Source organism: Apteryx mantelli, chromosome Z (genome assembly GCF_036417845.1).
Source record: "Apteryx mantelli isolate bAptMan1 chromosome Z, bAptMan1.hap1, whole genome shotgun sequence".
NCBI lineage: Eukaryota > Metazoa > Chordata > Aves > Apterygiformes > Apterygidae > Apteryx > Apteryx mantelli.
This window is the reverse complement of record NC_090020.1, coordinates 50759580-50903758: the sequence shown is the minus strand read 5'-3', so window position 1 is coordinate 50903758 and position 144179 is coordinate 50759580. Positions and strand designations below refer to the sequence as shown.

The 144179-nt window shown below is 39.0% G+C and overlaps 3 protein-coding genes across 11 annotated transcripts; 2 read left to right on the top strand and 1 right to left on the bottom strand.

The window, feature by feature from the left end:
- The first annotated feature begins 30606 nt into the window (after positions 1-30606).
- CAST (calpastatin) lies at positions 30607-96404 on the top strand. Of its 5 annotated transcripts, none has more exons than XM_067316651.1 (30): positions 30607-30681; positions 36124-36189; positions 46109-46180; positions 63881-63940; positions 69290-69340; positions 70657-70713; positions 70842-70958; positions 72658-72765; positions 73355-73456; positions 74244-74324; positions 74420-74473; positions 75076-75171; positions 75333-75428; positions 76139-76237; positions 77427-77510; positions 78488-78535; positions 80918-81022; positions 81364-81465; positions 82673-82774; positions 83811-83894; positions 84668-84715; positions 84899-84994; positions 85573-85671; positions 86954-87055; positions 88955-89047; positions 89906-89959; positions 90382-90471; positions 92850-92924; positions 94228-94294; positions 95134-96404. In XM_067316651.1, the coding sequence occupies exons 1-29, from the start codon at positions 30628-30630 to the stop codon at positions 94276-94278; spliced, it is 2346 nt and encodes a 781-aa protein (XP_067172752.1). In that variant the 5' UTR covers positions 30607-30627; the 3' UTR covers positions 94279-94294; positions 95134-96404. The 5 variants fall into 5 exon arrangements, with proteins under 5 accessions (XP_067172752.1, XP_067172751.1, XP_067172754.1 ...); XM_067316650.1 differs by having other exon boundaries at positions 92845-92924; XM_067316653.1 differs by lacking the exon at positions 70657-70713 and having other exon boundaries at positions 92845-92924.
- A 1410-nt stretch (positions 96405-97814) lies between these two features.
- On the bottom strand, positions 97815-114471 carry LOC106499357 (endoplasmic reticulum aminopeptidase 1-like). Of its 5 annotated transcripts, XM_067316645.1 has the most exons (19): positions 114437-114471; positions 113685-114217; positions 112984-113122; positions 111674-111808; positions 110970-111090; positions 110454-110608; positions 109768-109881; positions 109038-109169; positions 108349-108480; positions 108114-108197; positions 107546-107703; positions 106961-107040; positions 106495-106678; positions 104005-104161; positions 103729-103913; positions 102821-102982; positions 101744-101884; positions 101554-101635; positions 97815-99574 (listed from the first exon to the last, which is right to left on the bottom strand). In XM_067316645.1, exons 2-19 carry the CDS (start codon positions 114188-114190, stop codon positions 99428-99430), a joined length of 2814 nt encoding a protein of 937 aa, XP_067172746.1. In that variant the 5' UTR covers positions 114191-114217; positions 114437-114471; the 3' UTR covers positions 97815-99427. The 5 variants fall into 5 exon arrangements, with proteins under 5 accessions (XP_067172746.1, XP_067172749.1, XP_067172750.1 ...); XM_067316648.1 differs by lacking the exon at positions 114437-114471 and having other exon boundaries at positions 112984-113492; positions 113685-113717; XM_067316649.1 differs by lacking the exons at positions 113685-114217; positions 114437-114471 and adding an exon at positions 113399-113677.
- A 42-nt stretch (positions 114472-114513) lies between these two features.
- On the top strand, positions 114514-141888 carry LOC136995451 (endoplasmic reticulum aminopeptidase 2-like). The gene is given in 24 exon segments (XM_067316656.1): positions 114514-114598; positions 115296-115376; positions 119653-120289; positions 121997-122139; positions 122955-123089; positions 124389-124509; positions 125404-125558; positions 126885-126948; positions 126951-126997; positions 127092-127223; positions 128408-128539; positions 130554-130622; positions 132363-132541; positions 132638-132668; positions 132671-132719; positions 134206-134389; positions 134828-134984; positions 135267-135368; positions 135370-135452; positions 136974-137138; positions 137595-137735; positions 138789-138870; positions 139858-139930; positions 139933-141888. Coding segments are annotated over 22 exon segments (2799 nt in total). The 5' UTR covers positions 114514-114598; positions 115296-115376; positions 119653-119805; the 3' UTR covers positions 140004-141888.
- Positions 141889-144179: the final 2291 nt, after the last annotated feature.

Sequence of the window (144179 nt, the reverse complement as noted above, 5' to 3'; positions counted from 1 at the left end):
AAACTTCTGCAGAAAGACAGAATATGCCACAAAAGAGTAAGCAAAGTCGAGAAAATCTACATATGCAGAAAAAATAAGCATCATTCAATGAGGACAAGTCAATGAGACTGACAAAATGATAATTAGACACTTTTCAGCTAACCTTTGCATCATCATTTTTTCAGTAAAATCTTCTATTCTGTTACACAGTGGAAATTTTTATAAACTATGAAAATAAAGCTAAAACCAGCTTAAAGGTATCTTAAGCAAAGATTCACAAGACTTATTGAACCTATTCATGATTTACAATTTATTGGAAGATTATACCTTGGTTTTGGAATAAATGTAAGCTGTAGCTTTTCAAGAAATTTGAAATATGTCTCTCTATGGGAGAAGCGATTCTCCACTGAAGCAGTCAGATTTAGATTAACACAAGAAATGTCGCTGAATTCTGTTTTGAGAGAGGAACTCTTGAGCCTCCTGAAGACTTTGCAGCCTTTGAGTAGGACATAACTGGTCTGTTTTGTTGGCAGCTTACAAATGCCCTGGCATCTTCCCAGAGCATGGCCCATGACCCAATTGCTCCAGACAGCAGCAGGCGATCATCTAGGGACGGCTCTGTGCCACCGCAGCGTGGGCTGATCTTCCAGAGCGGTTCCTCAACAGCTACCATTTGCAGCCCAGTATTTTAAGACTAAACAAAACAGGTTCTTCCTAATCTAAAATGGCTATTAAGTGCAGCGTTTCCCTAACTGTTTCAAGGACAACATGGTCGTCTCTGTAGCGGGCCCAGGTGAACAGCTGTGGGCAACGAGCTTGTCACCCATCCCCATACAGGTCATTCCCACCGGTGCCTGGGAGCCCTCGTGCACACCTCGCAGTCGGAGCATAGCAACACAGTCCAGAGGGACAGGAAGCTCTGTGTCCTGAGGAAATGCTGGCTGATACAGAAACTCTGCAGCCATCCAGGCTACTGTGAACACATCAGGCATGCTCACTTCTTGGGGGACTGTGTGTGAAATGAAGTTACTTTAGCCTGTGCTCATGGGGGAGTTGATGCATCATCACTGCAGATTAGTGCCAGCTGTAGCTAAGCTGGCTCCTTTTCCCCTCTAGGACATGCACATGAATTTGTGCACATGAATTACCAAAGAAAGAAAAGAGCAAAAACAGGCTACTTACATCCAGGTGCACAACCAGGTGAGCTGTTTTCCTCCAAACTGCGAAGGGGACTTTAAAGGCACTGTAGATGAAAAGCATCATTTCAGAAAAGTTGTCATTTCATTAGTTTTTCTTAAAGGACCTCTGCAGCTGTTAGCATATCTGCTTTCATTTAACCAGGCAAGACCAAGAGGTCAGCCTAATGCTTGTTATTATTTAAAACCTTTTTGCAGTTAACCACATATGCTAAATTAACTATAGGCCACCAAACCAATGAAAACAAATTCCAGAAAAACATTAGCATGAACAGAAGTCAATTAAATTATACCAGAGGAACACAGGAACTGCTGTACTGCACACTAAGTGTTTAATGAACAATCAATTATTTTAACGCATGATCACTTTTTATTTCTTATTTCCACCCATAATATCATGGTAAAAGCTTCTGAAAGTTGAAATAAATTACTCTTACTGTTTACTCCTACTAATTTTACCACTATTTTACTGCCACAGTGATTTCTACTTGTTTAGAATACACAATTTTCCTTCAAAGAAGTTGTGCTTGTTTGCTCACAGATACTCTAGCTGATGGTATAAGAAACAGTTTTCCTAGCCCCCCAGATTTTTTTAATTAAAAATATTTTTGTTTCCTGAGTTGACACAACCGCACTGGGTGTCCAGCCGGGATTAGGATCCCATTTTGAATCTGTGAATTGCACTTGGGGGACCAAACGCCTAGAAGTGAGGCATTGAAGTACTGGGGTATCTACCTCAACATGCTGGACAGGGTCATACCTCAACTGTTAAGCCATACTGAACTCATGGTGCCCTGATCCGTATGGATTTATCTAATAAAAAAGATATGCTAGCAAGAAGTCATCTGTCATCTCTCTTTTTTCTGACAGTGCTAAGGGGGTTGGTTGTTGTTGTGGAGAAAAAAAGCTTTATAAATGACAAAGCCATGCAGGCGAAGAACTAGACTATAATTTTGCAGTTCATGAAATTTCTCTGGCTCCAGAATGGTACCAGGGAGGTCCCAGCTCCTCAGCTAGTGCATGCTCCTTGGTGCGGCTAACCACCCGCTCACACCAGGATGCGGCCCGCAAGCCTACGTGGGACTCGTCTGCAGCTGATTGAGCTGCCTAGTCACTCATCTCTGATTAAGAAACAGTGACTCACTTTCTGTTCTGACTCTTCCCTGGTGCTGTTGTCTGCAGAATAATTTTAATTAAATATTTATGAAGAATTCTGCATAGTCACAAAGTTACTACAAATGACTGAGTAAACTGGAAAACGTATGCAACTTAGTAAAGACACCGTGGTGCTATAGTTATATAAAGTCATGTAGTGCTGCTGACAAAGGGTCATTCTTAAAGAATAAAGTGATTTAATTCAGTATATTCATGAGGATGGTCAGTAGGTCCCTTAGATGGTCATTGTATTCCCTGGCTATCCAGTAAGTTAGAGCTGCTCAAAATTCAAAGATCAAGACATGTCTTCTCCTGTGATGTGTGATGAAGAATCATTTTCTCCTGTAATCCAAAGTTATATTTGATTTGACTACTAAAAAAGCCCACCTGGGGATGTTACTTTTACAAAGGGAAGACTGATGAAGATTTCATGTCTGGGATGTACACATGCATAGTTTGGAGACAGATTGCCAAATGAGGCTATTGCTAACTAGTTGCAGACTTCAGAATTCAAGAATGGATTTTTGTTTTGTTCTCTTTTTATCCCCTCTCTACTTCTGGATTAAGACAGAAGCAGTTAAATTCTCATATGCTTTGTTTGCGAAGATATCTCAGAATACGATGATTTTTTTGCCCCTGTTAAAGACCATAGTCCTCTCTGCTGTTTTACTTCATTGCTAGGATTACAGATAATCTGTTATATCGAGGGTTTCTAGGGTCTTTGGAGAAATGGTTCATCTTTCTGATATGCAACATCAGCTCTCCCTGCTGCCAAGGCTACTGGATGTACTTCTTACTTTCCTTTTAGGACCGTTTGGGGGAATGGCTTTTCCATTCCCCCAATGGAAATGGACTATTGAGACTTGTATTTCATATGAGGCATAAGTGAGAGCATTCAAAACCTTCCCAAAGGACAATTAAGCTTTTTTCAACTATTTTGAAACAATTTAGAAAAAAAAGCAGAGGTCCTTCTATTTCTTATACTGCCCACCCCGGAGAAAAATGAGGCATGAATGGCATGTTATCATGTTATGCTTAAACAAGGAGAATTTTCATTATATGCACATTTTACATTGCTTCCATATTTTGAAGCAGTACAGCTGTGAGGAATGTGGATGTTCTTACAGTAAGGGAGCAAATCAGGAGCAAGTTTCAAACTACTAAGGTACTCATTTTTCTTTGTAAGTTAATTTCACTTTGATGCAAAATTTTATTAGAATAGATCTAAGTCTCTTCATTTTCGTGGTGGACACAAATTCAGTAACACACAATAAGCAAAAAGTTCCGTGACGAAGAGGAAACCAAATGAGAGAATTGGTCTCTTTATGTATATCCAATAGCTGATACAAAATCAGCTCTTCTCCCCTACTGATTTTCAACAAAGTATACAATACAGTCAGACATTTTCTGGAAACAGAATGTGATGAACCCACAATTACACATTTACACAGTTACACATTTACAAAATTTAGAAGGTGAATGTAGAGAACTAAAATTTCTTCAACTGTCCTCAGACTATGAGTCTGTATTTTCACAAATACACAAATTCAGTCATGACAGGACACAATCAACATGGGGATCTTTTTTGTTATCATGACTGTTCTTTGGGATGCAATTTGAATATTAAATAGAGTCAGTTGTATGTTGAGTTTCATTATCAGAGAGTCAGTAATTTGGGGGCATTTTCAGTTAGGCAAATGCAGAAATTATGGTCCCTTGTGATTATTTGCCTTCACAAGTGGCAAAAATTATCAGTGATGAGTTAAGTACAGTGTGATATAAGAGTTTTTAAGGAGTTTTTTCTATTCTATGAATTTTCTGATGTATGGCTGTGGCTCCTCTACAGCTGTTGAGTTTTGTTCCTGTTGATGGGTCTTAGATCTTGTGTTTTATAAATGACTCTGGGGTAAAAACTGCTTTGTAGTACACCGCCTTTATTAACCAGATTATTCATGGTAGTTTTATTTATGCTGAAGTGGAAGGAAGTTCAGCTGCAGAGGGTCAGCAGAAGAGCCTGCTGTCGCAAGTGGCCAGGAGCACCTACTTTATATGTGTGCAAAGTAAAGGTAGGGGTAGTGAAAGCCAAAAAGGTTGACTGTCAGTCCTAAGAAAAAGAGGCACCATGAAAAATCCTTCCATTGACATATGTGTTCACTTTCATTAATATTAATAGAAGGCAAGGGAGGTACATGATTACTTTCATTAATATTAATAGCAATGGAAGGTTAGGTAGGTATCTTAGCTCCCCTATGAATGCTACATAGAGCAGCTTTTTTAACTTCTCTGAAGATCCCATGTGAAATGCAGGCAGGAAGACACTGATACTGTTCTCAAACAAATGTAAAAGACAATAACATTTTAGCTTGCTAAGCATGTCTGTTTTTTCCCCAATATTACATCAATAAAATTCCCATTTGCCTGATGTAAAACATTCATTTCCTCGTGGGCTGTTGCCAGTTATGGGAAAGAAGTGATCAATAAAGTAAAATGATGGGATTCATGAATGTTAAAAAGTCATGCATAATTTATGGACTATGCTTAATTCCATCATGCTGGAAATGAGACTGCTATAAAACAGTATAACTTTCATGTACTGCAGATATCAGGAAAAACAAGTCAAATTACTACATTTAGTTAAGGTATAGAAAGTATTGTCCTGATATTTTTAAAGCAATCATGAGATACGGACATGGACAAAGATTTATGACTGTGATTATCTTTTTGCTTGCTGACGTAAATTAGCCTTCTGGGAAACCTAAGTTATTTCTCAATATGCTCTTAATGGTCTGAGTCAGAACTGCGGATGATCTCTCTCCTACAGAGGATTTATAGTAAAAACAAAGGTGAGAGCTTCCGTTGCAAAGGACAATAGAAGTGGGAACAGAAATATTCCATGAGAGAGAGCTCATCCTCCAGCGTCTCACAGGTGCTCCTGCTAAGCAAACATGACTCTAGCCGTGCAAGTGGAGCATTTACTTTTCCAGCTGGATCAGGCTGATGATTATTCCAATCATTGACATTATCTCTGCAAACAGGGAATTATGCCTCACACTGGCAACACAGGATTTTACCAAGGTAATGGACGTTTCTTTTGTCTGAGATCATCTATATGTTACTGGCCCTGTGTCAAGGGGATTGAAGGACTGATGTATTTCCACATCTCTTTTTTCTGATTAATACGCTTATCCTCCCAACTTTGCTTCTCGTATCAGCCCAGGGTCGCACTTTACACAAGCCAGCACTGCAGCAGATGCTAATTAGAACAAGGTCAGCAATTTCAGCAATCAGGACAGAGACAGGAAAAGAAGGGAGCCATAAGGCCTCAGCAGTTTTGCACTCTACAGAAATTATTTCTGCTATCCAGATGGTAGACCAAGAGATTTCCCCACTGTTTCTGTTTCTTTGTGCTGTAACTATTCTGTGTATAAGTATGGCAAGTACTGCTGCAGCTGTGCCTGCACAAATGGATTTATAAGGCCACCACTAAACGAACTGAATAAATAAAAAAGCCCTCAGAAAGCATTCAGATATTCTTATCTTTTTGCCATTAGACATCTGTTCTCATGATAAACTTCCTGGATGGTTTGCACAGTATATAGCCCTGGCACAAAAGGAATAGCAAAGATAATAAACAGATGCCAAAGCAGGATGACAAAACAGCACTGGCCAGCCCAGCAATTTGCAAAGACCATGTATGATTTATGACCTAGATGGTGCTGGTGTTTCCCTCCCAAGAGCAAACTTCTTCAGAAATGGTGCCAGGATACTTTCGCAAAGTGGTTCTGTTCCACTGAATTGTCACAGATGGACTAGAAAAGATGAATTGACTTCAGTTTTTCATGTTTTGGCTTAAAACAGACAAACTGAGAGCCTCCACTCTCACTCATTGCTGTAACAAGGCTGTCTTGGGCTTTGATGCAGGAGAGCCCTCAGGCCAGCAACTCCCAGCACTTGCTCTTTTCTTTATAGGTGGCTCCTCAAAGGCTGGCTGCACTGCCCGCACGCCAAGTAGCTTCCCTCCTACTGTGTACAAAGCTCTGATATTGAACAGACAGTAAGCATATCATGAATATTCACACCAGAGGAGGTGCTCCCAATGTTGGTTACTAGAGTTTAACAAATAATCACTTGTGTTTATGAACACTGGGTTCTCATTTACTGCCTTCAGATGTGCCCTTTGCCAGTCAGACCTCCCCACCAGGCACCTTGTGTTTGCTCCACACCTTGCAGAGACTTCCCTATGCTACAGCAAGAAAGCAGCTTGTGTTGCGAGTGAAAATCAAGCATGGAGCTTCTTACGTTGTTTACAGACACTGTAATGTGATGCCCAGGAGTAGTGCCATGTATGTCTTCAAATTGAATTAACTGTTCTGATTTATGCAATAACTTAATGAGGGCTGTTCTGTAGCGTACCATTTTATTGACTACTCTTGCAGTTATTTTTGTGTGAGAAAACTCTGCTTGGACAAGTAATACTTTTACTTGGGCTCTTGATACATTTTCATGCACTTAGGTAGCAAGTTTCCATCTAGGTCCCAGCAGAATGTACTGCATATCTCAAAAGCCATCCCTAAGGGGAACTGTGAAGAATTCCCCTCTCTATTTTTTCTTTTGCTGAATCATTTATCACCACCTATTTCTCAGAAAAAAAACACAGACATGCTCTCCCCACCACCTACAGACTCTTTCAAATTGAGCACCACATCTCTTGTTCTGCTGAAGTATGTTACTATAAAATAAAGATGTGATCCACACTCCTGTCAAATATTTCCTGACAGCATTCACCTGGCCTGCTAGAGGGTTATGTAGATAACACCTCTGCCACGTTGCCTGAGTCTTTGTACAATACACCCAGTGTTGCTTGTGTTAGAACTGGACTCTGCTACAGCACTGCATGGTGCCAGAAGAGAAAATGAGTCAAAAAATATATATTCTTACTGGCCATAGTAACTGTTACTCTTCTGCCACAATTTCTTCCTATTCCTGTCTTGTTTTCCCTCATCTTATATTAATTACGCCTCCTTCTACACCCCATAAAGCAAGTGACAATGCTTTCGCAGACTTCGATGAACTCAGAAATGGAGCAATTTTAAATAGAGAAGCATTAATTAACCCATTATTCAAATGAGCCAGGAATCCTGCCACAGCAGTCGGGAGCTGACTGACACTCCTAGGAGCAGCTGGGAGCTGGGTTTGCTGCCTCCCTTCCCCGAAGGCTCACACAGAAACTGCCCCGGCTGCAGCGAGCGGGCAGAGCTGGTGGGCTCCCAACCGGGACGTCCTGAGATGCTGCTGGGAGCGCGGCGCCCCAAGCCCTTTCATGGCCCCTGCTCTTTCCTTCCCAGAGAGAATCTGGAAGAAGAAAAAGGGCTCTGATCGTTTGTTTGCTACTGAGTCGCAAAATCAAAAAAATCAGTGATTGTAAAATGGTTCAGTCACTTCTGCCTTCCAAAATCTTCCAGTCATACCTTCACATACAGAGAGCAGAGAATATAAATCATCTTATGTAAAAGAAAAATGTTCTTCAACTCATTTTCTATAAGCATTTTTATAAGACAGTAAAAATTGTACCATGCCTCAAAGACAGGTAAAGAAAATATTACAGGAAAAGCAGCTCTCATTCCTGTTGGGATAGATAAAGCAAAAGTTAGGAAAAGAAATCGGGGAACTTCTCAAGACAATGGGATACATTTCATGGATTTGAGAGAGACAGCTTTACTTAAAGGTTTCTAATCCAGCATTAAACTAATCCAGCACATCCTTTTCATAGCATATGTGTAATTTTACTGAGGCTTGGTACTCTGTAAGATTGTGTAGCTCTGTCTGAACTGTACCTGGAAAAGGTAGAAAAGGACACAAGTATTTTAGATATTTACAACTTGACAGAACAGAGAATAGGGTTGCACTAGCAGGCAGACATCTGATTGCTGCTTTGCAGAAGACCCCGGGAGGTTCAAGATGATAAAAATTAAACAGGCATGGAAGAGATTATGAAATAGGATTACAAGGCAGAAACATTTTCTGCACAGAGAGAAACAAATATGAAATTAAACTGAGGTAAAAGACAATAACAGAAGAGCAGCAGAGACTTTTGGCAGTGCTGGGAGAAATATCTCAGTGGCCTGAAATACAATGTTAAAATCCTACCCCTGTGGAGCTCAGAAGCAAACCTTTCCTTGACGTCAGGGCTTCCTCTCAGATCCAGGTCTAGCTAGAAGCAAAGTTGGCTTGGTGTAAGTCATTCTCAAGGCAGAGAAACTGAATCACATCCTATTTTTATCAGGGCTGGATACAACCACAGCCAGTGAGACCGCACTGTGCTTATGCTCACACACACACAAAAGACGGCAGGATCCAAACCCATATAACTGTAGACCAGGCTTCTCTAACCCCCTCCACGGTGTAAGTGGCATCCATTGAAATTCAGTAGCACTGTGTCTCTAGAGTTTGATCGAGACTATGGCTATACTGGCATTATAAACACTCAGTGCTGGCTGGTGTAATTCTTTTATCTGTCTGATTTATTTTCAGACATTTGGCTGACAATATAATGGCAGGGAAGCAAATACAGTTGCCCTTTTTTTAACAGAAAAGCTGTTTGCTCATCATGCTGTCTGAATTGAAGGCTGTCACAATCATTATGAAACTTTTGTGTTCTTTGACTTGCATAAAACAGAGAATTTCATCACGTAACCTTCAGGACAGTTGGCCAATCTGATTAAAAATGCTCATACTCATATGGTGGCTTATGGGAGGGTTAGGAAAGAAACCACGGTGGCAGGTTGACAGCTTGCAGAGTGGCAGTAAGTGCTCTGCTAACAAGCCATGAATGCACCCACTGATTAAAAAAAGCAGTGAGTAGAACAGATTATTCTTGCTCCTACTTAACAAATTGATGATCTTTCCAAAGACATGAGAGCAGGGAGGTAGTAGCTTAAATCTTTCAAGATAGCATCTTCTATAAAAAACATTAATAGCTTCAGCTACATTTCCACCAGTGGTCTGGGGCATTTGAGGAGATCCAGGGCAAGTTTAAGAAATTTTTTTATAGTTTGGTATCAGCTCCTCAAAATAGCAGTGTCTAATGGGAGATTTTAAAAGTGGAGGAGAAGGTGTGAGGGAAATGTAGCACAGGATTGGCTGTGATAGTTCAATAAAATCTTTGGGGATGAAAGAGAGAAAGGTACCTTTAACAGTGGGGAGCCATGAGGGAAGAATTTCAGAATACAATTTATTCTGCACTACTGTCCCAATAATCGCAAAATGTAGATCACTTGCAGACGTAATGGTGAAATTCCAGCACCCTCCAGTTGTGTTGCGTCCACAAGATGCACTTCCCTTTATGAAATAGCAACCACAGCAATGAAACTTCACAATAAAACCTGCAATGGTTAATAATGCAAAGCTGTCACAGAATAAAGATGCAGCCAGGAAAGATACAGCTAATAAAGATACACTCAATGTAAATGGCATATTATGTAGGAAAGCCTCTGCTTCTCAGGGGAAGGCATGTTGAAAACTGATACCAAATTTCTCATCTTGATTCAAAAAAAATGTCTTAAAAAACAAGCTTGTACATGAGAAGGAGTTTCCACATAGTGATGTCCTTCTTCTATCATAAAGGCTTCTGTATTTCTGCAAATGGTAGAAATCAGGCAACATCATTCAGCTGTTGCTCCAGGACAAAGATCAAATTTGTGTTCCTCTGGTGCTAGGCAGTTGTGCTTCATTGTCAGGAAGCTGCTGCTTTAAGGCTTTTTTAAGCAAGGAAGCTTCTTATTTATTTGAAGTAGCATGGTCCCTTGCAGAATGACATACACCTTCTGTGCTCTGTTATGGGGATTGCTAAATTTCTGGATGCTACAGCAATGCCTTTCAGTCACAGAAGCCACCCTCTATAAGCAATTATTTTTAAAGATGCTCAGAGCTCATGCATGATGAAAATAACAGTTTAAACCTCAGCTTAAACTTACTCAGGACAAACAATACCCAAAGGAACCCTGGAAAGCAGCTGGATCTTGTCCAAGACATCATTTTTTGTGAAATGCATTTCTTTTCCTGGCCATTATTCTGTTTTAAGCAAGTTCTGGATAGTGTTTTTAGCCTGGTTTCCTGAAGAGTTAAGGCTTCAAATCTTTTGAAACTCTGTTTTGAGTTTTTCTTCTAAGTGTACAAAAAAGAGAACAGATCCAATAACAGAAAACCATATGGACTCTCCATATTAGGAATAACTGATAGTTATTAGTTGTTGTTATAACTGTCATTAGTTGAAAGGAAATTTTCTTTTGGAGTTTGTGCTTTGTTAGACACCAGAGAGGTCTCTGCTTAGTTTTTCTCCTAAGTGGATTTTTTGATGTCTAAAAAGGCATGAGTTCTGGCTGAAGCCTGCGCCAGTATCCTTAGTGTATAGGTTCTTTGGTACCTAACAAGGTGGGAGTTTCTGCCGTAGCCTTCTTACATACCAGTCAGTAAAAAGGAATGAACTAGAATGCACAAATTTGTAGAGGAGAAAGCATCTTTCATTCCCAGGATCATGGAGCAACTTGGTTTACTCTGTTTTACTCAGGAAGTGTTCCTGAAGTTTTAAGATTGCTTTTTGTCACATCTGTGTGAAAGGTTAGTGCTAACATGGGAAACGGACTTCTTGAGGAAAGAAACAATGTGTACAGCAATGTACCAAATGCACAAAGTAAACAAAATGACAGAAAGGCATTCCCCTACCTGTTGCTTTAAGTTATCAGCAATAATACCTATGATAAAACACATCCAACCAGCCTCTGGTCAGAGTGTACTTTTTAAGTCAGGCTGTGTTCCTTCGGGGCGTGTGTGGCCTCGTTACGGTGAGCAGAGCTCGTGCTTTGGCCAGCGCATTTCCGTCTTGCTTGCTGGCAGCACTTAAACAGCTTGTTCTGGCTGAAGTGCTGATGCCAGGTGCTCAGGCTGCGCTGCACAGTTTGACACAGAGCTGCTGAGCAGGTGTCACACGCGCCGTGTAGCAGGGCATGCACCTGGCCCTGGACTCCAAATCCACCTATTATGGATTTGTAATGATCCTGGCAAGCAAGGAGATAAAAACCAACCCCCTCCCCAAAAAAACTTGTACTCCTGCTGTATGTCACAAACTGTCATCCTTGTGTTAGTCTTTTGGATAGCATTTTTAAGGAGCTAGAGAAGTATATAAACCACTTTGATAGCAGCCAAGTGGTTTTCATTTTGGAATTTGAGCTTTCTTATCACCAGCTAGCTTTCTTTTGTTCATTTGTTCTCCTCTCCAGGAGGATGTGCAAACACTGGGAAAGAGCACTACAGTCCTTACATATGTATAACAACCCTTCCTTGTCCTCAAGGCATCTAAATAGTTGTAATAAAAGTCTGCAACATGTATTAAAGATTAGATACCATTAAAATCTGCGAGAAAAGTACATACGCTTAAAGTGTTGGCCTGAAGCCATGAAACAATACTGCTGCCACGCCTCCACTGGCTTCCAGATATCTCACTAGAAATGACATTTCTGCTTCCAGAGCAACTGTAAAATACTCAGAAGGAAAGAATCAGTTTCATCGTTACACACAAATACCATTTCAGTGCATTTACAAGTGCATTGAGGAGCATTGTGGTGATAGCCACAGTAACAGTCATCGTGAGGGACAATCTGTGTGACACAACCGCGTGTTACTCTTAGTGTTGATAGCCTACGTGGCTTTCCATCACTGCAGCTGCTCTCTTCTTCATTCACCAAGAAGACATGCTTGAAGAATGATCTAATTTAAATTATTTTGAGCTATTCGCAAAATAAATGTCTTGTTAGATTTTAGTTTAGGAGCTAATTCAATTTTTATATTAAGGACCAATGTTGATTACATAATGTCATTTCAAGAGACAGCATTCTGCAGAAGTCATAGTGTTTGTACCCATTGAGATCAAACTTCTTTGAGGGAAAATGCCAATTGTCATTTGATTTTTGAATGCTGGTCTTTGAAATTGGATCCCTACATTTGCACTGGATGAGTGGTTGTGATTTCCTTCCCTTTGCTATTGCATAACAGTGAGCAGACATCTATCTCTTTTAATGGTCACTTTAGAGAAGCAATGCCATAGAGAATCTAAGGGTATAAAGGAAATTACTGACAAAGTATGACAAGGGTGGAGCTTGCCGATGATTGTGAAAATCGAGTTATCATACACTAAGTAGAGGCTAGACTTATTTTCCTGGCACAGTCATATGATACAGTCACTAAATATTTTTACCTTGCCACGAGGCTCCAGTGACCACAACTACAGATATATTGTAGTTTGTTTGTTCGCCTTCACAAGATACAGAGTCATGGCAGGAGACACAAACCTCTTCTGCTATACTTGGCAACACTGCTGAGTATACACCGGCCCCCCCATGTCTCTCCTCAGAGTAATGTAGCATCATCCTATGGATCGCTATCTGTTTTACAAGAAAGCCAGTCCAGTCTCCCCTTCCCATCCCTACCATGATAAAGGACATGTGAATTTGGAGATTTGCCCTTTTTCAGGGATATTGTTGTATCAGAAGAAACAATGTTTGGTATGAAACCCAAGGGGGGTACTTAAGCACATGGAAATACCAGTATTGCAGATTAGGGGCAATGCAGATCTGGGGCTCTCCCGTAGGCTGTTTGTTGGCTTTTGCAAGCTGTTGCTCTATATGCACTGCGCTATCTGGCTGAGCAAAGCTGAAATGGCCACGAGGGCAGTGGCGGCGGCTCCTGCAAGAGAGACAGCTCGAGCGGCAGCTCCCAGTTACGGTGACTCTTCCACATCACAAGAGAGAAACTGGAAGAAAGTGCATGCGAGATCTGGAGAGAGCTGGGCCTCTTCACCGGGCTGCTCCTGAGCCCACTCAAATCAGCATGGTCCTGTGAATATGCTTTTCTCTTAATTGCAGGTGTCCTCGGGCCTTTAAAGGGTCTGTGTGATCTCAAGCAACAAAAGGAAGTGGTTTTGGCTGTCTATATTAATGAAAAGAAAAACCTATTGGAAATCTTAAGTAGTGCTTTATCATTAAGAAAGGCTATTCTGGGAATGAGAATATTAAAGGACAAGTAGACTAGTACAGCGTATAACAAACGATGGTAATAATAACAAACAACTGCAAAAAGCCCAGGAACGAAATCCCAGGTTCTTTGACTCCATCTCTGTAAGGCTTTTAAACTTTCTGCTGGGGCAGGATTAAATCTACTTTTCGCTTCAGACTATATACTTTAGTGGGAGATTTTCTGAGGCAGAACATGTACGGTGGTGAAAGGCTGCTGATGGCAGTGTTGAACCCCAGATGGTGATAACTGGCCTTTCGAGGAGAGCGGCCCCTTCCTGTGCTTGAGCGTGAGCGGGCGCCTCGCCTACCCTGCGGAGCCAGTCCGCGGCCCAGCTACAGCCGTCCCGCGGCCCAGCTACAGCCGTCCCGCGGCGCTCTGCGAGGTGGCGCCGCGGGGGAGAAGCAACTCCGGGGCCTGCCCGCTTCCAGCCCAGCGGCGCATTGCTGCAGCCACAAGGCCACTTGCTTATGACAAATGAAAAACTGAACCCTAACCGGGGCTGGCATTCGGCAGCCCGCTCCTCCTTCAGGGTTAAGCTCCGCAGGCACCTCCTGCAGGGCCGACAGGCAAAGGAGAAGCTGTAACTGCCGTCAAAGTCACAGCACATCCCAGGGCTCCCAGCTTTTGCCTATTGACTTTGGATTGCTGCACACAGATGAAGGAAAAATAATAATTCATACCAAAGGAGTTCATTTTCCTGTTCCTTCACATGAATTCCTTACTCTTGGAAACTCAGTTGAAAATAGAGAAAGAGTATGCTGGCAAAGAGAAAACACAGAGTTTTTCTCACAGCAAATACTACAGATTTGATACTACAAAGAGGGAAAAATAGCTCCTGTGTCTCTCCTAGAAAGGTACTGAAGAGACTGCTCCTTCCTGATAATTGGTTTCAGCGCCTTTTATGGTGCTAACTCTTCGGCAATGGACATGTTTGAAAATTTCATTTTTTATTTTTAATTTTTTTAATATTGTATTTCCAAATATTTTGAATGCCATGAAAACTGTCACCTGTAGATGAGACTCACATTGAGTCTTTTAGAACAGAACTAGCAAATTCTGTATCTATGCAACTGGGCCATCATGCATGTGCATGCATGTACAACACTGTCTGTGCAAATGAACAGCCGGTGGAAACCGCTAGATCCACCTTCCCCAAATCCCACTATTCCAATTCCAGATGAAAGGCAATAAAATCACTCTGGGTATCTGGTCTGGTAATCACATAATATTTTGCTGCTGGGCACTGTGGGCTACACTTCCTCTTACTGCTTCCGTCCTTGCCTTGGCACCCCACTCTCACACATCCAAGCTCTTTCCACCAGCGGGTTGAACCTGGAGAACCTCGTCCTCCCCTTGAAGCAGTGCCAACGAAGCCTGAGCTCCTGGCAGGGACTTAATGCCCACGGACAGAGTACAGAAATGGGAGCACACTGCCACTCTGCTACAGCCAAGGAACAGAAATCAGAGAAATATACAGATAACTAGATTACACATATTCTCCTGTCAGACTGTCAGATACAGCAGTGGGGATTCAAAAGTGTTTGAGGGAAAGATTTCAAAATGAACATCCATCAATTACCAATACCAAAGAGGCAAAATTTCAGGAAATGTTTTCTCTTGAAGAAAGAAAATGCAATCTGGGACCAGAGCCTTCCCATTTCGACCAGGTACCCTGGGCAAAATGCTTAGTAGTGGCTTTTAAATCCATTTTTCCTTTTCCTGACTTTTTCCCAACCAGGAGTTATGTGTGGTTCTACTAGAGCGTCCCTGTCTGTTCAATCTGCAAGCAAAGATCCCTACTATATGCATATCCATCCATTTTCTTGCCCCATTATTGGTTCTCCATGAGTGATAGAACCAATATGTCCTGGTCTTTCTAGCAGATATGCAGTCTTTAAATAGCCTCGTCTGTGAAAGTGGAGATTTCCCTCTGAAACCCTTTCTCAAAGGCTCTCTTCCATGGAGCCAGTGCTTCTCAGAATACTGCATAAGGACTGAGATGGATCACTTCACATCATCCAGGAATAAACCTCAGCTTTGTCACTGTCTTATTCATATTTGATAGCATGAATTGCTAGCAGGCTTCTATTTGCATATTAGATTAATTAGATGCTGTCTTCCTGGCATTGCTTGAAAAACTTTATGATGTGTCAAATTAAAATCTACACAGATTTCTTTCACACTCAAGATTTGTTGCAATGTATATTTAATTTTCATTTTACTGGAAATTAATTAACACTGAGTACAGAATGGGCAGGTGACAAATGAGTTACCACATTAGAAGGAAGGATGGCAAGCAATACAAAGCACACATTCCTAACTCAGGAATACCAATTCTTCAGGTTACAAGTTGCAAATGTTGTGGTTGGATGTCAATATATAAGTGAAACCCCACTGTTTAGGGCACATGAAGTGGCGGCACCAGCCCGGGTTAGCCTGCTGACCCCGAGCTGGCTTTGCTCATCAGTATTTTTTCCAGGTTTAGCTGTCGTTGACTGTGGCATCGCCATTAGAGAAAGCAGGATCCTCTCTGTCATCCCACTGACACTGTGCTGCTGTGCAAAGATGAATGAAGCCAGAGATAAATTGTGTGAGGGGGTTTTACGCCGTAGCAGATAAGATCGGTATTTACCATCTTTGGCAGGAGGGAGAAGCCTTGGATTGCAGCCCCAGTGCCAGAGACTGGTCCTGTACTGGGAGGTGTACCAACGCCAGACACTGCCCCGGGGTCAGTGACTGCCCTCCTCTTCGGGCAACCCCTCCATCACCGTGTTGTGCTCGCAGAAGTCGTGTGTGGTTTCTCTCTCCCTTTAACCCTATGGCTATAAAGTTTCTCCACCCCTCCTGCCACGGATAGTACATGGCCATGGCCCATGTAACCCGAGGCCGGGGGGGATGGGTTCCCAGCCGGAGGTGGGATCCAAAGGCTGCATCAAGCTGCTCTGAGGGGTGCTGGGCTCCCCCGGGGACTGTCCAGAGGCGCCGGCAGCCCTTACTCTGGCTCCTGGGCTCCCCTGTGGTGCCAGCACCTTTGTCTGCAGCAATCTCCATCTTTCCAAAAGCCAGAACAGCTTTCCAAGCCATCTGAGCTGTTATTGTGAAGGAAATATGTCTTTGTGGCACCAAAGGGTCCCTGGGGCCTGCCCAGAGGCTGCCAGAGCCCTGCCTGATCCCTGAAACGTTCAGCATCTCTCAGTCATGGATAAGTTCTTAGCTGTTTGCCCTGCCTCCAAAAAACAAAACAAAACAAAACAAAAAGCAAACAAAACCCATGAGCTCATCGGATGGCACACACTTCAGCATTTCAAGAGGAAATACAGAATGAACCTACATACTCTGCCAACATGACTTAATATCTCTCCTGCCAGTGCTGCTCCTGTTTATAATTTGTGCTAAATGCATTAAAAAAATAAAATGGGCTCTGCATTGCTGGAATTTCAGCTGTGTTTTCTGATGTCCTCTCATGTATACTGGGAGAACTGCCTCTCACTGTGTATCAAATTTTAATTGCAATCAGTACTGAAGTTAAAGCCCTGAGGATAAATATGCTGGCAAAAAGCATCCTCTCTATGGAATTTTCAGCCTTGAAAACTACTCTCCTGCTTTTGGTCAGAGTTTACTCAGTTTGTTTACCTTCAAGGCACCCTGCAAGTTTGATTGATTGATTTGGACAATTCCTTAAAAACTGAGGTACACAGTGCCCTATTTTGCTGTTGTAATGTTTTAATTCTCTAAGGCAGCACAAAATTACAGAAATGCACATATGAGACTTCAGTAAAAAGATTTATTTTTTTTTAAATACACACATGTTGAATCACAATACAGAGGCTTACACTTCAGTCTCAGCTCTGACCGCATCTCCGGCCTTTTCGTTCGTAATAGTGGACACCCCCCCCCCCCCCCCCCCCGCGCTATATTGCTATGCTTTATCTATCTAATACTGAATCGAAGACTGTGAAAAAATACGATGAATTTGATACAGTCAGCAGCACAATTTGTTACTTCTAGGCTATAAGGACTGCAGATCGGTAAGACAGGTAGTTTCCAAATGTACCTCTCCCCACACATCCTAAGATGAGCCTGAATACTGACTTTTCAGTCTGAGTTTAATTTCTGCAGCAATACTGTACTGTCAATACAATATTGTTATGTCATGGCTTAGGCCCAAACTGGCAGCAGCCACAATATCCATAAGCACATCTATTTGAATGTGTTAAGATCTAATAACTGTTCACAGAAACACAGAAACTCATTTGCACATCACCACTGGGCTTTGAAAATAGATGAAAAAAAACCACCCTCAAAATCCGCATTTTTCCTGACAGTGAGAAAAAGGCAAATCTCAGAGTTTAGTTATGCTAAATGAAATTGCAAAATTTTAAGATTCTTACCATTCAGGTTTCATTGCCTTTTGTCCTAAAATCGACAGAAATAATGAGATAAGAGATTTATCTGAGTGAGAGATGAAAAAGAATTTAAAAGGGGGAAAGGTAATTAAAACTTTCTTACTTTCAGTTTCAGAAAGGATTGGTTTCCTAGGCAAAGAAAGATTGACATATTTTATAGAATACTAAGACCCAGCTTCTGCGGTACTATACATATACCAAAAAAACAGTGTTACGCACATGGAATAGAAAACTGTGAACCCCAAATTACATTGCTAGCTTCCTCCTGAAACTATGCATGTCATCATAACGATCCCAGCAGGTGGCACTGCAACCTTGGGAAATTTTTTTTACTGTGGTTGGTAAGCTCCTCAATTAGATTTTAATTTATACTAAAATTATAAATGACTGAAATTTGAGACTATTTTATTTCTTGAGTTATTATCATTGCTGTCTTTCTGCATATTTGCACAGCAATAATATCCAATGGCATCATATGAAGATAATTGGATTTTTTCTTTATGTAGCACCCTTCTTGCAGAGCTTCACTGAAGTGTCTGAAAGCAAAGCTATCTGTGTGGAGAAAAAAGGCAAGATTTCAGGCAAAATCATAGCCTTATGGCTATGGGGGGCGGGGGGGAGAACAAACCGAAGCTGGCAGAGCAGAACACAGGATGAGGTAAGTTGTCAGAGGAAATGAGTCAGTGCCCGACAGGAGGAGAAGGGGTTCCTGAGAGATCAGACAGTAAAAATCAAATGCTGCCTTCTGCCTGGGGCATCCTAACAAGAAGGACATAACAGTTGAGGCTGAATATCATGGAATATTGAAAACCCAGTGTCAGCATGCAATTTTTGTATGGAGCCATTTAACGCAATAGAAAGAGCTGTGTAGGTCTTACAGCATAAATTCCTCAGAACCTGTCTCTTTGCTAAATCTTTGTGTACTTCTGAGGACAGAGGAATGCTATGTTATCACAATATCACATAAAAAATTGAATCGAATTAATCAAACTAACACATAAGGTCTAGCTGATCCTGTATTGATTTCCAGAGGTTTTCAGTCTGGAGTGGTTGAAACCAGGGTACCTCATGGACTACTTTTAAGGGATGTAAAGGACTAGGAAAAGCCAGTTTGTATAGACTAAATGGCAACCTAGTATATGCAATCCTAAAAGAACCCAAGCTGCTGGTAAAAATTTTGGAGCACCAATCCAAAAAAGAGTTGAAAAGCACTGCTGTGAGGTTTACCGGGCAATGTTTAGAAGGGTCATAACAGACAGCCACAACTGTGAAAGTAAAAGGAGATCAAATCTGGGCTGCCATGTGTCAGGTGAGGATAGCTTGGATGGGTAGAGCGTGCCCACACTGCATAGCATAGCACCTCTGATGTTTTCTCAGATGGTTTCCGACCTCGTGCGCAAGCATTATGGAGCCCTGGCGCATGTGCCCCAGGCTCCGAGGGGATGGGGGCCAGGGGCAGAGCAGCCTCGGCGGTCAGCGGCAGGTCACCGCCCCGCAGCACAAGCGCAGCGTGGCAGACCTCTCGCTGCCACACCGGCCCATCGCTGTCAGAAATCCAGCGCAAACACAATGGTGCTGGTGAACCTTCCCACACAAGATTGCTGGGAAGACAAGATAAAAAAAGGCTATATTTTAGCTTTAGAGACGGGTCCCCTCATGCCAACAGATCTACGCAGAGGGAGCCTCGTTATCTGCAAAGTCAGTATATGCAAAGGGAGGGTTGAGGCTTGACGTCTCAACACTGAATATTCTCCTCTGCGCAGTGTGTGAGTAATGTTTCATGCAGCTCTTAAAAATCTCTTAAAAATCTAGTCTGCGATACTGTGCTCTGTAAACAAGCCTGATCACTGCTGTTAAGGAGCAGAGGAGAATGTCAGGATTGTGGTCAGAGGGAAGAAATTTAACTGGCAACCGCACGCCAGCTCAATGCGCTCTTCCAGCAAACCCTGAAAACAGCACACAAACAGGCTTTTCCCCAGCTGTAAGTCAGCTTCCCGCTCTCCCTGAACCAGCGGGTCTGGGCAGAGCAATGGGGCGACCCTGTTCCACGTGTCAGACCCAAATGTTTGCCTGTGCCGCGCCAGCGGCAGCTGCCGTTGCAAATTCGCTGATCCCTGGCATGTTTTGGTAATCTCTTCCAGAGTGCCAGCTACACAGGCCAAATTTAGTCTTTTCCACTGGGAGCTCTGGTCCCCCAAGGAAAGTGGATTTTCTCTCTCTGAGATGTAAGGCAAGTTCAGCCCTTTGGCTTGGAGCCCAGGGCTTTGGCAGCAGCGGCAGAGAGGCGGAAGAAATGCTCTGGCACCATAAGCATAGACATGGGCGTGCTGACACTTAACTATTCGTTCACCACAAATATCGGCACACTAGCAGCCTGCCGATGGCATCGCTTTTTTAGGTTTTGGCTTAACTGGCATATTAAAAAGAATCCAGAATCTTCCCACGTCGGCATGTAATGCTGGCACAGTTTATTGGAGCTTGGTTAAAAGGCGAATGGACTGGGGTCTTGACTTAAGTTATTTCTTCTGATTTTTCCCCTACATGGGGGAGAAGGGACTTTTACATGCACAGCTATCTGCACAAGGCTCGTATTGTTGTTGCAGAAATAATTTTCTTCAGACTCAGTCTAAAATTCAGCAGGGCCAGTGGGAAGGCAGCGTTTGCAGCGCACGCTGAAGCAGGTCCCCGGCAAGCACGAGTAACCACACTTCCTCCGGCTGTGCCAGACTCCCAGCGTCGGCGGAGGAGCTTCGCTGCCCCAGAGCCTGGAGCAGCAGACGTGCACTTGTGCCAATATGATGTTTATATCTCTTTAAGTGCAAAGATCTTGTCTCGTTTCTTCAGGGTCCTGTGGCAGGGAGTGTCTCTCTTCTCACTCGAGGCCATTATTTTTGCCACATTTAAGGACTGCACATTTCTCCTTTAGATGATTACTCCACCCCCTGAGCGAGGCTGCAGTTGGCCCCGGCCCTCCAAGCGCAGATTTCCCAGCCTGTTTGGTGACGATGATTCAGAGCAGAGGTATGAGGTGACTAACAAACCTCCGGCCTTGTCATCCAATGGGCACCAGGGCGGGGGAGCGGTTTGCTTCCCAACGCGGGTCCCAGCCAGGCCCAGCACCAGGGCAGGGGAGCGGTTTGCTTCCTAACGCGAGTCCCAGCCAGGCCCAGCGCCTCTGCCAGGCCCAGTGCCTCCGCCAGGCAGTTTCTCTCCTGCTTGTTGACGTTCAGGTTTTGGGAAGCAGCACGTTACCCGGGCCCCACAGGTTTCGGCGGAGGCAGAGGCCGGCGCGGCCTCCTCAGCCTCTGCCACGGCCACACGCAGGCAGCCTGCGCCTCGCGTCCCGGAGGCTCGGCCCCGGCGCTGCCAGCAGAGCACCTCGGGCAGCACACGGCCCTCCAGGGCCCTGTCGTCTCCAGCAGCACCTCGGCGGCATGCTGAACAAATCCGTTTCTTCTAGAAGAGTCCTTCTGCTCAGGCTTTTCTGCCGTCCTACAGTTGCTGGAAATAACAGGAATTTTGCAACATTTGGGGCTGAGTCTCAGACATGCCAGTGCTGTGAACACCAAACGTGGGTGGCGGCACGCCTGCCGTCAGAGCGCCCGCGTGGATGCCGGGCTCTGCATCTGCCAGAGCTGCCACGCATTCGTGCGTGGAGCTCGCGTCGCCCCTGGGGACGTGGCTGGGATGTGCCATGCGTACGCAGCAAAGGGCACCTGGGTGGCTGCGTCCCGCTTTCAGGATGAGTGGTAAAGGCCCAGGGGGGAACGGCAGCGCGTCCAGCTGAAGCTGCGAGCCCATCACCAGGCTCAAAATGACTGTCGGGGCTGTCTGGCTTCGTGGGCCTGGCTCTGAGAGGTAGCACAAGCCATTCTGGGGAGAAATTATGTATTTGGGGGTTGGTGATACACTCAGAATTCAGTTACTTCTGTAAAATATAACGATTTGCTCATCAGCTGGAACTACACTGTGTCTGACTGCCAAGGGGTTTCACAGCAAAGCAAGACTTCTGTATGACGGTGCTGATGCCTTGTCCTCACCACGCGCGGGGACACCTCTCATTGCCACGCAGGGCTATGCTCTAACATATCTCCAGCCAGGCACTAATGCGGGGCTCCCTGTCCTCGAACAGAAAGCAGAAGTGCTCCCTGAGAGAGGGCTGCACGCTGCGAGGAAGTCACCCGCACTCCCAGCCCATCATGCTGCGTGTGTTCATGGCAGCAGCGCGGGGCAGAGCTGCGGGGCAGAGCCGTGGCCTGCCTGGGGCGCCCACACCCATGCCGCCGCACCGCCCCGGCCAAGCAGCCGCTCGTGCTATCGTGCACCTTGGCAGCTCCCGAATAGCAATGTGCAACCACATCCCGAGGTGGGAGTGACTCAGGTAGGGCACGCTGAAACGATCATTAGGGAGCCAGGGAGCCAGCGCAAAAGGTGAGGGTTTCTCCACCTTCTCTGAGCTATGTGTCAAGGAAACTTGTACTGAGTACTTTGGAGCTACTTTAAAGTGCTCACTTAAGTCTGCTTCTTAGAGGTAGTGTTTTGTGCTGTTTCCCTTTATTATATATATTCCTGTACAGTTGATTGCACTCACAAAACCAATGTGTTTTGTCTTTAAACTTGTTGGATACAAACTGTAATTTCAAATCCTCATTTACACCATTTTGTTTTATTGTTATGCACTAATACCTTATGATCTTTATAAATAAAAACTATTACTAATTTTAACAATAGAAGGACAACATTAGATAGGATTTTGTATCACATGAAAGAGACTAATTGTATTATTTAAAGATTAATGGTCACGGATTCTACATCTCTTTAAATATATCTCTCTTGAATGTTAGTTCAATTTGCTTTCATTTTTTAATTACTAAAAATATATGTTGCCTTCAAAATAGCATACAGCTGCAAAATATTTTTCACATTATCCATTTTTCCCTTCAGAACAATCTCAGTTTCTTTGTTTTCTCCATTTTGGAAAGAGAGAAAAGAAGTTCATGCAGAACAGTGTTACAATTTTCTATATAACATTTCTTTGCGAGTCTTCATTGACTCGCTATTCACTGTTTTGACTCTAAGTTGCACTTTTTAAAAGGCACTAAGCATGGTAATAAACTAAGAAGAGACCGGGACATGTGAGCTTCAATCCTATGCAGAGTAGACATTCTCCAGTGATGAAGAGTTTGAAGTGTGCAACTGGGCAAACATCAGAGCAGGGAAGTAATGGTAGAGGGGCAAATGGCTATAACAGATCTAGGAATATTACATTGTAAGCAGAATTAATATTTGGAGACATGGCTATTAATACAGCCTTTAACATGTTAGTTTAATTTCCAGATGCGGCACTGGTTAACCAAGTACACGAGATGAACCAGATAGCAACAAGACTGCTAGATGCATAGCAATATCCACTAATCACGATCAAACCAATTCTATATGGTTCAGCAACATGATACTTTCTGTAGGAGCAGCATTGTCTGCTTTATTCCCATCTCCAAGAGATGTTCCTGTGATCAGAAATGTATTTGACAAAGTCATTTTTCTAACTCTAGAATGCAGTTCATAAATTATTATTACTCTGCCTGTGTATGTGTGTGTGTGTATTTAAGATGTGCATATGTATGCATACGCGTGTGTGTGCATATAAGTGCATTTTGCACACATAATTATTTCATTACACATGAAAACTATGGTTAGACTTCCATGGTCTGCAGACCAGAGGGGGCAAGCTACATTCTTAGTATAACCATGTTTGTAAGCTTTATAATCAGAATAGAAATATGGTGTGATTGAAAGGGTTGCACATAAACAAAATTCAGGGTCAATTCCTTTCTCTGCTATAAGCATCCTGTAGGACCTAGGAAACATCATTTAGTCCTTCCATGCCTCAGTTTACCAGGCAGAAGCCTTTTCCTCCCCCCAGAAAAGTGCTGGTAAATTGAAAGCCTGAAGGACGCCGATTCTACCCTAGCAGGTGCTGTGTCGCTGTAGGAGAGGAAGGTGTTCAGCTCACAAGAGCTGCGGAAGTCCAGATAATTTCCTTTCTCTCATCAGGAATTTGTTTGCCAGAGGTTTTTTATATCCTGCCACAAGTGCTGAGTGAAATACTATGGAAATACTTTTGTAATTGCTGGCGTCTTATTTTATAGTCAGCTATTGAAAATATATTAGAAGAAGAACCATCAGAGCTCAGTGAAGAAGGCATCAGTGAAGATTTTTTAAAACAGTAACAGAAAGCAGAAAAAATACTAAGCAAGGCTGGCAAAAGAGCATTTTGTGTTTTCTAACCAGCGGTAGCACGCAGCACATACAGAGGTACCTTCCCAGCAGCAGGCTCCAGCAAGGCGCCATGGAGCAGGCACCAAAATGAGGGTCTTGTGGTCTCAAAAGAGTCGGGGCCACTTTGTGCCACTTGTGTCACTAGTCACTACAGCTAATGTCCAACTAAGGGTTCACACTGTGGCTACTCAGCAGCTAAGTGGGGGCAGGTGGAAGAGCTACTTTTCCCCCTTTTCTGATCACTGCCTAGTCCTAGAGATTTTCCGAAGTTTCTATCAAAATTCTATCTTAAGTTTAATGTTTTCTTGTGTAAAGTCAGTGTAAATTAATCATGCTTTTTAGTGCTGTTCTGCTTTAAATGATTATTCTTTAATCTTTAGCCATTAATCTTTTATTTTAGCTGGGAATCATGAGAATATTGATTAGTGATATAGTGCATTATACCATAGACTTGTACAAAATAGTTGGGAAACAGATATGCATACATGTGCATAAATAGAAATAGAAAGAGAAAGAGAAAATATTTCAGTGTTATTCTTATTTTTGCTTTTGGATTAGTCATAAACTATACTTTCATCTGTTTTGGGCTTCTTCAGCCCTAACTGCCTAGGTATCTGTGCCTGGCAAGAGGGTGAGAAAAAGAAAGCACAAAACAAAATAGATGACAGAAAAAGAGACAAAATGTATCATGATGTGGTGTCACATAAAACCCTGTATTCATTATCCCGGGATGATCCATCAGAAGTAACACTCACATAAATGAGTTACTGCATCTTTGCAAACCAATGCAAACATTTTTTTAGCTTGTTCTGTGGAACACATTTTAGCAAATTACAGCTATTTTTCCTGACCTTTCCCCTGCAAAGTCATTTAAAGTCTCTATTAATGCCAAGAAACCCCAGATTAATTCCATCTGAAGGTAACTACTGTTTATTATAGAGCTGGCAAAACTCTGGCCTAGTGGGACAAAATGTCAATCCATTCCCCCAAAAGCTAAAAGTACTGAACCCCAAATTTATGGAACATTGCCCACCGTGGTGATTAGAGATTAGTGCCATATGGCACTGAAAGAAATTCTACCTACTATCAAGGAAATCATTGTTTCTATGGCAAATGGAGATTAAGAGAGAAAATGACCAGGAAGTCCATGAAAGTTGCAATCTCTCACAAGGATTTTATGCTTTGCCTGATATAGCATTGACACATAAACGTATGTACTCTGCTAAATTCTGCATTTTGAAAATGTAAACTGTGCTTAAAAGGTATGTACTTAGAAGGTATGTATTAACGTGATTTTCTGTTAATTTTGAGACTTTCTAGTGTACGAAGACTTCAAAATTTGTTTCTAAACACATAGTATTTGTTCTGTCTCCCCACACACAGAGCTCCCAAGAGTTTTCTTTGTCTGAAGTTTCTAGCTATAAACTAATCTAAGCCTACACTTTGAGAATCTGAGGCAAATGCTAGAATCATTTTCATGAATATATCTTGCATTTAGCAGAGTTCCTCCAGGTCTATAAAGATTTGAAATTTCTAGTACATACATTTTGCTATAATTGCATAGTTCACTTCACACTCAAGAAAATATACTTCATCTGAAAAAAGTTTTTTTAAATAAAAACAGCAGACAAAAATGAGCTGCAGGTTAGCCACTCCTACGTAGTTTTAATGTTTGACATTCACTGGGGTAACGCCTAGCTTGTCATGCTGTACTTCCCTTTAGACTTCACTTTTGAGTCATAGCTTTGTACTATATGTATCTATACCCAATCTGTGGAAATCCCTGCAATTTGCTAAAAGCCATATTTATACTGAAACAAATAAATGTCATGAAGCATACTTTCTTAAACTGTTTCCAAATCAATGGCTAGAACTCTTTTGGGGTTACTGTGGTCTCATTCTAGTTGTCTGGAATCTTGGCTGACTCCCCAAACCGACAGCACAGGTTGGTTTCCCCAGGAGAAACAGTCCATAAAGAAAACAAAGGACCAAAGATGCAGGGGTGGAACAAAGACCTGTATGATGAAAGTTACAACATATAATTTTTTCATTGATGATCATATGACACATTCTGCTGAAGCTTTAGGATTTATGTGAAAATGCTCTATTTCAGTGTAATGTCCTTCAAAACTTTGGATAAATAAAAACTTTTGTATGCATCATCCGAATTCAACTCCATTAATGACAACATTTTAAAGTTAATTTTTTGAATTAACGCCCAGCTCAGGACTTACTGATTTACAAAAAACAAAAAACAACAAAAAAAAAACCCCAAAGACAATTGTGGAATCAACTGTAATTTCCTCTTGGTTAGTGTTAAAGATAGGGATGTCTGTCTGCAGAAAGGAAATTTCCATTCAGCAGCGGGATGGAGTCCGGTGTGGAATCTTCCAACCACGCTGATGAGGGCTAGATCAACGGAAAGGACATACAATTTACACAATAAAAGTGAACATGTTTATAACATGTACAAATGTATGTGTATAGACACATATGGAGAGAAACCATTCTTTTTCAATAATAAAGACTTGGAACATTGCTTAATGGTACAAGGATGTTATCAAACCATTTGCTTTATCAACAAATAGGATTTCTATAACTGAAAACACCACTTTGTATTTACCAAACACTGCGTGAACAGAAGCAGTAGAAGAATACATGAAATGTACTTGTCCACCTTAGTTACTGCTGGTGTGTTAAAACAGGGTGGGACCACATGCATCAAGTGAAAAAGTAAATCCTGTTTGGTAAAGAAAATAAGAGGTGAGACCAAAGAAAGTCTTCTGCATTCACTTACGAGTCAGACCCTTCAGAAGGATCGTTTCAGGGAACCTGTGCTCCCCAGGGACACATAGAGACAAAAGAGAAGTGTTTGCATGAATGTGACTCCAGCATGGGGCAATGCCAGTCTCTCAAATGTTGTGGCTCCTAAGCTGTGGCTTATGAGTACTCTACTTTCCCACTTTCTAAACACAGAAATATACATTTTGGAGCACTGCTAAGCAGATATTAGATCTTAGCTGTTCATAAGTCAGGTACTCAGGTTAACAAACAATATTCCTCACAGACTGTAAAATTTGATGGGCAAAACTACATGGCTGTTCACGGAGCCATTTTGCCAGTACTGACCAGAGTGCATGACCTGTAATCACCAAAGTGCAGGACCTACCATCCATAAGAAAGCGAGATTTTGTTTTAGTAGGAAGAGAACAGAAAGAAAAATCGTGACAAGTTTTTCTTGGTAAACCAAAAGAAGAGAGGTAAAGAGATTAAACAAAACTTGTTTCACTGATTCTTATACTCTTCTTCATATTTTTTAAAACTACCACAGGTAGAAATCTAATTATAGAAGAGATTTTGTATTCTATTTTGTAAATTTGGTGAGTACCTCATAAACTTGTGGTACTATTATATGAGTTATAGTAATAAAATATGTATACTTGGCAAAAATTTCTACTGACCCTGCCAGAATTTTGGGCATCTTTTTATTCAGAGATATTTGACATCAACTGGAGCTGTTCAGAGACTGAGTTTGGTAGGGAAAAGATAAGCCTGTGATTCTGAATACAAATTTTAGACTCCCAATACCTTGAATTAAATGCAAATGTACCCATGAAAAGTATCTCTAAATGTCTATCAAAAGCATCAAAATTACTTTGGAATGCTTATTTACATTACACATTATCACAATAAATAGCTCCTGACGTTGCCATCTGTCATTGCTCCAGCTGACACACACTGGACAAATTGTAGGTCTGGACTATCGATCGTCTCTTGCATCTGTCTGTGTTTCTGACCAGTTCGGTGCAGTACTCCACTCCATGAGGCAGGTAAAACCTCAGCGGGCTTGAGGGAGTTTGTTCACTTGTGTATGACAATTGCAGATGTTGTGAAGAAGCAAGCAGAAAATGCAGCAGAAAACCAGCGTGACTTTGAAATTACACACCTGTACACTACTGAAAGCTGTAGGAAAAGCATATATTTTCCCCAGATGAGCCAACTGGTGTTTAGCCCTGCAGTAGTTCAAGAGCTGACTCATGCACCAGTCAGCTGTGATCACTTCTGCTGGAGGAACAAGTACCTGATTTTAATCCCTTGGTAAATGTGTGGTGTCTACATCATCCACATATAAAATGAACATAAACTAGTTAAGTATAATTTTATGTGGAAATTGCCAATAAACAATGTTTTTTTAAAGCACTAGAGATCTAGAAGAGCCTTCTAATAGCAACAACTGTGCAAAACCCTTCACCCCAAAGCAAGAATTCCTTTTAAGACTGCAGCCCAGTGACTATCCAAAACCTTACATAGGCATGCAGCACTTGCAGGAACTGATTTATGTGACTGAGGGGTGCTCCTCCTTCCTACAGCTACTAAGTGCCTAACAGCATCCACAAAACAACACATTCCAGTGTAGGAGTGACATTTTAGGCATATAGTGTTGGAGGTAGATTGAGTCCTTTTGGAACAAGCGGTCTGTATTTAGATGACGAACTGCATGGCTGAATGGGATTTCTGAGAGCTGTTTCAAGCTGCATTTATATACCTAACTTGTTAATAGGAGAGCTTAAAGTTGATCATGTGCTTCTGGATCAGCCGAACCCTCAGGACTCTGCATAATACAGACCCAGATGACCAAGTATTTCATATACATTGAAATTACGGAGTTTCATATACATGTAACTCCATAATTTCAATTACTGACTGCTTCAGCTGCTGTCATCAGGCACATAGCAATAAAACCAGTGAAGTACTGTTAGTGCCTCCTGAAGCAGTGTGTCAGCAGGGAGGATCCTCTGCCTGCAGCCTAGGAATGCAGTCCTATCTGTTAGACCTGTCAGAGCGAACCCGGATAAAATAACATGCAAAGACTGGGGTAAAAGTCTTGTATTAAACATGTTCCTCAACTTTAATTCCCCTAGAGCATCTTGCCTACATGCACATCCTCACAGACCCGTCCTATGTAACTGTTTTACATATTCACGATCTGCAATGCAGAACTTAGTTAAAGGCTGTGTACTTAAAATTTTAGGCACTTGACCCTTAGAGTGGAATGCAAAATTCATAGATGTCATGGGCTTAATCCCTTCAAAGGCTAGCAAAATAAGTCTGCACAGAGCTATCCAAAAGGTATGTCAAGCAAGGCTTTAGGCAAATGATGTGTCCGAACCTTCCTTCCTCTCAGGAGGTTAAAGCCATCCCCAAGGCTTCTAGGGACTCACCTTGGCCCACTCAAGGTCTGTGTCTAATTCAGTTTATAGATAATTATTGCATTTTGAACCCCCTTATTACTGCATTTTGAACCCCCTTTCACTGAAGGTTCATTTCATATTATTAATTACATCATTCTTGCTACAATCTTTCACTGAGAAGGTCTTGGAGAAGGAAGGTCTTCACTGAAAAGTCTTAAATGGCAAATTTTCCATCTCAGCTACACATCCCTATGAACAAGACTTGGCCAAATCAAACCAAGTCTTTCAGGCTCAGGATTATACTGTTCGTATTCATGGAGAATTTTCCAGCATTTGATCTGGGCCATTTAGTCAGGCTTGATCTTCCAATAGCCTTGATTGACCATTAATTATTCCTGCTGTATTTGGAAGAACTGACCATACATCTTGGGCAGCTTATCTGTGTAAAGTGTCACACGGATTTGTAGATTTAGAACTTATTCTTAAAAAAAAAATCAGACATTGATGGCCTTTGGATTTAATAACCTGAGTTGCAGTAGATGCTAAATATATGAGTTTTAACACTACAGTTGGAACCACAGGATATGGGACAGACTTCAGAACTGAGACTGTTAACTTGGAGGGAAAGTCTCTTCTGCATTATATGCAATTTTAGGATCTTGGGACAGCAAGGGTTAAATGCCGAAGGAGCCTGAGTTACAGGAACAGGTAGGTGCCTGGACCTACTGCTGGCCTGCACTCAAAGAAGGCAGAAAGCTTTGGAGGAGCATCTGGAGAGGGATGTCCGGAGGCGAGCTGGGAACGGCTCCAAGCATCATTGCGGGATCAGATGTCAAAACCGAATGCCTTTTCAGAGGAACGGGGAAAGGCCGAGGGACTGACTTCCGTGAGAAAAGAAGTTTCCCTTCAGTACTTCCACTTGCAACTTAATCTAGGAAAGTGTCTATTTTCCCCCAAACCTGGGGGGGAGGGGAGGAGCCAAGCTCGTTTTGGACCAGATGTGCCGTTTTGAGAGGCATCTCGCTGCCTCCAAGTCACATCTACCAGGAGAAGAAGAGCCCGCAGAGGAGTGAGCGCCTGGCTGCTTCCTCGAGCGGCGCCGCAGCCACCCGAAGGGGGACGTGCTCGCGCGGGCCCCGGCCCCGGCCCGGACGAGCCCTGCGGCGCGGCGCGGGGGGGGAGCGCGCCGCCCGCCCGCGGCCCCCGCCGCCCGCAGGAAGGGGAGGGCCGGGCGGGGGCGGGCCGCGCCCCGCGCTGGCTCCGGGCGCAGCGGAAAAACCGCTTCACGGGGCAGCGCGGCGCCCCCGCTTCGGAGCGCGGAGCCGCAGGGAGGCAGCCGCGCCGCGCCGCGCCATGTCGCAGCCCGCCCGGGGGGCGCCGCCGCCGCCGCCCGCCGCCGCCCGGCCGGTAGGTTGGCGCCGGCCGGGCGACGCGACGCGACAGGAGGGGACGGGACGGGACGCGGGGGCTGCGGGGGCTGCGCGCCCAGGCCCGGCGGCGGCGGCGAGCCCGCTTCCGCGGCTGGGGCCGGGCGACGGCCTGGCCGCGGCGCGGGGGCCGCGCTGCGCCGCGCCTGAGGCCTGCGGGCCGGGGGGAGGGCGGCGGCCGCCCGCCGCGAGGCCCCTCCGCGGGCGCGGGCGAGGACGAGGGCGCGGCGCTGGGCGGGGCCGGGCGCGGGCCGCTCCCGCGGCGCCGCGGCGCCGCCCCCGGGCAGGGCAGGGCCGGGCCGGGCCGGGCAGGGCCAGGGCGGCCCGCGAGGACGAGGGAGCGAGCGGCGGCCATGGCGTTCGCGCGGTGGTGGTACGCGATGGTAAATACCGGGGGCTGCGGCGGGGGGGGGAGGCGGCTCCGCGCGAGCGCAGCGGTCCCGTCCGCGTTAAGCGCTGGCGAGGGGCGGGCGGCGGTGCCCGGGTGCGGCTCAGCCCGCTGCAGCTGCGGGGCGGGGGGTGTTGGGCGCCGCGTTGGCACTCGCGCTTAACGTGTTCCGCGTGTGCTCCCCTAAATTCTCCCTGAACTCCTGCTGAAGGTAGAGCAACATTGAAGACTGGGCTTTTCCGTGCTGCCGCCCGTTTTTCGTAATCTTCCAACTACTGCAAACTTTCTAACTGGCAGAACTTTATCATTTGGTCAAAACAAGGTGGTTTGCAACGTAAGGCATAATCTATATTTCTAGAAACAATCTATAGGATTGTTTCTGCTTTGGAGAAATTCCGTAGTGAGCCTTTTTTCCAAAACATATTGCTAACTGCAGGTAGTTGATGGAATTGCCAGGAATAGTTTTAGCTTGCTGGCTACTTCTGAAGTAAACCACTGCTCTTTGGCTCTTGGTGGTTCAGCTGACCTTACGTTGCTGCTCATTACTGTGACCAAACCTGCAATTGCTTAAAACATCTTCTTTCTACTTTAGTCATATGAGGAAGCAGTTTGTCTTTTTGTGGAATAGTGTAAAAAAAAAAAAGTTTGCATTCCATTAAAGTTTTAGAGAAAATGTACGTTATATAAGGTGATTTTCACAGAAAACATTATGTTAAGGTATTTGCTAAGTGTCTATACTCAGATGAATTTCTAATCATACTTTTAGATTGCTCTAAGTGGCCTTGATACGTGATTAGTAATGTGTTTCAGTGTCACTCACTGTGTTAAGTCAAATCAGTTATACAGTATGGTGAAGGTGGCACAAAGTCGCAAATAAAGTTTGGGAATTGCCGCATTAAATTGCGATGATAGGGATATTACCTTTGTAGTCCTGGGTCACTGAGTCTGAGGTGTGAAAAGATACTAAGACTTACTGTATGTTTTCAGGTTAGCAAACCATTCCTCCACGTGCTCTATTGGAAATCAGTCTTTATAATCATTTGCACCAGAATATCACTGGCTAACCTCCCCTAACCTCATGGAGGCTGGAGTCCCCTTTTGTCCAGTGCTGGACATGCATCACTCAGGGCAGTTTCTGACTGGGAGACATTACGGTCTCAAGAGGAATAAGCAAAGCATAAAATGGGGGGGGGGAAGGGGAGGAAGGGAACCATGCAAAAGAGATGAATTAGTTGTTCTACCAATGTTTTCCCTGGATGGTGTATTTAAAGCAGAATGTGACTGCTGTAAGAAGAATCTAGTTTTCACCTATACATTCCTTACACATCTTGACTGAAGTGCCTTGACACATCTCTCCATCTTGCTGTTCTCAGAAAAGGCTCGCAGATCTCATGGGTCTTTTTCCCCATTTCAGCTGAGAACAAGGGCCAGATTCCTGTCTAGCACAAAATGATATGCCTCCTTTAATATCTGTGGTGCCGTGTTATTTGACATTAGCTGAGAATCTGGCAAGTAAACTTCCCTTCTTACCCAGTTACTGAATATGTCATCACTGCAGTCCTTGAAGATGCAATGTGATGGCTCTGAACCAAAGGCCTGTTAATGCTGATGTGACTCTGAAGGCCTGGAAAGACTTTCAGTCTTGTCTTGAAGCAAGACCTTTAGCTGGGTCTGATTTTTGCAAGTGCAGACTGAAAATGTGGTTGTGAGTTCAATTATTAATATTTTGCTCTGTCCTTTTCACTTAGGTCATGGATTTTCTAATTTATGAATGCTCTTTATATCAGAAATTGCAAGGGTAGCTATAAAACAAGTGTCACACATTTTTGTACACTGTAGAAGATGATGAAGATCTTAAGATAAACTTTCTTGTTTATGATACTTCTTTTTCTTTGTTTATTTTGAGATAGATTTGTGAAGATATTATGATTCCAAATAAAGTTTTAGGTGGTTTAACTTACTGTGTTATTGGTTAATAAAGTGGGAAAATTTGGGGGGCAACTTAATTCTCCAGCGACCACAGGAAACAGTTGTTAATTAAAAATGTAATTCAAACTCTATGCTGAGTGGTTTTGTGACTGAGTTGGAGCCGCTCCTGTCTGTTGACCTGGTTATGGATGTGTTATTACTGTGTGAATACATTGATTTGGCTTTGTAATGAAAGATGAGCAGAAAAAAGAATGGCCAAAGAAAAAGGCACCTCTCCCAACCAGCTGGGGTTGTAAAGGAGCAAGATGTGCATCCTGGCCCAGAAAAGGTCAGCTTATTCTCTTGCTAAACAGATTGATTTTTGTTTGTTTGTTTTACTAGACGGTTCAAAGCTTGGAAATACAGAGCAGCAAAGAGCAGGCAAAGAGCATTTTAAACTCTTCTCTTACTTTAAACATGAGCTGCTCAGGGAACCGGTGTGGTCTACCCAGAAGGTGTACGAGGAAGTTGTACTTTTGTACGTTAGCTCTTCAGGACAGCAAACTTTTAAGTGAGATAATACATTCATAGATTGCTTTATTGTCTGAGGCCAGAAACTGCTGGTACATAATATTATATAGCTGCCTGACTCTAACTGGCTTGAGATTAAAAAAATACTTTGATCTGTACATATGTGCTTTGTTCCAACTGTTAAACAGTATTTGGATTTTAAGTCAAAGTCTCATTATTATAGATGCTGTTTGGCATAGGTTTCTGGAGCAGAGACTGCAGGCATTTAATTTCCAAATGTACATGCCTTGACACCGAAGAAGGGATGCTCTGAGCTCCATGCATCCTCTGGGACACAGCGTGTGCCTCACTTCAGTCCTGGAACAGGGCTCCTGTTCATGCTGCGGCTCCTCTCTGGCCTGTGTTTCCTCTGTATGGAAACTAGGCGATGGACTTAGGGAGGAAGGGTAACACTTGACTGTCCATGGTAAATATTTGGCATGCCCAGTGCGAACTAGGTAAGGCTCCTGCCTTCCACAGATGGAGCTGGAGAGACCAGGGAGGAACTGAGGTGTAAAACTCTTTAAACTATGACTTGATTAAAATAAGTAAATAAATAAAATAAAAATAAAAGGGGAGGGGAGAAAAAAGAAGAAGCACATTCATTTTGGACTTAAATTGGCGTTACTGCTTTTATAACTATGGCCAAACTGAAGAAACAAATAAAAGCAACAAAACACAGATTGTGTACAGAAAGGCAAGCTTGCGTCGTTAGCCAGCTTTCACGAAAATGAATATCCCATCAGGCAAGCCAGTGAAATCCTATCGTTACATGCAGTGTACTTTCACAGTTATACACAAACCGGATGCTATACACATGGATAACAATAAGACCTGCGTCACTGCAATCAGGGTAGCACTTGGCTTTTAGAGTGTTGTGATTCTGAGAATATCGATTTAGGACTAGAGCCTAGTCTACATTAGAGTTTTATTGGGTAGGAGCTCTACTTCCTGCAACTTACAGCTCTGCTCTAGTACTTATTGTTTTGTCACCAAAAGCACTTTTGCTAACATTGCTTTTACTGGTACGTGTGTGGTATGCTTTTATTATACCAGTAAAAAGCACAGGTAACTGGTTTAATTGTGTCTGTATTAAAAGTGCTTTTATGGGGCTGTGAATGAGTTCACCTGTTGCCTGAAAAAACAGCTTAAGTGGCTTGTTTTACCTCTAAAGAGGAAAAATTGGAATATGGGAATAGTATTTTTAAAATTAAAACCTATCAACTTAAGTATCCAGTTGATGCCCAAACTCATTTTAAAAACTTGAATTATTAGCATTTTGTTAAAAGGAATTTTTGAAACTTTTGTGCTGTACTGCCATTACTGAAACAAATTAGAGACAAGTAATGTTTTTCTTTTAGTTTTACGATGTGCATTCAGCTGTTCTGTTTTCCCTGGCTGTCTGATGTGCTTGAACACATTCCAGTTGAAGATAGTAATGATCCATATATCACTGCGCTTCCTCCTTATACCCATGTAAAAAAATGCTGTTGAAACCCATTGCTTTAGTGGGTTAGCTAACTTTATGCCCTGCTACTCAACCCACAAAGCAGTAGAGAAATAAATAGGTCCGAAATCATCTCCTCTCTTTACTTAACAAAACAGAACAGAGATGGATCCCCATTCTCATGTTTGGCTGGCTGTGGAAAGTTACAGTGTCAGAGATACTAGGTAATAGCTATATTATGTTGCCATTTATAGTCATTATAAAATCTATAGCCTCTTTCTTTGTTATAAAGACTAAACAACATGTTTTTGGAAAGATTTTTTGTAGGATCATATTCACCACTTTTTAGAAATCTATGGAGTAAAGCTTGCAAGATCTGAATGCCAGTGTGCATGCTGAATGGACTGTGTCTTTCTGTATGTTATAGCATGCTGGGGACAAATGGGATTCACTTCAGGTTAGGTGAAAGCAAGAAGTTTAATATCTTGAATGGAAGGAAAGATAGAGGAGGTTTGGGGGATCTAGTGGAACTGGATTCCCTAATGTGCATCTGTGCTGGAATTGTTACAGAGATTATGTTTTGCATATCGGCAATATAATTCTAGAAATCGTGGTAACAGCTGTCCTCCAGGTAAGGAGGGCTGGGCATAGTGTGCATTTGACTGGAATGTTTCCGAGGACAGTTCAGCTGCCGGCGTGGATGCTCATGGTTGCATGAGTCATGTTGGTCTCCCTGAGACCTGTTCGATTTCTACTGAAATCTGTGTCACTGACAGCGTTACTGACGCAGGTATCTGTTAGAGAGCACTGTGCTGATGAATAATGAGTGATAAGTGTAGGTATCTTTCAGAACTTTTCACACACACCCAACAATGTTAATTATATTGCCCTGAAAGACATTACTTTTCAAGCATGATTTCACTTCAAGTTATCCATCAGATCATCTGGAATTCTGTAATCGATTAGTGAGAAAGCTTATAATGTTCCATTCTCTCATATTACAGTAGGCGAAATGGATTGTACATGCACTAAGATATTTGGGAATCTCTCTCCATAGTAGGTGTAATTTATGATCTTAATAACTACACATTTATTTTCTATACTTACAGCGTGGTGAGAAGAAGACAAGTGGAGCTTCTTCTGAATCAGGAGAGAAAAAAGCAGAAGTGGCAGAGGTAAATTCAGGTGTTTCATCATGTTAAGAAAAGTTGGTAATGAATTCCCTCATATACAGATTTTTTTTCTTCTGATGACAAAGTGGTAGTTTTCAGATAATTGATTGGTGACTGTAGTCACATACAGTTCATTCCAGAAATGTGTAGTTCTTTCTTGTGCTGTTTAGCAGCTTAATGGAAACATTTCTTTTATCTGCTCCTTCTTTCACTAAATGTTTCCTATCAGTATCAGTGGAAATTCAGGATCTCAGTGGATGGGTCTATTCTGCAGTGCAAGTGCACTTTGTTATGTGTCTTATGGTACTGTTTTTTTGATTGTCCAGAAACAAGGATGAAGTGGAGTGTGCTGTGGCTCTTCCCACCTTGTCTGCATCCTGGCTTTTCTTTTCTCCCAAAGGGAAGATTCCTATGTGGATAGTGCACATCTGGGCCATCTCCTGACACACTTGCAAATGTGTGGTCAATGTTGTATTTTAGAAAAATACTTATCTATGAAGTATTCTTCTTCATCAGGAGTTGGTATTTATCGTTCCAGAGTCCTTGCTGGGCTATAACTTTGAGTTTACAACATGCAGTTTTGTAGCCTGGTTGTAATGGCTGTTGTTACCAATCAGAAGCTACAGGGATTGTGGACAGACAGTGTTAGGAACAGTACTCTGAAGGGTCACCCCTCTCCCAGCAGCCACGAGCCCTGGGAGGGGCTCCATTCGCTAGCCACCAGGCATGTCCTCGTGTGCTACTGGGAGTCAGGCTCGTGGTGCAAAGAGACGGTGCTGTCCAGGCCAGCAAGCAAGTACTGTGAGTGAGCACCAGTGCTGATCGTTCGCTCCCCAGCAGCCTCTGCAACTGCAAGTAAGAACAGTACTTCCCCATGGAAGGTAGCGAGCAGATTCAGAAATAGAATAATTCATAGACACGTCTATTACTAACTGTCTACTTGTTGGCTTTAAATGTCAATTATCGAGACATGGGAAACCAGAAGTAGGTACACCTGATACTTTGCTCATATCGCAAGCTATTATTTGGAAAATAACTTTGTCTAAGCTGTATATTTAACTCCAAAGCTATAGTATACTTAACTCCTGTGCAAATCAAGGCCAGTGAACGCTCATATTACAGTCCTCTGAGGTAGGTGATTAAAGCAATTACCTTTCTTTCCTGGCCCAGTATCAAGAAAGGCTTGTCTAGCCTGGAAATTTGGTCCTTCTTTCTTCTCTAGACAGTTTAGTTTTTTCTTAATGTTGTTCTTTATGCTAAATTCCTTGACTGCATGTTGTCATTCTTAATATAGAAGTGCTGATCTTTTTGTGGGAATGGTGGGAGTTGAAGCCTGCAGCTTGGCTTGTGGAGTTACTATTCGTGACAGAGATCTGTTACAGAGAAGATCTGTTTCTAGCTAGCAAGACTGTTACTAAGTTTGTTGTTCTGATGCTTATACTTTTTAATTTTTGAGCCCTGAAAATACTGTGTGTGTTTTCTCTTGAGAAGTTCTCCGTATATTTGACTTCTCAGTTTTTTATCTTGTAATTGGCTTGACAGTGTTTAAGAGCGAAAGTAGATCAAAATACTTTTTCTTAGGCTGGTGAAATGGCACCTGCTCTACCACTATTGACTACTACCTCCAGAACTCTCCAATTTCTTAAGAAATTGAAGTAGCAATTCAGGATCTTTGCACTGTTTTTCCAAGAGTCATCAATGTTGTCTTTTCGTTTACAAGTCTGAGATAATTTGTGTGTTATTCCTGTAGTCTCCCAATTTTTGAAGCAGAGATTTATAGTATATCTAGAGAGGACTGCAGACAACCATGCCCAGAGTATTTTGTTTGGGGCACACGTGTCACTACCAGAAAGAATTTGGTAATGATCAGGAATTTGAAGAGCTTATATTAATATTGAAGGGAAACTTTTAAAAGCCTGTTTGTTCATAGTTTAGCTAAAAAGAACTATAAGTGAGCCTGTCTTTCAGATCTTTAGGATGTATAAATCCTCAAGGAGTGAGAGAAAAGGAGTAAAACTTAGAAGGGTAAAGGTAGGAACTGATTAGGCTGACACAAATATGAGTAGGGGACAGTTATTAGCTACAACATCAAGGAGAGCTCAAAATGCATGCTATTGAGGTGTGAAATAGGCTTCTGAAGAAGCTTATGGAAGCCTTTCCTTCTTGGAGACTTAAAGCTAGACTGAGAAAAATCACATCAGATTTACTGTAAATAGAAATCGTACTTTGGTAAGACATTGTCTTGTACAGAGGTGCAGGGGGATTAAATGACTCAGTAATGCTTTTCTGTTTCTAGCATCAAAGTACAATAAAATCATGCATTAAAAGAGTTAGGAGTTATCAGTTTGAAGATAATCTTTTAATAACACTGTAGTTTTGGAATCATGTATAATCTTTGCAAGGTGCATGTGCACTTTATCTATGACTACATCCCTACAGACCTTTTATACAGGTTTGTAAGACCTTTTCTACAGGGAGTAATTTTACTTTTTAACTTTCCAGTGTTTTAGTGCTTCTCTCTCATGTTGTGCTCTTAAAACATTGTGTAAAGGAGATGTGTAAAGGAGATGAGCAACATTATTTGAATGACAGATAAAATTTGGGAGAGAGCAGGAGCTGAAACACACGGCTGGAATTGACTTACTTAAGGTCATCCAGCAGTTTAGTGGGAGAGATAAGAAACCAGGTTGCCAAGTACAGGATGGTGTAAACAGCAGTGTGATGTGTAGCTTCCTGAAAGCTTAGAGGAGAAATCCTGAACTCACTGAAGTTGGGGAGTGTTCCCACTTGAGTTGTGGAGAAGGCTTTCTTCCTGCACAGTATGTGTAGTTTAGCTGGCAGCTAGTGCCTACTCCTCACTTAAAAATGAACTTTTGAAATCCTTTACTACCTTTACTATTTTGAAATACTTTACTACATTGACGTGGCTGAAATTGCACAGCTAAATCGTACTGAGTGGCTGACTGGAAGAGACAGCAAGCAGGTGAGTTAAGCAGTAGTATCCAGTAACCTCTATTCTGCTTGATGGCTGTCCTGCCTGGGAAGCAGATACATACAGTCCTTCCTTTCTTCTTCTCTTCCTGAGGGCCTACACTTGCCTTTTTTACTCAGTAGCCAGAAGCATAAAAAAAAAAGTTTACCACAGTATTAAAGATTCTAGCTGAGCCCCCTCTTTCTTCTGAAATACTAAATTTAGTGTTTTAGTTTCCTAAAACAAAAACTAAGATGTAGCCCTAAGGCTACATTCCCATTTTACTGTTACTGCTCCTTTGTAGTAGCCAATGGCAGTTACTTGGGAGCACTTCAGTTAAACTGATATGCAGTACTGCTACGTCTAGCGCACTAGAGGGGGAATCGGAGCAATTTGCTCAGAACAAATACGACTGTATCCAGCTTTACAGGGTCATGCTTCCCTTGGAAAGGCTGATGCCCTCTGCTTGATTACTCTGTGCATGTTATCAAAGGAAAGAAACACCTTTGTACTTAAATCCAGTTTGCCTCATTCCAGCTATGCCACTTAAACTTCAAATGTAGACAGATTCAGAGATCTAGTTGCCGCAGGGACAGGTCAGCTTTAGGTTGAGAGAGACGTAATCTGTGAGTGTAATGAGGCGCAACTGAATGTATAGCTGTGTCTTGACATGTCATGGTGTCTTTTACAAATATGCAAAAGATTTGTTAAAGCGAATGACAGAGTATTACAACTTAAGCATGTTAGAACATGTAATTTTAAGGAAGATGTAGGCAGTTCTTTATTGGCCCAGTTCAAAAAGGAAGTGTGTGTGTTATGGGCATATCATGCACTGCCCAAGGACAAAGATTCAAGTCACAAGGGTGTATACCTTAACTCTTTGTGTCTTGTTTTTCAGAACTTTAAATCTGTTAAACTCATTTGGACACTTATTGAGAATCTAAATCTTCTTTAATTAAATGTTTTTATTGCTTGTGTGCATGTGGTAGATGTTAACAGAAAAGAGATGATTCTTGTTCAGACTGGTGGTTGCTTGTGCACTTGAAGCTGTTGCATGTGTTTACAGCTGGGGTGCACCTGGAACCCAGTATAAATGCATACTGTGCTGCAATTTTCCCATATCCATCCTTCTCTTTGCTTAGTGTGTTTTGACATTATGGTCCTGAGTCAACGTGTTTGCAGCGTGCCATCGCAAAGTGGGTGTGCATAAGAAATTGCAATTTCCTTTCCTTCCCTCCCAATATTCCAAGGTTTTGACAATTTTGCATGTGAAGTGTTAGCTCATGAGAGACCACTGGTGTTCTTTACCCCTCATCTCAACATCATCTTCAGCTTTCAGGTGCCTTTCTACCGCTTTTAGCTTACTCTAAGCTTCATTATTCCACCAAGGTACTAGCATTTTAGAAGCCTTTGGAAGCTAAAAGATCAAATTCAAGGGGATGTGGGACAAATTCACTGAAGAGAAGCTCAGGGCAGTTTATAAAATATCCTGAAGTTAAGAAGTCCTTGGGCCGCAAATTGTTTGAATCTGTGAGATTATTTGGGAGGTGTATCACCATATACCTATCTCATTTTTACATCTTCTTTTTTTTCTTTTATATCTGCTGTTGGCTACTGTTGAGACAGGGAAACAGGATAGGCAGACCTTTGGCCTGACCCAGTAGGCACTTCTTGTGTGATAATACAAGGTTGCACCTTGCTGTCTGTTACCCTTTGCCACTTGGCACCTATATAATCAGTGGGAGCTTCCTGAAGAGTCTCGCGTTTCGGTCACTAGTGGTGTGGCGAGCCAGGCACTCCCTCTGCCTTGCCCCATTAAATTCATCGGTCTGCTGGCATCTGCCAGGCCCCTTTGTGGTGCCCTTGCCCTTTTGAACTTGCCCTGGCTGTCGGCAGAGGGTGGCAGGGTATGGGGCTCCAGTGGCATCCAAGTGAGAGGAGACCAGACATGTCCCAAGTGAAAGCCTTCCACTTGTCTGTGGAAGCCGAGCAGTGTTTCAGGAGCGGAAGGTAACACGTGGTCCTGCTGTTCTGTTGTTGAATGCTGTGGTCACTATTGCCCCTTCAGAGGCCTGCTTTGGGGGGGGGGAAGGGGTGGCAAAAAAAGAGGAACTCTTTCTTATGGGAGTCTGGGCTCTACTGATTAAAGTACAAGTCCTAATCCTGCCCTAATCTTCCATGAAGCATACTAAAGTGCTAGGCGGTCGTGATTAACTTTGTGGATTTCAGAGTAAGGATATTTGGTTTTTAGATACAGTATTGAGCTTTCATTTTAATAATATTATGGAATAAGACACAATAACTTTGAAGTGTGTGCGTTGAACATAACACTTATAGAAGAAACAGAGGTGATAGGGTAGAATTCAGCTGGCTGTTATTCAGATTAGTTAATTATAGAAATACTAAGTTCCAGTGTACTTAAAAATACATAAATATGACATTGTCCACTGCAGGTTGAAGTGTACTTTAGTACACAATTACATGTATAAATCATAGTTTTGTTGCAAACCAAACACTCCTGTTGGGTGTAATTGTATGGTTAACATATGCATATAGAAAGCTCTGAGACACCCCTACTATGTTTTGAATTGATTCATATGATTGGATTTAATCCTGCTTGTATTATTAACTGCACATAATTTTGAAAGCACTATTTTCTTTTTATTATCATAGAGTGAAATGCCAAGTGGAGCTTTTGTATCAGTCTGAAAATCTAGTCTGTGCACCACCAGAATGTCTGAATGTAAAAACGCTGCACTGAAAGGAAAACAAGGTCGTATATCCTAGGAATTTGAAGCCCCAGCTTAGAATGGGACCAGATATGATATGAAACGAGACTATCCCTATCAAACCTTACCGTCTAGAGTCATGCTCTCAAGCAGTGAAACTGAAATATGTGCTGCTTGTTTAGCTTATTATTCTTTATACCAGGAAATACATTCTTTATTTTGGAAGGGTGATAGGGATAATTGGTGTCGAAATGTTACTGTCCTTTTAGAATTGTTTCTGTGCTCTAACACTTAACTTCTGGATTTCTGTGATGTTTTTTAATCCTGACAGTTGTAGTACAGGATTCCTTATCCTAAACAAGCATTAGATTTACTTGGAGTCCAGGAAAACAATGCTGCGTAAAGACAGCATGACTGGTAAAAATTTGTTAGGGTGCCAACTATTGGTTCCAGTTATGGAGATTCTTAAGTAACTGTTTGATTAGAGCATTTGTGAGGGTTTTTTTCTGTTTATTATTTGGTGACAAATTCTTTATTTTAAACTGCATTGCTTCTTTTTTGTTTTTTAGTTCTTCTACAACCCCCCAAAACCGGTGCTTTCCAGGTCTCAGAATGCAGCTTTGCTTTAGCAGTGTACTAATCTACTGAAAGTGATTTTGAGTTACGTAGTGGGAGAAACACTGACTGTTAATATGATGCTGCAATATTACGGGTATCATTCTAGAAGTTCAAATTTAATTCATCCCTCTTTTAAAAGAAATCAGTAAATGAAAAGATCAGTATGTCTGTAAAAATGTTCTATTTATGCACAATTACAGATGTATTCATATTTTTCATTTAATCAAAAAAGTCACACTGCAGATAAGATCTCTGTATTCCTTGAATAGTTAATGAGAGAAAAAGCCCTCTGTGCAGGGCGGTTTGGCTCATTGTGTGCACTGTAGAGGAAACCTAGATATTCATCTAGTTTGCTGAAATGAGGTGAGATGAATCCCTGCGTGTCTAACACAGGAGGGAAGTAGTGATCTGTCTGGTGCTGAAGCTCAGGGGACATCTAGTGGCCATAGGGAAATAAGGTATTGCAAGATACATCTGTAAATAGAAGAGTGAAATGTTTTTAATGATTAAAGTGCTTCTCTGTTTGTTTGTTTGTTTCCCTCTTCTGTTTTGATTTTTCTTTGGCCAAGGTGCAGTAAGTAGTTTAAAAATAACATTATTTTTGTTAATTTTTAGTATTTATTGTGAGTTGTTACAGTGTAAGACTCTTCATGACACAGGAAGAAATAGAGCCTGTTTGCTGCTGCTTTGTTGAATCAAAGATCAAAAGACTGAGACTGAAATACTTCTTAGGGTTGTTGCAAGCATTTGCAGAACAGAGCTGGGATGTTCTTTCCTCATGTGATTTGCTTTGTCTTAAGAGAAAGCAACTGAACTGTATTTGTTTTCATTGAAAAATCATTATGAACAATTAAATGATATAGTCCAATAATTATGAACATTTAATTGGTATTTCTGGCCACCACTCTGTATTGCATTTCTTCACTTGGAAAATCTAGCAAATTTATGAAAGGGATATATATTTTATGTCCACTTTTTTTAAACATGGGGGAATTAAAATTCTGTTACAAACAAAGTGTTTTACCTTTTTGTTTTAAGGGCACTGCTAATAATGAAGAGCAGACTCTGTAAGGGCATATACTCCACAGCTTTTATTCCTTCACACACAGTTCTGTTCAGACTGTTTCTTATAGTTTGCTTCGTAAGGAAGCTATGCTTTCATAATTCATTAGCTCTGTTATCAGGTTGAGGAACCTGATACAGCTGCAACATGATTCTTCCTTTAGCTGCTTGGGACTGAGACTGTCGTGAAAAAATTTCTTCCTTCCACTGCTGGGAAAGAGAGAAGATGGGGACAGCACTGACTGATTTGTTGAAGAAGAGTGTCAGAGCTAGTTTGCCTGGAGGGAGCGTTGTGGGGAGGATATTGGGAAGTATATAACATCGTTATTTTATCAAGTCTAAGAGAAGGATGAACCTAGTAGCATAATGTTGCCATTTTTTCTCCTTTTATAAATATATTAAGGGGTAAACACCAAAGAAGTTGCTTTCAAAAACTGATGCTGCAGACTAAAATACATAACTGTGTTTAGCCTATCATGTTTAATATCCAGTAAAGAATACTGATTTGGCAGTGTGGTCTAACTTTCCACATGATTTGCCTCCAGGTAGCCTTTCTCTACTCCAGAAAAGAATGATTTATTTTCTGCTGCTTTTTTTTTCTTCTCTCTGTCCCAGCTTTATCACTGTTTCACTTGCTGACGTTTCTGTGTTTCATGGTGTTAGTCATTTGTTTCCTCATATTGTTTAATTGATTTATATAATCAAGTTTATGCTCAGAACATGGTTTTATTTCACTCTAAATGTAGGTTGTTTACTGTTTCTAGTTTAGGCTGGAAAAAAAAGGCTTGTGCCTGAAATCTTGGCGTATGTTGGTTGGTGTCGTAAAAACTACTTCTGTAAGTTATGTTAAACATATTACATACCAAAAGTAAGTTTTGAACACCAGCTAAGTATTATTGACAACTCATGAACCGAAGGTTGTAATTTCAGCAGGCTGTGGGACAGGCATTGAGAACCATAATGGGAATATACTGAAGTCATACTCACAGTATTGGTTGTTCTTAAAATAGCTGTTCTTTTTGAGGATTTTTTCTTTTGAAAATAGAAAGGCTTATAAATAAACAACACTTAAATCTTGTGTTCTTTCAACAACTTAATAACTTATTTAAAAGTTGTGTGCGAGGGTTTGTGGGTAATACTCAGTAATGACTCTTTAATCCAATATATCAGAGATAAAATCCAAGATGTTCTGCATCTCAGTACTGTCTCTACAAAACTATAATACATTATGCTTCCTTTACCTGCCTTTAGGAACATTGTCACATAGAACTGGAAGACCACTGTTTTCTTAAAGGAACGGAAGAGGTGGATTATAATGGGGAAAAGGGAAAGCATCATTGCACTTAGGTTTTGCAGTATCATACAGTGTCTTATTTGGATGTCACTGTTCTCAGTGTGATCAATCTTAATTGTGAAATCTTTGAGGTAAATGTCCTACTTGATGCGTCAGAGTCTGTAATGTTGGGTCACACTTCTGTGATGTTAATCTTATGTACGTGGGAAGAGAATATGGTCCCCTGCACCAGGCTCTGACCAGAGTTTGACTCTGCAGAGGAGTTCTGCTTTAATCTTGAATGTGCAGCTCGCTTTATGTATGAGAGGTTCCCTCCTGTTTTTAAAGCTACATCAGAAGGAAAACACAAGGTGGCAATTACATTAATGAAAGACAGCCCTGAGACTACAGGTCTTCTGCAGTCTCTTTATGCTTGAAAATTGGTGCTTCTGAGTCTGAATACTAGTTTGCTTATTGGATCTCTGAATTATCATTCGGCAGACTTCCTTCCCTACTTGCAGAGAACCGTGAAAGTGTTCATTCGTAATCTTCCACTTACCAGAGAAAATGAATAGGTCTCATCCATCTGCTGCCTCCAAATATCTGATGCTTTTTGCTCTGTTTATTACTAATAGCTGATTTTTGTAGTTGTCTTTAGATCTGATTTCAACAGTCACTGAGTTGTTCCAGTGATACTTAGTGATACTTGCTAATAATGTAATTGCACTGGTACAGAACAGGAGGTTCAAAGGAAATGTGATGGTTTTGATTCAACTACAAGTGTATTTATTAAACCAGCAAAGCCATCGTTTTGCCCTGACTTTTTTATATTTACTTCCCTGCCTGATCTGTATTGTTACCTTCTGCCTTATCATTTAAATTATTTCTGTGCAGCAATAGTTTACCCATCGTATTTTCATTGATACTTTTTACTAAATTCTGACTCCTAAATTGTCACTACTTATATATGATTATTGTTGGTTTAACTGTTAATTAAAATGAGTCTGTCTGCTACAGGAAATAGTATAGATTTATATATACTCCTTAAAACAGTACAAAAGAATTCAGCACATTCTGGCTTTGGGAAGACTGTCTGAAATAAGTCTGTGTGAATTAAAGTTATATAGGAGAATTTATTTTTGGATGACTTGATCTTGCATAACATGTTCTAATGGACTCTTAAGAGAATTATTTTTTAATACAGAATTTTACTTGGCTTTTCTTCATCAAAATTTCTGACATTTGTTCTGTCATTTTTTTATTTTACAGAAGAAATCAGCAAGTGCTAGTGTCAGTCAGCCCTCCAAAACACAGACAAGTGGAGCACCTTCTACCATTAAGGTAATGCACAATTAAGAGAACAGTCTCTTTAAAAAAGTGAAGACCATATGATGTGACTTCAGCCCCTGCAATGGTATAGAAAGCAGCTGGTGTCTACCAGTGTTCAGCAGCACTAGGAGTGTTCTTCATGTCTTCCTAGAAACTGTAGTTAATTGAAATGAAAGAGGCATTCAGATAGGCAGTATTGCCTTTTTGGGGAAATAGGCTTTTGATAACACTTTTCCCTTTCTTGTGTTCTTTGGTAATCTCCTAATCGCTTAAAGAAAATTCCAGTCTCGTAAACAGCAGTGGCAAACTTAGTTTGACTTACAGGGCTATGGTTCTTTTTTCACCCTTGGGTATTGATATGTTTGGATCCTGTTTATTCAGCAGAACCTGATGAGATCAAAACAGCAATAACTTTCTTTGTCTGCTTACATAGCCCCTGGCTTAGTTCAGTCATTCAGGAAGTTAGTGTAAGAGACGTAAACAGGGCTCTCGTATTGTCATGCAGTTGATACTCCATGAAGAGAAGGAGGAATTATAGCTTTTAAGCAGGCTTAGATCTTGCAAGGCATTGAACTAAGGAGCTGAAAATACGTTTTCTTATGGTGGCTACACATAAACTGATGGCTGTAGTTGGTGATCACCGTTTTGTGTATTTTCTGTACTTGGAGGTATCCCAGCATTTGAAGCACTTAAACTGCTTCCCTGAAAAACTTTTGCACCTCATAGATCTTAACAGCTGGAAGTGTTTTTGCTTTTGAATGGCATTTTTCACTTTCTTAATCAATTCTTTTGTAAAATAATACTCTTAAAGACACTTTTATGTTACCTAGGTTATTATTTTCCTTTCTACTCAGTGAAAAAGGACCCAAAGATATTAACTCTGTTGTCCCTTTCTTTCAGTGTTTTTGTCCATCACTAAACACATCCAAAAGTTTTTGTTGCTTTTCTTTCTGTTCCCTTCGGTTTGTCAGTGCCTTTCTGATTTTAGTTAAGCTGGAAGCAGTAGTCCATGTGTAATTCCATGATAGCTATACAGAGAAGGACTCTCTCAAGTATGTTTCTGCATATTAGTCTCCTGCTGCATGATTCAGTGCAAGCTCACATGTAATTTGCTAACTAATATCTATGTCTTTAAGAGAATTAGTCTTTTTCCTATATGTTTTTTATTTCTATTATAAGCATATGTTTCACATTAAACGCCCAAGAAACATTTTTTAATGATGTTATTAAGGATAAGAATTGGAGGGCAGTATAATGGGAAAAAACATAAAGTAATGTAATTACCAGGAATTGCTTTATATGAGGTTATGAAAGCCTAGGCTATATATTTTCTCCAGTACTTGATGCTTCTCCAGTTTCTGTGACATTCCAAAATAATTAGCAGTGAAGATTATGTATTATAAATGTATTTACCTTATGCTGTCTAATATTGACTCTTAATCAATAGGTATTTTAAATTTAAACTTTTTACTTCCCACTTGGCCATGACTACGTTTCTTCAATTAGGCCGAACTTTCTTTTAATTATTTCTTTTAATTTGAACAGTCTCCTGTGATGCTATAGCATTATTTAAAATAGAATGAAATTCATAGATTTATTGCCCTGGTTTTGCAGTGTGTGTGTGTACACGTGTGTGTGTGTGTGTGTGTGTGTGTGTATATGAATGTGTGTGTCTCTCTCTCTCTCTCTTTCTGTATATATATACACCCTTTCAGTCACTCCTACTTTTCTTTAAGCCATTTGGCTAGCTGCGCTTTTTTCTGCTCTCTTTTTCTCCCTTTGATATTTCTGAAAGATATCTATTCAAAATAAAAATTTTACAGGGTTTTGAAAGGAAATATTTCTGTAAAAGGCAAGACAGCCTTTTCTCTTGTGTAGTAAAAATGAATCAAACGTTTCAATACAATCAAAAACATTCCAGCAGTTTTTAGATGGCATTGGGACTATTTCTTCATTTTTTCCCCACTATAACTTTCCTGTGTTCTGAGTGTGAAATCTCTTTGGACTTCTGACGTAGTTCGTTGGTCAGTAATACTTCCTATGAATGTACCTGATTCAAAATTCTAACTTCTTTGAAATCTGTGGATTTTGTTGCTGCTGTTGTTTTTTTAAGTTGCTTGGCCTAGTACTGTTCATTCTTTTAACCTACTTGTACTCTGTGGTGAAATTACTTACACTAAATTGAATAACCAGGGGTTTATTTGCCAACTTATGGTCTAACTCATCCTTCCTTCTGTTAGTACGTAATCATAAGTGATGATCTTTCTTCTGCTTGTGTTGTCTGTATTTCTGAGTTTAAAACCACAGAAACTTAGTGTGTGATGAATGCTTGTTATTGCTTAATGCCTGACTAATACCAGGTAGTTTAATTCTCCTGTGACTGTATGCTATAATGGAGAATACTCCTAAGAGCCAGCATTTATCCGCCTGGCTTCCTTTTTGTTTTACAGTGCATCCAAACTGCCATTCTTTGTGTCTTATGTTTCTCCCTGTTCTCTATTGTTCTACTCTTAAGTTCCTGGCATGGCAGCTGTTACTTGTGTGCTGCTTCTGCTCTGTTTCTTCTTGCGGGAATTTTATTTGGCTCTGTGTGTGTGTTAGAAAGAAGTGCTGCTTCTCTAGTCTGTTTTCTTTTACATCTGTACCACTTTTGTGTTCTTAATGTTAAGGGCATCTAGAGAGTTGAACAGGCAAACCTGAGGTACTCAGTTTCTGTAAAAAGGAAATCTAAATGAGTAATTTAAAGATATTTAATTGGAATAGATGTCCTGGCTTCTTTCTGATGCTCTTTGCTCTTTTTGTTTTAGAACAAACTATCGCAAGCCTTTCTTTTGTTTTTGATGTGAAGTTCTGGGGGACTATTATTTTGTATCAGGGTATCTTCAGGGGGCATCTGTCCTATACAGTAGCCAGTCAGATAAATGAAGTGAAAAATTAAGATTCAAGTAATGTTAGGGTCATTAGGAATATTTGCTGGTTTCTGATGAGCAGCCTTTGCCATGTCTTCATTAACTACCAAGGTGTGCAAAGGAGGAGGTCATTGCTACCCTTATTAAGAGGTAGCAATGAAGGGGGAAGACTGAACTAATCCCCCCCATGTTCAGAAGCACCTTACTAGTACCAGTGTATTTCTCTAACAATCTTCTAAATTGCTTTTGCCAGTTTAATAGCCAACAGAAACAAAAAAGCCAATTTCTAGGTCAGTGTTCAATCATAACTGTAAGTGGAAGGCACTAACATATGAGCACGGTTAGATCCAGCTATCTTTCATGGATCTTTGTGTTCTTCTATGGTAATTATATTGATATAGAATGAAGTTTTACTGCTTTTTATGTAACAGATTTTTGGCATTGCTCTTAATGAACAAAATTTCTTTTTGTTGCTGGCCACTATAGCTTAGTGAAGTGAGCATCTTTGTCCATAATATTTTCATGGATAAATTTATTGAAGGAGTACTGGGAGAATTCAACAAGAGTAGAAATTCTGTAGGAATTATTTTTATTTTAAGACTTCACTAGTCTTGAGTATTTTCTGAGGAAGATCCTTGATCTTAAATCTTCAAGAAGCTTAAGGCTACTTACTTCCAGATGTCATCCAAATTAACACTGTTTCTAAAGAGGGATTCAGCCTGCTCTCTTGCTATGCATTAGACAGTAAAACAAGAAAAAGGGGAAGAGTAATTACTAAATGTCTTTGAACAAAGTTACTAATATTTCCGCAACAGACTGCTAAGTCTGTCACAAGTTTAAATATCAAGATTGTTATTAAAAGTGGTTCCTACTGACAGTATAGTTGTTGGGATTTTTTCTTTGCTACATTCCTGTCGCGTGAAAGGGAGGGACGGAAGGCCCTTCCTTATCTTTATAATTTACGTTTGCCTGCCAGAGCCCCCCTGTTTGAGGACTTTCCCTGGGTCAGTTTCGCAAAGTAAAAAGAATCTTTGTAATTTACCTTTGCCTGCCAGAGCCCCCCCTGTTTGAGGACTTTCCCTGAGACAGTTTCGCAAAGTAAAAAAAAGAATAAGGTTTTATTAAAGCGACAGATACAACAGGTTCGGAATTGCCGTTGATAAATGCACTTGCTGCTACAAATTTTCTTTCTATGAGCTCAAACTAACAATTAAGCGCTTTCAATAATAATGTATTTTCCCGGGTAACGTCCAACGTTTGTCGGAGGCGCAAGTCTTACCAAAGAGGCGTCCCTGTTTGGGGGAGGGGAGAAGGAGGCTCACTCATCAGCAATCTCCGGTGAACAGGTCGGCGGTTCAGTTTTCTTCCCTTCCCAAAAACTTTAGTGAGCTATCCTCTGTTTTATAGTTGCTGAAGGTGGGATGTGGAAGCGCGGCAGACATACTTCATTGGCCAGATTGCCATTTGCGCGGTTGTTGGGGGTATGCCCCCCTTATGTACATATCGTTATGCAGCAAAGGGCGTGATTTTTAATATGGTAAGCAGGGATAATGAGGCTGGGGGTACTATAGGTCAACAGTTAGTCTGTGAGCAGCAATTATTTTTTTGGGATGCAACCCTTTGTGGTCAGGGGAGGACTGTGATACCTCCATATCGCTCCCTCCTCCGCCGTGCAGCTGGAACAAACTGTCTGGCCTTCACCAGCTAGTTCATTACTCATGTTGCAAAAGGGTGATGTGCTTTGGCTGCCACGTACTGTTTTTCCCGTGTGCCCCCTTATCTTTCTCCCTGAATTCTCTCTTGTTCCCACAATTCCCTACTTAACTGTCACAAAATTTTTATTTTTGTGATCTTTGTACAGACATATTATTGTGAAAGAAGGCATTTCGGAATAGAAAACATCTGCAGTCATGGAGTTGAATTGGAATGTCAGCAGAAATGCATAAATTTATTGCTATCTTTGATCAGTAAAATTGTTAACAAGGTTGGAATGGTTGTCTCTCAGTTTTGCAGTTATTCTGAAAAAGATTTTAGTGGGCCATCCCAGAACCTTCCTTTCAGGTACCCCGTAGACTGGGTCAACATCATGACACAAAGATTCTTAATGTATAGGTGCTTTGTGGCAAGACTGTGGCAAATCATGGGGCTGTTTCCTGTGAGTTGCCCTCCCAGCTGTTGCCAGCAGGTAACCTTGTACTTGGAAAAAACCTGGAATTGTGTCAGCTACATGGAGCCTCTGAGAGCTGTGGAGGTTCATGCTGGTTTTGTTGGGAGCTGAGGCGTGTGGACCAGACGCTGGAAGTTGGAAGCCGTAGGAATGCAGAAGCTTCCTTCTGCATGGGACAGCAGCCGTTGTGTAAAGCTACGGGATGTCGCTTCAGTCACCGGAGAGACAATCTGCACTTTTGAAAAGCAGGGCTGTAAAACAAGCCTCTGCTCAGGAGGCTGTTGGAAAAGCTGAAAATTGTAATGGTTTTAAATCAAAGTAGTATAGTCATTTAACAAAAAAACCTGTAATTTGCTAAGGAAGACAGGGTGTTTTCCTCATCAGTCTGTGTCATATCTTTGGGTGTTCTCCGTCCCTACTTCCTTTCTCTGATTGAGCTTTGTTTTCTTTCCCCTTGAGATAGAGGGGATAGAGACTGATATGAAAAAAAAAAAATTGAAGTGTTTACTAGGGGGTATTTTTTTCCTTAAAAAAAAATATAAAAAATATATTGTATAAAAAATAAAAGAGCGGGTCACTATTGGTATTTCAAGAAGCTTCCAATTGCACCTTTTAACTTCTAAGTTAATATAAAATATTTGGATTTGTTATGCTTAAAAATAGCGGTCCTAATCAGTCAAATTCCAGTAGCCTTAATGGGTCCAGCTATATCAATTCCTTTTGATTAATAACACTTGGTTGCTTTGGATGTTTGGACAATCAGTTAGAAGGTAGGGGGTTGTCCGTAAACTTCTAACAAAAATATTAATCTTGTTTACGGGAAACTAGCAGATTTCTTCCCTCAGTATCAGCACTGTTAACTCAAGAGGTGGAAAATGGATACTGCTCTTTGAAAGCTAAAAGTAGCTTTCTTGAGTTGTCCCATTGTGATAGGTGTTTTATCTGTGATTTTTTGCTATGTGCCTTCACGCTGTCAGCTTGGTAACAGCAGTGCTGAATGGGGGAATTTGAAGAAGCCACATTCAGAAGTTATATGAGAAGCTGAAGATGAGTTTTGTTCATTTGCACTTAAGGTAGCACGTGGAATACAAAGAAGCGTGCAGCGTAGAGGGCAGCGGGTCCCGCGCCCGCTTCTGAATCAGCGGTTTTAGCTGGGCCCTCCCGACCAGACCTGCTTGCTCGACCTGCCCTCCTGCAGAGGCAGAGAGCAGCGGGCCGTGGCGGAAGTGCAGTGGCTGTGACTCCCGCTGGAGCTGCGCGCTGCTGGGCACTGCTCTGTCATCACGCACGAAAGGGGTTGGCCAGCACGTCGTGCAAACCGAAACCGTAGGCTGTTCAGACACAAAAATGAAAAACAGCCTATCGTAACAGTCTTGCTGGAAGCCTAAAATTCAGCTGTACCGAGTAAGTTAGCTATTCTTCCTGTCTTTTCTTTCATATGGCCTCTGCTTTAGGCTAACTTATGTTCTTGTTTTAATTCACTCTCCTTTTTTTCCTCTCTCCTGGGAGTTCTGTGGGCTGAAATAACACTAGCTGCTGACTTCCGAGGCTTCTGATGTGATCCTTTTATCTGGAGACTTGAAGCACTCCAGCTAGCTGAGTGTAGTGAATTGCTTTTAAAATTATTTTAACATGTTGGGAGCAGTCTCTTCAGGTACTAACTGTGCAAGTATTTATCATGTCCGGTATGTATGCTTTTCCAAATATGTTTTGTAGGTTACACAACAAGTGGTTTATGAGACATAAGCAGAGTCTTGAAGGGGAGACAGGCAAGGGGGAAGAGCAGACTATTTAAGTAGTGTCCTAGTTGTTCTGGATTTACGTTCGGTTTTCTTTGTGCATTTCTAATAGCCTAAACTGTCTTCATCTCAAAAAGCCATATCATTTTTTGACATACAAATGCAGAGCTTGGTATGCCTGTGGCACACAGAATATTGCATAGTCAAGGTGTTTTTATCTGTAAGAACCAGCTTCTCAGTAGAAGCATGTTTAGGTACTGATACCCATTTTAACAAGAAGAGTTTGTTATATTTGATACCTAAAAGATGCAGAGGTATCAGATGCATGCAATCACATGGAACAAAATCATACATTTCATACATTCCATTAAAATGGCTATTATTTTTGTTTCTATAGTACTAGAAATTAGATAGCTAGGTAGTACTAGATATTAGATAGCTAGGTGTTGCTTAGGTTATGCCAGTATGTGATTATAGTTACTGTAAAATAAAACCACTGCTCCATAATCCCAGGTGTTTTCAATTTGGTCCAAAAACAAACTGAGAAGACAAGATTTGTTCCGTGTGAGATGTGACAGTATCAGTATCATCCCTGCTTCTCCTTTTTCCCTTTGGTGAAAGTGATAACTGTAGATTAAATAACAATAGTTCGTGAACTTCGCAGAGACCTCTACTGGGTTCGTGATTTGTGATCTTTTTTGGTCCCTAATTTTCCCACTGTTGTATTTGTTCAGTATCTTTTAACTGACATAAAACATATGGATAATTATTTCTTCTAGATAAGAGATTTCCTTTTCTAGACTGAAATATTTATTATTGTCAGCCCCTTGTGTAGAATGATGCTTTTTCCTTTTTTCTTACAGAAGCAATTGATTATGCAGGGTATGTAGAACTAGGAGAAAACTCCTGTCCTGACCTTAGAGTTTCAGTGCCTCGTCTTGCCTCTGAGTCTCCAGGCCTGTTTTTGTCACAGCGCTAGTTCTGTAACTGTGAACATTAAATGGACACTCCCAGTTTGAAATCTAGGTAAAGCTGTGTTGCATTAAAGGTAATGGCTCCGGGAGGACTGGGGTTGGGGTGGAGGAGAGACTGAGAAACAAACCTCTGTCCTCACAAGGTAAAGGAGCCACCTTTCTCTTTCAGTGAGGTAGTGCTCACTGTGGTGATCCTGATCATTCCTGCTCTTGCTGCTTTCCTGCGCTGGAGAAAAACGGACTCACAGAGGCCTGGGACTTCCTGCAGCCTTTCTACTGCAAAAGGCAAAAACAAGTATGAAGGCAGAGAGGTCCTTGGTCTTGTGAATTCCTCATGGTCTCTGTAAGGCTCGGAGACTTGACTGCTTCTGGAAGAAACAGTCTGCATGCCTGCCTGCCTTTGTGCCTTGCTTAGTAGAAGTACGCCTGAACTTAACTATAAACCTGCAATTTTTGGTCTTCAGGAAGAGACCCCTCTGAGGCCTGACAAGGCCTCGTGAAGATGGCGGTTTTATATGTTTGATTGAACGACAGTGTGCTTGTTCCTCCAGAGCATGCTGAGGGCTCTGCTGAAGCAAGTTTGAGAGGTCCGAGTTAAGAGCTGGTGCAGAAATATGAAATGCCTCAATCCAGCTGTTTTTAAGTGGCAGTAGTAAAACAATATATATATATTTTTTTTTCTCAAACAATTTGGGCATGTTTTAAAAAAAAAACTACATGAAGGTTATATAGGAGAGATGATATTTTAAAAACAAAGTTCTATTAAGATGACTTGATATGGGGATTATTGTTTGTCCTCCTATCTTATTTTCCACTCAACTGGTTAACAAATGCCATTGTGTGACAGTGGGTATATCAGTTCATACTGCTTTACTAATAATTTCCTTTTGCTTCTACACACTAAAAATCCAATCTCTGATTCAGAGTATCTTTCACTAGTTCTTGTGACCACTAGCTGGCCATTATGAATATTGCCTATTTAGATTATTGTAATAAAAAATAATCAAGCTCATTAACCTCAGAAATCTTTGGTTTATGATAAAGTTCTCTTTTACATGACACTTTTGTCTTTTTAAACTTCTCCTTCAAGAATGTTGGTTCCTTTTGTAATTTACCCTTTATATTGCAGCTCTCTTGGAGCAGAGCTTTTCATGCTCTTCCTCAGTAATACTCCAGAGCAAGTGACACAAATGCTACCTGAATTCAGCAGCTCTATGTGGCATGTGGCTGGCACCTAACAGCTTGTTTTCCTGGTGTTTCCTTATCGGCTTGCAGTTTGCTGCTGCAGATAGCTTTGGAACATTCTGGTGCTTAAAACAAAACAGAAACGAAAGCTGTTAACTGTAGTAGTTACAGCAGATATTAACTGTTTCTTCAGGACATTTCTGCACAGTAAAATGTAGAGGTGAGAAGAGCATTTTTGAGCTGCCTGTGGAAAGGAGCGCTCTGCTGCAGTGCCCAGTACGTACGTTACTGCAACGCTCCATTGTGCAGAGTGGAAACCTGAGAAGAGCAATGATAATATTGACATGCTGCTTCAAGTATTTGAATGTGACTGAATGGAAATAAAATTCCAGTATATGCCAACCTGTAGAAGTTCTAGCAATAAAACAGGATTTTTCCAAAAAGACATAAAACCAAAGAGCATATTTTAAGAAGAAATAAGAATGGGGAGTTTAAAACAAATTATTCATGTGAAAACTCTTTTCATGTCACTTCCGTATCCCCAGTGAGGCGTTTTACCTGATGCTCAAGAACTGTGGCTTATCCGAGTAATTCTTTATGCCTAGCCAAAGGGAACTTTGATGCAAGGTAGCCCATACTGCGATCAGATGGGCCTGCTGAGGTCACTGTTCATAAAATATACAAGGAAAAAGGACATTTCTGACAGTGGAAAATAAGTTTGAAAATAAAATGCTTTTACTTGACTGAAGCTATGAGTCTTAAAAACTTCCAGTGAAACAAAGTCTGAATTTGATGATGGAGAGGTACAGTCTGGATCCAAAAGTAGAGCTTTGTTTCAGTCTTTGCTTTTAACTACATGTAACGGAAACAGTGTATAGCCTACTAAAGATACTAAAGAGGTGGTCTGTTGGCATGCATAAGGAATGTGAAGGCAGCATGTGAACTCTAATATCCTTTCTGTGTTAGGAACATGCTGGCTTTCTTTCCAGATCACTTGTAATCACAAAACCACCTCAAATAGAAGTCATCCTTGTATAGGAAAGGTTATAGAGCAGAAGCCATGAAAAATACTTAAGTGTAAATAATTTCTTCTGCTCGCAGATCAAACTGAACCATCTATTTGTGTGCATGTTGAGGCTCTCTGTGCTTAGATAGCGTACATATTCTAGCAAACTCCATTCCTCTACTTCTCCCAAAACAAATGAACAACCAAACAAACAACAAAAAAAAAACCCTTTAGACACAGTAGGATATACTAACAAATGAGCAGACAGAATTTCTTCCCATCCTCTGTGGGATAGTTGTAAGTTTTTCTGCATATCAGTAATTTTCAGAATGTAAGTAATCATAAACTGAGGTATAGAAAGTTTAAGAAGAGAAGAGGCAAATGGTACAAAAATGAGTTAAATCAATTGTTGCTCACCCACCTTGGAGTGTTCTTTATTTAAGCATAAAGCTGTTTCAGAATCTCAACAGTGACTTTAAGATAAGAAAACCCTACTGGTTTTAAGCTTTAGACTTGACATAGGTTGCTGAAATACAGAGATTTTAAAACGGACATCTAACCTAAAGGTGTTTTGGTTGATATTAGCTTCTAGGTAGACAAAGCCTCTGTTACTCACTGTGGTAAGTTTGATCTTAATCACACTTGGTGCTTGATAACATGTCATACAGCATCAGCAAATTCAAATGCAAGTAGGTTATCTTAAAAAACACTGTTTAAATTGAACTGTTACTTTAAATTTGAACAGTATGGTGTATCAGCTTTAATTGATAGTACAGGATTTAGGGGTTAAGTATTGCCAAGCTTCTTTTGTCTGCTAAAACAGCATAAATTTTATTTTAGTAATCAAAACAGAAGAAAACAAGAGGTATGAACCCATGTTATGAAGCTTCTCTGTCTTGATGGGATCTTCAGTAAATTTAGAAACACTTAATACTGTAAAAAAAGTGCTTTATGAACAAATTGGCTCTTCCATTTCTTGGTTCAAGCCAGTCTCTTTAAAAATCTGTTAATATGCTTTTCTTTCATGAGGAAATGTATTTGTTCATTTCCTTCATGCTCTTTTAGCATTTCTAAATGATGGTTGATCTTACTGCTGTGTATAGATTAATATCTGTTGCAAATACTTATTCATGAGAAAAGTGCAGAAGAATGAAATTTCATGGTTAGTCTTTTTCACAAGAGTAACCTGGATCATCCTTTAAATTGAGGTTTGCAAAAAGGCTTGGTCTGATGTTACCAGTGCTGGTCTTTGTCTTTCTGATTTATTATGTTTGACTTTCAGGTTCAGAAAAAAGGCAACAACATAAACCTACCGTTTGTTTTTAATACTAGTGTCATTCAGGAGGACAGTTTCAATGGAGTTTGAAGGTGTCAGGCAGAGCATGTACTTCCAGAGCTCTCCAAAGAGCCCACTTAAGACTGGAATGTGCTGACGAGGCTTTCCTGATGTTCAGTTTCATGCAGGGGTCTCCACCCGCATTTTTGTTGCGTACCAGTCCATCCCTGGACAGCCAGTGCCTTTGTTCTCTCAACTTGTAAGAGTCTCCATGCACCCTCAGTTCGATACCTAGTGAAGTTACTTGTTGAGGTTTGTTTACTCCTCTGCAGAGCGTTATATATATGTTTTATATATATATAATGCTCTGCAGAATATTAATAATTAATGCATTCTAGTTGTACTTCAGTTTATTCTTCATATTTGCTCTGAACTGTGAACCTGCATTTCAAAAGAGCAAATGTATTTTTGACTTTATTAGTTTCTAAGGGGGACTCTTATTTCGGAAATTATTTTTCTTATCTTTGTCAAGCTGTGGAATGTTAAACTATCCGTGGATAAGAGTTTCTACAGATTTTTAAATTGTATACACATCCATGGAGTTTATGAATTTCAAAAGCACAGGAAGCATCTCTAGAGGGTTTTTTTTGTTTTTTTTTTAAGGTATGAATATTTAAAACTAAATGTGTATTGAAAAATTCAGCTGCAAACGCATGAATTCAACAAGCTGCCTATTTAAATAAATCTTAATTTTTGAATACTAAAATCTTGGAGGTTTTGTTGTTGGTAGTTTTAATGGCATTGGGCACAAAGTCAGGGGCTTTGCTGAGTCAGGGCTGGAATGAGCTTAGTGGTATCAAAGTAACAAAATTTAGTATAGGATTTTATACTGAATTAGCATTTAGCTACTGAAAAACTAACTGTCCATTAAGGTTTTTTCAGTGTGTGTTTTTTGGCTTTTACTTTTTTTTTTTTTTTTTAATTTATCCACTCAGCAATTGGCATGGGCAATAGGCTTTGTTTATAACATGCAATGTGTGTGAATTCAAACAACGATAATAGCCTTCAAAAATAAAATAGGCACACCCATAGTCACATGTGATAGTTAGACATTAGAACTTGTAACATAAATTGTTTAGAAAAGGAATCATGCTAATTATTTCTACACAGAAACTCCTCACAAAAAGACAGTATAGTGGTATATATTAAAAGAATGTTTTAGGTAAGCATACCAGTGACCGCAGGTACAAACTGGATTCTTATGTCCTGCTACTCCATATTTTAAGTTTTTAATATAAACCTCTGCAAAATTAGCTGACAGCCTGAGATCTCCAAAAGAAATATTGTTCTCTCAGTTGATCAATTTTTTTTCTCCTGTTAAAAGTCACTGTTTTTCCTCATGACCTAATAGCTGACCATTCATGTATAACAACAAGAGGTAGTTTCTGTGGTACTTTTTCCAGTTTTAAATCTCTGCATGCTTTAGTTTGCCACTGTGTGTATGTATGCACACGGACCCGTGTGCATGTGCACATGCTTGCTTGTGCAAATATGCGCATACATAGATTTTGGCTCAAATTGTGTTTTGCAACTCCACTTGCCATAATGGAAAATGGATGGAATTGTGTTTATGTGACTCATCATAATATTGATTTGGGGGGGGGGCATGAATTCATTTTGAAAATTGTATATTGCTTTGCTCACAATGTTATGAAATACATCAGTCCTCTGCTATTCTTGGCCCTCTTTCTGTTAAAAAGGCTTCTATAGGACTCATAGAGGTAAGAGTTGCATAGCTATTAAAATATACCATTAAAGCAACTGAAAGATTTAACCCATAACGGCTCTAAAGGTATTTCACTTAAGCAAATTAACCCATTATTTTTTCCCAACAGTACTCCCAAGAGCATTTGTTGCCCGCATCTAACAATCACTGTTAATCAAGGGTTAGTAACAGAACAATTAATGTTAAGAAGTAGCCATTTTTAGTCTCACATAGCAGTAAAGTAAATTTTGCCTTGAGGTACACAGCCATAATTGAAGTAACCAAAGTCAGCTGGATGTACACATGTAAATTGGAACAAAATTATGCTTTGGTGTTTTATTGTGGAAGGTGATTTTTTTTTTCTTCCTTCTGTCCGTCATATACTCAGTAAGTTAGTAATACTGAAATGATAAAATTGTCTTAACACTAAGCCTGAGAAGTAGTCGCAACTTGTGTATCAAAGGTGTGCAAGCCCAAAAGAGTAATCAAGTGGCCACTGAGCCTGCTGTCCCAGAGCGAGCATAGCTGGATCACTGAGTAAACGCTTGTCTAACCTGTTTCAAAAGCTTCCAGTGCTGTAAATGCTGCAGTTCCTCCAGGTAGCCACTTCCACAGAGAGACTAGTCTTGTAGGGAAATAAGTCTTTGTGATGTGGCTTCAAATATTCTTTGCTACAGAGTAAGCCAGTTTCCCTCGTTTTCCACTTTTCTTGGCTCCCTGACCAGAGAGGACAGGACATCAGGTGCCATCCTCCTTTTCCTGTAACTAGCCAATTCCAGTCTCTTACACCCGGCTTTTCTTCATAAATTGTCTTTTTCTAAACCTCTCTTCAGGTTTTTCTTTTCTCATCTTTGTCGAAGTGTGATGGCCAAAACTGGATACAGCTGTATGTAGCACTTGTCCTAGAGAGGATCAAACCAAAAAATGGAAAAATTTTCCTGTATTTTATGTTTATCACTCATGGTAACAAGTCTTATCTTGGGTACTGTTTGTTTGTTGGCAGTAGTATCTCACCTTGTGGCCTTGTAACCTTCAGTACTTTTCTTAGTATTGCTGCCAGCCTCGCTTCTCTATGTTTGTTTGGGGGGGCTTTTTGTTGTTGTGTTTGATCTCTTCAACCTTAGTAGTAGCACTTTGCTCCTCAGTTTATCGTTTTCAAGTTGGATCCTTTCGTGCCCTTTCTGGGGTGTTTCTGCGGGTCGCTTGCTGTCGGTATGTTCCCAGGTGTCGTGCAATGGAGTCTTCCTCCTCGCGCAGCCGCTTGCAGAGCAGCTCCCCAGCAGCTGCCTCTTCGCGCGGCCGGGAGCTCCTGGCTGACCCCCTCAGCTGCGTGGTGTCCGCCAGCATCAGCACCTCCATCTGGGCAGGACCCACGTAGGTGAGGGCATGGGAAGAACAAGCCTCAGTGCTAATGATGTTCGTTTTTCCATCCGTTGCAGGTTCTGCCCTCTGGGGTATCTGCAAAAGCACAAGAAAAACATGGCTTTTTCTGCTAGAGCACTTAGGTGATTTTCCTCTCTCTGTCCCACCACTTCAAGGGCAAATCGAACTCCCATCATTCCTGCTTTCTATTTGAAAATTTAACCTTTTTTGACAGGGCTTGTTTGGCCCAAGCAGTGGCAGGGGTTTACCATCCCTTCATAGGAACAGGGTGTGCCTCCCTATCTTAAAGTCTCCCTCCAACTTCCGGTGAGCCATGTGTCAGGCAGTAGTTATGCTAGTTACTAGGCAACACTGTAATATTTACCTCCAAGCCTGACATGCATTCATGTGTTGCATCGGGAGGCGAGGCTTCATCTATGCAGACTGTCGGACTGCAGCAAGTAGAGTACGCGGGGCTTTTTTTGGCAGCTGCATATTGCTGGCTAACTCTCACAACCCCCCGAGGATGAACACCAAAACAACCCACAGTAAAAGGAATTCGTCCAAAAGTGGCCTTACAAGAAAGTCGGATTGTTTTTATTGGCTGCGTGATAGTAACCAAACAAATATTTAGATGTCTGCAGCTTGTTGTGTTGCCACCCCGTGAGGTGGAGTGCGAAAGGACTGGGAGGGACAAGGACCCTCCTTCCTCCTTGTAGGGCTCTGTCATGGGGCGGTCTGGACAGCTAGAGACCCTGAATGTTGGGTAATTTGGGCAAAAATGCTCTGCAGTGAAACTAAGATGTACTCTGCCTCTGAGGGAGCCAGAAGATGAAGGTAGTGCTGTGCCACCTTCTCTATATATGAAGATCAGCTGCAGTAGGAAGTGCCCTGTGCCCTCCCAGTCTCTCCCTTCTGAGTCCCCAGCAAAAGATAAATTTTTTTTTTTTTTCCTCTCTGTCAGCCCTAAGTGTTTGCAGGGGAGGATGGCTTGACATTTCTTCATAGTAGTTGATCAGCAGCCATTTATTTGACTGTCACTATCCTCAAACTTTTCTTATTCCTCCATGAGCATTTAAACTTCTCATATGTCTCCTCATTACTACTAGCTTGTAAGTATTTCAGCTGGATAGCACAGAGAGAAGTAGAGGCTGTTTGTTTGTTTGTTTGTTGTTGTTGTTTTGGGGGGTTTTTTGAGAGAGAGATTTTAGCTAAGATACAGGGCTGTAAAGCTTCGCCTGAGACAGACCTCCTTAAACGAGATTGCCTTCTGCGAAGCAATGTTACAGCAACCATGATGGTAACACTGTCGCAGTCGGATAGTGCTGTGGGAGAGGATCTTCGGAGGTTGTCGCGGTGCGGTTGTAGTGAAACGTTGCAAAGAATTTTTCAGCAGTTTGTAAGAAAAAGGTTTGGTGGGAGGTTTTGAAGGGGAGGGAGGGAGAAGTGCTCAGATAAATTATAAATAATTCATGCTATGCAATATAGAGTGATATATCTTTATTAAATGAATAGTTATTAGGATGATTAATGTGAAGAGGTGTAGAACAGATACTTGTTAGTCATCTAGAAGGAATTCAGATTAATTTAATAGAAAATTAAGAAAAGGAAAGGAAAGTCTGTTACTATGCAGAATAGGAAAAATATGACCTTTTTGCCTACAGATTACCTGGTAGTGATGGTTGAAGTATATAAAAAGGTTGTTAAAAATATTTGTTCCTTGTCTTGATGTAGGAGGCTTTATACATTCTTATGTGATTTTCCTCTCCACCCCTCCAAAATTTGTCATCTATTATAATCAATCTGTATGTATACATGGAAGCAGAAATTATTTGCTTAAAATAGTATGGCAATTGTAGAGTATCTCCAGTATATGTTTAGTCGTTAAACCTCTTACAGAGATGTGCAAAATATCAGAAAAGGCTTTGTGTGCCACTCTTGCATGTGAAAATTAACCATTTAGCATAGTTCCTCTATTATTGTTAGTCATGTTAATGAAAGGACTGGTGTTGGCAGTTCGACTGGAAGTCCCCATAGCTATGTTCCACACACACCTCCAACACACATACCCACAAGTGACGTCTTAGCTTCCTTAGATTTGTACATAGCCAGTTGCACTGTGTGAGTTTTTCTCACAGCACAGAAGGTTGGGAAGTTGTGTAAGAGCATAGAAAAAATGTAACTGCAAAACCATGAAAAATTGGCAGAAGGACCTAAAGACAGATGTACTAACTAAAACTGCTGGTATTTCTGTCCTTGGGTTTTGGGATTTGCGCAGAATGAGAAGTTACCATCATCATAGTGTACCTTTTAAATTCTCTCTAAGTTTTGTCTTATTTTTGAGAAATGTTTGTACTATGAAAAGTTTTGACAGTGCTGGGTGGATCTATTTAAAAATGGCCAATTATCTTGAAAGTTTTATTTCATGTTTAAAAGGAGAAAATTTTCCTCATGGAAGTAAGAAGTCACCCCTGGTATGGAATAGTAATATTGCTTCTGAGTTCATTCAGACAATATGTATTTTAATAGAGCAAGTGGCTTGAGTAAAGATCTGAGGAAAAAATCTAGAAAGAATTTGTGGTATTCATTTGAATGTAAACTGTGAGCACGTTGCTGTGGTTGAGATGGCAAATACAGCTGTTGGGATGGCTAGGCAGACAAACATTAAGTGGGACTAAAGAGGTGGTATTGTATCTGTATAAAGTATTGAGACAATTAGAACGTTCATTTCTGGGATGAGAAAGATGCATTCAGAAACATCTGCTGTTCTCAGTGAAAGTAACATCACTGAAGCTAGGAAAAGAGACTGTAGTTTGCTGCTTCTGTGCAAGGGTTGCATGACACGCTGAAACGCTTTTTGACTTGTGTTACGTAGTGATTAAGTATTCCTTCTCATCTCAACATTTTTGATTCTGCTAATTTAGTATTCAATATTTTGTGTGACAAACTAGTAAATCCAAGAATCCAGTTTCTTTAAAAAGAAAGTTGAAATGTGCAAGAATCTTGCTCAGAAAGTATGGGTACTTCATAGAAGAGCAGGATTTATGATTGTTTCAATACTTGATATGAAATTTGCTTTCAGTTCATGTCAGAGAAGAGAATGCTGTAATGAGATATATAGGGATCATGCTGTAGAATACCTATGTAAATGTATTGTAGAAATACAGGCAAGGCAGAAGATCTAAAATGGTAACTCTTATTTTTCAGTAATAAATCATTCTTTATTTTTAGTTGGGTATCTAATGAATCCAGGTTGCTTATGCTTGTTTAATATAAATTACATGTAATAAAGGTGAAATTTAACTCGTCTTTTCCTTTTTATTCCTCAGAAACAGTCCCCCTCTGCTGATGCATCAAAACCACATATTATGGAGCCATCTGAAACAAAGGTATGATTTCCTAAGAAACTCATTTTTCAATTAAGCACAAACATGTAAAGCAAGGGAATTTCTTTTTTTTAATACTGACTCACTTTTACTTTGCATATTTCTTGTCTGCAGCTTAATTTCTCCTTTGAAAAATACCTGAAAAAAATGTTACCAAGAATACTTGGAGAATTTTATGAAAACAATCCTGACTGTATTTTAATTCAGTCACACTTTGTGACATGTATATAACCCTCCTCCCAGTGTAATTACAGGGTTATTTGCATATTGATAATTTCATATATTTGAAGAATTCAGGGCAAGTTTCAGCTTTTAGTATATGTACAACCTCATCTTCTTAGTCATACGTCTGTGTCTGCCTGTCAGCTTCCTTTCCCTTGTCCTTTACGCTTGTTTTGTCTTGTTTAATGGCTATAACTTCTTCAGTGTAGAAGCTGTATCATCAATGCCTGTACTTCGTGTTAGAAAAGATTCGTAAACCTCGCTTATGCCCCTGTTGCCTGACACTATTATCCAAAGTAATGAGCAATGATTCTGTCCCTCCCATATTCTTTCATTTTCCATAACCATAACAGTGAAACCAATAAAATTACTGAATATCAGACTAGATCAGCAAGGACTTGTGCAGTGGTAAAGCTTAGGACTTGTTTGCACTTTGTGTATATATGATTAAAAAGTACCTATATAATTGTAGAGCAGTGGGGTCAGAAGGGGCCTCTGGAGGTCACTTGGTTCAGCCCCCAGTCTGTGCAGGAACAGCTCCGAAGTTATACCAGCCAGCTCGGGGCCTTGTCAGGCAAGCTTGGAGTATCTGTAAGCGTGCAGGTTGCACGGCCTCTCTTGGGTAGCCAGCTCTGATGTTTGATCACCTCTGTTATGAAGAATTTTTTGTTTGTTGTTGTCTTGTGTGGGGGAGCTCAAAGCTGGACATAATACTCCAGGCGTGGTCTCAGGAGTGCTGAATAGAGGGAAATAGTCACTTCCCTCAGCAGTGCCTTGGACTGTGCTTTTAATAATGAAGCCCAACATGCAATTAGCCCTCCTCTCCGCAAGGGCATGCTACTGACTCGTGTTCCACCTACTGTCCACGAGGACCTCCAGGTCCTCTTCTGCAGGGCTGCTTTCTATCCCATTAGCTCGCAGCCTGTGGTGTTATGTGGGTTCTTCAATCCCAGATGCAGTTGCCTTTTCGTCTTTGTTGAACTTTCACGTGGTTTCTGACAGTCCGTCTTTCCAGCCTGTTGAGATCTTTCTGAACAGCAGCCCTACCCTCTGGTATATCAGCTGCTTCCCCTTAGCTTAGTATTATCCACAGACTTGATGAGGAAGTGCACTTTCAGCCAGGTCGTTAATTGAGATGATAAGCAGTATCAGGACCACTTACTGACCGATGGGCAATGCCACTTGTTTAAAAAAAAAAAAAAAAAAATTCTTGCTGAAACAGAGACTTTTTTTGTACAGATATACAGGTAAAGTTACTGCTTGCTTGTAGACTCTGAGCAAGCACTCACATGAATCTTTAGAACTTTTCTGAACAAAGAAGTCTTTATAAGACGTATCTGTTTCCTTTTTCAGCTCTCTCTCTTCTAAATACCACTATATTCTTGTTTGAGTATGTCTGCAAATTTTTTTTTTCAGAACTAATAGCTACAGAAGGCCAATGTATTTAATTTTTATAACCATTTTCCTCCACACACACGCATGCGCGCGCGCGCACACACACACACACACACACACACACAATATGTAAGACTTACACTGCTAGCAGTGAGCTGGACAACAAACCTTTTCCTTTTGTGTATGATGACTGTTACTCATAAGTGAAGGTATCTCTCAGTCTCCAGTTTCAGATTCCTTTTATGTTTGTGAGCAAACTCATTTGTATCATGTTCATTCCTGATTATTGAATCCAGCCAGCTATCTAAAAATAGATATTGTCTTTTTCTTAGTTGTGATTTGAAATAACCCTCAGAAGAATGTGGTAAATTTCTAATGAAATCATTAAAGCTGGTGTTTGCAAGATGAAACAGAGCTACAGCAGCAGAGGTGTAAACTTCAGTGCTGTAAGACTGGTAAACACCAACCCCTCTGAAACGCTGTCCTGCATTTGCAAGTGTATGACAAATTTTCTTTTAAAGGTGCTGTGTTATTAATGTCTTCCTTCTTCTTGGTTAAGCAGGTCTTCTGCATTTTGACAGTAGTCTTTGAAAAGAAATAAGGTTGCTGAGTGTTGGAGCTTTAATTTCTAATCCCAAATTTCTGGCAAGTGAACTACTAACTCCACAGCTTGCTGTGACCAAGTCTCATTTCTCTTTCTTAGAGTCTCTCTACTGTACCACTTTCCTTAAAGATCCTCTGGACCCCTTTTTAGCTCTCAGGTCTATACATAAATCCTTTGTCTCTCACGGTTTTATGCCACTGAAAAACCTGGGAGTTAGCGCAGCTGGGAGAGGAATGTGGAATTTATTGTTTTGTGGCAATGTCCAAAGGGTTAAGTGAGGTGGTCAGAGGTCTGGAGGCGAGGGCAGGAACCTGGTGGATTTTGCTGGAGGAATTGAGGGAGCAGGGTGCTAGTACTGCCATCGAGGAAAACATTTCCTATTGGGCTTTCTTCCTTTTGCTGGTGTAGATGTTTGTGCAACTGCACTGTTAACTGAATAAGAAAACTGATCTAGCTGAAAAAGATTTTTTTCTTTCCCAGGCTATTTGCCAGTTTCCTGGGTCAGTTTAACATGTGGCCTCACAGACAGTGGCACAGTGCAGGCGGGACCAGGTAGTAGAAGGGGACGTGGGACGTCTTATCTCTGTAGGAGCTCAGTGTACATTATAAACTGATGCTGTGTCTTCACACTATGACCGCTCACAATTGATTGTGTTTAAAGGATGACTAAATGTTGACTTTCAGTGCATAGCCTCATGCTGAAAATGTGAGAGCACTACTTTGATTTGTTCAGGAATAAATTTGTATTGTTAGATGTGAACATAATTATGTCTAGAAGTCTATCCAAGTAGAGGGGTGTGTGTGTGTGTGTGTGCATGCACAGGTGTGTATTCAGGGTCTTTTGCTTTAGTGTGGCCTTAACATCTTCAGGTGTGTTTAAATGTTTTGAATCAAAGTATTTTACATATGAGTCCATATATTCTGCAGCACTGTCAGAAATTTATAGTATGAGCAATTTGGTAGATTATTAAAAGCTACACAAGAATAACAAATAACACATAACCTACTCAATAAAATACACTAAGTAGTCAATAAAATAATACTTACAGTATATGAAAATAATGGCATGTAGTTGCTAATAAATGGTGTCTGATGCTGTAGGATGTTACACCATTAAAATGTTAACCACTTACCACTGGAGCCATTAGTCTTGAGCTAATAATCTTCCATTACAGTCTTTTGTCATGCTTCTTCATGTTGCCACCTTCTCTGTAAGCCCACCACAGTTTGGAAATAAATTATTGAAACCATATGTTTCTTGAGCCTCATTCTCTAACTTCTGTGGCATTTTTTGTGCCCTAGCTGCCAACTAAGGACATCTCATGTCTGATTGACTTTTTGCTTTACTTGGTATATAAATATATCCAACCTTTTCAAGCTAAAAACTGTGAAAATTTAGGATTATCTTTTTAGATATAGGATTAAGTAGTTTACAGGTACACATATAGATGTGTGTGTCTTTGAATTAACCATATAGTAAGCATATATGTGTGGGAGTCATACATAAAGTATGACTGAACCTGGGAAGTACTATGTTTTATTCAGGGTTCACATGAAGAGAAAATCCAAAGGGGGAATCTGGGAGGTTAAGCAATTTTCTTTTTTGTTATTATTATTATTTCTTTTTTTTTTTCAGTTTGCAGGCCAGGAAATTTTTGGCTTCCATCTCTAGTAATAGTTTGCTTTTTGTGATTTATGCTGTCCTGTGCTGAATGTCGTGTGGTGTTGTGTTCTTCGCTGTGGTCTGCAGCTTCAGGACCTATGCCCATCTTCTGCCTGGGTATCTACGCATAGGTGTTCAGGATTTCACAACCAAGTATTTGTGGTTCTGTGTTTGGATGTGAATACTTGCATAAAAAATGATAAACTGTTTAGCAAATTTTTGTGGGTAGTCAGCTAGCAAATATAAGCTGGATATATCTAAACAGTAATTAATGTTTGGCAGCAGAGATGAGAAAAACTTGCAAAAGTGTAATAAGAAATTTCATTTTTTAAATTACAGTCTAGTTGGATTTTTGTTGTTTCTTCACTGACTTTTACTTAATGATTGAAAAAAAATGTCTATTATTTGTCTCTCAACAACTTTAAATATGTTCAGTGTGTTGTACAGCCATGGAGGGTTTCTGTCTGTGGCCCCATATTTCCTAAGCAGAGTCTGAAAATCCTCTTGCTGCATGTGCACACCCTGCAATGAAATGTGGTGCTAGTGTCCATGGTGGGCACTAGAGGAAGCGTGGTGATGCCAGCCTCAAAGGAGGAAAGGTCCCAGGGTTGAGTAGCACTGCTACAACTTACACTGCTTTCCGTACCAAGCTGTTACACCCCTGGGGAGCTCTGCCCTGTGGCTGTTACCCGTCTCTGTGGGCGCTGGCTCAGGAACGTGTGCTCTGTTGCATGGCGTGTGTGTGGATATACATCTCCCTATATCTAACTTCAGAGTCTTTCCACCTAGTGCTGTTTCTAGCAGTAATAGATCAAATCACACTCTGAGTTCATGTTTTCCCCTGGTGATTCTGCAGCTAGAACTTGTGAGGCTCATGCATTAGTCAACAGCCATCTTTCAGAGTCCCCAGATGACTTTCCGGTAGCCACATTGGCTCTTCTAGTGTTAATCATAACACAGTTGAAATAGTAACAGCAAAAAATTAATAAGATATGGTGAAGAGTGTGCCATTTTCGTGTTTCTTTTTTCTTATCAAATATAACGATCCTTTTCTTTTCAGTCTTTGTTCTTACATGTTTCTGTTAGGATTAATTTATTGTTTACTGTACTTTGACTTGAGGTGAATCATAGGAATAGGTTTTTGTGGTGTGGCTGCAAAAATTTTTCAGGTGTTATTACATTTAAAATCTTCCTTCTCTCTCTTTTCACTCTTTAAGTTAAATATTTATATGAAGTATGTGTGTGTGTGCATGCACACATTTGACTACTCCTAGAACACCTGGATGGAGTTATGTGCCAGAGTCTTGTAAACTGCCAAAATCAAAGCATTAAATATTAGTTGTGTAATACATATGCTCACAGGTATGAATCTGTCTGATATAAAGATATTCCTCTTTTAATAAATTAACCCCTTAAAAATAACCAAGCATATTAATCTCTGTCTGTATGTACACTGCTTATATTTCAGCCCACACCAACAACCAAAACAGAACCTGGAAAAACTGCACAGTCAACCAAGGTGAGTACTTATCTTTCACCTTTGGTGAGTTGTTGCACTTTGGTCTTTGACTGACTTTGAAATGACAAGCTAAATCCTTTGCTACTACTGTGCCACATGAAACTGCTGCATGAGTAGAGAGAAACGTACCTGTTTGCAGAAGAGCTCAGGAGCTGGCGGGGTGGAGATGTGCTGTGGGAGAGCAGCCAGTGTGCGTCAGCACTTTGCAGCTGCTTCCGAAGCCTTCTGGTAACCAGTTCTAAATCCAGCTCGTGCTTAGTCAAGTTAAGTGCAGGTATGAAGAAGTGGAGAAAGCTGGTGCTTTTAATTTTTCTGGATAGTTGATCTGAGACATGATGTGGAATTTGCTCAGACATCAGTTGCAAGCTCTGGGCTTTTCCTCTGTCATTTGCTGTCATACTGGTTTTTCTTTAAATGAATAATCAGGAACCCAAATTGACTCATATGTTTTAGGGAGGATTGAAGTTCCTTCCCTTTTTACCACTCCCTTTCCTTACTTATCCCCAGCCCAAAGAGAACAGAAAAACTGGAGGCTTTTAAAGAAAAAATAAAGTATCCTAAGTATAAAAGCAAGCAACCTCCTTTCCCCAACAAACAAAAAACCTCTCCAAACTCAAAGCACAAAAGCAAAGTTATTTCAGTCTTAATTTGCAAAAGGGCAGGAGGAGGTAATTGAGTAGGGAGCCATAGTTTTGCAAGAGTATATCAGAAAAGTTGATTCCCATTTCGTTTTTGACTAGCTGAAAACATAATTTAAAATACAATTAAGGATAAGTGACTGGTAGGAGTACTGTAAGCATGTTTTTCCGCCTCATACAGTATCTAGCAGTGGCTGTACATATGCCAACTTCTCTAGCCAAATGTGAACTGTGCCTTCCCCTGTGAATATAGTTTAAAAGAGAAATTATTACTGCCTCCTCTAAAACTGCATGTGTGTCAGGGAGGGAGGGGTATACATAGCTGGCTAAAAATAAAGTAATATAAGAACTCCTTAAAAGACCCTCTCATTTTCAAAGTATGGCTGTAGTGGTACAGCCTTGGCTTTCACCTTTTCTATTAAAGAAAGCCCTATGTAGATAAATGTTTAAAGGATTGTCCACTTCAGAGTGTGTATTCTAGGCAGGAAGTGCACCTTCCTTTATGTAGCATGAGTTTACTGAATTTCCCTAGATGATAGGGAATATTATTTCCTATCTAATGACTTCCAGTCAGCCACTGTTTATTTGTAGATGTATTTATTGAACTAGTCTAGATCCCATTCCATTGCATTGAGTGGTGGTAAAGGGAAATGATCTCAAATTTTTATTTAATGACAGCCAACAGACTCTCAAACTAAACAGCCAACTGAAGGGAAGCAAAAGGAAACTGGTGATGTAAGTTATATATTTTTTTTTCTTTGGGTTTTCTTGTGGTATTTTTCTTCTTTTTCTCTTTTATTAAAACAAATGAATAAACAATAGGCCCAAAATTATCTAGTAGCAATATGTTTATCTCTATACAGGGAAAAAGCCAAATCGAACCTTCTGTGACAACAGCTTCTAAACCAAATAATACAGGAAAAGGAACTACAAGTCAAACTGATCAACCCTCACCACCAACTTCCATAGAAACAGCAAAGGTACAGTAAAAGTAGCAATCCATTTTTTCTTATTTATGTTATTACAGAGGATAGAAATCTAAATCAAGATTCTCTTATACTGAATTTTGTAAAACCGGACTGGGCCACAAAGATCACAATGTAGAAAAACTCTGAAACTCTGCTGTTTTTAAAGGTGTGTACGACAAACCTCCTCTGTGCTGCTCCAAAATTTGGGACTTCAGAAACTTCAGATTTTGCCTACTACTTAAATAACATACTGAATATACCAATTCCTGCTTACCCATGATAGCATTAATGGATAAGCATCAGCTGCAGGGCAGATACAGCTGCACAGCCAGCTGACGTTGGTAGTTTACACTAGTTGTTTGCTGATCCTGATGTGCATTCACCTTTTGTCTTCTTCGCACATCTATTTTTATTGACTTAACATGTTCTGGCTGTTAGCCAAATAAGTCACATTAAGATTCTTATTTCAGTTGTAGGCCTGCTTAAGTCTGTACCTATGTATTGCATGTTTGGGGCTCCTCTGTCATTCATGCAAGCTTTTTGTTTGGGGCTTCTCTGTCATTCTTGCAAGGTTTTTACAAGTTCCTTGGAAATACTTGGATATAGTTGATTCTTTGCAGTTTTTCCTCTGCCCTTTCACTACTGAAAGGTGAACAGATAGGACCTGCCAGTCAATCAAGTGAATGGTTTTTATATGAGCACTACCATACTCCTTTATCTATGGAGTGTTTTGGGCATGTTTTGTAGTAGCAATTTCTGCTCTAAATGTGGAAGGTCAGCAGGCCAGCAGTCTGCAGTGGGCAGCCCATCCTCCGTAACTGCAAGACTCTGAAGAAAACTGGAAAGAGATAGGTTAGGGAAAAGGGTGGGGAGGAGTCATTTCAGAGGGGTGAGTGAGGCAAAAAGCTGGAGGAAAAGTGTGTAGCAGAGTGAGAATCTGGACTTCTTGGACATCTGGTCTGCATGTGTCTGGGTAACAAGGCTGCAATGACATAGAGGACTTCTGCAGCTCTCCTACAACTCGGATCTTTTTGCAGTAAATGAGAATGTCAGTAATGTAGAAATCTGCTTCCTGTCTTGATGTTGCTCCTAGCAAGCACCTAATTCCCTGAAACAGTAAGTAGGCAGTTTTCAGTCTACCTGTTTGAGCTATATCAGTTGCTGATTTTAATGCTATATTGAGAACTACTAAGCTTCAAAGCGATTCAGGTGTAAATGAAAGCTTTCTAAAGAGTCTCGGAAAGGGCCTCATAATCCTTTTGCACTGCAGACTTCTTTTACTGGCAAAGTAAAAGAAAGAGGTAAAGTTGTTAAAATTGCACACTTTTTTTTCCACAGCAGAATCATGCTGGAAACAGTATATCTACATAGTATTGCACATAAATGGTGAGCTCACTCTGCCCAAGCTTCTGGAAGCTATACAGGTTTATTAGCCTATTGCTGAGTCCAAAATAAATATATGCAGCCTCTGAGTTAGACTTTTTAGCTTAGGCTTGGTATTATCAAGCAAACTGCAGCTACCCATCTTCCAGACCACTCAACCAGTAGGTAGAACTAGCCTTTATCTGCTTTTTGTGGAAGCGTAGATGAACAGGAACAACAGATGTACATACCTGAGTGGAACATCTCTGTTTTACTTAGTTGTCTCTGGAATTTTTAACATAAGGTCATGTAATAATGCTGTCTCATACCTTTTCTCTTATTTCTCCAGGCTAAGTCTGAAAACAAGTCTGTATCAGGTGGTGCAGCTGTTGCAGGTGCAGTTGGTGCTGGTGCTGTTGCAAGTATGGCTACTACAGCTGATGAGTCAAGCACTGAGGTAAGTAAATAAATGGTAAATACAGTCCCAGACAAATGCTTCCCTTGTAAAAATGTCTGTTTGTAACACTTCACTTTCAGCAATAGTTTCATCCATTTTGCAGCATAAAGAAACTAAACTGGCAATTGCTGAAGTATTCCTAAGTAGCAGTTAAGTATAGCGGTACTAGTTATGTATAGTGGTGAAGAACCACCTGAGAGACTGCCTAACAGAATGCTGGCATGCCATTTGTGTTTTATCTAAAAGGCCTTGCTTAGAGTCACTCTTTACTGCATCTAGTATTGCTGTCAACAAAAAGCTAATTAAATTTCATCTTCAGTTACATTTTTATAAGTGTGTGTGTGTATGTATATATATGTATGTATGTATAGATATATCAGCTGCTATATAAATAAAAATAATCTTGTTACTGATGTTGAGGAAGGAGTTTAAGAACAATTCTCACTGAAAACATTTAATGAATGTTAGACTTGCTCAGAACAAGCTTTCGGTTTTGTTTCCAGGAGTTCTCTACAAATTCTCTATGATTCAAATTTTGATTTTTCTTTACACAGAATAATAACTTCTATAACCCTCTGCTTATTTTTAGCCTCATATGGATGAGTCTGCACTGGATAGCCTACTAGATACTCTAGGTGGACCTGAAGAAGATGTGCCTACTAGTCCAGTTTACACTGGTCCGGAAATTACGGTATTTTATATGTGTATATATATATTTTTTCTTTTTAAGAAGATTCATCTCTAAAATATATGTATAGTTGGTCACTGTTACATTGATCTGGTGATTGTCACTTTGGTTTGCCAAGGAGTAAAACAGAGTTCACACAGTTGCAGTTTAGCATTGTTTTTAGTAATACAGACATGATGTAATTATGTATATATTGCAGTAGAAAACAGTGAAGTGTCAAGAAGGTTCACTGCTCTTTTACTGACTTCCAAGCATGGTCTCTAACAGATTTACAAAAGGCAATGATGGAGGCTTAAGAGAAACATAACCTAGGAGCTTTCATTTCTACTTGCAACACAGTAAAACATTGAGAATTTGGGGAAGAATGCATACTTTTCCAAGTTTGAATGTGAGAGTTACATAAGGAAGATTAAGATTACTGGCTCAATGCAGTAGTCACCCATGATAAAAACTTCAGAATTTATAAATATTTAAAATTCAATCTAGGTAGAGTAATATATTCCATGGCCTGAGACATTGAAATGACTTATATTACTGCAGAAGGATCCTGACTGTGGAGAAGCAGGGTTTTGCTGAATAGCATCTACTGTTGAAGCTAGTTGAGATGCATGTGCATGACACTAGGTTCTGAAAGACGCTCTCTGGTCAGGCTCCAAGACTGGCCTTCTGACCTAAACAGTCCTCGCGTTTTCTTTCCAGAAGTATCACTGTAGATAGCTCTACATTAGAAACAATAAGCTGTTCGATAAACAAAAGTACAAAAATGTTAATGTGTGCATTCTTTTCATAGGAAGATATTTCTTCAAGATACTTAGAAGAACTGGGTAAACGGGAGGGTAGTCTTCCTCCAGAGTATGTTAAATTGCTGAAGGTTAGTGAAGTGAACAAAATAATTCTTTGTGCATGTTTTCTTGTTTTTTGTATATTATTGTTTCCCATTCACCACAAAACTAATCCTTTTTTTAGAGCAAAAGGGATGGCAAAGATGGATTCCCACCAAAAACAGATGAACGATCTGAAGTAAGACTTTTTTTTATATTGCAAGGTGAAAATAAATCAATGTTATCATTGGATTCCTGGGAAAATTAAAAAGTCTTCTGCCATCAAAAGTTCCAGGAAGTGGGAGAGGGCCCTGGGGCTGCCAGATGACACGAATACTGATAAAAATAATAGGATTTAACACAGATTTTTTTTAAATAAAGAAATAGAAACTTTCAGGACACTGACTGAAGCTGAAACAATTAAATCAAATGCTTGTTGAAATTTTGGGCATAATAGTAGTAAGATAGGAAATAGTGGCTATGCATGCAGGAGTCTCTTGGTAATGTCTCTAGCAAGGTCTACCTGAATTTCTGTACTTAGCAAGATCATTCAGTAAGCCAGTTTTAATTTCACTGTTTGTAAGTTTAACATACAAAAATAAAAGCTTATCTAAAAAAATGCATCAACAAATGAGGGGGAATATGTTTATTTTTTTCTGTGACAACTCAAAATTGCAACAGCAACATGTGCTTATGAGTCATGTGAGTAAGCATGGAGCACACTCAGATTTTAAACTGAGTTTGCCTGTGTTGATACTTGAGTTCTAATAATTGTAACCTAGTTTGCAATTTCTTGCTCAGAAACCAATGACAGATGATGAGCTTGCAGATGCCCTATCATCTGATTTTACCTGTAGTACTGCTTCTACTGAAGAAAAGAAGACAACGATGACAGAGGTATTGATAATTTTTGCCATTGCATACCTTTATTGCTGTAAAATATTGCCATTACTATCTTAATATTTTACTTTAAAATTATCTTGACAATTTTCCTTTTTTCTTTTTTTTTTTGCAAACTTCCCTGTAATTACATCTCTCATTTTGCCTGTGTATAAAAGAAGCCAAATAAGGAAGGAGAAATCGTACAAGCAGAAGCAGCAAGTTCAGTCAAAAGCTCAGCTCCTCCTAAGGAGAAGAAAACAAAATCAAAAGAGGTATAGATAGTCTGTCTTTGACTAGTTAACTTCTAATTAAAATTTCACATGTTGTAAACATGTTTCATACTGTATGTGTGCCTGATCTTGTAAAGATGCTCATCCTCATTTTCAGTTGAAAATTCTGTTTATCACAGGCCGTATTGGAATAATAGGAATTGCGGTAGCTCAGACTCTAAGGAGGATGTTTTGCATCTTAAAAATGAGTCCTTAATGGGTCAGATAATTCTGCTTCAGGATTCCTCTTCAGGATAACTCTTGTTTTTCTTGTGACTGGATGCAACAGAGTTTTAAAATTAATGTGTTTTCTTAGCTATGTGAGGCTTTTTTTTAAATGTGGATATGATTTTGTTTTCTCATGTTTTGGAGATCTTTCCTTTTTCCTTTCTAGAGAGAGAATGTGAGCTTGTAATTTCTAGGTTTGCCAATTCAAAGAATATGGCAATTGTATTATGCAATACTGTTCTTTCTGATTTTTTGCTCTCCTTAAGAGGAGACTTACTTTGATGAGTCTGTGCTGGTTTTGTCACAGAATTTGCCATATGCTGCAATCTGATATTAAGAAAATCAGGTGAAGCCAAGCAGAAATGACCCATACGGTGGTGGTGGTTTCCGTGAGCATCATATACAGCATAAAAGATACATATAAGGTAAAGCCTGTGTCATTTTATGGAAATAACAAAATGATTTACATGTTTTCTTAAATACAGGAAATTACAGATGATGCAATGGAAGCTCTGCTTGATACTCTTGGTGAACCTGAACCTGAAACTAAAGAAGATCTTAGCACTGTTGTAGAGGTGTCAGAGGTATACATTTTATTTATTTGTTTTTAAAGCATTTTCAGAATCCCCCATGGATTTCTGGTTCCTTTCTGCTAGATACCATACAAATGTGTAAAATAATAATTTAAAAAAAAAAGTGACTTAGATATGAAAGTCCTAAAAAAAAAAGTCTCAGTCTAATGTGATTAAGAAAATCAAGAAATTAGCAATTCCCAAGGAGATACAGGTAGGATAGAAGATAGTCTGATGTTCTGTATAGTCATCTGTCCTTTTTAGGTTATACATGCACATGTATATACACCTTTCTTTGTGTTTGCTTTAGTTCCTCTGTTTTTCCCAAGCATTGGGTACAATTTGTAACAGGCTTTTCTTTTGTACATTTACTGTTTTGTTTTTTTAATAGCCTTTTTGTTTTCTGGTGGGAGTTCTCCTTTTCCTACCAAACCCAGTTATTTTTCTAATTTGGCTAACCCCGTTGTTTTTCTAGTTTGGCTCTGGTCTTTCCCTCTGTTTCCTCAGGCATCTTTCCAACAGGTTGAACAGCAGCTCTATCTTTGCATGTTAAACTTTGCCTTTTTAGTTTAGTTTTTTTTAACTCTGCTTTGCCTGACTAGTCTCAATTTTTCTTCCTGTCTTCACTTACAGCTCAGAGCAGGCAAATGACAGGGGGATAGCAGAAAATCAGTTGCTGCTGAAGGAAGATGTTGAAGCTCAATTTTGACAAAGAAGAGTATGTTGTAATGCAGATTCAGTCAATTTGGGCCTTCAGATAATTTAGTGGATGCATTGCTTCATGAGAGAGGTCCAGAGAATGAAAATCTGTCTGTCAGTAGCTCTGGTAGGCAAAAGATTCAGCATTACAGCTTATGTAGTCAAAGTCATGTTAGCCAAGGAAATCTGAGGACTTTGTATACCCCAAAAAGTCTAAAAGAGGCAGCCATGAAGTTACAGCTCCAAACAGTGCCTGCAGTGGTTTAGAATTTAAAATAATGTAGCCATATCTATGCATTGTGTTGATCCTTAAAGAAGGATTATTTTACCAGAGAAATTTGATATTAATAAATTGAGAAATTTGAGTATCTTTGATGTGTATAAATAACCTGATACTAGTACTTCTTCAAATGGTAGGCAGAATAATCTTTATAGTGAAGTTGAGTGTGTTTTAAATTTTCCTTTGAATTTCTCTGAGTATTTTTGTCCTTTCTTTTTTCAGGTAAAAGCTAAAGAGAAAAAAGAAAAAAAGGAAGGAGAACATGATGATACAATACCTCCAGAATACAGGTTAACACCAGAGTTGGTAAGTTTTTCATCTTTCCGTTGCCCTGTAAATAGGGGACTGTCTCCTTCACCCTTTCTGGTCATGGATAGGGGACATACATGGGGAAAATAAACAGTAGTAGTATTCAGTCTGCAGCTTTTCCCTTTTGGTGATTTCTGTATCTCTAGGTTCCTTCCCTTGCTTTGAGGGCATAACCTGATTTATCAGGTATCCTCAGCAAATACCAGATAGTCCCAGCTCCCACATTCCTTCAAGAATGGTGTGATTTATTTTTTATGTTAAACCTCAGCGTTGGAAAATATATCTGTTTTTAGAAATGCTGTTGGGTATCCTTTTGTGATGTAGCCTTGAAACACTATTGTAAAATGGGATGAAAATTACACTCATTTTCGCAAATTGTCACTTGGGATGATGGAGATTTGTTGTTCAGGGTTAACCAAAACAATAACAGAACTGAGATCTATTTTCCGTGCAGTTCTGTTTAGCTTGCAGAAGTGAAAACTTCTGCCATGATTATTAGCCTTATTGATGTTAACAAAGTTGCCATATAACTGGCCTTGCTGGAGCTGAATGTTAATTCAGCTTTGAGTGGAGCAGTTTTACCTCTCTTAGAGATTTCAAGACTGCCTGACTACTGACCTGGGATTTAACCCTGTTGTAGTTCATGTGCAAAAGTTTGTCTTCTGCACTCAAAGCCTGTTTTACTACTGGGTTAATTCCTGCTGTATATTGATACTGTGTTGTGCCAAAGGAGAAATACAGTAATGAGCAGTGTTTTCAGACTCTTGGCACATTTGTATCATTTTGGCATTACAGTTTTCTTACCCACTTACCAGGCCGTGTAAGAATTGCCTCTGCGTAGGGGAGCTTCTGTTACTGTGTCACTGACTCCATCTTGTGTGCCTCGCTTATATTCTTGTGCTGGGGACTGCTTAGTATAGCACTACTTATAACAATGGAAAGATATCAACAATATTTATATTTTTTACTTTTAGGATAAAGATGGAAAACCAATATTACCAAAACCTGAAGAAAAACCTAAGGTTAGAAAACTGACAATATTGTAGGAGTGTGAATAGATTCCCTGTTTACTCCCCCTCTGTCATCACTTCTCTCTGTACAATTATGTAAGTCTCTTAATCTTATGTGTTTACTTCTTTGCACAAAGCCCAATGCTCTCGAGTGCCAAATGGAAGCTTGTTTTACTGAAATTCACTGATGGTGATCAAAGAGCTCATAGTAGGAAAAAGAAATTACTCGGACATTACAGAGTTACAGGAAAGACTGTTAATGCAAAGAAAAACCGTAATGAGAAGTTAATGTAAGGTTCCCTATAGAAATCTGCTGGAACTGTCAAAGGACAGAGAGAAATGAGACAAGGAAGCCTTTAGTTTTCTTGGCCATTTCTTCTAGTTAGTCATCAGATGATAAGGAACACAATTGGAAAGGAGGAAAAAGCTGCTGTGGACATTTTCCTAATCACAGAGAACAACTTGGATTTTGCAAAAAGTATCTCCATCGTGGCCCAGAAAGTGCAAAATACATTGAAAGAGAGTTATAAAAGCTAATTGAAGATACACAGGAAGAAAGCAAAAATTAGGAAAAGGAACTGTATGCTGAAGAGATGAAGGCTTCACTTTGGGCTAGAACTGGAAAAGTACAAGTAACCTCTGTTCTTCTGAAACAAGCATGAAGGTCAGGCCAAATCTGAGCGAGAATGAGACTCTGCCTTTTTAACAAAAATATGAAGTCATCTGTATTATTCAAGTTTGAAATATGGAGAAATGCAGAGACAATGATGAAAAGACTTTAGGTCTTTCTAAATTGGTGTCTGTCAGATCTTAGACATTTAATCATCTGGATGGGTAATGTATGAGAGACTGCACAGAAGAACACCTGCCAAACATGTCATAAGGGGGGAAAAAAAGAGGGATCAGTTATGCTCTGAAGGAACCAGACACTAATGTTAAATGGTAAGCCCTCCAGTTTCACAGGGAGGCAGAGAGAGAAGACATATATATATAGAGAGAGAGAGAGAGAGAGAGAAAAAATATATATATATAAAATATTTTTTAAAAAAAGTCCTCCAGAAGAGGAACACAGCATGAGTTAAAGGGGGCTGGTTCCTAGTTTGTGTAATGTCAGATACAAAATCAAAACAGGAGATGAGCTCAGAATTGTGAGGTCTTGAACCAAAAGAATTAAGTGATTAGCGGGAGAATATTGCCATGCTCTTCTACCCAGTATCAATCTGAGACACAAGTGTAATTGATTATTTGTTCTATAAATGAATCACAGGGGTATCTTAAGAAATATATTGAAGGATTTTTCTCTGAACTAGTCCTCTATTTATAATTTGAGGAAGGCAGTTTTGAGCAAGACATGTTTGTCAGTAACTGAGAGCTGTGAAATCAAAAGCAGCAGAATAAAAAAGTTGTGTCACTAGTTGAAAAACCTTCAATCACTTGTCATTTCTTTCTCAATCCCTGGTGAATAAAAATACCTTCATCCTTATGATTTCAGCTAGAGCTTCTATTGATTTAGGCTTCCATTCTACATACTTTTAAGTACATGCAGTGGTATTACTTTTGTGAATAAAGCTGTTAGGCCAAAATGATTTTTTGGTTTAGTGGTTTAATGAGTAACTCAGTAGTCATGAAAAGTGGGGCTTCGTGTGAGACTTTTATAAATACTTAGGGGCATACTTGACAGATGATGGAGGAAAAGTGAGGGGGGAAGTGGTAAAAGAGGACTCTCCTTAAGAATGACATTTTACATATTATGAATTTAACCAAGTAGGCTGCACATAGCAAGCGAGTGGAGATCCCTGCTAGAAAAGACTTAAACATTTAGATGCAGACATTAGTTTAAAGGGTCACAGGACTGACACAGTAATAGGTGAAAGAATAGGGAAATACAACTGCATTTTATTCATAATTTCCTGAAACATTCACAGTAGAAACCATTGAGCGTCAGCAGTCACTGCACAAGCTAAAAGAACTTTCAGGTGACTTTGCCTCTGAGGGGAATTGTACTTTTGTTGAAAAAAGGAAAAAAAAAAAATAAAATGGGAGAACCAGAATCTGATGGTGCTGCTTTCCACTACCTGTGTGTACTTTATACTTGAAGTATTATAATTACATGATGCTGTTTATAGTAGATATTAGCCAGTAAATATTAGTATTTTTTTCTAATGAAAAAGTTGCATTTTCCTTTTCACTAGCCCTGTAAACAGTATGTTTTTTCTAACTTTATGCACTGTGAAATTCATTCTGTTTTGTTGTCTATAAATATGAAAGGTTATTTCTGTATAGGCTACAAAAGTTTGTCTGCCCTTCGAAAAGTTGAAGTATAATCCTTGGAAAAAAAATCAATTAAGAAAAACCCCAATAAGTCACCAGTGCTATGTATGTCCTTTTTTGCAGCCTTTGAGTGAATCTGATCTTGTTGACGAATTTTCAAAAGACTTTGCCCGCCCTGCACAGCCTGCAGTACAATCCAAACCATCAAAGCCCAGCAGTATGTCTGAAGTATGTCTTTCCTGTTCGGTAAAAATGCTGACGCTGATAATTTTGCTAAGACTGGATAATGCTACTGCTGTTTCAGGAAAAAATATTTTCTTTTCTTTCTTCTGTTTTTGTGTTTTAGTTTTGTTTTGTTTCTATTGCCTTCAGTGGAACATGCAATATTTCAATTATTGCTTGTGTTGAAAACTCTGGTTGGCATTTAATATGTAATTGAAGGGCTTCTACCTTTAAATTGAGGCCTTCTTTTTCTTGTTTGTGCTTTATTTTTAAATAAAGCCATTCAACAGGTACATTTGGGTTTATTAGCACAGTCAGTAAAATGCAGTGCATTTGTTCTCTTTCAGAAGCCTTCGGCTCCTGTGCCTGCAAAAACTACTAAGGATGAAGTGGTTCCTCGTGCCGCAGCTTGCACTGTGCAGTCTTCAGCTCCATCAGCTGTTTCTTCAGTGAGTAGTTAGCAGTCTCAGCTGGTGCTAAAGGAAAACTCAGTGCTGTATTTATGCAGTGATATAGCGTATTGTCAAGGGGCTTATTTCAGTAATGCATATTCTTCCTCTATAGAGCTAGCCATATGATAGATCTCTATAACAAACTGGCACTTCTTGCAGTGAGGTGATAAAGATTATAATGACTTGGTGCTCAACATTTTGAATATTTTCCATTTAGCTAAGGAGATAGACGTGTTTTTTGCTTTCCATTGCACGAACTACCTATTGAACCACACGTGAACTACATTTACTGTATGTCCCAAAAATTACTGAGAATCTGTTCCAGGGAGGTTTTTGAATGAAGCTAATGTGTCAAAGGGAACTTGGTACCTGTAGTCCTACCTTTCTTACTGTTTTCAGACATAACAAGGAAACATCTTGTTGCAGAACCTGATTGTTAAAGAATTAAGTGAAGTTAGCATAATTAAAGCCAATCTGCATCAGTCTGTGATTGTGAGGAGTAAATACAGATCATCAGAACACTGTTAAATTGCTTACTTGACAGAATGAGGGTAAGTCCACAATATGTTTTTTAGTCTAAGCAGGTGTCCTTCATTTAAGATATGGGCAACAGTTACAGGGTTGAAACTTGGGAGCCAGCTGACCAGACTGGGTCACCACTTGGGTGATCTCTTCAGATTCCTGTGGTGAATCCTTAAGCCTGGCAATTCCCAGCAAAGGCTGAGTGCTTTCCAAATAACATGGTACAAGTCAAATACGCACTGAACAGGGAAGGTCTATGCCCTTCTTAATAGAAGAAGTCAGGCTGACAGTTGGCATGGTCTCTTCTAGCCGTTAATCCTTTAAAAGAGATGCTGTTTGCAAACTTAATAAATACTGCAGTGTAAGACAAATTCTGCAGAAACCTGTAATGGCCCTACTTAACCCTGCAGAAAATTTTAGCTGTAAATGAGTCTTTGGGAAGAGACAGAGCATTTACACAGCAAATGTTTCTCCAAGTTCCCTTATACCTTGAACTGAGCAGATGCTGAGTATGTGAAGACAATTAGGGAGAGAGGCATTACAGTTTTTTACTTTACTTTTCAATGTTTACCTTACTTAATGTGTGGCTAAAGGTGACAGTATGTGTTTATGAGCGTGTTGCTTCAGCTGCAGCTGAATTCTGAACTAGGAGTTCTGTTTGACTATATCAATACTCTTACAGGTTGGTCACGAGGCAGATGAAGCATTGGAAGCCTTGTCTAGTAGTCTGGGAAAGAGGGAGCCTGACCCAGAAGAGAAGAAACCTGCTGTGGATAAAGTTAAGGTAGAAAAATAATCAGACCTCAAGCAAATACCTTGTCGATGTAGTTGTATTCAGTGTTGTATTTGCTCAGGCTAAAGAATTTAAAGATAGTTTTTTCATGATTTTAAAACAAAATTTACTTGTGAAACCAATTGTGTTCTGCTTAGAAAGTACTCATAGAATTTGCGCAGCGAGTGCATTTTCTTAATTGCTTTTCACGCTGTAATACATGATCTCCCTTCAGCCTCTGAAAATTGCATCTGCTTAGTGTCTTAGTGCTGAGGCAAAGCAGAACCAAAATGCACATTAGAAATAGCATACAGTTTAGCCCTTTTTCAAAAGGAACCAAATTTATGATGAGTTGCTTAAATTAGGACTAATATATGAAAGTATTTTTTTTTTTCAGTGACGGTGTAATTTTAACAGGGAGCCCTGTGTCTTGATATATCTTTATTCTGTCTTGTGGGATGCTGTTCATACTCATAGCCTGAATGCATCCTTTTGCAACCCCCAGGCCATGGGCCAGATGGTATCGAATGCAGTGAAAAATAGAGGACAGCTCTCCTGGTGTACTGACAATCTGTCAGCAGAAAGCATCCAAAGTTGGCTCTATTACCTTTTCTTAGTTGTCTTCTTCCAAGGTAGTTTGTGTGGGGTTAATGCTTTATGAATCTGGCTACCGGTTCCTCTGTTTAGCCTTTATTTGCATGTAGTCCAGATAGCTGTTGAGTGCATTTCAAGCAAAGTGAAGAATTAAGGCTCAGAGGTACAGCGCTATTTTGTTATTGGTCCGTGCTTGTCTATTTACTTAACTCTGTTGATCTTTATTGAGATAGCTAGAGCTACTCCTGATTTATGCAGGAAGAAACAGGCGGAGAAAAAACAGGTTGAAAAGTTGGCCCCTTCTCAAGAGGGCTCTTCTAATTTGCTTGAGATTTTTACTTGGCAGATAGACTGAATTAAAAAAAAATTATTAGAATCAGTAGACTGAAGACATTCAAAACTTGCTCATATCCATTCCTGTTGGGGTATGCTTAATTTTTTTTTTCCCTCTTAGGAGAAAACCAAACAGGAAGAACGCAAAAAACTGGGTGAAGATGAAGAAACAATTCCTCCAGAGTACAGATTAAAAGAAGCAAAAGTAATACATTTAATGTGCTGCGTTAGTCTAACTTTCCTTTCATTCTTCAGTATATATGGATGAAGCTGAAGTTCCATTTCATTACTGAATGTTGGTGTTTACTTCAGGCATTTTTATACCTTATAAAAATTGGTGTTCGTAGTTCCTGAATATCTGACATCTTTCATTAGATGCCTATAAGGGCACAGAAGTGGTTTAAATACAGGTATCTACCCAAAAATAATTTTGACTGAGATTAGTGTGCTGAGAGTCTTTCATTAGTTTTCTGTGCTTTAAAGAAACTTAATAAATTGTAATTGGTTAAACCTGTTTAAAAACACTTAAGGTTGGTATTTTTACAAGCATCACCACACGACTCCTTTGGCCTAAACAGGTTGCTGAGGTACAACCAAGACTTGCACAACAGCTGCCACAGCTGCCGGTGTGAGAAGATGCAGCCTTTCTGGACTCTGCATCTAGGGATATTGATACAAAGCTGGAAGTTGGGGATTTATATATAAATTGTGCCATTTCTGTGGAAATGGAAGCACTAAATAGGGGAGCTCAGAATCCCACATTTTGAATTGCTTTTCAGCACTCAGCTATATTTTTAAGTTACAGGACCTGTATTTGTGAATGATGTTTTGGATAACAGCAGTAGATGCTAGAGGTTACTGGTTAGATCATTTTTCTGTGTAGTAGTTACTTGTCATTCTGTGAATTCTCTCAGAATACTTGTGTTGCATGGTCATTTAAGGACTGCTTTTTAATGTAAGGGGCTTTGTCTTTTGTAGGATAAAGTCAGAAAAACACTCTTGCCAAAACCCGAAGAAAAACCTCAGGTAAATAAGTGGATATCCAGATAACTTTTATCCATTGATTACTTACTCAAACATTAGTAAGATTTCCCAGTTTCTATTTCTAGAATGGAGATAGACCATGGAGTTGTTATCTTGTGACTAAACTATACTTTTAATAGGTGAAAAGGCTTAAAAAATTCTTTTTTTTTTTCTATTCAATGATAGCCTATGAATGAAAATGATCTTTTAGAGGGTTTGACAGAAGGTTTTTCCTGTTCTCCAGCCCCTTCTGCACCATTACCTACACCAACTGTAATAAAGGTGAATATACTTGATTTTTGATATTCTATTTTATTTTCAAGTTGTTTCAGTAATCTTGATTTTTATATGTTTTCCTTAAATTTTGTGTAAATTTTCTTAAAATCTAATAAATAAAAAGCAAAAAAATAGTTTTCTTACAATAAATAAATAAAATGGAGACCAGGACTTTAATCATGAGGGGAAAAAAAGATAAATTAGTTGTCTTATCTTTTTACCATTTGCTTGCATTAGCGATGCTTAGTAGTCGAGGTTTTAAAAGTTTTATTTGGGTATATAGACAAGCTTGGTGAAGCCTTAGCTCCTCCTAAATCATGGTTTTTTTCCCTTTGACTTCAGCTAAGCCAGGGTTTGACCCATTGGCTGAGATGGAAGATTGAACATGAACAAACTGAGATACTAAATAATTGCACAGTGCTTCTCAGGAAGGGGTTTTATCTGAAATAGGCTGAGCTTCTAAGAAAAATAATATCCTAGAAAAAAACTGTATGGGCCTTACTTACATTTCATGTTCGTGGGATTTGGTAGGTATTTCTTCCCTTAGTGCTCTCTGCTACCAACAGTGCTGTGTCTTGTTTCAGAAAACCAAGAAGGGTAAAAAACCTGCAGATTCCACTGAAGTTGTCTCTGCTGCTACAGTTTCTTCGGTGCACTCGGCAGCTCCTCCAGCTTCTACCTCCGTGAGCAACACTTTCTTTTGATCCTTAGTTCCAACTCAGATCTGAGTGATGAAGGGAGACGGGAAGTATGATCAGACTGGTTTTACCAGTAGAGAATGTTGTAAATTTAAATCATTTATTGTTAATACAGGCTACTGGGCGGGGGGGGAAAGGCTTTCTCTGGAAAAAGAGTTTGAGAGTCTATGGACATTTCATCTTCATGTTTAGCTGAATATTAAGACTGCTTCATCTGTTTGTTTGAATTCCATTTGATGGTGTGTTTCAATCTGCTTTTGAAAGCCCATCACTTGGAAGAAGAAGTGCCCATCCCTATGTAGATTCCTCCAGAATTACAGAGGACATGAGAGGATTTGTGCATTTCATTTCTCTGGGTAGATGCAGATAGTATCTATCTGCAAATGATTTCATTTTTAGGCAGGTTGGCCTTTCATTGAACCACGTCATTCTTTTTGTGGTTAGCTAGTGACAACATTTCAAATAATGGTAGCATAGTCGTTGGCATAGTGGCAAAGTCATCTCTGAAGCCTGTAAAAAAATGAGTTCAAGGTTAATGGTGGGAAAGGCAGCTCTGTGACCTCCTTTTCAATACCAGGAGAGCTTTCCTTAATTGCATTGAACGATAATGTTGCAGGTCTCTTCCTTTTTCTTTCTTGATCTGTGCAGTGAGAGCTCCCTCTAGTGTTTCAGTCTAATTTGAGAAGTGAATATAAGAAACTCCTCCCACCTAGGTTTTATTCTGTTAAGGTCGTTTTTTTTTTTTCCTAAACATTGTTTGAATAAAGCTTGCATGAATAAGCAGAAGACCATACATATTAAAGATAAAATATTTTAATTCAGTTTTAAGTCAGTCAAATTTAACTTTAAAAAGTTTGAATTTAAAATTTTTAAATGTTTTTAAATTTAACTTAAAAGTTTGAATTCAGACTGACACTTCCTTAGCAGCTAATCTGCACTGATAACATCGTTTGCAAAATGAATGGCACCTATCAAATACAATCTTCTTGTAGAACTGTTTTCCTTAGATCAGTTGGGCTTACATGTAACAAAAGAAAGACATTAAAATCAGCTCTGTAACCCCTTCTTGAAATTATATGTTCTCTAGGTCTAAATAACCTGTAATTTTTTTCCAGCTATTATCAGCGCATTGCAATTACAAAGGCGGAGTTGATTGTTCATTGTTTGCTGAAGTTAACAGCTCATTAGTCAGTATTTATTTTAGCTTGATGAACTAAATTATTTTTACAGCTGATTTGCTTTTGCAAATACATTTATACTTTGCCAGGGAGAAAAAGAGATGGATGAAGCCTTAGATCTCCTGTCTGATTCCCTGGGACAAAGAGAACCTGACCCTGATGAGAACAAACCAGTTGTGGATAAAGTAAAGGTAATAAAAGACATTCTGAAATTTGCGCAGGCTGAGAGAACTGAGATAGTTACTTTATTTTATAGGGTTTTTTAAAAAAAGTAGTATACTACAGTATCTCTCGTAGAAATAAATGGCATGTGATTTTCAGATACAGGACTAAGATTACTAGAAAAAACATACTAATTATTGTACCTCATGTAGCCATATTAATTGGTTCTCTTCTGTGCTTTTTGCTTCTCAGCATACACTCTTGAATCAGCTGGATTCTTTGTGAGTTTTGTGGTAAATGTTGAATTAGTTAATATATCTTAGATATTTTGAGGTGATAGTGAAAATGTTAGGAGAAATTTGCAATAATTTCACTTCAGTGCCTTTTAATTATTGTTATTCTAATTATTTTTCAAGTTTCTTCCTTTGTTTCTAAAATGAAATTTATGGTCTTTTTGTCAAATTTAGCTGAATTTTATAACCTCACAAACATTAAGTTTATCAAAAGACATGTTAATTAATTCAGTTCTGTTCTTTCACTTGTTTATTCCTTTTTTTTTTCAATCTTTCTCCTTATAATTGTACAAAGGCTTTAATTTAAAGCATTCCATTAAGCATGAAGGTTGACTATAACAATGATGCGTGTTTAGCCAAAGAGGTGGAAAATTTCTGCTAATAAGAAAATCCTAGAGAAAATGCATCTCTGCATAGTAGTAGTACACTGTAAACCAGACTACTTAAGTTAAAGGACATTACTGGGGAAAAAAATGACCATGAGCTGCCCATAATTAAATTTAGGCTGGGAACTAAAAGGATTTTTTTCTAATCTCAGAACAGACTTCCAGTGCAGAGGTATTTTGCCTCATTGTGAGAAGTTTATGCAATGTGGTTCCAGTGTGGTTCCTTGCCACAGCAGCTCTTGATGTGGGAGATCTCAGCGACTTCTGTGCCTCAGTGGCAATGTAGCTATAGGAACCCAGCTTTATTTCGTGGTGTTGTTTTTAAAAGTCTGGAAAATGTTCATACTGGATTAAATATTTCAGCTTGCAAAAAGAAGAAGAGTTCCATAAAAGAGTTCCGTGTTTTTTTTACAAATACAAAAATATTCTTCAACAATATGCTTAAGAACCTACTTGTATCTAAACCAGGTGTTATATTTGGCATGTTCCTGGTATGCTTGTCTGAAATTAAAGCAGCATAGATAGAAAAATAAACCTAGTGTGATGAATGCTGCCCTCTTCGGGGTACACAGGAGCTTGTGGTGCGCTGTCCTCTAGCGGTGTTGTAGTTGAGACTGTCTCTGCCTGCTAAGTCTGGTAAGAAGTATAGGCCACCTTGCTCAGTTTGGGTGTTAGGCGGAGAAGGGCCGTCTGTTATGCCACAGATGCTCAGACAGATTCACGGCTAAGACATCGTAAGAACGTCCATTTTGTGTTTAAGCTGCTGCAGTCAGTGCGTGGATGAGCTTCAGTGTGGAAGTGTAGAATAAGGTTTTTTTAGTCATATTGTTGAAAAGCAGAACTGACAGTTGACATAACTGTTTTCTTTATGTAGTGCTGCTGCTGTGTATATATATTTTTAACTTATTAAATGTGTACATCCATTGACAGCTAGTAATTTAGAGTTTTATACATGTAATACACTGGAATGATTATGGAATATTAATTAATGTGGAATAAATATATGGTCACTTCCAATAATTCCGAACTTTAATTTCAAAAAAGGTTGCTGTCCTCAGGTATTCAAGCTTAATGAATACTCTAATGTATTATTTGCTAATGTTTCTAGCATTTCTACTAATCTGTCAAACTTTGATATCATACATAATAAGAGAAGAACAACCTGTAACTATTGCAGTTGCTTATTAGCATCTCAAAGTACCAACAAAAGAGATCAGTATTAAAGTTGTTAAAAATTAAATACTTTCAGGAAGAGGCTAAATCTGAACACAGAGACAAACTTGGAGAAAGAGATGATACTATCCCACCAGACTATCGGAAACTTCTGGAGTCGGGTGGACAGGTAAGCAGAAGCTCTATTAGTTTTTATTTAGCTATCTTATTGCAATACTAGAAGTTTGTACATATGAGCCAGTCTTGCCATCTCTGGAATTCAGGGGAGAACAGTGGAGCTGAGTAGATATTTATGTGTTAGGGTTGAGCATGCATACTTAGAATAGGTCTCCAGATCATTGTATACATTTGATTTGGCGGGGGGGGGGGGGGAAGGGGGAACAGTTTTAGGTTTGAGTTCTTTTTTTTTTTTTTTTTTTTCCCCCTGATTTGGGTAGTTTGAACAAGTAAATACTTTGAACCAACCAGTTGCAATCAACAGAAGCTGGAGATTCAGCAGTAGAGGTTCCAGTTACACAGGTACAATGTTGTAGGTGCTCAGGTAAACAAATAGACCCCATTAAAAAGTCTGGCATTATAGTCTCCTGTGAACAGGATGTATTTGCATGCCGTGGATAATGATGCTTATTCATGCAAAATAGTTTTACATTTGGGGCAGGGAGCATTATACAGATTATCTTTATGAAATACTTACAGCCCTGTGGAACTGTCATTCACTGTAATGAGTCACTGACAGTGATTTAATCTTGTCCACCAAGAGGGAGCTGCAAGAAACTCTTTTTCCCCTAGAAGAAGTATGATTGCAAGGAATGAAAGGTGAGATCACAGACAAGTAATCAAAAAAACAGATCATGAACATAGATTATGAAGTGGCTTTGAGATAGCCACATAGGATGAGAAATAAATTAGTTCAGAAGGTGTGATTTTTTTGGTAATCTGTAAATTCCCAATGTAATATGTAAGTACTTTTATCCTAAAACTAATCTAACCAGCTCAAAAGGAGGGTGAAATCTTTCTTTTTTTCAAGGATAAACTGGTAAAACCACCAGCAAAGGATGGTGTGAAACCCAAGGGAAAAAAGGTAAAACTTATTATGTTTTTGTGCTGTATTTGTTCCACCCTGTGTGCTCTGTGTTGTTTTTTTTTTTTCCCCCAAAGTGGTGTCACTGTAGACTCAAAGCATGATTTATTGCAAATTCTCACAAATATTATTGAATGCAGTGGGTAATTGTAGCAGTGTGGACAGTAAAATTTTTCTTAAGGGTAACTCTTCATAATATGTGTAAGTTTTGTGCGTAACACACTATGGATATTAAGATCCAGTATTCAATACTTCCATAGTTTAGGAACATCAAATAGACACTTCTGTTTTAGCATATGTGTGGAACCACGAGATGTTTTATTAAGAAAAGGGTGATTAAACCAGACTTAAATACCTGAAAAATTAATTGGCTGTCAGGAAGCAGTGCATATTATATGACTTCAGAATCATAATTATTGCAGAAGCCTACAGATGACTCTGCAGCTATCAGTGCTCTCTCAGGTGACTTTGATACATGTGCAAAGGCTCCTGCCACACCACAGCACTCAAAGGTAGGACATTTTCTGCCCTCTTGCAAAATAAACTTTTTTTTCGCTAATCCGTGCATGTTCTTTACTTTTCTTTGCAATTTATGTTTAAAGCTGGCCTCTTTGGAAGGTACGGTCAAGATGTAATGATTGTCTGACTTTAAGGAAAGTTTGAATTTCTTCTTATATACTAAATATTTGGGGAAAGGCAGGTTTGAGGTATTTAGGGTCTTTTAGAGAGGTAAGACAGGCTAGGAGATGTGAGTTGAGTAGGGAATTCTGATAACAGATTTTGTATGGATTACAGTTTCAAAAAAAAAAAGGGGGGGGAGGGGGGAAGGCAAAAGGCAGAATTTTTAATGACTGCATGCACTACCTAGGAACAGTTGTAGGCTGGAACAGAGAAGCAGTTCAAGAGGGGGTTTGCAGAGAGAAAGTGATAGAATTTGGAGAGAGTTTTCATTGCATGTTAGGGAGAATGAGAGAGTTCACAATAAAGATGACACAATGGACTGAAGAGTTTGTAGTGAGAAACAGAGCATTTATTTGTCCTGTCATCAACTTAAAAAGAGCTGACTGACTTCTGTCAGACTTCTTCCAGCAAAGTGATGACAGTGTGAGGCTGTATGAAATGAAGTAGCAGTGATAGCTGCAAAGATTTGGAAGCCATCAGCGTGAGGATGGTGTTATATGTGTGAGAAAGGATGATTGTGCTGGAAGATGATTTAAAACAGGAGACTGATGTTTGATCCGTGTTTGGGTAGAAGCATAGAAGCACTATGAGACTTGCTGCCTGCTTGCTCTCCCTCGGCCTTAGCCCAGCACTTGCTGCCCTGAGCCTGGCAAACTCCTTTGTTTTCTGCAAGTGCTCAAAGTGTAACTCCTTGTTAGGCGTTTGCTCCCTTGTCTTGTAAGTGACAAACTCCATCCTGCGCCCTGGGCCCTTATCTACGGGGAAAAGCAATGCTAAACTTTTTCTTTTGATGGTGAATACTTTTTTTACTCAGCTGGCTAAAGCAGCCGCAGTCGTCTCTACCCTGCTATGGACTCCTGCCAGTCAGTCCCTGCCTTATTCCTGCAATAGCCACCTGCTTGCTTCCAGCCCCTCTGCACCGGCATGTCCTGTGAGGAGAAGGAAGAAACAAATAAAGCTTGAATTTACCATATTTTTGAGCAATCCGCTATACTAGTAGTCAAAACTTAATTCCCTCTGCCTGACACAACCATGGGAGCATAACCGGTTCCCAAGTGAATTCTGAATTAGTTTCCTTAAGCTTATACCACAAAGCACCCAGTTACCAAAAGAGGATTACAAGTTTGTTCATACCTAAAATGTTGATTATGGTCCTATTCTGTGCTTTTCTGCTTATGTTTGTTGCTCCCCTCTACCACTAAGTTTATTAAAAAAAAAAAAAAAAAAGCCTTGAAACTAAAGCTCACATCAGATGCAATTCCCCTGGAGCAAATGTCTCCATTGCTAAATAGCTCTTCGGACCACTGCAGAGCAGTAGAAATCTGCATACTCACCCATAGGAAAATATGGATCTAATACCTTCTGACTGAGAGTGATTGAGGCCTTTTCTCGGTATGCCCGTTTATTAATAAATAATAGGCTTACTACAAATGTTGAATTGTTGCCATATAAAAATGTTTGGGAACTGTAAAAGCTCATTTTCTGGTTCACATTCACTCACACAGTGCAATCTGTTAATCTCCTCCAAATAGTTTCTTTCCCCTTTCCCGGAAGAATAGTTGCTTGATGTATATATTTTTTTGAATTTCTTCTGAGTCTCCTGGCAGTTGCTGGCATTATGGAGTATTTTTAATCAATACTTTCTCAGTACTATGCACCCTGATCCCTTTAGCCACACTCTTGCATGAAAGTTTTTTCAAACCCATCCTATTCTAGAAGGGAATTCTAGATCAGCACAGCTAGACTATTATACCTGAACAAAACTGTAATTCTGTGTCTTTCGGGTTGGGGGAGATACCCATGTGCTAACAGTCATGGCTTGCTTTGCCAGTGAATTCTGAGATGGCTCATTTTAAACATAGTCTTGATCTTTTAAATAGCATGTAAGGCTAGTTTATTTGGTTGTGAACTTTAGAGCAAAATCTTCTGGTGCAATATCACTGCTTTGTACCAAACACAAAATCTGCCCAAATATATCAGCTTTATTATTTTCATGTGCTTTCTGATATGCTGGTGTCCCCAGTCTTAAACAAGGCTCAAGATTCTAGCTTTCTTTGGATTAAGGAAGTAATTACATGTATGTGCAATTGAACTCTCCCTCCTTAAAATCCACATCTAAAATAATTTGTTACGGCAGGTGTCAAGAAGGAGTGACCACTGGTTCTCTGATCTGTTTGTAACTGTAATTATTTTGTTCTGTGGAGTGTAGGACAAAAGTGGAAAGAACACCACCACCACTAAACCAACCTCCAAGGAGGAAAGAAAACCCAAAGATCCTAAAAAGGTAGGTTCACTTTACCAGAGGGACAGTCAGGGTTACCATACAGTATAAATGTGAAGATGGGCAACTGGAATTTGGATTCATATTATCTGGGTACTAGTTTACGGAAACTTTTACAGTAATAAGCTCAATTTGATCCACTTATATAGGTATGTACGTGAGAGAAAAACACCCGTCTATTTCAAGGGCTGTTTGGATAAATGTGGGCTAAAAATCTTTCTTTCAAGAAAAACTAGCTGACATTCATGTGGCCTTCTGCACAGGGGCTCAGTGTATGTTCCACGCGACGCTCGGACTCCTCGCTGTTGTATTTGCTGATCTGAGACTGTCACACTTCACAGGCCTATGCTCGCCCCTGGAAGCCCATTGCTTTTCCCTTCCGTCTCTTTCTTCCGCAATGGTTTCTCAAATCTTTCCGTTTCTCTTACCTTGAAGAAACTGTTTTCTCTCCTGCAGCCACAGTGATGCTCCCTTTATGAATTGGGCATAAACGTAAAATGCTATTATTTTGTACAAAACTGGAGTATTTTGATGGTTTTTAATAATAACATTCTGAAATTAATTCCTTCAGCCACACTTATTTTTCTCAACTTTTTATCATAATTTAGTTTAAAAAATGAATAAAAACCTACATATATTCATAAATAAGTATGCAGAATGAATCTAGTAGAAAAGGGAGGATGGTAATTTCTTTAAAAGATGCATTAAAAAAAAATATGGCTTTTTTGTGATCCAGAAATACAGAAAATGGATTTTGGTAAAAGTGGGTTTAGGAAGAAACTTCTCCCATCAAGTTGTTCTCTCGCTATCCTATGAGATAGATGCAGATAGATGTCTGAATCAAATGATAACATACCTGCTCTAGAAATTTTGTGTTTGTTTTAAGTGATTACAGTGTAGGAGGATTTTTTTCACTATAAAACTGCTGCCCATTGCTTTTGTGTAACAACAGAACTGTTACACAGTTTTCAAGGTAAAATTGGGAGATCTTTAACTCTTATTCAGAAAGATGTGGGTCTTTTAGGTTCTGAGTTGTGATTGGATCACTAGCATAGGATAGATAATATCAAGAAATAGGGTACGAAGAGGTCAGCCACAAACTTTGAAATAAAACAAGCAATAGAGGAAAAATGAAGATAAATATGCACAAAAACTTACAAAAACTCTTGCTAAATTATCTGTATTTCCCGTGGACATCATATTTATGTTTGAGCTGTAACTTCATATGAGTATCTGTCATTATTTTATTTCAAATTTTAGTTAGAAACTATGAACTAAGCTATCTCATGCATCTTTTCCTCTTTAGGCAAGGGAACAGTCCTCCAGCAGCAAATCTGAGAAGCAGAAAACAAGCTAAACGTTAACATTATTGGGTGAGATTTCTTGTCTATTCTCTGAACTACTATAAAGACAGTTTACATAAGCATTATTAAAGATAAGTCTTGGTGACACTCCTAACTAAAACGAAGAGGTGGCCCACTGTTAGACAAAATACTTGGGATGATTTTGAACTTCATTGTAGAGAATCCTAAGCAGAAAGAGGCATGCTAATTTTCTCTCTTCCTGCCTCCACAGTTGGTAAAGAGTTACTTCCTTTAATTAAATCTCCTTAAGTTCATATAATTTTAAGTATTCCAAGGCTTGACACTCCTGTTGCTTCCCCAGTAAGACCTTTATACAGAGTAAGACCGAGCATATTTCAACTGATTATTTTTATCTGTGGGACAGTGAGCTTATCTCATTACTTCTCTACCAGGCTAATTTTGGAACAGTGTCTAGAACAGATATTAAAAAGAGGAAAAAAAAAAAAAGGGCACAGCTAAGCTGATAGGTATAGCAGGTTTCAGTGTTCTGTTCTGGCTTAAATACAGTGCTGTTCTATACATTTGTTCCACTATTACTGTATATTTCTTTATATTTAGCTTGATCACACCCTTAATACAAGTGTAGGTAATTATAGTCTCTCATACTCATCATTTAGTTCATGGAAGTAGTCATAGCAGACTGCTAACCCTGCTGTAGTATCACTTTCGAACAAGACCTAATGGCTTTTGATATTACTTCTTCCTGGATTTCTTTCTCTCCCTGGATGTCTATATCTCTGATAATTCTTCTCAGATCTATTTGATAATTTTTTTCCAAGCTAATGTGTTTTATGCTTATCTTCTTTCACTTGTTTTCTTTCCTGTTTTTTTTCTTTTTTTCTTTTCAGGATCTTGGCATATGATGTAAAAAGTCTTCTTTCTGCTGCTGGATAATTATTCCTGAAGAACAAAAGCTGATGCAAAAAGCATGTGGTTATTCTGGGTGGTTTTTGTACAGTGGTATTTGCTGGAGGTTTTTTGTATTTTCTTTTTTCCAGTAACGGATTAAGATTTTTTTTTTTTCTAGCCATTCATGTTATCGTACTGATACATTTTGAATTTTTGTAGTTTTACTCAGTTCTGAGAGGGAAAGAATGCTTTATATTTGTAAGAAATATATTTCATAAATTAATAGCAATGCCAAAAGAAAAAACTTAAAAACTTTTGCACATTATCTCCACATAGTGCCTGTAAATCTCAGAAAAGTTCATAAGTATGTGCTAGCATTTTTAACATGGCAGTGAATGCATTAAGAATTCTGGAATGTAATGAGCTTTAGTTATCCTCAGCCTGCCTGTACGAAGTATTTCCTTAAGGCAGTTCCTGGTAAGAAACCATAGATCAGCTGTGGATATCTAAAGAATGAGAAACTGGTGATTAACTGCTTCATCAAGAGCATCTAATTAAAAAGATAAATTTTGGATGATACCTTAACCGTAGTTAAAACAACAACCCAAAAAACACTAGAAAAGAAGGAATCTTTTTTACTTCCAGTTGCATCTGTGCTGTTATCTAATAATTTCAGGAGTCTCAGGACTGATCCAAATACAAATCACCATGTACCACAGACACCATTATTATCACAGAAGAGGGGGAAAAAAAGAAGGTACATGAGCCTTAATAGAGGTTAAAGAGAAACTCAGGTCAACAGGAGGATATTGTTGCACTATTTCTAGGCCTTGCCTCTGTTCCTCTGTCAGCGCTCCAGCTGGGTGCAGGAACAGAGCAGAAGTTCATGCTGCAGGAACAATGTGCTATTGGGCTGGTCCTCAAGGGAGCAGGCACCAAGAGCAGGCAGCCCCTAACAAGGTCTGCTGCGGGTTTACAGGCTTGTGGGACTGCGCTGTGCTGAGTTCCTCACTTTGTTTTCCTCTGTCTGAATTACTTGTAAAATACAGTTTTGCACATCCTTACACACATGTACTACTTCACCAGTAGTTTACAGAGGAAGGTAATGTTAGGGACAGTATCTGCAAGGATATCAAAATCTGACTCTAGTATATAGTTTTCCGGACAGAGACAGCCCAAAGATTTAAGATGGAGCATAATCAGAATTTTGACTGTACTTAACAGTCTGTATTGAGAACCTGTGTCACATTAATAAAGTTTTTAGAATGTATTATGTTTGTAATTTCTTTTATCTTCTTCAGCTATTATCTGAATAGCCATTTAAGGGCAGAAGAGGAACATCCACCTTAGAAATAATTAAAAAATAAACATTAGCATATTAAAAGTGAATAATGCTTTTCAAAAATTCAACAAAATGTGTCATCAAGGCTCCATGAAGCCCCTCATAATCTGGTTAAGATCTAGCTACAGCTCCTTTCCTTTCACTTTGCTTTTCAAGATTATACAACAGTTAATTAGGGCCAAATATAAATTGTTGAATCCCATTCTGTAGAGATAGGCTTAGCTTCAGACACAAAGCAGCTAAAAGACTAAGCCATAAGCACAAGAGTTTTCAGAAACAACATGAAGTTACTGCTTATTGTGCTGAAAAGTTCCAGCTAAAATTTGTTAAAACATAATGTATATAAATGATAATCATTCTTAAGAAACAGAAGAAACATTTTATTTTGATGGAGTTAATGAACCCTGCCCAGCATCCCAGTAACTGTTAGAATTCTCTGAGTAAACAAAAGGTTCAGTGTTACCTACTTCTGTTTTTCTTAAACAAGTTTTATTCATGGCATACAAAGTTCTTAAATGTTTATCAGTGTCAGCTCATGCAATTCAATCAGTGACCGTTACTGTGTTTAGGAGAAAGGTGACATATCTGTGATGTTTATTCTGGAGAGAGGGCTACAATGTATATATGCTGGGTAACTGATGCTTCTTCAATTAAAAAAAAAAAAAAACAATGAAAGGGGTTTGTGGTTTTGTGGGGGCAGGGGGCTGGGTTGGTGGGAGTGCTACTTAGCAATTTTCCCCAGAGTTCAGCTGCTGGAAAAATTGCAGCTGAAAATGAAGGACTTACTTACATGCATTGCTGTTTCCTACTATAACTGTTTACAATAGCAAGAGAAAATAATGGACAAATGGGAAAAGTGACACAGAACTGAAATATTGTATCTAGAACTGTGTAAACAAGTATTTTTTGCTAAATTGCTTTTTTCAGTTTGCTCTGAAAACATTTTAAAGAATGCAGCAGTCAACAATACCTGAAATACTGGGTTCTCAACTCTTCCTATTGGTTATCAATTAATTACTCTAAGACTAGATGGTCTCTTATTTAAATTTTTGTTCCCCCAAAAATTATTTTTTGGTTTAGCTGTGCATCTGCCTACTACTTCAGGCAACAGTCTTGTATTTTAATAGCTCAGTGAGTTTCCATTGGCATTACAATTCAAGAAGTGAACATCAGCTGTATTTGAAATCAGAAAATAAAACTTGTAAAACAATTTGAATTACCTACCTGAAAAGGTCATAAGTGATTGTACACTTGGTGCACAGTGTTCAGAATTCCTGTTCCCCCTTAATGAGTTTTGAGGTACAAGATTCCTTATATGAACAAAAAAGATACAGCAAGCAAGTTGAAATAGTATTTTCTACAATACTGTGACAAACTTTAGGCCTCCACTAGTAGAACTCAAAAGCCTTTCTGTGCTCTAACAAAAGAGGCGTCAATATCCTGGGCAGGTATTACGTCTAGCTGCAAGAAAAGTGAACAAGGTGCAGTCCAAATCTTATGGTTAGTTCCAGATCATACTTTTTTTTCCTAAGTGTTTTTGTTAACGTTTCTGGCCACTTTGAAATAGCAGTGAGGAAAGGGAGACAAACCGGAACAACAGAGAAAAGAAAAACCCTGGAACCATGTCGTTGTTGTAAGGGCAAATAAACAACAAGTGGATTTAGGCACACATGATAGTTACTTGGAATTTTCTTTAATGGTTATTATTGAAATTGTAGAGTTCCTGTAGGTAATCAGACAGAGAAGGTCACTCACAGCTTGTTTGGGGAAGAAGAAAAAAACAACAACAACAAAGAAAAAAAAAATCGCCACAACCCTCTAAGAGTACAACTCAGCTTTCTTAAGTATCTGTACCTTTTGGGGGCATAGCAGTCATCACTTCTCTGCTTACAGCAGTTATTTGCAGGCTAATGATCAGGACTGTAAGCTAATAAATACACTCTCATGACATTTAAAAGGACAGTCATTTGTATCTGACAGAGACTACACTTCACCTAGGTAAAAAAGGGATCATTAAAAGCAAAAATATAAAACCTAAATTCTAGCTAAAACTGATTGATAATAATCTAAAATGAGGGGGGTGTTCCCCCCCCCCCCCCCACAAATTGCATTCTGATTTCCTGAATGTTAGCGTAAAAATACAACAGGCTTTTTCCCTGTGTTAAGACTGCAGGCAAGGTATTTATATCCGCAGCAAAAGTAGCAGTGCAGACTTACTGGAACAGGGTGGGAATAAGGGGATGGAAATGTGCAGCATACACTCTGCATCACTTTGGCAGAGATGGAGCTGGTACCACTGCACAGCTTCCACACCGTTACAACTGCCTCCAGCCCTGAAACACTACAATAAAGCTTGCATAGACATAGTCCTTATCATATTTACTTTGAAGTATACAATGTTAATGATAGTTGATACTATTTTTTTAATCCTGTGATGCTTGAGCGGAGATAAATATTTATAAAAATTATTCTCCTGCAACACAGACCATGAGGATAAAGGCACATGCAAAGCAAAAATGTCTTTGCTCCATAACTTGAGTTCACTTCAGTATTAAATAAAGCTGCTAGTTGTACCTTTGTCGAAAAGATGATACAGGAAGGGTAGGCATTCACAGGTGGAAAGTTTCACTTTGTTATTTGTCTCCGAATACTTTCTGCTTTTTCAGAATAAATAAATAAATCTTAGACTTCCAGTAATCAGCCTCCCCTACCCCTTAGCTCATTGTACAATGAACAAGTTCCTTTTTTCCTAAAACTGCTACCTGGTGAAAAGATCCACAGTCTAGTTTTATTTCAGTGTTGTGGTTTGCTGGGAATATAAAAATATTGAGCATCAGGATTAGGCTGCCTTAGAGCCCCTTCTAAAGAAACAAATTTATAAAAATCAGCTTTCCCTCCACCCCTGAGTTTCAGTGCTTTTTCAGTTATTTTTGACAAACGTAAACAATGTTTTACAGTTTTTTGTTTTGCAGCCATTTTTTGACTTTCTCAAAATTTCTATCCATCCACTGTATGTTGTCTTCAATGGTTTCAATAGCTTGCTGGACACAACGAAGCTGTGAACTTTTTTCCTCCAGAGAATTGAAGAATTCTTTCACCTGTTGAATAAAAAGGTGAAAGAACAGTTGAAGAAAAGGCGATGTGTGTTAATTCGTGCACAGGAAGAGCAGCAAGAAATTTTTAATTTTGAACCCAATCTTCACTTGCTTGGGTGAGTGAAGGACAATTCGTCCTGCCCCCTCTTCTAACTTCCAAGAGAAGAGTTTTCTTAAAACTTTCCCTGGTCTCATAATAGCTGGATCTCACAAGTAGAGAAAAGATTACATTTAAAATTAAATGAAGTTACAAGAGATGTAATGCTGTGTCTGGGATCTGTATGGTTCCTGCTCATTCAGCAAACATTCGCGATCGTTTAAGCCATGCCACCCACTCCCAGGACAGTAGTGTCTCATTCTGAAGTTCACACAACAAAATTTGTATCCCCCCCCTCTGTTTCACAGCCACTCTGGTTCTTAGTGTACTAATAGTTTAACTAACATCCCAAATTGTGAACTGAGAGGTGTGGCATGCAGTCCCTTCTGATACAGGTGAAAAGGTGGGAAAGACATGCTCTCTTATAGCTGATTTTGGAGAGGCTTGTCAAGATTTATCAAAGTTTGCCTGTCTGAACTGTAAATTCAGCCCATCTAGATGAGCATCAGTAGCCTAAGTGTTTATGGCAAATCATTTTAAGAAGCTTTCCCTATACGGGAAGTCTGTGCCTCATTTTAGTTTTCTGCTCAAAGAAACAAAACAAAAAAACCCACTGTTCATTTAGGAGGCAACCATCCTCTTCCTTGAAGCACTTGGGAATGCAGCCACTGGAAACCAGTAAGCTGTTTCTCACTCTTTGAATCCACCCCATTCCCTTTAGCTGCTGAAATTGCTAAAGACTGCCTTCTTGACTTTTTTTTTTTCAAGCGGCGCTCCTAATCACAAGGCTTCATTGTGAGAATTTAATCTCAGGCATTAATTGGTATTAATGCTATACAGATACTTTCAAAGGATACAATGACTGTACCATATTATAAAACTAGATAAATAAATTCTGTGAGAATTTTCTTTGATGAGTATAAGGTAAAAGTATGTACAAATACTTGCACAAAGTACAAGAAAGATACAAACAGGATACAAGGAAGAGTGTCAATGTTGCATTATTATTTTTCTCTGTCAACCTTATACTGACTGTGTCTGTGTTCAGACTCATACCTAAAGTCCCACAAATCCCCAAGGGAGATGCAGCCACATTCTACAGAAATGTCCCTGCATCTGTGGCACTGGACAGCATGCTGCTATTGACATACTCTGAAAGAGTCCATTCAGATTTAAAATGAATGTTTGGAACTAAAAACAAGCTAAGAAAGCACTGCTCCCTATATTAAATAATACTGTTGCATTATTTATGCCCATGATTTGCCCCAAACCAGGAAATTTTAGACTGACAATGAGAGAAGCAGCTTCTGAAAAAGAATTGTCAGGGATGTCCTTGGAGGGTTTTGAATCGGCACACCAACCAATCTTGATTTTTTGATGCTGGCAGAGAAGTTTCAAATTGTGGAAAAAGTAGACAAAACGATTATCGTATATGAGATCCAGGAGAGTGGAGAATTTTGCCTGTAGTAGATGATGTAGAGCACTGGTACATTTATCACTGCCATTCAGTTTTTCTCTTCTGTCCATGCTCAGTAGAAATACTTTTTTTTTTTTTTTATCATTTTCATCATGTTTTTCTCATTATTTTGCAAATATTAACAGAAGCAGGTATAGCATGAGCTCTCTGACAGACACACAGTGGTATTATGCATTCAGGACCATTGCTTAAACAAAAGCCATCTTTCTCCTTGCCACTGACATAATATTCTGTCCTAAGTAATCCAACCCATCACTGCTATAATCTTTGCCAAGTAAAAGGCAGGCTATTGCCTTGATATTTCATCACTGATCACGCTTTAAGATGTTAAAATTTAATCCAAAGTTTTGTTTCCATTAAACTACAACTATTTTTAAAAATCCAGAACAGCTAATCTGAATGGCTTACCTCTGCAAGCTGCAACCTTGTGGAATACTGATTTGTCACTCCAGTGATAATGTCTGCTATGGAACGTGAACCAAGTTCAAATCTGGCAAAAGAATCACCCACACTTAGAAAATGCATAACTTGTTTGAAAATCAAGTTCAAAAATACAAATGGGGTAGAGAGAGCAGTAGAACAACTTTATGTTCCTTACTTTTCTACAAGTTCTTCCCAATTTTTCTTTAAAAACGTCCAAGCTAGATGATAGCCAGATGGGCTTCTGGCAACAAACAAAATAATATGTGGAAGATCCTGTGTTTTTATTATGTCACCATGCAGACCTTGATCCATTAACCTAACAATTAATAACAAACAGAAGTGGAAATTGTTTAGAGCAGTAGATAAAACTGACAAGCGACTATTCCCTTAGTATTTTCTGCTATCATACGAGTCTGCATTTCTAAAGGTCCTGGCACATCATTTCAGTTGGGGTACTTCCAACTTTCTGCAACATACTTCTTGGGCACATCCATCACTCCCACTTCTGTTATGTTCATAATTACAGTTACTTAGTAGAGCTGCCTTCTGAAAATAAAGGATAAAAACAATGCTATATTTTGCTCTTATTCAAGATTTCCAAATTAATATGAACCTCTAAAACCTCCTGCAAGACAGATATTTGTTCTACGCTAAGTGTTGATGGCAAATTCAGGCCTGCAATTGCTGCTCATTGACTAAGGTGCCCAAATAGCATTACAATGCAAATAACAGAAAATATCATTACAGAACGGCTAAAGTAAATCTCCAGTGATATCTGAACACAACTATATCAGTGTGCCATCCTCCAACCCTCACCAAATGGAAGAAATTACATTTACAGAATGCAAGGCTTGAAGAAAACACCTAAAAGCCTCAGTGGTGGTCAGCTCTCTCAAAAAACAGAACAACCCAAATTTTTGTAAGAAACATACAGCATATGTACCTATAATCAAAGTAAATACAGACTTAAAGAAGTGTCTTCCAAGCAGTAGTAAGGTATCTGAATAGCTGTTTTATTACATTTTGTCTGAATTTGCTACTGCAAGTGCTGAGCGCACTGACTCCTGGCACCAAAAACCAGAAATGGAACATTGAGGCCACTTCCTCTTCCCTTATTAACTCTGTAAAGCATTTTACAAATCCTGAAACTCAAAAGCTGTAAAACAAGACGCTCAGTAATTCTAGCTCCCGTTTCAATATTTGCACATCTTCCTCCAAACACATTTCTGTTCGTAAGTAGTACACTACTCACCACTGAAGTTTGTCATTATTTCTGCTGAGGCTGAGAGCTAATTCAATTTTATGTTTCTCTAAGTTGAATGAATGCAGCCTGTATTTACTAAAGAGGAAGTCCCAGCCTTCAGATGTTTGTGCTCCAATAGCGTACACTGCTGTCTTCACATCTGTTGGCAAGCTACAACAAATTGAGTATCAAGTTACTCTCCATATCATATTTAAGAGTATTTATGTAGAAACATAACCATGTCACTGTCACGTGTCAATTGGCATAACAGACTATTTCTTAAGAAATACTGGTCTAATAACTACAGGTATTAGAAAGTGATCCCTGTTGCTGGGAAACAATGTTAAGTATCTCAGTCCGCATCTCAGTAATGCTCCTGACTTGCAAATGACTTCCAAAAATACTGGACTTGTTATTCCTTTTATTTCTTCATTATTTTTGTGTATTTTTCCATGGATATCTTGTTGGTAAGTCCAGTCAGATACTAATACGGTCTTCTCTGGCCTTCCCAGAACAATCTCTCACGGACCGTTTGTAGTGTATTTTAGGGAGTTCTTATGTCATGACCAGAAACAAAAAATAGGTGAAATTCACGCACAGTAGTTGACCTATTTTTACAACAGGTATAGGGCAATCTTCAGGCATATAAATGAGGGAATTTATTCATGTGTTGTTTTTCCTTTCCAGAACATCTTTAATAAACCGAGTTGTGGAGTAACACATGACGTATGTGCTGGTTTGGGGATATAATATATGCCAAACTGGGAAGGAACTGGGAAGCTAAAGCCCATGAGATACGAAACTGAAAAGACTAATCTCAGATTGCAGAAAAGACTGAAATTTAGCTTGTTCAGTAAATTAACTGTAGTATCATTAAACAGAATATCAGAAAGGACAGTATTAATTACAATACAGACCTCAAAGTTCCATTGGATTTCTGCCATTTCATAAAATATTCTTGTGCTTTGTCCACACACGGCTGGTACCCACGCACACACGCAAACAAGAGTAGCGAGTGCTTCAGCATTCTCTCAGACACCGAGCCTTCATCATTCCAAGACTGCTTGTCAATTAGGTCTTTAAATAGGTTGACTATATACTCCTAAAAACAGTGTAATAATAAAGATCTATTTTAAAGTGTGTTTTGCAGGATACAGGTAGAGTCAGAGAGTTCTAGATACTTAACATGTTACCTTTAACTGATTTGCTGTATCATCCATATCCCTCCTCTCCATGAGCTTGTATATGGGAATCAGTTCATTCATACCTTGGAAGACAGGCATGATATGTGTCTCATGTTTCAGGTATAAAGTTAGATCAAAAGCTTTGGAAATTGACAGTTTTCTTATTCTAAGGAAGATGAGAGAAGATATATAAGTTATAGTTAACGGACTTTATTTCTGCTTAATATTTTCAGAAAACTATACAAATGGGAAAGCCTTAAACATATTTCAAAATCCTTTTTAACTTTACTTTCAGAAGTCAAATGTGGCTGAGCAATCACATAAGTCATGAAACCCTGTATCTGATGCAGCAAAACCCAAAAACCAATTTGAACAAAGAAACGCACTGTGAGGGAATGATTTAGAAAGATCCTTTTTTCCCCCTCTCTCCCATTGCAAGGTTTTCCCAGCATAGCTTCACCCTCTCTCCTCACTATTGCTTTTGCTCTACATAGCAAGAATGGAAGAAATGCAAAGAACTCGTCTGATTTTCTCTGCAATATCTTTCTAGCTAGACATGTAGTCATTTAGTCTCCTGCACTTATTCTCATAGTTACAACCCAAACTGTCTTTCACTGTCTTTGACCCACTTCCTAAACTTTCTTCTACCTCTGGCAGGACGTATCTCAATGATTTCTTCCAAGAAAAAAAAAAAAGAAGAAAATGCAAGAGGACATATTTACTCTCTCTGTTCACTTTTTTTCATCCTTCTGGAAAAATTTTTTGCTACTTCTTTTCCCATCTATTTTATCTCCCTGCACACAATTCTAATTTTGTCCTTTTTCACCTGTCTCTTCTGCCTCCAAATATAAGCATGTTTTGGAGTCACAGATCTTTTAAAATGAACCATGCTTGACTCAATTTGCATAATCTCTAATTGTCCCTTCTTCCTTTCATCTCCAAGGTTCTTCAACATGCTAAACAATCTTCCTTCAGTCACCTCTTTTCTCTTTAAACTAGAAAGATCTTTATTCTGCTGTCCAAACAAAAATCTGTTGACATCTCCTTGAGAGCTGCCACCTCAAATTCATACACTTTTAATTATTTTCTAGCTCTTCCCACTAACCTCTTTCCTGAACTCTGGAAACTCAGACCAGTAATTAATTCAGTCAGCTCTTTAGTTTTCTATGCCAGACTATGGTCAAGTCTTGCAGATTCTGTTTGCAAAACACCTCTAAGACACAATGTTTTCTAATGCATCCACAGAATTCAGATTAATCATGGCCATAATCTCATCACACCTTTATTACTGTAATACACTTATTTCTAACTGACAAATGCCACCAGGATCTTTCCAGCTGAAAAAAACATTAGTCTATCACTACACTTCGGTGTCCTTCCACTACCTTGTCTTCATTGAACATGACCTATTTTTCCCCCTTTTTCAAATCTCTTCACAGCCTTTTGTCTATCATTTCATGTTGAGAATTTGACTTCTGATCTTCTTTGGTCTTATCTGCTGTCTTCCATCCCTCACTTTTAGATTTCCAAGCAAGCACGCTTGTGCTCCCCGTAGCTCCTCATAAACACCCAAAGCTACACTGGTGCTCTCCCTCAGGTCCCCATTTAAATATCTGCTTTGCTGTATTGTCCACAAAACACATCAAAACAGGCAACTATACTGTGTTACAATTGTCTGTTGTCTGGAGCTCACTGAGCAGCCCTGCCCCAGCTGCACTTCTGCCGTCTTTGACTGTAAGCTTTCTGAGGCAGGGACCATCTTTTGTTTTGTCTTCACACGCTGGTTAATGCAATAGGTCCTGGCCCAGGACTCCTAGAAATTGCCAGAGGGAATTTTCAATAAAATCAAGTCTAGGTCAGTTTGTCACGTGAGAAATCGCTAGCAGTTTCCACCAGCGCAGACAGCTTGTCTTTGTGTAGGATCTGGTATTTCTAGTGTACCAAGCTTCAGATGCAGATGCATTCAACTGCTAAGGACAAGCAGTGTGACATCAGAGCCAAAAGAGTTATCACATTTTTAAGAAAGCTGTAGCTTCAAAGAGTTTCTTAGTCCTTCTCACAAGTCCTGCAATTTTGTATGAAAGACCTCACCCCTACAATAAACAGCTTATTATTTTGGACAGCGTTCCTCTATGTGCTGCTTCCTTGTGAAAATTGAGCTCAAAAGTTAGAATTAAAAAGCACTAAATTAACATACCAAACATTATGTTTCACAGAGAACCCTACTCCAAGCCTCCCTTTTCAAAAACAAGAGCCCAAATAGCAAGACTACTACGTCATCTGGGTCTATTTCATTTACTAGGCTTGGATATCTCCACTGCAATCAAAGAGGAATTCTGAGCTGACGTTGCTGGAAGTGAGAAAAGAAAATGCTTTCGGTTTACTTAAAAGATTTAATGAATAATATAATGTACATTATCAACATTTCCTGCTTCAGTGATATGTACTCAGAAACGCAGAGATCGTATTTTTTCAGACAACTTAGACAGAAGGCCTTACCTCACAAGCTGGAAGACATTGTTAATGAGACTTGCTCTGTCATTGCTACTAATCACTGTATGGTTCTCTTTCAAAAGGCTAATCAGATGATCCCATCCATCATCTTCGTAATGCACAATGTAATATCCATTCATGCCGACATTGAATTTAATCCATTCTACCTCTTCTGGAAGGATGAGGACATCTACAGACAAAAATAGAACTCTTTTTATTTGCAATTCAAACACATCGTAATGTAATAGCCAAAAATATTCTTACTCTCATTCCAGGGATTTAAAGAAAACAATAACATAATTTCTGAATATACTAAGAGATTTTTATAGTGATGTTATTGAGATACAGATCACAAAAAAAAATTGCTCCTCTTGCACTAGCAGTTCCAGTTCCCCATTCTGCAAAAACCCCGCAGCTCTAGAAGGCTTGCAAATAAACTTTGAATAAATTAATTCCTGTAAAAGGAAATTACCTGTTTTAGTTGTCATCAAAAATCTTTGAACAGTGTCAGATTTACTGGTAATGTAGGTCAGTGGAATGTGCCACAAGTACCTATTGCAAAACAGAAGTGCTTTGTTTAATGACAAAATTTCGCAAAAGCTTCTCCAACTTGGTTGAGTCTAGCAGCTGAGTACTGCCTTTTGTCTGCAGCATAAAAGCAATGAAATGCGTTTACATCTCTGATTTCAGTGCAGAACCAGACACATCTAGCTAGCTTTAATTTAGCTTGCTTGGGGGACCATTAATAGTGAAGCTGCAACAATATGAAATTTCTAGTCTAGTTCCCCCAGCACGTCTCCAGTGCAGGTTTATTCAGCTCATCTACATGTCCAGCCACTGTAGCTTTGCAGCTTCTGGTACCTCAGCTGGGTCCTGAGAGTCCAGCTACATCTACTGCAGACTCAATACTGACCCCAAGTTACACAGAGAAAGCCTCACAACTGATCAGTTCACGGAGGATTCCTTAAGAAACAACAGTAAAAGCTCTTATTGTGTATCAAAGCCTGCCAAAGGTGAATATTCCAGCTTGCATGCTGGGATTTCCTATTTTGCTTACTCTGTGGATGAAGGAGAATCCACTCCCTTCATGTAGTGCTCCTGCTGCAGATGGACATTCTTTCCTCTCACTGTGACAGTTACCAGGGGAAAACCTTTCTGCAGTGTCCAAGTGTTCATCATTGCCCTCACATCAAGAGTCTCTCTTTTGGTCCAGTGCTGTGTTTTAGTGAGGGAAAAAGAAGATACCTAAGAAGAGCAGGAAGGTGAAGCATACTGACAACAAAACAGAAATGAGTATGTAAGAACTTCAAAAGAGCTGCTGTGTATTTGTAAGCTTTACATAGGTAAGCTGAGACTGGAACATTGGAAATTATGATGTCTCTGATTTTGTCTTCTTGTGGACAATTTCATACAATTATCACAGCACTTTAAGTAGCACTGTTTTTCAGTCAGTCCTGGGCTCAGGGATAAGATTTCTGTTCAATCTCAGAAAGACCAGATTTCCAACAGGACTGAAGAAACCTACACCCTCTCAAGAATCATGCTGAAGTGATAAAGAATGCTTTTGGAAGGTGCATATATCAATGCAACAGAAAAGAATAACAGCATAGAGAACAAACGCTTACTGCACTTGAAGATGACAGTTGGTTTCTTCTGCAAAAATTATCACCTTGTAGTTCATTTTCATCAGTATCTACAGTAGGGCAAATCTGAAAAAAAATATTCTTGGTCATCTCTCCTGTATTTCATAAATATAGATTATGGGTACTGGTTGCAGTCTTCAGTAATATATCAACAGAGATATTACTACTCATGAGAAGTTACAAACTTTGAAAATATGAGAATAAAAAAAAAACTTGCATTTGTCATACTGTTCCACAAATCTTCATTTTTTGTATTCTGATAGCTGTATTTCTGCAGATACTGCACAAGTCCAGCTTTAAACACATCAGCAGTCATGTAGTCCCTCAGCATATTTAATATACAAGATCCCTGAAAAAAAGTCACAAAGCGTTTAAAAAACTACTCCTCAGATGGCAAGATAATTCTTTCAAAAAAATTTCTAAATGCTCCTAATACACATAACAGTTCACTTTTATATGGCTCTCTGACTAATCAGGCTTAATCACATAAATTGAAACAATAATTTGGTTTTCATGATCATTATTCTTAAAAATACCTCTGTTTAAGTACACTGCGTTGTTATTTTTTGAACTTTGGTACTGAGCAGGTACTGTACAGTTAAGGCACCATATAATGCTCCTATGAAAAACGCTGCTTGGTTTAAGCACCTTAAACAATGGTTTAAGGCTAAATTGATACAGAACAGATAAAGGAAGTAAAAGCATCCTCATTTACAAATGGAAAAGTAAACCACCATTCGATCTCCATCCAGGAGTTTTGCACAAAGAATTATGCAAGTCATAAAAGAAGTATATCAACATCATGTGTCAGAGATGTCTTTTATCTCTGCCTATGGTGAAACAGATACAATACAATTGTAGAGTACAGTGAGTACAACTGAAATCAACAGCAGTTATATATTTTACCTTTTCATAAGAAACATCATCAAACATTTCTAAAATTTGAGCTGGATCTTCCACAGGAGTAGACACAGGATGCGATGAATTTAATGCATCCACTTCCATGGCATCAAGACATTTGCCTAAGAAATAATCTTCCTAATAGGAGGCAAAAAAGATTACTACTATTAAATTTTGCTTGTGACCACTGAATTCATATTTCAGGCCATTCCATATGGTCTTCAAACTGTGCACAGAAAACAAAACATACCTTCTTCTTTTTACTCTGCATAAAAAAATAAGTAACAGCAATATTGACAGCCAAATTATCTATAGTATTCTATACCAGCTTAGTCTACCTAGTAAATAACTCCAAAAAGACACCCACACATTTTAACAGTTGGATGAGAGTAGTTGGAAATCATAAAACAAATTAAAGGAAAAAAAAACAAGTAAGGGGAATTTATGTATTATCAATCCACTGCAGTGCTACGGCAATTTGAAAAATTTGCACAGATCTGAGTATTTTTTATAAAAGAATACTCACAGCAGTCATTAACTTTCATCATCAGTTTCTGAAAATATTTACATACCTTTAAATCAACATTCTTATTCTTCAGAGTTAACATCAGATAATCTTTTTAAAAATAAATTAAAAAGCGATTCATAGGACAAACCTGTCTGATCTGTATCCCTACAAATTATTGGTTTTAGAAGGCAATTATTTATAAAAGAGAATACAGTAATTGCTGCTTACAACTCTCAGTTCTGGGTGGGTAATGCTGACCGACACGAACTCCATAAACTTTGCAAACCCTTCGTTTAACCAGAGATCATTCCACCACTCCATAGTAACTAGGTTGCCAAACCACTGAAACAAAAAATAAATTTCTCACAGATGTGAACTTTTCTGAAATTAAAATACAAAGTTTGTTACAAAAGCTGCTACTGACCTGTATGAAACTGAATTTATAGTATGTTACTGACCTTTAAGAAACAGTTATTTTAGTGATACAAATTAGTCTGGCTTCTTCCTGTTTCATTTCCTATTTAAAGGGTAACAGGCTAAAGCATCGACTTCCACCAATGTTCCATGAAACACTGTAAATGATCCATGGTTGGTAGGAGAGCTACATACGAAACAGTAACATTTCCAAACTTTTATGCACTTATTTTTGTGGTCTGCAATTAACTTCAAGGATTGACAATAGTGCGAAGACCCCAGATCATTGGAACTACTGAGCTAAATACATTTATGTTTACAGCCCTCCACATCTATGAAGCCTGCCTGGACTCTTTTGCTTGGAAGGGCCCTCAGGATTCACAGATGAAGCAGCTATTTTTGCTTTATAGCTCAAATGTCCCCCTATCCACACAGGATCCATCCAGCTTGACCATTCTATCTGCCCATTCTGATCCCTTATTGTTACCCCTAATTCTCACCTGATGAGCCAGTTCATGGGCTATTATCATAGTAGTCCAAAGTTTAGAGGATGCCGAGGACTTTTCAGGGTCATACAACAATGCAGATTCCCGGTATGTAGTCAATCCCCAGTTTTCCATAGCACCAGACTGAAAATCAGGAATAGCTGCTAAATCTAGAAATACATTAAAATACTGTTAGTACTGTTACACTCAGTAAAGAATTTGCTCACCTCATCCCACTTCAGTGACTTGCTAAGGCTCCCACACACAGGCCTACATATCACACACATTTCTATAACATAATAGCAAAACCAGACTTTTAAAAAAAGCTCTATAAGGAGACTCTGTGTATTTTAGTTCTGAGTGGAGCTTTTAAATCTATTCTGCAGTTATATAAAGCAGCCAGCAAAAGGTAACTTTCAGGCTAAAAGCCAACCCTGGCCCTGTCTTATTATTCTAAATTATTAATTTCGTGCAATTTTACTTTCTATTCTTAATAATATTCTTAAACACATTAGAGGATTTAACACTTACCTTGTTTAGGCAAAGGATATGGAATGCTAAAGTAATCCTCATAGAAATCTAAAAGTTTCACTGCTGCATCCAATGCATAAACAGCTTGGTTGATCTTGTCTGGTACTGTGTATACAGAAATCTATAGGACACGAGCAGGCAGTATTTCAACACCAGCCTCAGAAGCTTATGGAATTTGTTCTTTACCATATTTACTTGAACGATCATAAAAAGAGACACTAGAACATATATCTAACATTTCTCATAAAAAAGAGTGCAAAAGTATGCAAAATTTTTCAGAAAATATGATTATAATTAGAAATATGATTTTAAAAACTTATCCACCAGAAGTATTATGCCCCTACAAGGACCTCTAAAATTTCCATTCCCCCGCAATGTTAAAGAATTGTTCAGCTGACACAGTATTAATTCACTGCTGGTTCTCCCTTATGAAAAATGTATTTAATTTGCATGTGATTAAATAATCTGGCATAAAACAATGTTACCAATACATGCAAATATATAAAAAGCAAGCACATTATCAAAAACATTTGAAACCAATAAAACTCATAATGCAAACAAATCATCTGATTACAAAACCAATTCCTTTCTCTCCTTTCATTCCTACAAAACTTCAAGATGTATAAAGCAAACTGAAAAGTAAACCATATGTATTCATACAGACTTTATTACAAAAAAGCTCGTAGAAAATGAGACAGAGTTACCTTAATTCCATGACTGGTTATTTTGCTGACAGATTTAAAATCTGAAACAATAAAGGCCACAAGGTAAGTACTCATCTTGACACTTGTATCAAAATGGTCCTCAACAAGCCACGAAGTTATATTCACAGTTTTCACCTAAAAAAATCAGGACACAGATCATCATTCAATAGCACTATTTATTAGGACATTGGCAACAAAAAATTGCTGTGTTTCTTTTCAGTTTTATTAAGAACATTTTAAAGATATACCAGAAGGAAATCCTCCACCCTCCCAAAACCACACATCTGAGTGGTTTTATCCGTACACTGCTAAAATTAGACAATAAGAAATACCACTCATTGCTTCAATTTTCCTCAGTGTATGTTAGCACATTAATAGAATTAATCTTACACAACATTAGCTGATTAAAATGAGAGAAATGAACTATTCCAGAGAGTGATTCAGCTACCTTAGATACCTATTTTAGGACAAAGTGAATCATCTGTTGGAGGTATCTATTTTCCCCTCTTGATTACAGATAGAGCCTTGGATAATTAATTTAGACTTAGAAGATGTTTAGCCATACTGAATTGTAACACTTGCATCTGCTCTTTAATTGGCAATTTTATCCATTTCTCTATGAAAGAACTGAATTTTTAAACCATCTTTCAAAATGTTTTGTTCTGAATGGTAGTTTATTTTTGTTTTTCTCATTTATAAGGATTATTTGGTAAACAATTAATAATAAGAACTTACTCAGAATCTATTATGGCCAAAGTAAGATCAAATGTACAAAATGTAACTAACCCTACGTATGTCTCATATATATATATATATATATATATATATATTTTTTTTAGAATCGCAAGCAACATTTGCAACTATGATGTGTACTGCACCTTCACTCCGAGATGTGTCTTTTTAAAATTCAAACTACCTTTTCTAAATAAAAGGTGCTGCTGAGCAGATATTTGAAATTAATACATGTGTATCATTCATATATTTATTCATATAAATTTCATCATTCATTCTTAAAATCTAAGTGATGCAAAAAGTTTTGTGCATGAAATAGGGGTTATGGAATTTGCATTATGATGAATTTTCTCAAACCCCAATTAAGAAGCAGGACCCGACGTGATGCATGATATCCTTCATTCCTTTTTAACTTTGCTGTCAAAACTGCCAGAAATAACACTACATAATCTAATAACAGAACTGAGGTAATGTTTAGGTCAACATTCCCATGAACAGCAATTGCCTAGATATTCTGTTCTCCTTTTACTTTTGCACTGTTGATTAGTGACCTTTCAATACTAAAAATATCCACTTACAATTGGCATATTGGATAGTGCAAGGTGCTTTGGTTCCCTCCTAATCTTAATTGAAAATCTGGCTTTGAAGGCTGGTTCATCAAAACATGGGAAGGCCATTCGTGCAGCTGTCGGCTCAAACTGTGTTGAGGCAAGTACTCTATAATAAAGAAAAAAAAAAAGCTTTTTAGTCTCACACCTTCATATGCACAATGTTCACCACCCTGATGCGTGAAAAAAAAAATTTCATATTTACAAAATAACTACAGGTACTACCAAACACTTTTGCACATCGAGTAAAGAATTACTGTTTCTCCATCTGTGGTGGGGATCTGAGGTGGGCAAAATAAACTTATTGACCGAAATCTCCCAGGGCAGTGTGGAATAACAGACAGTCTGTTCTGAGCCCAGTGACTTCCCTGTCTCTTCCTCTTACCACGCTCCAGGGTAATCAACAGATGTTTTGGCAGGTTAAGGCCTGCTGAGGCACAATCAAGAACCTCATTACTGCCATGAAAGGATGAGAGTCTCTGTAAGATAAACAGCCAATTACAAATACAGTTTGATGCAGCTTGGTCTCTAAAATGGAATAGGATCCTCGAAGAGGACAATTTCAAAGATGGAAACAGAAAGTAAACAACAACAAATTCTAAAAGCAATTATGTTGCACAGTTACATTTAACGTCACAGAAGCAACATCTATAAATTTACAAAAAGATTACCTGAGTTCTCCATTCTGGGTTCTGTAGGTGCTTTTATAAAAGCCGTGGAAAGACTCAGAGAGATTTGCAGAGTAGGAGATGCTGACCGTGTAGCTGTGTCCGGGGTGCAGTGGTTCAGCAGCAAGGAGCGCCACCTGCTCGAAGGGCTGGTGCTCCAAAACCTGCACCTCTTGCACTGAGCGGGCGCCCCCGGCCTCGATGGCAGCCTTGGTGATGTGCAGGCGTTTGCTGTGCAGGATGACTGAACTGGTTTGCTGGGTGACTGTAATTTCTATTTTAGCGGACCCGGAAAATGTCAGAGTGGTGAGATTAGGATGGATGAGGAGATCGTAATGCACTGGGATAACGTGCCTGGGGAGCCTCATTTTGTCCCAAGGAAACTGCATGTTGTTACCACCATCTTGGTCAGCGCTCGCAGAAAAGGCAGGGCACGTAAGACCTAGCAGCGCTACCATTAGAGACAAAAGCCGACCTGAAAACGGCCGAGTGGAGAACAGCGCTGCCATTTTTGACTGATTGTCACAGATGATCGCCTAAACAGCAAGGCAGAAGGAGCGAAGTCACCGTCATGACAAACGCAACGTCTTCTCCTCGGGGAAGGCAGCCCCGCAGCAGGCCCGCCACCGCAGGGCCTCGCCGGCGGCACCGCGCCGCGGCACCGGCGCCCTCCCAGCGCCGCGGGCCGCGCCGTGCCGCCAGTCCCGCCGCGGGGCTCCGGGCTGCCCCCCGCCCCCCCCCGCCCTGCGCGGTACCTGCCCGCCGCCCTGCACGCCCGCCGCCGCCGCCGCCTCAGTCGCGGAGAGCGAAAGCAAAAGCGAAAGCGCCTCCACGGGCCTCGCCTCGCCTCAGCCCGCAGCGGGTGGGGGAGCCTTGGGGCGGCCCTGCGCGCCCCTGCCGCCATCGCGCCGCGCCAGGTAGGCGGAGGCGCGGGTGTGAGGGGCGAACCGGGGGCCGCGGTGCCTTCGGGCCGCGCTCGCCGCTGCCGGCGAGGGGCGGCCCCGGCGGCGGGAGGCGCGGGGCTGTGGCGGCCCCAGCGGCAGCGAGCGGACGGAGGCAGCGGCGGGCCGCGCGCGGCCGTTGCGACCGTTGCGGCTCGCGGGCGTGGGGGAGGGGCGGGGAGGCGCGGTGTGAGGCGCCGCGTGATGCGCGGGTCGCCGGCCCCGGCCGTTCCGCAGTTGAGGCGGGGCGCCTAGCCCTACGGTTCCTCCGTTGCCATGAAGTATATTTAAGCTTAACTTAGTTAAATGCATAGTTCTTGTAAAATTCGCGCTTTTCTCTTTCCCTGTTAGTACAAACCGCGGGCCATTTAGGTTCGGCTGGCTTAGCTAATTAACAGGAGCTGCTCTGAGACAATTTCAGACTCGCTGTGCGTGGTTATATTCGTGTGCGTGCGTGTGTTTGGCGATAGATTGTCTAGGGACTGGCCAAACATTTGATAGAAATACATCATTTATTAAAAACTCCATGCTGGAGTGTAATTTCTTTCTCCTAATAGAAGATTAAATGGTAAGGAAGCCCTTACCACGTTTTAGAACTTCCAAAGAAACTTCTATGTACAGTTTTTCCTTAATTTCTTTCTTAACATGCAGCATTATTTCTTTTAATACTTAGATACCGAACACTGTCCTAACAAGTACAATATTTGAATAGTTTTTGAACATAGTGCATTTGGTGGAATACATAATTGGGCAGGTAAGCAGATGATTTTATGGTTAAAAGGTTCAAAAATAAAAAGTCTTATAAGTTTACTGCTGACTTTGTAACTATGTAATGTAATCGGGGATCAGAAGATCTCTGGAACAGCCATTCTCACTCGTGTGAAAGACATCCTGTGGAGTTTGTCTGGTGTGACTAGAAGGTTCGTGAACAATCATAAGGACTATTGTCTTTATTTATTTATTTATTTTTCTTGTCTCCACTCTACACAAATACTGTTGAGTCAAGAAAATGTTTGAAATGTCAGTAAATTTATCTGGTGTTTTATCAGACTTTAAACAGTGCTTGCAGCTGTGAACTTCGCTCCAGTGCCTTTTTGGTCTCATAAAACATTGATGACTGTGGCTATGGACAAGGTACATTAAAAGATACCCATAATGACCTCTCAACCGTTTCCCCCATCCTCTCTTTCTTGTATCATCTAATGCACGATTATAATATATGAGAATTTTGTAGAAAAACACTAATAATACACACCTATCAGGTTATAGAACCTCTGAAACACTCAGAACTTCTTTGGGTGACAATGGTAATAAAACTAGCAATTTAAATGCCACAGTTACATGGATGCTCAGGTACCATGTAGGTAGGCAGTTAAAAATGGTGGACTGACTAGGTACTAAAATAATTCCAGATGTCATTTCCAGAGGGCAACATCTTCCTTCACGTCACATTCCATATTTCTAGCTCTTAAGTAGCTGCCTTCCCATTTCTTTCTTTTCTAGAGCATTCCCAAGACCTCTGTTTTGTTCTACATTGTACCTGAAAAATGCAGCATTTGTTTCTAATCTGCATTATTTGGGTCAGTGTATGAGTTGCTGTTCCTTTCCTTTCTGCTCTTGAAAAAAATGACATCAGAAGGATCACAGAAATTGAGCAACTGACTTTATATTAAGATATCACCTTCAGAAGCAGTTATGTGACTATTTCATCAAGTAAAACTTATTTGACGTCTTTTCTGGGTGCTTGTGGCCCTCTTTATTTTTGCTGTCATTAGTAAGGTAGTGGCACTTTATGTAGTATGTTTTTAATATGATTAATATCAGAAATCCACGCAGAAAAAATTTCAGTAGGAACTGATAGGAATCGTTTCTTTAGCATTAACATAAGTGTTGAATGTGTGCTGGCTGACTGAGAAGGAACTGGACAGAAAGTACAAGTGAAGGAGTGAAGTATGCAGTGTTCAATTTATTCTTTTTAAATTGATTCTATAAAGGAAAAGAATTTATCAAATATGGAATAAGGTTTTCCATATAGCTATATCGACATTTTTGACTTAAAAACCTTCTATGGAAAAGTAACAGTTTGCAAAATAAATTTATGAAGGATACTGTACTGAACTAGTATCAATATTCCTCAGTTGCATAATTTATAGCCAACTATTCCTGACTCCAGAAAGTGCCATTTATTTGAACTATTAGGGCAATAACAAAAATCCAGTGCATAAAAAGACAGGATGAGGGGCACAAGATTATGTATGTCTCTTGGATTTTGATGGGGAAAAAAAAATTAAGGGAGCAGATTTTAAATCTTAGTGGGTTTGCAAGAATTTACATGAGTTTAGAATCTCTCCTATTGATTTTATATTGAGACTTTTTATGTCAGAACATCCAAGAGAGTGTAATGGATGTCAGCTCATTTCATTTTTTTAAAAAGACCCTAAATGTCAGTTCTAGGTAGGTTTTAAAAACAGACTTGTAGCAACTTTAGTCTCTTAACAAAAGGTGTATAACAAATGCCCAAATATGCAAATTCAGTTTCAAAAGTACTTTTAAGTGCAGTATTATATACTGCTTTATTTCTTAAATGCTGAAAATGATTCTTAATCTGCAACCACAGGAGGTGGCTCTTTGCATTTGTGTTTGGACCAGGCGACTCAAAAGAGACTGGAAATAAAACTATAATTCTTCAGTCCTTTGATGTAACAAAAGAAACAAGATGGTAACATACTCCAGTAAGTCATGTTTACCTGTTTCTTTTCTTATATTTGAAATATGACCATTTTGCTGGGTTTTCTGCAAATTTTTACATAACAAAGCTTTTATGTGAGACGGTCATCACAGAATAAATAAATACAGTTTTCCAAGCAGTGGATACAGCATGTAGTCTATGATTGTTATGTCTCTCCTAAAGGGGTTAAGAATCATCTCAGAGTCTGAGGGTGGCGTTCAGCCAAATGCCAAGGGTCAGCATGATACCTGTGAAATGGCTCAAAGGCTTGGCCCTTTCAGTAAGTATATGGAGAGAGGTGTAATAAGTAGATTTCAGGAAGGCTTGAGTTGAAGCCCTGAAAATAGTTCAGAGTTATGTGGAATTGGAAGTTAAAGTATTTACTTAAAATAATTAAATTAAAAGGGTATCTCAGGGCTTAAGGTAGGAATTTGCGTAAAATTTAACACCAAATGGGGAGGTGTGAAGGAAGTCAGAAGGAAATACTGAATCTCAAATCCTTTTATTTAATTTAAATTAATTGTAAAATACTTGTGTTGTGGCACTACTGGAGCAAGTCCAGCGAAGGGCTACGAAGATGATTAGGGGACTGGAGCATCTCTCTTATGAGGAAAGGCTGAGAGAGCTTGGCCTGTTTAGCCTGGAGAAGAGAAGGCTGAGAGGAGATCTTATCAATGTGTACAAGTATGTGAAGGGAGGGTGTCGAGAGGATGGGACCAGACTCTTTTCAGTGGTGCCGAGTGACAGGACGCGAGGCAATGGGCACAAACTGAAACACAGACACTTCCATCTTAACATGAGGAAAAACTTTTTCACTGTGAGGGTGACAGAGCACTGGAACAGGTTGACCCGAGAGGTTGTGGAGTCTCCTTCTCTGGAGATATTCAAAACGCTCCTGGATGCAATCCTGTGCAATGTGCTCTAGGTGACCCTGCTTGAGCAGGGGGGTTGGACTAGATGATCTCCAGAGGTCCCTTCCAACCTCAGTGATTCTGTGATTCTGTGATTCTGTGATACTTATAATAACTGAAGAACTTTACAATGTGAAATGTGTATAATAAAGCTTACATATGAAATAAAGACATCACAATCGGAATATTTTAACATCTGTAAAACTGGGTATAACTTTGTTAACTTGGTTTCGTATTATTTGTTTTTAATTGCATGTAGCTCAGACTAGTTTTAAAATTTCATATTTATTATACTGGAAAACACGTTTAAACTAGCAAGGTACTGAGGCTTGAAATAGGCTTCTGACAGTTCCGTACTATGTAACTAAATACTATATAACTGAACTAATTGCAGGTTTTATTGTTGCTTTGTTTTAGTGTTGTTTCCTTGCATAACACATACAACATTTGCAAAGCTACTTCAAAGAACATTTTCTGCAGTTTTGAGCTTTTTTTATCTGATCTTAAGTATATAAAATATGTTGAAACACAGGATTCTTTGTCCCAATGAACCCATCTTTTTTCCTCTAACTGAACTCCATCCTGAGCCTATCAGCCATTAATACTTTTGAGTGATACACCTCTTAATGTTTATTTCCTGAGAACCAATTCAGAATGGAGAAGGTCCATCTGTTCACTTAGGGCACCCATCCCAAAAGACCTGATCTCTGGAGTTTGACTTTAGTACAGAATTCAGTTCTTGTCCAAGACCTTGGTCTGCAGCAGTGAGATCTTTTTTCTGCTGCTGAATTTTATATGTTTCAGAGAGTCCTGATAATTTAATTTCCGTGGCTGCTGAACACGCACATTTCTTCTCTTAGTTCAGAACTGAAGGAGCCTCAGCATTCTCCTATTAATCTTTGTTGAATTTGAAATGAACACGTGGATCATAATGCCAAATTTAGGAGCAAAAGAAGACAATGACCTACATGGAATTAAAGGAACTTTTCTTGTTCTCAGTTGTTTTTCATGTTGTTTACAATAAGCATCTGTTTTTTAAAAATTGTGTATATAGCCATTGTGACTGCAAACATATCTTTGAATTTGGAGAAGGTCTATTATGTGTTTTAAATGTGTGCCTTGCTCTACATAAGTGCACTTTCATATACCATAGTGACAGCATTTATAGGTACACATACTTTTGAGTGTTACACAGTTTTGAAAGTTGAGTATCTCCCCTTAAGAGTGCGATGTATTTAAAAATGTGAGACCAGGTCCTGCACAGTGATATATGAAAATGCTGTGAACAGGCAGACTGTTTTCAGGTGCACTTACAAAAATAAAGCTAGGCCCCTCTACAGATTCCTGGATTGTGTTTGGAGAGTTCTTACTTCTTCCATTCTCTTTTTCAGGATAATTTGTCAAAGGCACTCTCTGCTGAAGTTTTTATTTGCAGAAGATACTTCATGAAGTTTTTATTAGCCAAAATGAAATGCTGAACAAGCAACAGTACCAAAAAAGCAAAATAATTACAAAAAAACCCTATGTTTTGTTGGTGAATAGCAATGTTGCCACTACTGTATCTTCTAAGTTTGGTTGGAATTAGTTATTCTCTCAATGGAGAAAGGAACGTAGCTTTCCCTGAATCAACAAATGGGCAGCCTTTTCCTTGGAACCAACTAAGGCTTCCAGGCTCAACAATTCCAATCCGTTATGACCTTCTCATTCACCCCAACCTGACTTCATCAGTATTCACAGGCACCATGAAGACTGAAGTCACTGTAACACAGGAAACCAGAGCTGTAGTCTTGCACAGTAAACATCTGGAAATCACTAAAGCATTTATTGAACAGGAAAATGGAAAGGGACAAGCAGATATTAAACAGCTACAAGTTTTAGAATATCTTCCTCATGAGCAAGTTGCCTTTCTGACTACTGAACCTCTTCAGGTGGATAAGAACTGTTTCCTTTCAATTAACTATATTGCCAATTTTTCAGATGGCTTCTGTGGGTTTTATAAAAGTACCTACAAAACTAGGGATGGTCAAACAAGATAAGCAAAGAGTATAAAAGTTTTCATGCATGAAGATTTCTTACATTAATATTTGCCTATAAAAGGTCTTATAACTGCAAGGGTTAGTGTTCTGATAATGTATTATTATATTTTCCTATCTTTTCCCAAGTTGCTTCCAGTTGTATAGCAATAGAGATAACAGTTTTATTCTGTGGCCTGCCTGTACAATCATAAAGCTGTACTTGTTTACTTGTATAACACAGAAACAGCTTTTCCAGCACTTTCTTGAAAATCTCATTTTTAAAACCATTAGTAAAATAGTATTTTTTTGTTTTTAATTGATTACATAAAATACTGTAACAGTACCAAACAATTACTATGTCTAAACAGAAACTGATATTTATTTACATGTGAATCATAAATTTTCATATATTACAAATGATTGAATGTATAATGATCTGTTATATCAAAATATGCATTATCTACATATGGTTGTTTTTATGATTTATAATTATAGGTAGACTATCAATGTAGGTACTCAGAGAGAAAAAGAGAGACAAAGATAGACCAATAGCAATAATTCTTAAATTGTGTGTAGCTGATTCATTTTTCTCACAAAATCTTGTTCCCTAATCTCAATGGCAGTTTCTATTGCCATTGTTTAGAACGTTAATACTAATTTTGTTCATTTGGTTGTTGTATAAAATGTGAAATTTTACTTGCCAGTCAAGAATTGTTGAAAATTCATAAACATGGGCTCTTCTCAATCATTGTTTTACTTTTTTACCCTTCATAAATGAGACTGTAAATATTACAGTCCAAGAATTTTTCTTATGGACCTGTGTGGCTAACTAGACATTACCTCTCTGTCAGAGTTTAAAAGTAATTAACCAAGTGTTTCAAAAAAGATTTAATTATAGCTGTTGCACTTCCATTTTCTTCAGGACTTTCTCTGTCCTTTTTTGATAATCTATATTTGCTAATCTAAATCTCTCTCTTTCCCTATCTCACAGTATCTTCAGTGCAACTTCACTCTGGTCGTGCTCTTTTTTCCTTCTTTTCTTTCCAAGTACTTTTATTTCCTTTTAGCCAGTTCTATCTGAGCTAAGCATGTACTCATTCAAAACCATAGAAATAGCATGATATTTTCTTTAATCTCAGAATTTATTTAATGTTTTTATGAAATCCCTTTTACTGCTTCCCTTTCCTCATTTCCCTTGCCTTTCTGGATGATAAAGCATTGAACTGAGGAATCTGTGATCTCTCTGTAGTCAGTGAAGAGGGATCGTCTTAAGAGAATGATTAAAATGCCTAAATAAAACATGATTTAAATCATTCCATGGAGGAGGCCAATTCTCTCCATCAGCTATGAAGGGAGCAAGCTGCCTAACTCAGTGGGATGCTTAATGTTGAATGATAGGTTGTCTGGCTAAAATACTGCTCCGTGTGTGTCACCACTTTAGCCATTTTTTAAATTGGCTCAGGAATAAAAATATGATGACTTGGCCTGCCTTAAGATCAGAGGGTCTGTATGTGGTGGTTTTAGCTAATCCTGATAGAAATGTGCCTACCAAATGCTTTGAAATGCTTCATCATTGCATAGCAGTTTAGGTTTTCTCTACCCAAACAGCTTTTTTTAATAGTGTTTAAATTTGATGATGATGGTGTTATGGTTTGTCAGCTTGCTGTGGTGGATCAAAAATTACTTTATTTTAAAAAAAGTGCATGCTTTCTGTGTTCTTCCAGACTGCTGGCTTCTACTCATTTTGAACCAACTTTGGCCCGCATGGCATTCCCATGTTTTGATGAGCCATCCTTAAAAGCCAATTGTACAATAAAGATTCGGAGAAAAGAGCAGCATATTGCAATATCTAATATGCCAAAGGTGATTTTGGGGGTTTAATCTTAAAACCTTTAACTTCTTTCCAAGCCTTCTTATTGAACCAGGTAGAGTGCAGTATATAGCTGTACTATATCATGCAAAAGATTTTTTTATGCCTGGCTTTTACACTGCCCAGTATTCTGAACATTAGAAAGCACTTACTACTTGCTAATGGATGAGAGGTAATTTTGATATAAATGACTGAAGCTATTCTTCACATAGATTCTTCAACAGTTCTTCAGTAGCATGAAGAATTCTCTGCTGAAGTATATTGGAGGTAGGGTTTTTTTGTTTTATTTTTTATTTTATTTGTTTTTTTACCTTTAGCAGCATCTGTAGTCATATATGCAAAGATAATCTCATGGCCTGTGTTATTTACTAGTCAGGCCATAAAGATCCCTTCTGGCCTTAAACTCTGAATGTATAACATACGCTTTACAGAATAGTTGATTGTTAGCAAGGGGTAGGATATCTCTTTTTCTCCTTTACACAGTACTGCAGAAATATCTAATGGTCTTATTGTGAATAAGAGGAACTTTCTACAGTTAAAGGCTGCAGAATAAAGATCTAACGATCCAGCTTGTCAAATCATGTTGAATTTTGTCTGTATTTGGCTTTTAACCACAAAAAAAATTGCAAGGGAGTGAATGAAATGGTGTACCAGCTTTTGTCTTCCAAAGCTCACCTTGTGTTTGTCTTCTCATTCATGCTGATATTGTGTTGCGCACTGTTGTAGTAAAAAGGTGAAATATTTTTTAAAAGTTAAATATTTTATTTAGAAGAAAAAACGAGTATAATATGTATCATTGTTTTCCTAGGTAAAGACTTTGAAACTAGGCAGCAATGTCTTTGAAGATCATTTTGCAGAGACTGTAAAAATGAGTACCTATTTGATGGCATTCATAATTAGCGATTTCCAGTCAATCAGTGGTACAACTTCATCAGGAATTGTGGTAGGTTTAAAGATGATTGACATTTATTTATAAAACTTCAGGATAAATCTGATGTGAAATTGTACATATCCTATATATTGACTTCTATCAACATCTTTAGGCTTCTGTATCTGTTCTATAATAGTTTCCAAAATATTGGTTATTTTAAGCCAAGAAATTATTACTAAAGCAAATCAGAAATGTCCACATTGAAATCAATACAATTACACACTGGTGTAGATACAGCCCAAAAAATACAGTTAAAAATTGTGAAGTGGTCAAATCTGCTGTGTACTATTGCAGTATTTCATTATTATGGAATTCTAAGTTTAAAATAGATGGGAAGAGCAGCTCTGAATGTATATGGAACTGCCATTTAGGGAGAAATTCTGTAGACTTTACTAAGGATGAAACCAGTAAGCTCCATTGAAATGACTGTAACATTGATACAAATTGTTAGAGAATGTCTTCTCTGCTTCCTGATTTTGTAACTGCAAAATTTGTAAATTTGTAACTATAATCAGCTAGATGTCAGTTACCATGCTCTTTATTAAATTCTATCAGCCTGTTTCATTAACAACTGAGATTAAATGATAATCTTGATATCAGAACATCCTGTTGTAAACTGCTGTCAAGGAATATTTTCCTTCCTCCTTTGCCGGAGAGAGATAGAGTATCCTGGCTACAAATGAAAAGGTGAATTGGAAAGAATCAGGAATTTGAGAGAAAAGGAGATCACATGATAAAAATCTAAAGAAATATAACCCTCACTTTTGATGTATTAAAAGGGATATTTCTAAGACTTTGAAAAAAGATGAGAGTGATCTTGGTGCAGAAAATACATATATATTCAACTGATAAGTTGTTCATTTCTCCCTCCTCATTACTCTCTCTCTGGACAATACAGAATGCTAAAATTTAACCACACCATTACTACCTATGAGTCTATCATGCTTTGTACTCAGATGAAAGAGGCTTTAAAATGCAAACCTTCTAACAGTGTGCATAACACCTTTCCAAAGTAATCAGTTTCTTTGGTGGAAAATTTGGAATCAAACCTGTGGTTAGGAGTGCAGAGTACAATCAGGAGGTCGTATAGGTGCTTGCCTGTGTTACTGAGATGGAGAATGTAAGTGGGAATGTACAGGCATGTTCTGATTTTATAAGCATGTTCTCATTACTTTGTGAGATCTGGAGACGTTTTTCATCTGTCTAGAGGAAAATGATGTAATTCTTCCTTCTGTTAAAATAGATGAAAAGCATCTCGACAACTTCTACAGTGCTGTGTTTGAGCCTCTGTTGAAACTCTTTATCTAACAGGTGTCTGTATATGCCAATCCAGAGAAGTTGACTCAAGCCCACTATGCACTGGAAGTTGCTGTCAAGATACTAGAATTCTATGAGCAGTATTTTGGTATCTCTTACCCACTTCCAAAACAAGGTAAAGAGTTGAAAATAGTTTGATAACTATGCCTGATATGAAATGCAGGAGGTTATGTGAGATAGAGTATATTGAAACCATTATTGCTACTTGTTATTTATGTAGTATCTAGAATAAATTCATTACTAAAAGTATGAAGATGAAATTTTTGAGTCACAGTGAACTTTCAGTCTAAAAAGACAAAACAGAGAAGAAAGATGAGGGAAGTGATGAAATAAAATATATAATTTGTATTCTCTTACTCTCGCTATTATTTTTTAAGATTTTTTTCTGTTTCAGAGGGTCTTGCTAATGTGTGGTCTGTGTTAGAAGTGGGACAGAGAGCAAATGACTTCCTTAAGCAATAAGTTATCATAGGGATTCTTAAAAAAATTGTCAATCAAGGTCTATGACAGGTTGATGAATCCATTAAGAATTTAAGAAATAAAAGTAGTTAGAGGTTGGAGATAACCTGCTTTTGGACCTGTTAGTTTCTCTGAGAAACATCTGCTTCTTTTGGCATTACTCCTGCTTGTTTGTAATTTTCAGATACTGCACAACACAGGAAGACATTTTACCTTTCATCATTTTTGACAGAAGGTTCACAATGACGAGTTAATTCCTCCTTCTGTGAAAATCGGTTCCTTGAGGTTATTGAAAGTTACTAGATTGACTAAGCATGCTTGTCAGATAGAAATTATTTATGAATGTGGTTGTTTTACTCAGTTCTTAGCTGTAGTGGACCTGAACCAGCTCCATTCCTGTTATTAGACTCACGTTGAATCCAAGAGACACTGAGTCAGGCCATTAGTGGGAACATTTTTATTCAGTTGTTTACTAGAACTAAGCAATGATGCTGGAGTTCTACATATCAAAATAGATAACTTTTTTTTTTTTTTTTTTTTCCCCCCCCAGATCTTGTTGCTGTCCCTGACTTTCAGTCAGGAGCTATGGAAAACTGGGGCCTGACTACCTACAGAGAGACTTCTCTGCTTTATGATCCAGAAACATCTTCGGCTTCTGACAAACTTTGGGTGACCATGGTGACAGGACATGAACTGGCTCATCAGGTTGTCCAGTTTTGATAATTTATCATACTTGTTCATCAGGACCTGGCATTATATGTTTTATTGGTAACAAAAACACTGGTTTTGTTTTGAAGAATAATCTCTGCATCCATTGACTCACAGTAGTTATGTAACTGTAGATCATCTTTCCTTCCTGGATAATAAGGTACAGTAAAGAGATGAATCCAGCCTTTTCCCATATTGGCTCAGCATACTCCTAGGGATCACAGCCTTCTTCCACTACAGTAGAAAACACAAAGCATGTATGTCCATGAAGAACTCATCCATGAAGTACTTGTCACTTATGAGTAGTTACTGATCAAGTGAAGCTAACTATAAGTTAGGAACTTAATACCACAATTCAGGAAGTTTGACAGCTAGTGACAACTTACCAAAAATCACACTGAAACTAAGAAAAGAGTTTTCTGTTAATTTGTAAATTAGTGTTATTTTAAGTTTCTAATTAGTCTAGTTGGAAGTATATCTCTTAGCTATCATAGGTAATAACTGTCTATAATTGTAAGCTGTACTGTGATAGCTAATATAGATAAATAAACTATTGCAGACAGAGCTATAAATGAGCCTAAAAATAGATATCTACTTCTTGAAAATAGTTCCAATAGCATATCCCTAAACTTTTGGCAAAACTCTCTCAGTCTACTCTTGATGATAGTCCCACTGACCCTGAAAGCATGGTTTAGGTTGGTGAGTTAAATGGTGCAGGTTTGCCAGCCCTATTCTAGATGCAGCCTAGCAGCCTAATGCTTTTCCATTTGGGCACAAGGTTGGGCTCACTGTGGTAAACTCAGCTAAAATTGTTCTTTTGGTCCTTTTGAGTCTGGGGTTTATGAAGACAGAATTGATTTGAGAGGTTTTTATGTCTTCCAGCACAGGTATTCACTGTATCATCCATCATTTTGAAAATTTCAGGTGGTTTTTCTCTGGTGGCTTTCTGAATATTGTACTGTACCCAAGATACTATCCTGGGGCAGAGGGGTAGAAGCCAGGGTGACACAGGGCTAAGACTGGCGTGGTAATATACTACATAGCACTGAGCCTTGAACAGATTTGTTCAAGGTTTTTCCTGCCTTGTTTGACAGAGAAGAGTTTTCCACTTTTGATTGGATTTTATCTTTTGGATATTAGTTGTATGAAGTAATTTTTTTGATTCTCTTGGCAGAAACTCATTGTTCTTCACGCATGCATGCGCGCACACACACACACACACACACACACACACACACACAGTTGTTATACCCAACAAAGCCTGCTTTAAATCCTTTGTATATTCTTTAGCTGCTGCTGAATATGTATGTTAATCTATTTTAGTGGTTTGATAATCCAGTCACCATGGAATGGTGGAATGACATCTGGCTGAATGAGGGGTTCGCAAGATCATGGAATTCATGTCTGTTGATGCTATATATCCTGAATTGCAAGTGGTCAGTATGACAGATTAAAATATTTTGAATTTTGTAATTCAAGATGCTTTTCTTGAACTAAATCTGTAAATATTGCTTTTGAAAATTTTCCCAGAATGATTATTTGTTAGATACCTGCTTTGCAGCAATGGGAAGAGATGCTATGAACTTGCCACGTCCAATATCTTCAAGAGCAGAAAACCCAACACAGATTAAGGAAATGTTTGATACTCTTTCTTATGACAAGGTGAGTTTGTTTCATATATAGGGGTGTTTTTTCAGTTAATGGCCACTTTTTGACCGCTAGAAATGACAACAACGACACTGGCTTAGATACAGACAATGTGAAAGGGAAATTTGACCTGGAAATACTGTTTTAAAAGTTGGGATTAAAATAAATTAAATCAAGATAGATTTCCAACTGGAGATGTTAAACATTCACAATTTAAACTGTCACACTGTAAGCAAGCATCGTTCAGGATCACTGAAGGAAAAAAAAAAATTCTAGTGGATATGGAATTTCCATACTTACTCTAAAACATTGTAATTAAATCCTCTTATGCAATAGTCAAAATAACTAAAGTTCTTTCATTGTTTAATCTTATTCTGTGTAATAGAAATAGGAAAAATATTTCTCTAAGGAGGAGGAGACTTCAAGTTTTGATTTCGGATATTCTAAAATATTATCTTCTTGTTTCTGATTCTCTCATTCGGTCTGTGATTATTTGTCTTCTTACCCATAATGTTATGATATGCACCAACAAATTATTCTGAATTGTTTTAATCTATGTGTTAAGGAAACTAAAAAAATTAGTTAGTTGTAAAATGGTGCTGTACCTTACTGAACTTATATGACTATATAGCTGAAGTCTTTCTGCAGCACCTTAACAAAGAACATTATTTTTTTACTGGCCTGATGACATGTATCTGTAAATATGAAGAAAAAAATTACCATGAAAAAAGATTTTGAATTTACATCTGCTGCTGCATGCAGAAAAGTGGTCATGCTTTTTTATATTCAGTGAGGTTGGTTTGTAGTCACAAGTTTCATGTTGCCTGATCAATTCTGTACTACTTCCTTAGCCTGCTTCCATCCTCCTCTAGTCCTTGGATTAGGCAAAGCTATTGCTAAAAATAGTTCATCCATCCATGAGTCAGTCTGGTATCTCTTGGTTGTCTTTCTCGCAATCACAGAGAACTCACACAGAACTTCAATTTCTGAGCTTCATCATGAGTACTTTTGCTCTGTGAAACAAACAGTGAGATGAGATAATGCCTTGATCTCAGTTCCCATTTATTCATCATTTGAATGGTTATTAAAATTCTCTGTTTGTTTTAGTAGCTTTGTATTGTTCTCCAGCGTAGCTCTAGCTGTTTCAGAGACACTGGAAATTACATGCCGATCCAGCTGTGTTCAGTCTGTGTGTGTAGGGGGCTTGTATTCTGCATATGCTGAGGAACTTTCTGACTGAAGAGGTGTTTTGGAATGGGATAATTCATTACTTAAAGAAACACAGCTATAAAAATGCAAAGAACAAGGACCTCTGGGACAGCTTGGCTAATGTAAGTTCCCTTCTGCTATTTTAAATGATATATCTCACAGTAGTAAACATGAATTTGGGAATAAACTCATTTTCTAAGCAGACAGCAAGCCCAAAGCCTGTGCAGTTTAAATCCTGTATAAGTTTTGTTTTGAGAATATAGGTGATATACAAATTCTGTTCTTGAAAGCAGATTTCACCTCTTGCCTTTGTTGCAATTTGTGTCAATATAAAGCTGGTCTGAAGGTAGTCATTGTAAACAGATTTACTTAGAATGTTTTCCTCCATGTCTCTGAAAGACATAAAAAGATTAAAAGTTTGAGAGGCAGATTGGTTTGGTCATTGAACGGGAAAACGTTCCAGAAAGGAGTGTCACAAGTACTGTGAAAAATTCCTCCTGAAGTCAGCACCTCGCAGGATTTGGCTGCAAGTGTGGAGCTGAGTCAACAAGTAGATCCTCTCTGCTTTGTATTTGACACTATGAATTGAAATACTAAGAGCAAAAAACTTTATTAAATAGCTTCAGCTCAGCTGATATGAATGTCCTGTAGACTAGTAGGATGGTAAAAATCTCAATAAAAATCTAATTCAGTGGGAACCCTTGTGGTACACCAGACAGTGGATGATTCCCATTTTGGAGAAAATAGCAATGGATGGAAGTACTGCTCGTATTTTGAATTTATTATATCATTTTGTTAGAAAAAACATCAAACAAAGCATGCGGTGAAAAGAAGGAAGCCACCATAGTCTAGCTCTTCAGTCAAAAGCTGCAAATAACAACCCTAGGATAATAAGCTAGTTTGATAGAATGAAGGTCATGTAGGTCCTTCATGGATAACAGAAAGACACTGGCCATATTGGATTAATCAAAGCTAATACAGTGACACTCATTTTAACTCACCTGACGTATCTGAGGCATCTTGAGTACATCTCCACTGGCTTAACTGAAGTTTTAATAGTGGGTGCCCAGATTTGCTGGACTACATATATCATAATGTGAACCTATTTGTTTTCACAAAAGGGTGGGCACCTTCACAGTGAAAGCCCATTTTTTTTCCATAGCCTAATCAGTAAGCGGAAATCCATCAGTATATTCAGTTCATAGACAAAGTAACCTAATAATGATGCATCACATTTTGTATATCCAAAGTTTAAAGGGAAGGAAGTATTCACTGTTTGATTCTGACACCAGACAATAACATCCATGTCATTAAAGTAAATTCAGACTTCAAAACCTGATTTCTCATGGCTATGCTTATATCTATAGCTGATAATATATCTAATTATAATTATCTAGACAAAGACTAAGTAGAATAAAATAAGAAACAAAAGCTGAGCAAATATAATGCAAATAGCAAAGCATGGCAAGACTTTGTTTTCCACAGGGGCTATATTTATAAGAATAACAAAATAAAAGAAGAAGAAACCTTATTGCGGTCCTCAAAATCTGTAAAACCTGTAAGGATTATGCCAAAGATTAAATTGTGTTCTAACCAATTCTGAGAAGTTTGGATTATTAGCACTGTTAGTCTCATTCCTGTTAAGAAGCCTGATTCATAAAAAGTATGTTGGATGTTTTGTGCAACTAAAGTCTGTCTAAGGAATTTCAAAAGAGAAAGTGGAACACTCAAAGCTTAAATTGCTCATGAAAAATCAGAGAAATTGGGAAGAGCAGAGGCAGTTGTGAAAGCAAGGTTGAGAAGAGTGGGACCAAGGTTAAATGGTAATTTGTTGATGACAAGCCTGAACGCTGAGTGTAGAAGAGTACACTTTTGAAGATGGCTGTTCATAATAGATAATGATCAGAGAAAGGAATATTTCATATTTTTCAGGGACAGTTTCAGCAGAAGGATTTGAAAATAAGCTATGGACATAAGTAAGGGCATTAGTGCATCTTTTCAGTGATACTTACTTTAAGGGGTTCATAACAGGTTGCAGTGTTTCTTATATTCAAGAATGATTAGCACTAATAATGAGAAAATAAGAAAATAGTAAAAGATATTTCAAATATGACTTGTTGATCCTGTATTTTACAGACTTGTTCTGAAGAGGATTTTACTTCTGGTAAATACTGTCACAGAAAAAGTGAGGCTACTCAACATGTGGTAAGTACATGGATTGCTTTAATTTTATTCAATTTCTGTTAAAAATAATAAGTTGTTGCAATTCTTTTCAGTATAACCATGATCACTGATATAAATTGAGCAGATACTTCATACTATATGTCTCATTGAAATGATAACTGTACTGCCTTAGCAGGATGGAATAAAATTACACAACTGCTCTACATCTGTATCCGTATGAAAATGGCATCTCTATCTCCAGTTGCCATATCTGTTGGGAAAATGTTGAATGAAAAAACAAACTTCACATACTTGTTCAAGATGAAAAAAGCATCTCAAAGAACATAAGAATACAAATGAGACTTCAAAAAGCCAGTGAAGTCTGCTAGTTAAGACTTCACTGAGCTCTTCTGTGAAATATCATTGCTTCATCAGACTATAGCCATGAAAAGACGTTGGCAGTTGGGGTTTACTGTAGATTTTAACACACCCTTACAGGTTACCAGTGCTGTCCCAGTCTGGAACATAAGAGCTATTTGAAAGAAACTGTCAGATTAGAACAAAACCACATGTGTGTATGTACATTTCTGAAACCTCAAACTGCCTTAATTATATTGCTAATGGTAACACACTGTTACAAGCAAAAGAAAATAGATTTCATTTAATTGCTGTCTTTGTGCATGAAGAAAGAAAAGTCACAAATTTAACCTTTCCCTCTTTTCCTCTCTTTTTCCTTGGGACCTGTATTATATGCATTTTGTTTCCAAACTGATAGCAAAAACTTTGTAGTTCCAGAACTTCCAATAGCACTTTTTGTTACAAAGTTTATAAATCAGACTTCGGCCAAGGATGTGCTTGATAAGTCATTTAAGTTCAATTTAACTACAAAGGCATTATCCTTTAAGATTCATGTGGGCCTCAAAGGGGCAACCTGCTGTTGTGGCTGTGGGGCTACCAACCTTCCTGTAGCAAAGGCAATGATTGCAGGATTTTTAACACCTGTTTTGAAAGATTCATTGTTATACTCTGACTCCATTGTTTTGCTGCTTTGGTTAATTAAGCTAGGTTTACGGTCGCTTGCTTGCTTTAGTGTGTTGCAAAGCAGCCAAAGCATCTATAAGAATCTTTTCCAACAGCTGCTCCACTGTTAAGGATAAGGTTTGGGTATGATTAGAATATGTTCATCTGGATGTGATTCTGTAGTTCCTGCAGCAAACATCTTGGTAGGTTCCAGCTAGTCTTGTAGGCCAGTCCCCAGCTCTGCAGCCAAGCACCTGTAGAGCTCCCCAAGTGGAAGTCCAGGGGGAAAAGCTGAAGCGAGTGTGTCATGCCATGAATTCAAAGAGACCTTGTTAGGCATGACAGAGCAGGGCAGTGCTACTTTGTCTCGAAAACATGTTACATAGAAGCTTTGCTGATGAGGGGCCCTCAGCCTTTTCAGAAAATCTGCGGTTCACCTTTGTCTTTTGTTTTAATTAGGAGAGACTTGTAACTGTGGTGCAGAAGATGATGCCAATTCACTTCTTACTGCAATGGGTTCAGATTAATGATTTTTTTTCCTGGCTTACTAGTGTAACAGAGGATAATCAGTTTTCATGTGTTACTCTCACTATGTTTACTTAAGTTTTTCAGGGTTTTTCTTCAGATACTGTGGAAATGACTAAAATTTTACAGCAAATGAGTGTGTTCTTTCTGATTGCTGATGCTGTCTGATAACACCATCTGAAAAGAGACAGGAAATACTGAGGAAAAAAAGTTTGTTTTGTTTTGCATTGTTCTCAGTATGACTATTACCTCAGTGAACACTTTGATGTTGCCAAGATAATGGATACCTGGACTGTTCAGAAAGGACTTCCATTGATTATTGTTGAACAAAATTGGAAGAGAATCAAAATAAGACAAGAACACTTTTTGAAGGGTATTTTCCCAGGTGATCCTCAGTGGTCCTCAATGCAAATGGGGTAAATGCACAGACTTTATCATGGCATTTATGAAAAGTATTTCAAATGTTTAAAAACCTATTGACATTTCTCATTTTGTTCCTTTCTGCTTCTTAGGTTCCTGTGGTATGCTCCTTTGACATATACATCACAAGCCATTCCAAAAATATTGGAAGACATTTAATGAAGAATCATTCAGGTTGCAGATTAATTTATCCTGTTAACTGCTACCATGTGTTGCCCTCTTACTATTGCTTCTGCTTATTGGATCTGGGGAAAATAGCTGACCTTTCCATTCAGTGGCTGAGCCAGGAAAGTAACACTTGTTCTGAGTAACCTAAAAATGAAAAAGTTTTGTATTCTTATCAGAACAAACATGGTCAACTGAGAAAATTAGTCTGGGTTTGTTTCATTTTAAAATCCTTAAGGTTAAATTTAGCTCAGCTAAATTTAGTCACACTGAAGTTGTGTGTTTTTCACTGTTAGGCAAATAAACTTTGTTTAAAAAATGTGCTCAGTTCTACTGCATGTAATGCAGTCTTTTTAATTTTCATTTAGACTACAGCCACCAGCAGTGCCACACTGCAACCAATATTACAAGGAACTATAGGGCACTGTCATAGATAGAAGACTTAAAATCTTTGCCTTCCCCATTGTCAGTCGGAAATTATGGTGGATTGCTTTGGAAATTCCATGCAGTTCTTTCTTGGATACCATTCTAGAACAGATACAATTCTAGATTTTCTCCTGTTTCAAAAGTTGTTTCTCACTAGTCAAACAATTCTAAACTGCTTATATTGGGTTAAAACTTTAAAAATATCCATGTACACAAGTGCAGATACAATACTATAATTGGTGAGCATTCTTATGTTCTGTATTATGAGAACTTAGTCAAGCTTTTTTCATGTAGTCCTTATTGGTGTAGAAAATTTTCCATAAGGATGGGGCCTTGATGGCAAGCAAAATCCTTGATACTGTGGCTCTGAAAGTCTGTAAACAGGACGGGGAGGTCAAAACTCCTGTAGGTTCTAACAAGGGCATCTTGTGCTGTAGTTTATCCATGTTGGGGACATGTTCTGTTGTCTATGCCAAAACACAAATCCCTACTTTCTGGTGTGGCAACATAAAAGATTTGGGTACAGTGACATTTTCAGAACAGTGGTCCTAACAACTACTTTTCAAGGGGAAGTTTTGCTTCTGAGTGTCTTCGCTGCTATAATGACGTACTTGCATCATCACCAAAGACACATTAGTTAGTGTTTCTTAAGTTTAAGTGTGAGATATTGTATTAGCTTGGCCTGTACAAGGTAAAAAAAAGTTCCCTTCTTTCTGCCAAAATTTGTTCTGTGAAAAGCTAAAAATGCTAATGAACCAGATGAGTAAAATATTTCCTACTACTGCCCTTTCTTAATCAACATGAAGCTGTTTGTTTTATTGTCTGGCTGCTTAAAAAAATGGATGTAATATTAAAAAGCTCAGCTCTCTGCATGTATGCGCATGCATGTGTGTCTTTTTAAGAGACTAGTTTAATTGCTACTAATTAAAAGGACTTCAAAAGCAATGCCTTGCAATCTTCCTGTGCATTTCAGATCACTTTTTTTGAAGTATAAATGCCCTGATGCATATTAGGAAATACCACTAGTATGTTTGTTTAATTGTTTTAAAAATGTTTTCCCGGCTCCTAGATACCATAGAATTGGAGGAAGATATCAGCTGGGTGAAATTCAATGTGGACATGAATGGTTATTACATTGTACACTATGAGGAAAACAGATGGGACAACATTATTAAACTGTTGAATGAGAATCACACCCTCTTCAGCTACAAAGACAGAGCAAATCTGATCCACAATGCTTTTCAGTTGGTCAGGTAATACTGGTTCTTCCTTAAAACAAAAGCAAGAAGTCTGTAGCCCCCCCAGATGCCCCCATGATCTCAGAGTGTCCAAAGTCTTAAGAATCTTAGGCCCTAGAAGCAGAATTTCTTGAGGATAGTTGCCATTTCTCTAACCAATATTATTCATCCTCTGTTTTTTTGAGAACTGCTATGAATATTAAATCTTTCTTTTAAATTCAAGACTCAGATCTACAGGTTGCTGATGCAGCCATCCGTTTCTTTGTTTCTTCCACATGAGATCTGTGTAGAAGGCAGGATGATGAGTACACAAGGAGGTTCCATGCCCATGTGTGCACCCCCCAGGATATTTTTCTCTGTAGATAATAAACACTAACGACCTCAGGGCCATCCTCCAAACCTCTTGCCATGTGTGGTTAGAAAGACACTAACTCTATTTAAACTATCTCTTAGTGCAGGGAGACTATCGCTAGACAGAGCCCTGAATCTAACACGGTATCTCCAGCATGAGACAAGTAACATAGTACTTCTGAAAGGCCTGGGCTATCTGGAAGTGATCTATCGCATGATGGAGAGAAGAAATATTTCTGACATCGCAGAAAGTCTAAAGGTTCATATTTGAGCCCTGAACCATGTAACATTTTATACATGTATTTGTTCGTTTGTATATTTACTCATTAACATAATCTACGCTTGTTTTTACTGTTGCTTTGTAGTGACAGGTAGTACATTCTCTGCACTTCAGAGAATGTGTTATCTGTAATAAATCCAACAATGTACGTACAAAATGCTGCTCTTTGAGTTCAGTTACTAATTCTACTAGAAATCCTAAATAGTCTTAGTACAGCAAAAGTCATACTTATAAATGAACAGTACCATGTTCTCTCTGCAGTGGTACATTTTGCAGTATTTTAAACCAGTGATTGACAAGCAGACCTGGAGCAATGAGGGCTCTGTTTCCGAAAGAATGCTTTGTTCTGATCTTCTAGAGCTCGGCGTGTGACCTGCAATATCTTCCTTGTATCCAGAAGGCAAATGAGCTTTTCAACAAGTGGATGGAAAGTGGTGCAAAGATAAGGTAAATAATTTATTTCTTTCTTATAGTCCCTTTTTGTTTAAGTTTCTTTTACTCTACCCTGAGATTTGATTTTTACAACATGGACTTTGGAAGAAAAGCAATTTCCCATAAAGTATATGGAAATGCTTTCATTGCCTGAATGAAGCAGCATCAGAAAACCATGTATTCTAGTGTGTGTATTAAAGCATAGATTTATTCAGCGTAGTTCCCTGTCCCTTGAGGTTTTCCTTCTCATTTGAGGTGCCCACATAAACATTTTGGAATCTCTGCCACATGAGCTAACACACCACAGTTTCTTAGCTCAGGCACCAGGTACAAGCTCATATTTTTAGATCTAGAATTTCTGGGTCTTTTTCTCCATTGCCGAAAACCCATGAAGAGATGTTACATTATAGCAACACAATATAAACATATTCTAGTTGTTCCCTCCTGCTTCATTCTTTCAGTTACCTGTGTGCTCATGTTATTCTTCATCTTGAATATTGTCCTGGAAAAGAGATGGAGTCTTACTGAGTCCATCAAAAATCCTTTGTTGAAATACTACTTATCTACAAAGAATACACAAAGTCTGTTATCTGGACTGTAGAAAAAATATAACAGGAGGCAGTGAGTTTTATCACCATTCCAAGCAATGGCATGAAACAGTATGTTGATCACTACTTTCCTGTGAAGATAATTAATTGTTCCTGCTAAATGGAACTGCCATCCTCTTAAATGGTGGATGATATTTATACTTCTTCCAGTTTCAACAAGACTTAACCTAATCTCTGAAACTGATTCTGGTGTGGTTGATTGTGTGAAAAGTTTTTCATAAACATAGAAGGATGAGTGTGCCCTGAAAAATTGCCCAGAATGAGGATACAATGCTGCACTGGGATGGGAGACTCTTGCATCTACATACTTTTGACAATTTCAAGTGAACTCCATAGAAGAGGAATATCTGTGGCCCACTGCAAGATCAGGACTTGCTGCTTCTGCGCAGTTTGTTTCTTTTCGCCATTGTTTCTGAACATATATGACAGATGTTTGTTGATCTTCTTTCATCACCAATCCATCTGTTGATGCATATGAACCTTACCATGTCAATGGTAAGCAAAGACATGGTAAGGTTCATATGCATCAACAGATGTATTATGCAGTCCTTCCCACATCTGTTGAAATTTTATTACTGCTTTATTTGTGTTACATGTATTGGGAAGTTATAATTGAGTTCAATAGTGTGCCAAATTGGGCAGAAACATAATTTCTGCAGGATCAGTATCATCCATTGTATAATTTCAGGGCAGAAATTCAAATCTGTAAAGTACCTCTTTCTCTTGCTAGATTAATAGCAAGACTATTTTAAAACTGGAACATCAATCATATTTAATTTAAAAATGAGGGAAATTTCTGTACATTACAGTGAGATAATTACTGCGGAAAGATTTACCTCCTTATATTTAACATTTTTTCCATTGTTTTTCAGCCATAAAAAATACTAGATTACAACTCCAAATGAAACTTTCTTTCTTTCCTGCTTAGTAACATTCCCTCTGATGTCCTTGGAACTGTATATTCCATCGGAGCCAAAACAGCTGCTGGCTGGAATTTTCTTTTGGATAGATATAAAGTGTCCATATCTGGTGCTGAACAGAGAAAGATATACTCAGCTCTGGCAAGCAGTAAAGATGTTAGTAAATTAACAAGGTAGGAACCATTCCATATAAATTATTATTTACTTCCAACTTACACTGGTGCTCCATGCACTATATCTTGGGTCTTACGAATCTCACTGACTCATTTCCAGTGGACACGTGATCTTTGTTACTATCCAACACGCTTTTTGGGTGAATACAGCCTGGCTGCCGAGCATGAAACAAAAAGTTTTGACATGTTGAATCTCTTTAAAGGATAATAACAGATGTTATTCCAGTATACCACTGCACTGAGACCTTGAAATATCTTACTGTGCTTAGTATGCAACTGAAAAAGAGTTAGATATAAATATGTTCTATAGGTATAAGTAATCGATAAGTACTTCATTTTTGTTCCTTGGCTGAGAGCATAATAGAGGCCTGATCTTTGAAGTTTTTAAATGTATTCCCAAATGTAATTCTACAATCTGGCCTTTTCTTGCTTTTATAATGTGTTTTGATGCTATAGGTTGCTTGAACTTGGAATGGAAGGAGAAATAATCAAGATTCAAGACTTGCCTTCAGTTATCTATTCAGTCAGCACAAATCCAGCTGGACAACTCCTTGCATGGAACTTTGTAAAGAAAAATTGGAGCAGGCTACTAGAAAAGTTAGTATTTCTGTGGAGGGGGCAGAACGCTGCTTGTGTTCACCTTGTAAGCAACATAATCAGGACAGGGGTCTGAGAGTCAAGAACGATAGGCCTTTGCCTGGAGAAGCAGCTTACTCCTTTGTGCCTCACATTTCCATTCTGAAAAGGGAAAGTAATACTTAGCCATCCCTGCCTAATGCTGGCTCAAATGTTGACATCACAGTGAAACAGAAATGCTGACTATGGCATTGTTGTTAAAGTAGCACTGGCAAATATTTCTCTTGTAAAAATTTCTTAACAGAAGTCTATTGCTTTTTTTTTTCCAGTAGTGTTTCAAGTTCAGCATCACTGACAGTTGCGCAGAGATGAAGTTTTAAAATTTTAAATAATTAGGAGATGAAACTTTAACTCTGCGTTGTAGAGAAACAACTTCTTTGGGTATGTACAGCAATAACAGTTTGGGGAGGCAGCTGCACATTTTGGGAGGCAGGAAATCAGGGACAGTCCTTCCTGTTCTGTTTTCCCCACTGTTTATGCATGAGGCTGAGGATACATCACTATTTTCACTAACTCCTGAAACAGATGGTTCTTGATCCACTGGGATACTGTTGTCTCCCCCACCCTCAAGTTGTATGTTCCTGTGTCTTGTGTCAGTGCTGGCAATAATGAAGTTGAAAACTAACAGAGAGGAAAAAAAACTTCATATTTTTGCAGTGCAGCCACACATTCACTAGCAATAACGCAAAGAAGTAAGCAGGGCTGTAAGGCTGCACAATAGAAGTGAGGACAGTCTCCGTTGGGATGTCAAAAACTCCAGCAATAAGAATGCAAACAATTCTAAATAAGTTTTCCATGGAAGTCAGATGGTAATGGATGTATCTGGCTTTCAGGTGCAAAGCACTGCTGCACTCTATCCTTTCATATTCCTAGGCATGTGAGACCTAGAGACAGAACCTGTATGGCAGTCCAGAAAAGTATGAACCAGGTTGAGCTCATGGGGACTTTTAGTGCTTTCAGTGTTTTACATGTAGATAAACTTCTATAACCTGTAATTTCTCATTTTTCCTTCAGATTTCCCCTGGGATCCTTCTCTATTAGGATCATTATAGTTGGAACGACATCACAATTTTCTTCTAAACAAGAACTGGAAGAGGTTTGTCTGAGCCTGAAAGTAAATAAGCATTTGGGTCAGGAAAATGTAGTGGGAGGAAAATAGAAGGGCATCTCTTAGAAAACCCACCCGAAGACTCAAGCCGATGGGATAAGTAGAGACCTCTGAAATTTGGAGAATTTTCTGCAGCTTTGTCTAGAATTTGACTGTCCTATCAAATTAGCTGCGTGCTTACATAGTCTCCCTCATCATTTCTTTTTTTCCCCTTAGTATCATTCTGTATCTGTCCCTATCACCCTGTTCACTTTATCTCTTCCTTCAGTGTCCACTCTCATTAATTTCTCTTTCATTTGTAATTCGCACTTAGAATTTTCATGCACAGTAAAATTTGCTCTTTGCACTAAAAAAAGCATTGAGAAATGGACTTGATGTTTGCCAGTCATATCACCTGATCTACTTGGATGTTAAATCTCCTTTCCCACTTTCTTGCCTGTTTGGATTTTAAATTCTCTTTGAGCAGAGACAGTATCCTATTGTATATTAAGGTACTGTTAGAATAGGCCCTGTTCTTGGTCGCTTACTGTGACTATGTTCATTGTCTTGCAAAGAAAATCTACTATCTAACAAGATCAACTTTCATTTTATTCGTGCTCTGCAGTACATCATCCTAGAGCTCTTTAAGGATTTAGGATTATGAGCTCCTTGGGAGAGAGGTCTGTACTTAAAACTTTAAATAAGGTATATGCCCCTCCCCCATAACTAGTCCACATAGGACATGAATTCATTTCATTCATTTCATTCATTCAAAACTCATCTGTTTAATCCAAGCCATCAAAGCTCATAGTCTGGGCTTTGAGGCTCCACAGTTCAGTTCTCAGTATGTTAGCCCACGTGGGTCCTGTCACACTTTAGCCTCTTGCAATGGTAATGACTTTACTCACAGCTTTAAAATGGCTTATTGTGTTTGTTTATAAGCTCCACTTTATAAGCTGAATTTTCTTTTCTTTTCTTTTTTTTTTCCTTTAATAGGTCAAGTTATTCTTTCAATCTGTAAAGGAGGAGGTATCACAGCTGAGGACACCTCAGATTGCACTGGAGAATATAGAAAAAACATAAGATGATTGGAAAGAAATGTAGCTGTATTAAGGAAGCAGATATTAGAAAATGTTAAGTAAAGGTGCTTGAGTGAAAAATGGTGGCATTTCTGAGCACAGATTTCCCCTCTTCCTTTAAAGAATTGCAATTGCTACTGTACTTTACTCTTGCTAAGCTGTGGTATTTAGTTAATTAGAATTTTTCTATTTACTGATCATTTTACAATTTGGGGGGAAACCTGTTAATATTGCTTCATTTTAACTTTTTATATGCTGCTGCTTAGATCTTTAAGCCAATTGAAAAAAAAGTGTGGCTGCAGGCTCAAAATTATGTGTGTTTGTGTGTATATATGTTTTTGATTTTGCAAAAGAATTGATACTTTCTTTGACTGTGTCAAGGTAGGTTACATGTATAATACAGGCTTGATACTAAATTATTGCTGAGCTTCCCAGGTTTTGTGATCACCTTTGTTGCTTATTATCCTTATCAGAGATTTCCTCTGTTTCTTACTGAGCAACTTCCCTTACATTTTTGTCTTTAGTAATTTGAGAAAGACAGAACAACTTCTACCAAAGACAAAATGCTTTGAAAGGTGCATGATAGGCACAATTTCATTTTTTTAAAGCCTTACAATAAATGTGCTTGTAATTCTTATTTGAGATTTCTTTAACAAGGAAATTGCAGTTTCTTCTGAGACAAATTAACTATGAGTTTAGCTTAGAGATTAAAATACTGTCACTGATGGTAGCCGAAAAGTTGGAGCAATATATTGCTATATGTTAGAGAATACTGGAGACTGATAGAACCAAAATATAGTGAGATAGCTAACATAAAGCATCAGTATCTCAGGGAAGCCAGTTCAAACAAATCAAGGGTCCTTTTGGTTGTTCCTTTAGGATAGAAGCTTTCATGTGTGACTAGCTCCACCCCTTCACATTGCCCCACAGTGTCCAGTGGATAATAGAGACTAAGAGGTGGAGGAGGGAAGGTTCCTTTGCACCATCACTTTGCTGTTTACTGTCTCTGAGCTGCCTGCATCGCTGGTGGAGAGAGAGAGAAGTTTTCATCCTGAATTGCTCTCTGAACTGTATAGGGAATTTTAAGAAACTTGCCAGCTAAATAACATGTCTGATGCTAAGTGATGTAAATACCTTCTTGTGACCTGAACTGGAAGAAGTAGTGGCCTGAGAAGAAATCTGTTGTGACCATGAGAAAGGGGAAGCCATCTTGTTTTTCCCAGGAGGCTCAAATTGCTGATCTCCGGTGCTCACTCAGTATGCAGTAAACAGTATACCATGATGCGTGAGGGACATTCTATTGTATGAATGTGAAAACAACAGGGACCTTTCTACTGTTTTGAGTAAGACCTCTCTTGTGAGTACTGCTTAGGAGCATTGTATTTTCAAGTCTGTTATTTTAATAAATCTTGACTGTAACATCTATCAGTCTTAATAGGATTTAAGACAAATGAGCTTTGAGCTTGCTACTGCAATAATGAAGAGGGGGAGAGGTGGAGGAAGATTTGCTGGCAGGCGCAAAGTGCCTTCAACATCTTTTAACCTCTGTTGGAATTGCCCACATAGGAGTTGCCTCTTGTAGCACTGGATCCTTTGGTTTTAATTTGGTGTAGAAACCCCCTTTTCACCTTTGCATTATCTGGTGGGATAAATTAAGAGCGGAAAATTAATTTCAGATGCAGAGAACTCTGGTTTTTGTGGAGCTAAGGAGTTTAATACTGGACCTCATACTGAGGCAAAATTCCTGCTGAAGGCTGTTATAGTTCTGATGACTTATGTTCTGATTGAAAGCTGCATGTCTTAACTATCCGTGAATTACAGTGTCACATACTAGAAAAAAACATCATCACTATTTCTGTGTCAGAGTGGAAAGAATAAATCCTACCTGTGTGAGCAGGAGTTCCATGTTGTTTGTATTACAGGATGCAACAAATTAAATGTCGCCCTTCCAAATAGTAGTCAGAGATGTTACTACGTTCTGAGTCATGTTCCCTATAACCCTGCCCACCCAATAAATACATGCATTGGTCCTTGCAGCTGTCTCAGTCATCAGTTGTACCTAAGCACGTCTCAAACACACACTCATGTGGCCATTACTCCTGACTAGCGGTAGGACTAACTGATTAAAGCTGATAACTATGGACATCATTTGCATTCTCTTATTACATAAAACCACAATTTGTCTCACCCACCCCATCAGCCACAAAGTCCCTCGACTACAGTGGTTCTGCACTTTGTAGTCATAAAGTTTCAGCCAACAAAGCTGAGTCCTGGGCAATATCATATTCACCAAATGTAGCCTGTAGAGAAATAGTACTACTGCGAATTCTTTTTTCCTTTTTTTTCTGACATTCAGGAGCATGCCTTTAAATTGTAGGATGTCTGGGGTATTCATATCGTCTTTTTCATTGTACAAAGCCAAGCAAATGGCTGTCATTCAATACATACATTAATACACACAGTGGAATTCATGTTTCCCTTGCTTTGCAGCTGGGAGTTTTGAAGTATGTAGGTGCTCAGTAGGAGTGAAGAGTTGCGACTGGAAAGAGTTGTTTCTTTTACATATCAGTCACAGTGGACTACAGATTTCAAGAAATAAATGCTCTTATAAACAACAGTATTTGTAAATGGACAAGGGAAAAAACACTTGTGTATGACATGTCAAAACAGTTTACAAAGTCAAGCAGTTTTGGTTACCTGGACTTGTTTTCCACATAATGCTTGGAAAAGACATTGAAAACAAATGGCAGCATTCAGTAATGAAACCACATATTACTGAAAGCTGGCTTGATTTTCAAGCATAAACCAGTTATACAAGGTTATCATCATGGCAAGCTTTACTGTAATCTCAGCAGAACATTATAATTTTTTGTTCTATTTCAGGGCTTTTGGCTTGGTTGATCATTGTGTAGGACTCTGTTTCATACCACTCAGGGCAGGGACAAGCACTGACTGAGTTTGTTTGGATTTAGTGTGAAAATAAATATTCATGAGCTGTACTCCAAACCAAACCCACTCTTGCAGCTAACTCTTGGAGTGAAAACAAAAGTGAAAATAGAAGGCATGCTATGTAAGGCTGCAGAAGCTTATGAGATACTGCAGAGTGATTGCTTGTAAAAAAATGAGCTTTTTCTTTTCTCCTTCTAGAAACACTGTGATCACACAGCAACATCTTTTTAGAGAGCTCCACCATAGAAATAATGAAGGTGGGCTGGCATGTGGGTTAAGGTGGAGAGAAGAGATTTATAGTTGTAGAATGTCACTTCTTTTTAAGTAGTTTCAGTACAACTGTCAGTCATTTTTTAAACATTGTGATGTGTTTAGTATCATCAATATTTCCTTCTCAGGTCTTCAGTAATCAAAAAACAGTTGCAATTGTTTAGTTATGTGCTGTGTTCATTAGGCTCCAGTTTTAAAAAAGCACATTAACAAAGACATTGTTTTTTTCTCTTTTTCTATCGTTTCACTAGTTTTTTGAAGAGATTCACTGTCTTGGTGTACCAGGGAATAGGGGAACAGAGAACAGGCAGTGACTCTCAACTGTGTCCTCTGTATGTGAGCAGCTTGGCCACATTCAGAGTCTATCAAACTCTTGGAATTAAATATTGCTACAGGAAGCCAGGAAGAGATTCAGAAATGGAATGACATAAACGTACTGCCAGATGATACAGACCACTTTAGTAGCTGCATGCTAGACAAGCTGTCAGAAACATAGTTGCTCTCAAAAACACAGCAATATAAACATATATATATTATATTTACATATATATTATATGAATATATATATAAAGAGCTGCTGTAAAAAATTTGCATACAGTTCTGAGCTCCTTTATTTCCTGAGTCTCCCTCTCCAGGGAAATAGGAAATAAGCATGAAAATGGAAGTCTTGTTCCCAGCACATGTAATAATCTCAAATATTTGTAGCATTTTCTATGCAGGTTTGCTGATCTTCAGGACATGCTACACAGTACAGATTTTTAGGAGGGCTGACCACAAAGCACAAGTCAGGGTTTGAGAGGAAAGTGGAGAGAAAGTGGGTTTGTTTTTTGCATCATTGATGAGTTAAATGCTGTGTATGTGTATGAGGAAGAGAAGAAGGGCTCACCATTGTATCAGATGAAGTTTCCTATGCTGGACCTGAAGTTCAGCAAAGTACTTAAGCACATGTCTTGTGTTAGTCACAGGTCATCCCATTAGGATTATGGCCTTATTGTATTTTCAGGCAACTACCAGAGGTAG

Bases quoted from the DNA above. Each gene is read 5' to 3' on its own strand.
- CAST (XM_067316650.1), top strand. From the start codon at position 30,628: ATGTCGCAGCCCGCCCGGGGGGCGCCGCCGCCGCCGCCCGCCGCCGCC. The intron at 36,190-46,108 runs GTAAATTCAGGT...TTTATTTTACAG, and splicing joins AAAAAGCAGAAGTGGCAGAG to AAGAAATCAGCAAGTGCTAG. The intron at 87,056-88,954 runs GTAATAAAAGAC...AAATACTTTCAG, and splicing joins CAGTTGTGGATAAAGTAAAG to GAAGAGGCTAAATCTGAACA.
- LOC106499357 (XM_067316645.1), bottom strand. From the start codon at position 114,190: ATGGCAGCGCTGTTCTCCACTCGGCCGTTTTCAGGTCGGCTTTTGTCT. The intron at 108,481-109,037 runs GTAAAATATATA...ACTTTTTTTCAG, and splicing joins ATGATGTTTCTTATGAAAAG to GGATCTTGTATATTAAATAT. The intron at 99,575-101,553 runs GTAAGCCATTCA...TTTATTCAACAG, and splicing joins CAAGGTTGCAGCTTGCAGAG to GTGAAAGAATTCTTCAATTC.